We start from the raw sequence: 144179 nt of genomic DNA, 5'->3' as shown, positions 1-144179 counted from the left end.
CTAACATGTGGTCTATCCTAGAGATCATTGCATTTGCACTTGAAAAGAATTTGTATTCTGGTTTGTTTGTTTGTTTGTTTTTGGATGTAGTGTCTTGTAGATGTTAAAGTTCGACTTGTCTAATGTGTCATTTGGGACCTGTGTTGCCTTATTGATTTTCTGTCTGAAAGATCTTTCCTGTGGTGTCAATTGGTGTTAAAATCTCATACTATTATTGTATTCCTGTCAGTTTCTCCCTTTATGTCTGTTAGTATTTGTTTTATATATTTAGGTGCTCCTATATTGGGTGAAGGAGAAGGCAAAGGCAACCCACTCCAGTACTCTTGCCTGGAAAATCCCATGGACGGAGGAGCCTGGTGGGCTGCAGTCCATGAGGTCGCTAAGAGTCGGACACGACTGAACGACTTCACTTTCACTTTTCACTTTCATGCATTGGAGAAGGAAATGGCAACCCACTCTAGTGTTCTTGCCTGGAGAATCCCAAGGATGGGGGAGCCTGATGGGCTGCCCTCTATGGGGTCGCATGGAGTCGGACACGACTGGAGCGACTTAGCAGCAGCAGCAGCATATTGGGTGAATATTGGTTAAGGGGTATATCTTCTGTTGATCTGTTTGTCTTTATATTATGCCTTCTGTTGTCTTTCTTTATGGCCTATTTCAAAGTCTATTTTGTCTAATATGAATATTGCTACCCACTCTTTCTTGTCATTGCATTTGCATGAAATATATTTTTCAACCCCTCATTTTCTATCTGTGTGTCTTTGACCCTGAAGTGAGTCTCTTGTAGGCAGCATTTTGTAGGTTCTTCTTCTTTTGTTTTTTTTTTTTTTTTTAATCCAACCTTCCTGTATCTTTTGATCAGAGCATTTGTCTGTTGACATTTAAAGTTATTATGGATAGGTATGTACCTCTTGCCATTTCCTAGTTTGTGTGTGTGATGTACCTATTGCCATTTTCCAGTTTGTTTTCATGTGTGGTTTGTCTTTGTTCATTTGTTCTATTTATTTTTGTGTGTGTGTGTGTGGTTTGATGATTTTCTTTGTAGTATGCTTGAGTTCCTTTCATTTTTATTTTTGTGATCTTTTTTATTTTGTGTATGTTTTTGATTTGTGATTACCATGGAGTTCAAGAACATTGACCCATGACTATCCTTCCTGTAAACTGAGTCATACAAACTCAAACATTAAAAAAGATCTAAATTTTTATACTCCCCTCCCCTACATTTTATGATTTTGATGTCCAATTTTACATTTTTGTGCTTATCTTTTTACTGTTTATTGTAGTTATAATTACTTTCACAGCATTTTTATTGTTTTTAAATTTACATACTGGCTTATTTAACTGATCTTCAATCCTTTTGTATATCTACCCTTCCTATTGTGATTTTCCCTTTCCTATAGAGTGTTGCTTCATTTTTAGAGGATACCATTCAATATAGAGAAGTGTATGTTTAGTATTGCTGAATTATGTTAGTTTTTCTTTGTCTGAGAGATTCTTTATATCTTCTCCTTACTCTAAATGATAATCTTGCTAGGTAAGGTATCCTTGGTTTCAGGTTTTTCCATTTCAGGTCTTTAAATTTATCATGTCACTTCCTTTTGGCCTACAAAGTTTCTGTAAGGAAATCAACTGATAGCCTTATGGGGATTCCCTTGTAACTGACTCTTCATTTTTCTCTTGTTGCCTTTAGAATCCTCTCTTTATCTTTAAATTTTGCTGTTTTAATTATATGTCTTGGTGTGGCTCTGTTTTGGTTTATATTATTTGGGGCCCTCTATGTTTCCTGTACCTAAATATCTGTTTTCTTGTTTAGATTTGGGAAGCTTTCAGTTGTAATTTCTTCAAACACATTTTTTATCCCCTTCTCTCTCTTCCCCTTCCAGATCTCCTATTATGGATAGATTGGCACATTTTATATTATCCCATAGCTCTCGTATGTTGCTTTCATTTTTTTCATTTGTCTTTCTATCTGCTCTTTAGATTGGGTCATTTCCATTATTCCATATTCCAGATCACTTATTCATCTACAAGTCTGAGTTGTAGGAGGCAAAACAGAAACACAGGAACCTCATGCCTACATTGTTCCCTGGGTCCTGAGGTCCCGAGCTGGTGTGCTTTTTTTTTTTCTCCTTTTCATCCTTCAGTATCTCCTTATGTTTGTTTTTCAATGTAATTTTCATGATTTTAGTTGTCCTTAGTGGAAGAAATAGGGAGAAGTATGTCTATCACATATTCCTGGAAGCAGAAGTCCCAAATTAGTTTCTGTAAATGTCAATTTTATGACCATTTCTCTCCACAGCCTCATAAATAGCTAATCCCTGACTGGTTTTCTATGGTACAGAGAAGCAGAAAAAGAGAATTTCAAAACAAAAAGCCCTATCTGAGGGTTTGATACTGGGCACATGATGGTTGATTAGAACTCAGTGAAAAATGTAGTTTGTCAGAAAATGGAGTACTAAAGAGATCTAGTGTTGTGATGGTCCACAGAGGAGGTAGCATGCTCTGAAGAAGAAGTGTGCATGTGTAGACAAATAAGGCAGAAGGAAAGAACCTTGGCTATGCTACTTTATTTTCTTTTTAATTCTTAAAGAATAGCAAATGAATCAAGAATAAGCTCAGTGTATGTTTAAGGAACAGATGTGGATGTGCTACTTTCTCACACAAAATTTACTTACCTTATTTATAGTGTCTCTCTCCCCACAAGTATATAAGCTCCAAGAAGGTAGGATTTTTTGCCTGATTTGTTTACTAATATATCCCTGGAGCCTAGAATGGTGTCTCTCATGTACTGGCTCTCAGCAGATATTTGTTGAATGAATGTATAAGTGAATGAATAACTTGTAGTTGGGAGACCTAGATTCTGGTTCTGACTTTGCCACTAACTAGAGATCTTAACCAGGCCACATTCCTTTTTCTGGACTCAGTTTCTAAGTTTATGAAAGATGAAGATTACATTAAAAGATCATTTGAGTTCTTTTGTACTCTATCATTCAGTAGCTCTGTGAATATTTATATTTTTTCTATGATATTCATTCATCTATTTTCTCATTAATTCATTCATCATCCCCTCTTCATTCTTCCATGTATCCATCCAATATTTCTTGAAAACTTGTGTGATGAGGGCTTCAGGATATACAAGGATTTATGTCAGAGGTGAAGTAGGTAAGTAAATTATACAGAGTGTTACTATGGATAACTGTGGGGTATCATGGAATATATAACTATAAATAACCTCTAAGCTAAGGGGCTAGACAGAGCTCTGTGCTGAAACTAGGTGAGAGCAGTGGGGTTGCAGAAGTGGGTAGAGCATTATCACTAGAAGGATCAATAGATACAAAAGCTCTGAGGCAGAAAAGAGCTTTACCTGTGTAAGGGAAAGAAAGAGCTGTTCATGGAGGAGTTTAGTGAGCTAAGAGCAGGGTGGGTATGAGATACAATTCAAGAAGCAGATAGTGTAAATCCTTAAAAGGGTATTAAGAGATCAACTATGTATTTATCTAGTCTTTTCTTTCAGCTCCTTGAGGAAGAATAGATGGAATGGTGAACAGAGGAGACCCCATTAATCTCCTCTGAGCTTCCCTCTCTACATTTATATTTCTTTCTTGGAGACATTTTATGGAATGAGCAAGTAGTAAATAACATTTTTAGATTAGAGTCAAGAAAGTAATAATCTAGCTAAAATTATTAGACTTTCTGTGAGACTGACTACTGTGTAGGTCACTTCTCATAAGGCCATTTGGAAGAAACTCACTTCCCAGAAGAGCCCTTAGGCTCATCAAAGCCTACCAAAAATTTGCTCAAACATTTTAAAATAAATGTTATATACTTCCCAGAAGTGGCTATTAATCACATTTCACAGGAAAGTTTCTATTCAGATCATCTTTCCTCAGATTTTAAAAAAATTTTCCTTTCTTAATTATAGAAGAATAATAATGTAATAGTAGTTGTAATAATTAAAATTTATGAAGTGTTTACTAGTGTCAGGCACATCAGTAATGACTTTCCATGCATTATTTCATTTATTATGTGCCAAGCACTATTCTAAGTGCTTTATATAACTCACTGAATCCTACCACAACCTAGAGTTAAGAACCATTATTATACCCATTTTACAGATGAAACTAAAATCTAGAGCAGTAAGTGTGCCATTCAAGGTCCCCCAGTTAGTAAGTGGGGAGTTAACAATTCAAACTTAGGCAGTCTAATTCCACGGTTTGGCCATTCAATTGTTTTGCTGTATAATGAGGTAAGCCCACATGAGCTGCCAGTGCCAAGATATTAAGGAATCAAAAACAGTAGAAGCCAACAGACACCAGAATCCAGTTAGTGAATTAGGAATTGGAGAGAAGGACAAGCTGAGATATAGGGTTCAGTTACCCACTTGGGCACCAAAGTTGGTAGGGTGATCCTGAGTCAAAAAGCAACAGGAACAAACCAGAAATTTGGGTGGGGATATCCTTTATGAGTCTATAAATAAACTTCTGATTGGCTCTGATGGTTGGAACATGTTCTCTTTGAAAGCCTGGTGTCTCCTCTCCCAGCAAACTACCCAACTTAAAGGCAGCCTTTTGCATTTTTCAAGAACAGCATGCAGAATCAAGAGTGGTAGAATAGAGGGAGTATACAAAGCAAAAGAAAGGAGAGGCATAATGAAGAAGGATCTCTTCAATTATTATTTGAGTGTCATCCCCTCTTTGTTAAATTCCTTGGTGGTTCAGATGGTAAGAATCTATCTGCAATGCTGGTGACCTGGTTTTGATCCCTGGGTCGGGAAGATCCCCTGGAGGAGGGCATGACAACCCACTCCAGTATTCTTGCCTAGAGAATCCCATGGACAGAGGAGTCTGGCAGGCTACAGTCTATGGGGTTGCAAAGAGTCAGATACAACTGAGCGACTGCTTCCAAAGTGGTGCATTTGGTAAAGAAACTGCCTGCCAATGCAGGAGACAGAAGAGATGCAAGTTCAATTGCTAGGTCAGGAAGATCCCCTGGAGAAGGGAATGGCAGCCCATTCCGGTATTCTTGCCTGGGAAATCCCAAGGACAAATGAGGCTGGCAGGCTACAGTCTATGGGGCCACAAGAGAGTTGGACGTGACTTAGAGACTAAACAGCACCTCTCTTTGTTGTACCATTGTACTGTTTCTACTTTGTTGTAAAAACCACTTGCATGCAGTCCCAGATTCCTCAAAAGGAATTCTCTACTCATCTGCTTCCCACAAGCATCTTTAGTAGAGTAAGTGCCTTTCATCAGTGGTTAAAATGCACTCAAAACATGTCAAGGACCAGAGAAATACAAGTAATACACAGCAGGAAGGAGACGAAACTGAAGAGCACCTAACCCATTGGGAACACAGTTAAGATCAGATAATAAGGAGAAAAAGAACCTTTGAAAAATCAAATTAGGTTGAAACAAGAGCCTGTAGGACAGCCTCGTTGTGTGTGAGAAATGCATTCATTTTAGGACATTGATTTTGCGTTATCTGTTCACTTTTTAAAGTGTGCATTGACTTTTAAAACATTTTGAGGTAATTTTATTACATGAAGTTGTAGAAAATAACACAGTGATATCTTAAGTATGCTGTACCTAGGTTCTCCCAGTGATAATAGCTATATGTGACTATAGAACATATACACTAAGAAACTAATATTGCTACAACCCTATTATCATATTCAGATTTCCTCAGTTTTACTGGTCATATGTGTGTACGTGTGTGTTTACTTCTATGCAGTGTTGTCATATGAGCAGATTTGTGTGACCACCATCACAGCCATGATAGAGAAACATTCAGTAACTACAGGGCCCTCTGTGTTGCCCTTTAAAAGCAAATTCACCTCCCTATAGCATTCCCTAAACGTGTCCTTAACCCCTAGCAATCACAAATTTATTCTCCATTTCTGTAATTTTATCATTTTTAAAAGTTATATATCAAAATGAATCCGCCACAGGTATACATGTGTTCCCCATCCTGAACCCTCATTTTGATATTTGGCAAAACTAATACAGTTATGTAAAGTTTAAAAATAAAATAAAATTAAAAAAAAAGTTATATAGATGAAATCATGCAGTATGTTAATTTTTTGTGATTGCCTTTTTCCCCACTCATCATAATTTTCTGGCAATTCATCCAAGTCATTGCTTCTATCTATCAATGGTTTGTTCCTTTTTACTGCTGAATGGTTTTCCATGGTATAGATGTAATATGGTTTGACTAATCATTTACTGTTTGAGGACCTCTGTGATGAATCCAGTTTTTGGCAAATGTGAATAAAGCTGCTATTGCCATCTGTGTACATGTTTTTGTGTACACATGAAAGTTTTAGTTCTCTGGGATAAATGCTCAAGAGTGCAACTGCTGGGGTCATATGGTAGTTGCATGTTTAATTTTATACAAAAACAAAAACTGCTCAAGTTTTCTCCAGAGTGGCTGTAGCATTTACATTCCCAGTGATAATATGTGAATGATCTTATTCTTCTGCATACTTTCCATCATTTGGTGTTGTCACTATTTTTCATTTTAGCATTTCTAGTAAGTGTGTAGTAATATATCATTGTGGTTTCAATTTTCATCTCTCTAGATGGTTAATGTTGCTATATATAAGTATATCTCAGATATACTGCAGGTTTGGTTCCAGACCAATATAATAAAGCAAATATGAAAATAAAGTGAGTCACATGATTTTTTGGTTTCCCAATGCATATAAAAGGTATATTTGCTGTATTGTAGTCTATTGAGTGTGCAACAGCATTATGTCTAAAACAATGTACATACCCAAAAAGACTTTATTGCTATAAATTGGTAACCGTCATGTGTGCCTTCAATAGTCATAGTGTTTTTTCTGGTGGAAGGTCTTGCCTCTATATTGATAGCTGCTGACTGATCAGGATGGCGGTTGCTGAAGGGTGGGGTGGCTGTGGCCACCCATATTTTATTTGTCTTAAAATAAGACAACAGTGAAGATTTCCATATTGATTGACTCTTCCTTTCATGAATGATTTCTCTGTAGTATGCAATACTGTTTACTAACATGTTACCCACAGTAGTACTTCTTTCAAAATTAGAGTCAGTCCTTTCAAACTCTGCTGCTACTTTTGCCAACTTAGTTTATGTAATATTCTAAATCTGTTGTTGTCATTTCAACAATCTTCACAATATCTTCTCTAGGAGTAGATTCTATCTCAAGAAACCACTTTCTTTGCTCATCCATAAGAAGCAACTCCTCACCCATTAAAGTTTTATCATAAAATTGCAGCTGTTCAATCACATCCTCAGGCTGCCCTTCTAATTCTAGTTCTCTTGCTATTTCCACTACATCTGCAATGACTTCCTCCACCAAAGTCTTGAACCCCTCAGAATCATCCATGAGGGTTGGAATCAACTTCTTCCAAATGCCTGTTAATGTTGATATTTTGTTCTCTTCCCATGAATCACCAAATTCTTAATGGCATCTGGAATGGTGAGTCCTTTTCAGAAAATTTTAATTTGCTTTGCCTAGATGCCTCAGAGGAATCACTATCTATGGCAGCTATGACCTTATGAAATGCATTTCTTAAATAATAAGACTTGAAAGTTGAAATGACCCCTTGATCCATGGGGTACAGAATGGATGCTGTGTTGGCAGGCTGTAAAACAATATTAATCTCATTGAACATCTCCATCAGAGCTCTTGGGTAACCTGAGCATTGTCAATAGCAGTAATATTTTGAAAGGAATCTTTTTGTTCTGAGTAGTATGTCTCAACAGTGGGGTTAAAATATTTGATAAATTGTGTTATAAACAGATGTGCTCTCATCCAGGCTTTGTTGTTCCATTTGTAGAGCATGGGCAGAGTAGATTTAGCATAATTTTTGAGAGCCCAATGAGCATTGGCTTTTCAACTTTAAGTCCCCATCTGCATTAACCCCTAACATGCCTATCCTTTGAAGCTTTGAAGCCAGGCATTGACTTCTCTCAACTATGAAAATCTAGGTAGCATCCTCTTCCAATACTAGACTGTTTCATCTACATGAAAAACCTGTTGTTTATTGTAGCTGTGTTCATAATTTTTTTTAGCTAAGTCTTCTGGATAAACGTACTACAGTTTCTACATCAGCACTTGCTGCTTCACCTTGAACTTTTATGTTATGGAAACACCTTTCCTCAAACCTCATGAATCAACTTCTGCTAGCTACAAACTTTTCTTCTGCAGCTTCCTCACCTCTTTCAGCCTTCATAGATTTGACGAGAGTTAGTGACATTAAGGGGCTTCCTATGTGGCTCAGTGGTAGAGAATCTGCCTGCTAATGCAGGATATGCAGGAGACATGGGTTTGATCCCTGGGTTGGGAAGATCCCCTGAGAGAAGGAAATGACAACCCACCCCAGTATTCTTGCCTGGAAAATTCCATGGGCAGAGGAACCTGGCAGGCTACAGTCCATGTGGTCTCAAAGAGTTGGACATGACTGAGCACAATAACAACAAACCTTTATATCAGGTAGAATGATTTCTCCTACTTTACACTTCTTTGTCAAGGCTCTTTTAGCCATACTAGGGCTTATGCCTTTCCATAGTAATTTTAGAATAACCTTATCTATATCTCAGATAAACTTGCTATGATTTTGATAAGAATTGCTTAACTCCAAGTTAATTTGGGGAAAATCTTTACTATGTTGAGTCTTCTAATCCATGAACATGATTCCATTTAGTAGATTTTCTTTGAGTTTTCATCAGTGTTTTGTAAATTTTTGTATGCAAATCAGATACATATATTTTATTTATTTTTTTTGTTAAGATTGCATTTTATTTTTTATTTATTTTTACTTTACAATATTGTATCGGTTTTGCCATACATCAACATGAATTTTAAAGTGTATACCTTAGTAATTCATTTTCACTGGAGCAATGGTAAATGGCATTGTGTTTTAATTTCAGTTTCTATGTTTTCATTGTTAGTATAGAAAATGTGATGGACTTTTCTATATTGCTGTTGTATTCAACAAACTTGCTAATATTTATTTACTTTTATTCTTCCCATAGTCAAACCTGGTTTCTAAGATTGCTACTACTTAGGGGGGAAAGGGATTGCTTCAGACAGATGCACTTAAAGCACTACAATATGAAAGTTGACATGAGGGGAGGAGGGATGCAATTTAATTAGGTGGCTATAAGGCTTCCCAAGGTACAGGGATATAAGGGCCCTTTGGCAAAGGGGTATACAAATTACACTTCCTCAAAACATACTTGTGAAACTGAGTTCTTGATGACCTAAGTGGTCCCTAAGAGGCTTTATATGACCTAAGAGATCATAAAATGCTGTTTTTAATATATAATAGTTAAGGAAAAATGTTGAAATTATAGAAATGTATTTTACTTTAAAAAATAAAACATATGAGATAATTTTCAAAAGATGTTTTACAAAATAAAGCTCAAATCACATTCTAGGTTCTTTAATAGAGATAAATGCAATGGAATTGTTCATCCTGAATAACTCATTTCTCAAACATATGATGTGCTCAAATATATGAAGTGACTTCCCTGGTGGCTCAGATGGTAAAGCGTCTGCCTACAATGCGGGAGACCTGGGTTCGATCCCTGGGTTGGGAAGATACCCTGGAGAAGGAAATGGCAACCCACTTCAGTACTTTTGCCTGGAAAATTCCGTGGATGGAGGAGCCTGGTAGGCTTCAGTCCATGGGGTCGCAAAAAGTCGGACACAACTGAATGACTTCACTTTCATTTTCATGATGTGCTTAGATTCACAGATGCACATTTTCATACACACACACACACACACACACACACACACACACATATCTGTGAAATCCCTCCACATTGCAGAGTGAATTGATCTGCATTAACTTTAACATGAGGGACTTAATATCAACAGTTTTAGAAGGATCATTTATTTTTAAGCTAGCCAATATTGAATCCCAGTGGTGATAATGATTCTAACTATTTCTCAGTTTGGGTCAAAAGTCCTATCTCTATCATGGATTAAAAGATATATACTAGGGAAACAGCCACATCAATGGGGAGAAAGCTAGTTAAACATGGACCAGCAAGATAGGAAGTCTGTCCAAGTAGGATTTGATAATTATATGTTGCAATATTCTTTAGGGACTGGGGCTTGCAGGACATCTTCTTTAAATTTAGATAGTGGCTTTAAATTCTTTGCACATCTTACTTCTGAAATAATGTAAATGTTGTTTGCACAGGGTTGATATTGGCAGTGCCCTGTGCATATTTCATATATCTCTTTATTGAGTCTTGGTTTTCTCCTTGGGTGGCAAAGGAAGTACTTCTTTCTCTAAACACATCTGTAGTTATGTTATTGCCTTTACCACCCCACTCCCAACAAATTAGACTTGATCTGCTAAATTTTACTGGGCTAGATCTCATTCCCAGTGACAATTTTAAGCAACAATTGGCAAGAAGATACTTGTTTGCAAGAGTTTCTCTTGATAATTTCCTCTCTAGTTCTTTTATGCAGTCTTCTACTGCCCATGGCTGTTCTTATACCATTACACAGTAGGCAGCTAGCCAAGTGACAGTACTTCAGAAATGATGGAGTGTTTTTCCATACTTATATGATACCACTCTCCTGGTTTTTCCCTTACCCGATGGAGTGTTTTTTCTGTTACTTTATTGGCCTCCTTTTTCTCTGTCTTCTAAAATTGGGGTTCCCCAGCATTTATTTTTGTCATGGCTTTTCTTTTCTATGTATATTCATTAAGTTTGAATCTCATTTAGATTTATGGCTTCTATATTGTCTCTGTGCTGATAACTCCCAAAGTTCTATCTCCTTAGTAGTTCAGACACCCATCTCCAATTGGTTTCTTGATATTTATGGATGTCTAATGAGTATAGCAAATATGTGCTCAAAATTATTATTCAGTCCCCTAGTTCCCTCCTCTGCCCTGGTCAAACCTATCTGTTCATTACATAGTATTTTTCATCTGAATGGTAGGCAGTACAATTCACCCAAATGTTTAAACGTAAAACACAAGAATCATCCTTGATTTCTCATTTGCTCTCAAACTCACATTCAATTCATCATCAAATGTTCTGTTTTACCTCTAAAAGTATATACTATATATACCTAAGTTTCTCAATCTTCCCTGTTAGCACTCTAGTTAGTAATCATCATTGCTCAACTGAATTATTATAGTTTCCTTAATACTTTTTGTCCTCCTCTACAACCAGCCCCAGGACTATTCTTTTCCAAATGTTAATAAATCCCTTTCTTAAACTCATTTGGTGGCTACATGAAGTACCTCTCTGGTCTCAACTTGAGTGACACTACATAGAATGCAATGGTTTACTAAGTTCTAGTGGAATTGTTTTTTTCTCCAAACCACTTCATCCCAAAAGTCATATCCCATAGGTGTGACCCTCATCTTATTTAAATAGTTCCTTCATCCACCACTAGTCAACCTATCCCATCATCCTGCTTTATTTTCTTCTTTGTAGCAATGACTATCTGAAAGCACTTGACTGTATTTTCAGTTCAGTTCAGTCTCTCAGTCATGTCCAACTCTTTGTAACCCCATGGACTATAGCAAGCCAGGCTTCCCTGTCCATCACCAACTCGTGGAGCTTACTCAAACTCATTTACATCAAGCCAGTGATGCCATCCAACCATCTCATCCTCTGTCATCCCCTTCTCCTGCCTTCAATCTTTCCCAGAATCAGGGTCTTTTCCAATGAGTCAGTTCTTTGCATCAGGTGGCCAAAGTATTGGAGTTTCAGCTTCAGCATCAGTCCTTCCAATGAACACTCAGGGCTGATTTCCTTTAGAATTGAGTGATTTGATCTCCTTGCTGTCCAAAGGACTCTCAGGAGTCTTCTCCAACACCACAGTTCAAAAGCATCAATTTGGTGCTCAGCTTTCTTTATGGTCCAACTCTCACATCCCTACATGACTACTGGAAACCATAGCTTTGACTAGATGAACATTTGTCGGCAGAGTAACGTCTCTTCTTTTTAATATGCTGTCTAGGTTTCTCAGGAGGTGGATAAGGTGGTCTGGTATTCTCATCTCTTTAAGAATTTTCCACAGTTTATTGTGAGCCACACAGTCAAAGGCTTTAGCGTAGTCAATGAAGCAGAAGTAGATGTTTTCTGGAATTCTCTTGCTTTTTCTGTGATCCAGTGGATGTTGGCAATTTGATCTCTGGCTCCTCTGCCTTTTCTAAATCCAGTTTGAACATCTTAAAGTTCTCAGTTCTCATACTGTTGAAGCCTAGCTTGGAGAATTTTGAGCATTTCTTTGCTAGTGTGTGAGATGAGCGCAATTATGCAATAGTTTGAATATGACTGTATTTTCGACTGAAAAATTCGCTTCCAAAATGGATGTGATATAATGGATGGCAAACTTAAACACATAGTTTTGAATGGGGAGCTTTTGTTGACCTCCAATTTAACTACTTGGAGACTACATCCATGGTCATGACCAATCATGTCTGAGCTGATTGCAGCAAAGGCTTGTAAAGGTAATATATATTTTTACCAGTAGCATCACTTTTTCAAATGAAATCGTCTGTAGAACCCCAATGAATCAAAGAGATAAAAATAGAATCACCTGGTAAAGCAGAGGAAGAATTGATGCTTTTGCACTGTGGTGTTGGAGAAGAGTCTTGAGAGTCCCTTGGACAGCAAGAAGATCCAACCAGTTCATCCTAAATAAAATCAGTCCTGAATATTCATTGGAAGGAGTGATGTTGAAGCTGAAACTCCAATACTTTGGCCACCTGATGAGAAGAACTGACTCATTGGAAAAGACCCTGATTCTGGGAAAGATTGAAAGCAGGAGGAGAAGGGGACGACAGAGGATGAGATGGTTGGTTGGCATCACAGACTCAATGGAACTGAGTTTGAGTAAGCTCTGGGAGTTGGTAATGGACAGGGAATCCTGGTGTGCTGCAGGCCAAGGGGTCACAAAGAGTCGGACACGACTGAGCGACTGAACTGAACTGAACTGACTGAGGTTGGTATACTGAGCCTGCTCAGTCGGTCTTTAACCCTGAAGCTTCTCTAGAGGGCCTTAACCCCCACCATGTGATCCTGTGGCTCTACACCATGAATGGCTTGAAACATTGGTTTAGACATTTAATAGAGTACAATATAAGTTAACAAGACTAAGCCCTATTCCTCTAGCTTAAGGTCATTGTAAGTATATATTTAGCAGTATTAATGGAAACCAGAGACCCTGTACAAATTGACCCTATTCAGTTCATGGCCAGAGAATATGTCCTATTTAGCAGATATTAGGCCAGGACATGGTTCAGTTTGCTAGGATCAGGGACTTGTGGCACTGAAGTCAAAGATTAAATCTGAGCACCCAGTGCAATGCTGGGGAAATTACCCTTAAGATTAATGGATGATTCCAAACTGCTAGTAGTTGAAGAGGGGTTCAGCTGAGATCACTGAATAATTGTTTGCATAGAAAAAATGTTCATGTTTCTATTGTTTCTTTATAAGTCATTGGTGTTGTTAAAAACTGTGACATTCTGTAGTGTTGAGAAATAAAACCTTGTGGGAGTGGACAGCTCAGGAGAAATGCTTGATCTGAGAGTCCTTACCATCAGTAATCAAATCCAGATACTGTTTTGCCTACAGGATCATTTCCTTATAATAGTGAGTGGTTCTGTGACCAACAGGTAACTTGGCAAGAGTTTATCAGTATTCTTTTGGTAATCAATTCAAAAAATAAGATCACTTCACTAGATTATTTCCAGGAACTAGAATGATATCAATAGCAAAGGCCATTTGGAGAGAATGAAAATGTCAATATAGCTATCATCTATCTATGGTCCAATTAAGCTGGCACTTTAATCAAAACAGAAAGTCAATTTCAATATCTGTCTTACTAGATAAAGACAGCTGCTTTTTTAAAAGCAGTTTTAAGCTGCTAAAAACCAGTTTAAATTATCAGACATCCTGGGTGTGTATGTGGAGACACAACCAAAGAAGACCCATAGATACTCTGTCCCATTTTAGGCCAGAAACTGGCCTAAAGAGCACAGTTCAACTGCCTTTCTCCTTGGGAGAAAGGATAATTTTTTAGTCTCTCTCAAAACCTTCCAGGTCTTACATATATCCAAGCCTCAATGTGATGTGACAGACTGAGGACTGTACTATGGTTTATCTAGGTTCTAAATCCTTTTGTTATCAATTCACAGGACACTTTTCTTGGGTTCCTAGTGATGACCTGGGTGGTTTAGATGGTAAAGAATCTGCCCTCAATGCGGGAGACCCAGGTTTGATCCTTGGTTTGGGAAGATCCCCTGAAGAAGGGAATGGAAACCCACTCCAGTATTCTTGCCTGGAAAGTCCCATGGACAGAGGAGGTTGTCGGGCTGCAGTCCATGGGGTCACAAAGAGTCGGACTCGCTTGAGTGGCTAATACTTTCACTTTCAATGATGACAACATAAACTTTAAGATTGGTACATCAATCAATTCTCCATAAACAGGATTGGGTTAGAAATAGGATCAACCTGTTTACCAAAATGCACCTAAAGAATGGAGGTTCAATGTAACTGTGTTACCTTTCCCACCACTCCTACCATCACACGCAGATGCCCAGGAGGAGGGACAGAAGTGTGGCCAGCCAGTCCTGCTGTCATCTAGGTGTCCTGGCAAGCTTGAGAACGGGGCTCCCAGTGTCTTCAGAAAAGTAGATCACAACTGAACTCGAACTTTCAGCTCTTTTTTTAGATTTCTATTTCTGAAATAAGTTTCTGCCAACAGGTTCTTAAACCTTATGATTTCATTCTAATCAAAATTCTTGGTTTTGTTTTTTTTCCCCAAATAACTGTTGTGCTAAGTCACATGGTCATATCCAACTCTTTTGTGACCCCACGGACTGTAGCCCACCAGGCTCTTCTGTCCATGGGATTTCTCAGGCAAGAATACTGGGGTGGGTTGTCATGCCCTCCTCCAGAGATCTTCAGAGAGTTGTTCTTCCAGGGATTGAACCCAAGTCTCCTGCATTGGCAGGCAGATTCTTCACCACTGAGCCACCTAGGAAGCCCAATAACAACTTCACTGATACACAATTCACACACCATAAAATTTGCCCTTTTAAAGCATACAATTCAGTGATTTTAATATATGCACAGAGTTGTGCAACCATCACCACTATCTAATTTCAGAACATTTTCACCTCCCCTAAAAGAAACCCCACACTTGTTTCACAGTGACTCCCCTTCCCCCAGCTCCAACTACTTCTGTTTCTATAGATTTGCCTACTCTATAAATTCTTATTTTGTGAACTGCATTATATTTTCCAAAGGTGTTTTCCTAGATGTTAGAATAATATCCAGTTTTCTTTCAAAGCTTGCATAGAATAAGTAGATTCTTAGAGTTTGTTTCACTGTAGAAAGAACCCAATCATGATTGTTTCATGCTATTATTTTTTTACCTAGCCCTCTTCAATTTACCTACTGCTTGTCTTATCTGAGAGGCATTATAGGTGGCTAAGAGATTGGTATTTGGAGACCTGTGTTTTCATCTCCGCTCTGTAAGTTATGAGCTCTGAGTTAGTGGGGCAAGTTATTTACTTCTCTGTACCTCAGTTTCCCCTTGTATAAAATGAGAATAGTAGTAGTACTTGTGTTGTATCAGTTCAGTTCAGTCACTTAGTCGTGTCCGACTCTTTGTGACCCCATGGACTGCAGCACTCCAGGCTTCCCTTGAATGAAAAAACAAGGCATAGTGCCTGACGTATATAAAGTGCTTTCTTAATGATAGCTTTTATTATATATAAGTTACAGAATATGACCTAAGTTGGATTGTTACAAACATGCAGTCTTGACAGATTCTGAATGAGTTAATTCAGCCGTTAACAATAACATTGAAGATATTGACATACAGAGCTAATATTTTAGTTTCTTGTACATTACTATGTCATTATTATCTCTTATCCCAAATTCACATAAATAACTTTCCTAAAGATCTGAAATCCCTGTATCTTTTCTTCCCAAATTCATCTAAGGTCTCCTAAGCCAGTGGGGACTCCACAAAGAGCAACACAAATCAGTGATCTAGCCAGTTGATTTGCATTCACTAAAGTCTTAATTGACATTTTCAAATGGGTTTCAGGGTATCACATCCAGGAAGAAAAAAGCCTCTTGGTTGCACGTCTTAGGTTTTTCAGCTCATGGGGGAATTTGAGAAAACATTTTACATTTTAGCTTGGGTTTCACCAAGTCCTAGAGAACATCAAGTTTTCCCTGAAAGAGAGCTATTTTGCCTTGAGAACTGTCTTCACTGTGTCATGGGATATGTATTCACTTTTCACCATTAGAATCCAGTAATAGGAATGGCAAGGACATAAGGAAGATACTTCTTCAAAACAGTTGGTTTATGTATTCTAAAACTCTCTGTAAAAAAAGAATAGGAAGGCCTTGGAGACGAGACTTCACCCCCTTCAGAAAATGACACCACATGGAATGCTGAATACATCTTTCTCTCTGCATGAGATGATATTAGTGGCCTAGAAATAGAACTTGGTAAAATGAATCTCACAGTCATAAATAGACAACTGAAGGTTTGGAAGTGCAGGGAGGGGATTTAATCAGGAAAGCGTTCTTTTAATTTTAACAGTTTTTCATAGCAAAGCCACCAAGGAGCTTAGAAAGAGGACTAATTAAAACAGAGGGACAGAGGGTAAAATGATGATTCTTATACCAAGGATGCTGCAATGCAAGAAAAATGCATCAGTGTATTTCCTTCCCAAGAAAATCGTGGACCTGCTTATGTGAACCACATCCCAGGTCAACTGTACATGGTAGCACGCTTTGTTAGAATGTGTATTCCAATTAGAATGGTGCTGCCTAGAATTGGACCATGAGGGTGGCAAGCAGAGGAAGACAGCATTTAATAGACTGTCTGAGGAGCTGTGCCTGCTGTTAATTTGGCCGCTTTGAAATGGCACATGGATCTGGGTTTATTGTGAACTTTGCAGATAACTGAAGAAGAGTATTGGCCAAAATTTGGTGCTGGCAGCCTGCAACAATTCAGCAGCCTCATTTAGTAGTTGAGAGCAAAGGCTCTGGAAGTAAATCTGCCTGGGTTTTACTTTCTCTGTTCTTCTTTGCTTACCTCCCTCCTGTAAGTGTTTAGTAAGTGCTAAGTAACGTATATGCACCATGCTAGGCAGAGATACAATGTGGAGCAATACTAGATATGGCTCTTGTCCCTTTAAAGTTTCACATCTAGTTAGGGAATGAACAACAACAATAAAAAATACTTACAAATTGTAGGAATTACTCTGGAAGAAACATACAAGGTTTGGTGATGTGGTGAACAAGGAGTGTATAATCAGGCAGTGTGGTAAATTTTACTGTCTAAACTGTGTCAATTTGCCCTTTCTTAACCTAAAATTTATCTCATCTATAAACTAGAGATAACAATGGTTTTGTTGTTGTATATTCACTCAGTCATGTCCAACTCTTGCAACCTCACGGACTGTATGTAGCCTGCTAGTCTCCTCTGTCCATGGAATTCACCAGGCTAGAATACTGGAGTGGATTGCCATTTCCTTCTCCAGGGGATTGTCCCAGCCAGGGATCGAACCCATGTCTCCTGCACTGGCAGGTGGATTCTTCACTGCAGAGCCACAGAGGAAGCCCAGGGATAACAGTAGAACTTTCTTTATGGGGTTTTTGTGAACATTAAAAGAAGTAATATGTGGTCCATGCTTAAGGTCACTTCTTGGCCATAACAACCATTGTTATGGTTGTTCTATTATAAACAAGGGCTAGTGACACTAAACTGTCTCTTCTCCAAACCAACATCCAAAGTCCTTTGGTCATTCTTCCCATAAAATACTTTCATGGTCTCTTGCTGTTTTGGTTCTTTTTTCCAGACATTGAGACTGGTGTTTTCAATAATCTCATAAACTAGCACTGGGAGAGTACTCAACTGAGGTTCTGAGAGATGGTTGCTAGTGGAAAAGTTGAAGTGCAAGCATATTGGCAAGGCACGGGAGAGGGGCTAAGGCAGAATAGGTAGCAATATATTAGCTGTTCAGTATTTCCACTAGTCTTCTTCAGTGTCCCTCATTTGATCAGTGGACATTTTCCTTCTCAAGTTCAATCGAGATTATCTCTCCCTACTGGAATCTGTTTACATAGGAGCTGCTACATTTAATTACAGTGATGTATAACCCAGGTGGTGCAGCAGTAAAGACTCTGCCTGCCAATACAGGAGACGTGGGTTCAATCCCTGGGTTGGAAAGAGATCTCCTGGAGAAGGAAATGGCAACTCACTTAAGTATTCTTGCCTGGAAAATTCCATGGACAGAGGATCCTGCTGGGCTACAGTCCAGGGTCACAAAGAGTTGGACACAACTGAGTACACACACACATAAATGACTAAATTGGCCTTTAATGTGGGTTTCAACTGGCTGACCCCATGCCAGCCCCTACCCCGATGTTGGCTTTGGGTGCCAAATTACCCTGGAGGGGGTATATATTTACTATGTTATATTTGTCATCTTCAATATTTTTGTCCTATTGGAAAACCTGATAAGCTCAGTTCTATGTCTTTATTCCAAGGGAGGAATTGGGAGGAATAGTCAGTAAAACAGAAAACAGAATAATCATGGCAATGGGAGAGAAATAACAAGGCAGCAATACACGGAAATAAAAAAAAGTAACTGGAAGTTTGTAGTCGACAGCAATCTAACTCTGTATTAAATGCTTTAGAAGCCACATCATGATGTTGGCAGGCTTTGGTTTCTTCCTCAGTTAAATAAGGCTAAAACCAATTACTTCACAGGATTGTGGGGAGGATTAAATGAGTTAATAACTGAATGGTGCTTGAAGCAATTCTTTTCATAGTGTAAGTACACATTGAGAAAGTGTCATTATCTTAGTATGAGAATGTCTGTGCTTATTAAAATCCCTGAGCTAGATCAAGAGAGGTGATAAAGTCTATTGTACATGGTGCTGTCTAGACCTCAGTTAGACTTTTGGGTCTAGTTCTTGGTGCCATGTGGACACGTTTTATTTGTACCATTGGGTATTTTTTTTAACTATTAATTAAGCTCCATGTTTGTTCAGATTTAACCATTTTTTAAAATGGTAAATATAAATAACATAAAATTTACCATTTTAACCATTTTTAAGTATATACTTCAGTGCTTCCCTTGTGGTTCAGCTGGTAAAGAATCCACCTGCAATGTGGGAGACCTGGGTTTGATCCCTGGGTTGGGAAGATCCCCTGGAGAAGGGAAAGGCTACCCACTCCAGTATTCTGGCCTGGAGAATTCCATGGACTGTATAGTCCATGGGGTCGCAAAGAGTTGGACACGACTGAGTGACTTTCACTTTCACTTTTCAGTGACATTAAGGATATTCACATTGTTGGGCAACCATCACCACCATCCATTTCCAGAGTTTTCTCATCCTCCAAAAGTGAAACTTTGTACCCATCAAAAAATAAATAACTCTACATTCCCCATTCCCTATAGCCCCTGGCAACAATCATTCTGTTATCTGTATCTATGGGTTTGATTACTCTGCTACTGCTGCTGTTTGGTTGCTAAGTCATGTTCAGCTCTTTGCAACTCCATGAACTGTAGACCACCAGGCTCCTCTGTCCATGGGATTTCCCAGGCAAGAATACTGGCGAGGGTTGCCATTTCCTGACCCAGGATCAAACAAGCGTCTCCTTCATTGTCAGGTGGGTTCTTTACTGCTGAGCCACTAGGGAAGCCCTTGATTACTCTAGGTACCTCATATAAGTGATATAATAAAATACTTGTCCTTTTGTGTCTGGTATATTTCACTTAGTTTAATATTTTCAAAGTTCATTCATGTTGTAGCATCTGTTAATATTTCCTTCCTTTTTAAGGCTGATTAATATTCCATTGTTTGGATATACCACATTTTATTTATCTACTCATCTCTTGATGAACATTTGGGTTGTTTCCACCTTTTGGATATTGTAAATAATGCTCCCATGAACATGGGTGTACAAATATTTCTTTGAATCCCTGCTTTAAATTCTTTTGAGTATATACCTAGAGGTGGAATTGCTGGGTCATATTGTAATTCTGTGCTAAATTTTTGAGGAGCTGCTATACGGTTTACACAGTGGCTGTACTATTTTATACCCTTACCAGAAATGCATAGTATTCCAATTTCTTTCCACTGAGTAGTCTTGGGGCTTTCAAATTAGTTGCCAACACTTAAAAGTCAGGAGATTTCACATCTGTCAACACACCTTTCCTTTATGTCAAAGGCTAGGGAGAGGAGGTATTATTTGCTTTAATTCCAGATTGGAGTGTAGGCACCAAAGATAAGGAGTAGAGGTTCTAGGGACGTCAGTCTGGACTCAATCTGAAACCCCTGTGACATAATGGACTACCTTGGAAAATAAAAGGTTCCCAGTCATCTCTTGGCACCTTATCTGTCAGAGACGTGGTAGAGGAAATTGGTGATCTGAGTGAACGTTTGAAATTGAAGGCCTCTTTGGACTTATCCACATCAAATATTCCACCATATTAAATACTACAATTACACAACAGGAGTTATTTCCATGAATGCTTTAAAACATCATGACTTTACAATCACCATGCACCTAGCCATAAGGTATTTGTATTTTAATAGCTGCTATAGTCTTCAACCCCCAATAATAAATCTATCTGTAAAGGAAGAGGTTTGGGGTATTAGGATCTCGGATCAGAGGAATACTTTGCCTGACTTACCCCATTACTTATTTTGTCTATATAAGTTCTGGTTGCAGGAGCTTTTATGAAACCTATCTAAAATTCCAAGTTAATCTGAAATTTGTATTTTCCACTTCCTCTACTTTGTTTGCTTCTCCATAAATAGCTTTCCTACAATGATGGATGGCCCGTATTTTTAATGGACTTGTAAAGATGGAAAGTATGACTGGCTTAAAGAGAATTGAGATAGAGTTTTTGAGTATGTTTATTTTAGTACAAAGGGAATAAGAAATCCTCTCCAGCACCTGTAGGATGAGAAATTGGTCCATTTCCCCTAGTGGCAATGGGAAAGCCCATTAGCATCTATCCATAAATTTAGGGCATCTTGTTGCTTATTCCAAAATCTTTGGCCTCTGCATAATTAATGGGAAATTTAATCTAGCAGCCCTTCACTAGATGTGTGAAGAGTTAATGATACATTCTTGACAACAGGACTTTATAAGCCTTGCAATCAGTAGCTCTCATAACATCAGAAAAATTGACATTCTTCTACCAGAGATTAGCACTGGTCAATGCTACCATGCATGAAAGGAGATTAAGAATGAAATGGGGAGAGAGAGGAGAATAGAAACAAAATTCTCATTGTTTGTGATCCCAGGGAAGCTGGGCAATATAGGCACTAACCCTGCAGATCCCTCCTTCCCTTCTGCAAGGGTCTGGAACAGTGGCAATAGGCAATGTCCTGAGTATTCTTATAAAGTAAGATGTATGGTACCCTCTGTCCATGGTGCATATGAATACAGGAGATGGTGACCAAAGGAAGCATAATACTTCATGAACCCAAGAAGGACCCTGTCTTTTCCATTTTAAGTAGCTTGATGTCAACAATGCTACAACTCTTTCATTTCTGATTCCCAACACGCAGTAGAATGTAATTTTAAGAATACCAACTCCAGAGACAACCTGGGTTTCAAGGTCAGCTCTGCCAATTGCTATCTGTCTGCTTTCATCTAATTCCTGAACCTCTTCAGATTTTAATGTACTCATCTATTAAGGGAGGAAGTCAGAATAGCACAGGCCACATATAATTGTTTTGAGTATCAAGTGTGGTAATGAACACACCAAACAACCAGATGTTGGCTAAGGAGAAAAGAATATGCCAATAATATTTCCTGCCAATAGTATATACATAATAAATATCTAACTGCTCTGCTTAACACAGAGTTGGCCTTGAAGGAGCCTAAGTAGTATGACTAAAAATTGCTGGGGAGTTCCTTATATGAGATATCTCCATTCCCTATCATGGCATCTGAAATTTCATTTAAGATTTAATTTACTTGTCTATGGAAGACTTTCTGGTCCTCAGTAGTGTCCTTTGCAAAACTTGGAAAAAAAAAAAAAAAAGAGGGTGGGGGGGAAGAACCTCTGTGAAAGGGAATACCGGAAGCCATTAGTAGACAATTCGTCAAAACTTTTTATTGAAAGTTCATTTGATAGCCAACCAGAACTAGCTTTTTGAGAACATCTAGGTTAAATGAAGGAGAAATCAGGAGTACCAGAAAAGGGGCAAAAGAAACTAAAATAGAATTAAAGTGAGTGAACTCGATTAGTGGTGTTAGACTCTTTGCGACCCCATGGACTGTAGCCTACCAGGGTCCTCCGTCCATGGGATTTTCCAGGCAAGAGTACTGGAGTGGGTTGCCATTTCCTTCTCCAGGGGATCTTCCCAATCCAGGGATTGAACCCAGGTCTCCCGCATTGCAGGCAGACGCTTTACCATCTGAGCCACCAGGGAATTGGGAGGTACTAAAACTCAGCAGTGGCCATAGGACTGGAAAAGGTCAGTTTTCATTCCAAAGAAAGGCAGTGCCAAAGAATGCTCAAACTACTGCACAATTGCACTCATCTCACACGCTAGTAAAGTAGTGCTCAAAATTCTCCAAACCAGGCTTCAGCAATACGTGAACCGTGAACTTCCAGATGTTCAACCTGGTTTTAGAAAAGGCAGGGGAACCAGAGATCAAATTGCCAACATCTACTGGATCATTGAAAAAGCAAGAGAGTTCCAGAAAAACATCTATTTCTGCTTTATTGACTATGCCAAAGCCTTTGACTGAGTGGATCACAATAAACTGTGGAAAATTCTGAAAGAGATGGGAATACCAGAACACCTGACCTGCCTCTTGAGAAACCTATATGCAGATCAGGAAGCAACAGTTAGAACTGGACATGGAACAACAGACTGGTTCCAAATAGGAAAAGGAGTACGTCAAGGCTGTATATTGTCACCCTGCTTATTGAACTTATATACAGAGTATATCATGAGAAATGCTGGGCTGGAAGAAGCACAGGCTGGAATCAAGATTTCTGGGAGAAATATCAGTAACCTCAGATATGCAGATGACACCACCCTTATGGCAGAAAGTGAAGAGGAAATAAAAAGCCTCTTGATGAAAGTGGAAAGTGAAAAAGTTGGCTTAAAGCTCAACATTCAGAAAATGAAGATCATGGCATCTGGTCCCATCACTTCATGGGAAATAGATAGGGAAACAGCAGAAATAGTGTCAGACTTTATTTTTTGGGGCTCCAAAATCACTGCAGATGGTGACTGCAGCCATGAAATTAAAAGACGCTTACTCCTTGGAAGAAAAGTTATGACCAACCTAGATAGCATATTGAAAAGCAGAGACATTACTTTGCCAACAAAGGTCCGTCTAGTCAAGGCTATGGTTTTTCCTGTGGTCATGTATGGATGTGAGAGTTGGACTGTGAAGAAAGCTGAGCACCAAAGAATTGATGCTTTTGAACTGTGGTGTTGGAGAAGAGTCCCTTGGACTGCAAGGAGATCCAACCAGTCCATTCTGAAGGAGATCAGCTCTGGGATTTCTTTGGAAGGAATGATGCTAAAGCTGAAACTCCAGTACTTTGGCCACCTCATGTGAAGAGTTGACTCATTGGAAAAGTCTCTGATGCTGGGAGGCGTTGGGGGCAGGAGGAGAAGGGGACGACAGAGGATGAGATGGCTGGATGGCATCACTGACTCGATGGACGTGAGTCTGAGTGAACTCCGGGAGATGGTGATGGACAGGGAGGCCTGGCCTGCTGTGATTCATGGGGTCTCAAAGAGTTGGACACGACTGAGTGACTGAACTGAACTGAATGAACTGAAAACCCAATATTACAAAGGGTACAATTTGCCCAGTAGTTCATCAGGAGTTCAGGATACTTAGCAAAGGTGGTAATTTTGGTAGGGATCAAACTAAACAACAGACTGTATATAAGCAAGGGATACAACCTCCAACTCTTTCTTGGCTAAGATGAACTAACCTCTCAGTGTCTCAGTTTCCCTGTCTCTGTGATGAAAATCTGCATCAGGTCATCTACTGAACTCCCAACTAGACAGGCTACGTGTCGCTAGCTGATACTGAAGACAAGCACTTTTTCACATTTCTCCATCTGTGCAAAGAAGGAGGTAGCTGTCCCAGGATCACGTTGTAAAGTCCAAGAGCTTACCCCATAGGGCATCTCTCTGTGAACGTTTTTATTCTTTACTCCTTCCCATTTTCCATTGTCTACCTACTGGCAGGTTGCATTCCCATTCCTTCTATACTCAATTCAGTATCCCTCAGATGAAGATCAAGTAGTTTAAGCCATTTAAGTCCTGAGCAAAATTTTCTTACAGTTCCCCCACCACACTCTCATACACAACTCTGGGTATGGTATGATTAGAACTTTCTAGTTCTTGGTTGGTAATAAAAAGTCCATGGGGCCATTGGTTTCTGATCAGATATTCTACCAGTAACTTAAGTAGCCACCATTATGTTAATATCAGTGCTGCTTGGCTGTCAGCTCTGATATTGGAAATTGCCATAGTCAGGGTTGATGATGGCTGATAGTGTCTGAAATTTATTTTTCTTCTACCTGCATTTGCATTTTAAGTCCTTTATCAATAATTAAGTAAAGAAAATCATTTTTCTTTTTGAAATTCATTTTAGGAGTGACAAATACTAAAGGGTGATTTGGATGTAAAATGCAGGTGGGGTAGCTCCTGATACTACATAAGACCCAGCCAGTGGATAGGAAATGAAACTTGATTTAGGCCTTTTATGATGGCCATGTCTATGTGTTGTGCTGAAGAGGGTTCTAGAGTGGTAGTCTCCAAAATGACATTCTGGAAGAAAATATTAGAAATTCTAGTGTTATCTTAACTTTCCTTATATGAAAGGAGTTAGGATATACTTACATTTGATATTCAGATTGACATTTGTACCCTTAGTCTCAGAGGGTCTCATGCCATTTGGATTCACAAGATATCCTGAGGGAAGGGGAAGAATTTCACAACTAGAAACTCATTGATCTGCCTTCAAAACATTGCAATGCATTGCAGTTTGTGTGTTCCAGATCAGTGAATTTATGAATCATATTATCTGATTTTAATTAAATAAACTTGTGCAAAATGAACATGTGGCTTAATAAATATTTCTGTAAAGAAACTGTGGATTGAATATCATACCAATCATGTAAGCACAAATGAGCAACAATCAAATGGCAGAACTGGCACCTCTTCTCTTGTGTGGTATGAGCTATTCATCAGCTATTATCAAGGTAAAACCAGGGGTTATATAATTAGTTTAGAAAAGCAGTTTTCCAAGCAGAACAAAACAAAGTTATTGAGAAGATTATTTAAGGAAAACCATTATGTGCAGTATTATTAATGATCATATTTCATACTAGATGTATATTTTGCCTTGAGATGTTAGTGAATCAAAATGGATCATGTTCATAATTTAGAAATAAGTAAATTTAGCTATATTTAGACATTTTACCCCCAAATTTTTTATAATGTGGTACACTATCTCTGCTCTTATGCTAGGTATGGCTCTAGTTAATTGTTGTTTAGTTGCTAAGTCATGTCTAACTCTTTTGTGACCCCCATGAACTGTAGCCTACCAGGCTCCTCTGTCCATGGGATTATCCAGGCAAGAATACTGGAGTGGGTTGCCATTTCCTTCTCCAGGGGATCTTCCCAACCCAGGGATTGAACCCAGATCTCTTGCACTGCAGGCAGATTCTTTACCACTGAGCCACCAAGGAAGCCCCTCTGGTTAGATTATTGGAGAACTAATGCTAAGGATAACTTATTTGGAGAATGCTTATTTCTCCACACTTTTTCTCCCTCTGTTCCTTAGCCTTTACTCTACCTCCTCCCTTTCTTATTGTTTCTCCAGTTTCTTAAATCTAAATTGTTCCAATATTCCTATCCCTACCCCCACCTGCACTGTCAAATCAATAATTCCCTCTCTATATATATAATCAGTTATGTTTACTCATTTAAAACTTCTCATAGCAGATTTATAGCCTGGCTCTTGATACTCATATTTGTTTATGAAGAAACTCTGCCCCTTTTCCTAGAAAATAATTAGATTTTTAAATAATCCTATAAAATAGTGACTTCTTAAAATAAGTATAAGGTCAAGATGTTTTGCTAGTCTAGATAGTATTTGCTAAATAGAAAGATATTTATTCTTGTGGGCTCACCATATAATTTTTTAAAGGACTCTAGTCAAGTTCAAGCGATGGCACAATTGGAGGAAGAGTGATCCTGTTAACAGTGAAGCCAATAATCATTCAATTAATAGGATTCCCAGGAAATCCAAAGCACTCTCCAAGTAACAGCGTAATTTGGTTGTACATAAATCAGGACTTTTTCAGTTGTGTGTTAGAAAGGAAATAACTGAAAGTGGTTTTGGAAGAAAAATTGACTCATGTAAGTAAACAATCCAGAGAGATATTCAGCACCAAGCATTGTTGGATCAAAGTATTGCAGCCAATTGGTAAGTAGTCTGTTTCTATCTCTTGGTTTTGCTTTTCTCTAAGCTGGTGTTATTCTCAGTCAAGATAGATACCAACAAGGCTAGATTTACATCCTACTAGCTTATCAATCCTAGTAGGAAAATCCTCTTTTCCAATAATTTTAGTTACTCTTATTGGCCGGGACTGATTCACCTGCTTTTCTATGAAGTCAAGGGAGTGGGATCAGCCATATGAACTGAGAGTGGTGATGGAGTGGTTTTCTGAAGGAGACCTAGAGTACTGCCAAAGGAGGAGCAGTGGCCTATCAAAAGCACAAAGATTTAACTTTCTTATTATGGAATCTCTTGGTCTGAAAGTGACTCCTTTTTGCTTTCATTGTTCAGATGGTCCTGTTTCCAGTGAGATTCTTGGCTTTTGGTGAAAATAGGGCCTTGCTCTTGCTTCCATTGTGTCCTAGACAACAGATAAAATGAACGTGCAACAATAAAACATCTTGAGTTTGTCTTGCATTCATTCTGTATCCCTCATTCTCTTACTCTTTACAAAATAGATAATAAAGGAAAGAGCTCATTTCTTAGAATGGAGGTGAGTTCTAAGTTTATCACTGTGGCAACTGTATATAATCTTAAGAAGTCAAGGACTTAAAACCTTTTTTTCTTGAATATATAGAGGCTCATCAGACCCATGAGATCTGTAGTCATGGCCGGAAAAAAAAAAAAAAAAAATAGGGGAAGACAATACTCTCCTTATGTTGTCTTGGAGACAAAAAATAATATTTTTACCATTTCTCCAGAAATTCCCCATCTGTCTTCCCACCCTACCCATTACAGTAGATTCTTTTACAGTGGGGGACAGAAAATGCATTCTAAAGTCTAAAAGACTAGCTAGTACTACAGAAATAGGCCCAGCCTTAATAGCCCAGTCAGTGAGCTTTTAAAATCATCTTTAATAGTAAAGATTTTCCTGTCCTTCAGTAGGATCCAGTCAAATAAATGCTGAATGGGGCTGATGCCAAGAAATTGACAAGAAGGTCCTCTGGCCCTAGTAGTCTAGTGACACGTGTCTTGGGCTTTCCAGCTAGTCACCAGTAAAAGAAGTGAGTGTTGGGAGAGGGAAATCATTACCAGTGTTTTCACCCTCATTTAGTCCAGGTTGAACATATTATGATACAAGTGTTAATGTATCATGAAAACAGAACTATTGACAATTCTCAGCAGGTACTAAAGTGTGCACAGGATGCTGAACACTGCTCCTTTGGATGACATTTTGCAAATAGCCTCAACTGGGTGTGGGAAAGAGGAAGGAAATGAGATTATCATCACATGGAGTTATTTCTGCTGGTTCAAGCTGTCACTTGTTAATTGTATTCAGCTCTTGTCACTGTTGGTAAAGAAGGGCAACTGGAATTATGAATATGAAACCTTCCAGCTTTTAATTCATTTGTAACCAATGACTGATTGACTAGCACAACTGGGTTTGCATTTTAAACAGCTTTTGGGCATCCTTCCACCACCTAATACAATACAGATAATTCCCTGACAGCATGCCAGAGATAATGCAATTACCATCGAGTTTCCTTAGACATGTTTTATATTATCTACTTAAAAGAATCCTATTTCCTTGCTGTAATCTAGTTTAACTTGGACCTGACTATCTTAAATGAGACAGATAGTTTAAAGACAAAAGGATAAACTGGGGATGGACTAAGGTGCTTGTTTCCTTTGCCTCCCCCATGAGACCACATCTTCTGTGTAATCTGGGTCAATAAAGAGGCCACAGCCCCTAGCTCTGCACCCTCATATACCTAGGGATATTGGTAGTAGCTTCAGGATATTCCCATGGAAATTTCCAATTATTATACTCATAGGAAGAATTCTTGAGGCAACATTTAGTTCATTTCCCTCACTCTAGGAGGAACTACATTGGGACTATTCCAGGAGACCCTGTTAAAAACTGCTTGAAGGAGGTCCCTCAGCTTTTCTTGGCCCTACCGATTAATCCACAGAAATATCCATTACCCTTTTCTGTCAGGAAATTCTTCTTTATATCTGATCTAAGTTACTGACAGTGGAAATTAGTGCTTATTTTTCCTTAATGAAGATTTACAATACCATCTTCCTCTTCATGTAACCATGCCCTACAGTTCCTAGAAACCATAGCCAAATCACTCTTTGGTCTGCCGTTATGAAGTTGTTTCATTGCCTTTTTTTTTTTTTTTTTTTCTTTTAGGCCTCAGTTTTGAATATCTGTTCATTAGCTCTCTGCTCTCCTTGGACCCCCACCTGGGTCTCCCACAGGTGCTGAATTTGTAGAGCTCAGAATTTGCCCCTATTGTTACAACCAGAATAGGTGTAGACTGGGACTGCTGTGAAATCAGGGATAAGTCATCTGACTAAGAATCAGTCCAGGAGAGATGTGGCCCACAAAGTGCAATTGTCCAACTTTATGTTTTAGGTAATACCAAGTAAGCCTGGAGAACTGCATTATGTCTATTATGAATAATGAAAATAATTACATATCTTCCAGATTCTTTCAGAAAAAAATAGTTTAGCCAGGCAGAGCATAGATGTTTGTGTCTCCTACTCTCTCACATGTAACCTCAATGTCAGGCCAGCTCTCACATTGCCCTCATAAAACAACCCCAGTGGTTTCCATTCCCAGGCAGGTGAGAGTTTAGTGGAGGGGATCCATGTTGCACTTCCCACCCATTTCAGACTCTAATTCAGCCATGAAAACAATGTCTGACTCATAGCCCTAAGGAACACGTTCCTTTCTGATTGGGCATTTATTTGTTTAATAAACACATATTGTGCTTCTTCTGTGCCAGGCAGTGTTCTAAGCACTTTACAAATACTAATTCATGTAATCTTCATGACAACCCCAGGAGGCAGTTACTAACAATAACCTCATTTTACACATAAGGAATGTGTGGCCCAGAGTTAATAAATAACTTGAGGTCACACCATGAATAAACGGCAGGACAGATTTAAACCCAGGCAGTAAGATTCCAGAAACTGCCTGCTTACCCACTGTCTCTCTCTGCCTTTTTGACTCTCTTTATTCCACCCTCCAAGCCTCATCCCTTTTCCAAGATGAGACTTTGATCTCTCCTAAACTCTCTTTTTTCCAGTAATTTTCTCAGGTACTTTATGTACATAGTGCATGATTTGGGGGAGAGAGATAGCTGAGAGAAATCACCCTGTCTAAATGGTAAGTTCTCTTTTACTTTGTGCATTTTGTGCTTTTTTTTTTTTTAACCTTCATTATGATGAAAGTTTTCTCTCCAGCTGCTTAATCAATTGCTTTCTCAATGGTCAGAATGGAAAACCTGGTGAGAAATTTGGGTGATTCTCTTCATTTCTCAGATGTCTGTGATGGCCGCAGGCTGAGAGCCCAGCATTTTGCTCTTTTTTCATCTATTGCCTGCAGTGTCTGTAAACTTGAGGTGAAACATAATGCCCTAGATCAACGGTCCTCAACCTTTTTGGCACGAGGGACTAGTTTCACGGAAGACGTATTTCCATGGGCCGGGAAGGATGTGAGCAATGTGGGGCGGCTGTAAATACTGGAAGCTTCACTTGCTTGTTTGCTGCTCACCTCCTGCTATGTGGCCCAGTTCCTAATAGGCCACAGACTGATACCAGTCCATGGCCCAGGAGTTGAGGACCCCTGCCCTAGATCACCTCCAACAGAATCAGGGGGAGTGGGAAATCTTGTAGAAGGACAAATTCCTGGGCTTCACTCAACCTACTGAATTAGGAAGGTGATCCAGGAACAGCATGTATCAGCACATATATCAGCAAGCTCCCCCTGCAGTGATTCTGATATATACATAAGGTTGAGATCCACCACCCCAAGAAGCTTTGTGAATGGCTAGGCTGCAGAACTAATGTGGAGCTCCTGAGAAAAGGCAAATCCCCTGTCTCCACCCCCAAAGCATGCTAGTTAATGTTTGACAACCATCTCTCTGAAAGAAAAAAAAAGATCTGACTTGTAGCCTTTGCCAATTTCCACGGTGTGAATATTCCCACCATGATTTATTTCCAGCTACATACATGGGGTCACTGACCTCAGACTTGGGAAAGCATGTGTATAATCAGTTCTTGTAAGCCATAGAAAGCTGGCACCTGCACACTGGATGGGCAAATGTGAGAGGGTGTGAGTAGGAGGTTGGTAGTAACATAGGGAGGCCAATGTTATTAAATGAAGCTAGTCCAAAAAAACCATATGCAGAAGAGAGCACAGTATATGATTTCATTTATATGAATTTCTAGAAAAAGCAAAACTAAAACAGTTGTTGCTCCTGGGGAGGGTGGGAAATTAACTACAAGAGGCAAGAGGGAACTTTCTGGGGTGATAAATGTTTCTATACATTAACTCAGATATTGGTTGTTGTTGTTCAGTCACTAAGTCATGTCCAACTCTTTATAACCCCATGGGCTGCAGCACACCAGGGTTCCCTGTCCTTCACTATCTCACAGAGTTTGCTCAAACTCATGTACATCAAGTCAGTCATGCCATCCAACCATCTCATCCTCTGTCATCCCCTTCTCCTCCTGCCTTCAGTTTTTCCCAGCATCAGGGTCTTTTCCAGTGAGTCAATTCTTTGCATCAGGTGGCCAAAGTATTGGAGCTTCAATTTTAGCATCAGTCTTTCCAATGAATATTCAGGACTGATTTCCTTTGGGATTGACTGGTTTGATCTCCTTGCAGTCCAAGGGACTCTCAAGAGTATTCTCCAACACCACAGTTTAAAAGCATCCATTCTTCAGCGCTCAGCCTTTTTTATGATTCAACTCTCACATCCATACCTGACTCCTGGAAAAACCATAGCTTTGACTATACGGACCTTTGTTCGCAAAGTAATGTCCTGCTTTTTAATATGCTGTCTGGGTTTGTCAGTTTGTCATAGCTTTTCTTCCAGATGTTGGTTATATAGTGTAAACACAAATAGTAAAACTCAGAAAACACTTAAAAAAAAAAAAAAAACAACTGTAGCTCATAGGTGGCAGACCTCAGTTTTAGATCCATCTCTTTCTCACTTGAAAGTCCATGCTTTTAACTCCTCCATTTTCTATGCCTTTGTGCACACTATAGCCAGTTTCAGGAATATTCTTTCCCTCCAGCTCTGTCTATGAAAATTCCACCCACCCTTCAAGGCCCAGTTCAGTTGCAGCCTCCTCCTTGACATCTCTGTATTATCTTCTCACTCCCAACAGATGTGTCCTCACCCATTGCTGTGGGCTGGGTAATGGAAAGATGTCTTTACTGAAGGCTTGCTCTTGCAGCCAACCTACCCTGATTAAACAGAGCAGCATGGTGCAGGAAAGCAATGGGATAGAGTGACAAGAGCATGGATTTGGTGGCTAGACATACATGAACTCAAACCCCAGTTCCAATATATTAGTCACCTGTCTAAGCTTCAGTTTCAATAGATGTAAAATAGAATAAGAGTGACCCTTCAGGGTCATTGTAAATAATGGTGATAATTTATGGGAAGCACTTACACATTGTGGCTATTATTACTCATGTATTTGTACTCTACCAACAAATATTATTCCTGGCTTTCCATCTTCAACTATTTGATACCAAAGGCATAGCCCTCAGTGTAGCTTTCCCTTGATCAACTGTGAATACTACTCTTCAACCCACCCAACAGAAAGAATAGTGTTCGAGATTGTCTTTGGTGACTCTCAACCTCACCCTGAGCTTTGGTCAGGTCTGCCAACCCATGCAGAAGCTATGTTGTTAGTTGCCCTGCACATATAAATGGCTGGCTTGCCTGATATCCACTTGTCCCCTCCTGACTCATCTTTATGGCTTTCAGGGCTCTGAGCAAGTCAGGAGGGATAAAGTTGGAGTTGAGATAGGCCCAAGTACTACAGTACCAGTGTATCAGAACCCACTCTCCATGCACTGCTTGAGTGGTACCAGGCCCAGTGTGCTGATGAAGTGGTTGTCAAAGAAACAGCCAGTACCAGTCCATCAACTCAGCCTTTGGCCTGCAGGCAGGAGAGAGTCAGATGTGTTTGGAGTTCACAAGCTTAGGCCTGGATCCTACAGGATAATTGTTGCCAGCCTGGTGTACTAGAGAATATCCAACTCTACATAACTTTGGTGTCTAAAGACTGTCTAGAATATTCTTCTTTAAAGGCATTATTGGAGGATGCTTTCAAAGTGTGATAACTGTGAGTGGGGCCACTGTCTGCTGTGGATACCTGTGCAGAAATCAGTTTATCAGCTTAGTCAGTCATTCCGTAACGCTAAGTGAGATTCAGGCAAAATTGTGGCCAGGAATGACTGATTCGCTCTCAGAACTGGGCAAGTGTTAACAGAGCTCTTGAAGAGTAGATTGTGAGAGGAGGGCAAATATTAGTGCAGTTTTGAAAGTAAACTTGGCCACTCAGAAATGGGAGTTTTGTGGCTCAAGAGACAAACTTGCCAGACTGCCATCTTGTCTTGGGTTGATTCTGGATCCGAGACTTAAAGCATCTTCTTTCTTGAATTGCCAAGCAGTAGGTGAATCCACCCTGTTATCCTACACTGAGAAACAGCAGATGATACAGTGATGATACTTGGACATACTTGTATGCACTTGCTGGCAGTGCAGGGACTCAGGGCTTGCAGAGCTGTATTTAAACAGCCTTTTTCACTGCTAACTCTACCTGTGGATGCAGAGATCCTGGGGGAGCCTCACTGGGTTAGAAGTAAGGATTTGAAGAACACTGAGGTTTGTCAGCACTGATCAGATTTCTTGGAAGAATCCTAGTTTAAGAGAGTGGTAGCCAGTGACGACAATAGCTCAGGATCATGATTGGCTTTGGTTTGACTCCTTCCCTGCCATAGCCACACGGTCAAAGGCACCATTTTCATTTTAATTGTAATAGTCAGTTCTGTGAAGGATGTGGAGTTCTTTTCCATATATTTCTAACTTTTTCTCAACAAGATCTGATTAGCTGGAAATTATCTCTGAAGAAAATTTCAAATCAATTTATTAAAACCAAGCAACCACACTCAGTCATTCCTCACTGACTTCCTAATAAAGACAAAATGCCAGACACCCAAACCCTCTATGCAATGAGTGATGCTTGACATGTATGCTGAAAAAGATGTCCCCTCTATGGAAAAAAGTCCCTCCACAAGGATTCGGCATCATTAATCCTCATTCAGCCTACTCATTATTTTGTCCACTCCTATCCAGTCTCTCAAGGGTCGATGTACTGCTTGTTTTGTACTTCCTGTTGCAGATGTTAGGGTGTTCATAACCACTCCATAAATATTTACTGAGTGTCTATTGTGTATCAGGCACCATGCCAGGAATTGAGGCTGAAAATATAAATAATTTACAGTGTTACCATTTACTGAGTACTGAATATGTACCAGATACTTTAGAAGCATTTTTTCTTGAATTCTCCCAGTTGCTCTAATATATAGTTACTATTTTCATTCCCATTTTACAGATGAGCAAACTGATGCACAGATAAGTTGAGCAACTAGCTCATGGTCACAAGTGGTAGAAGTAAAACTTTAAACTTAGTTTTCTTTGATTTAGGAGACAAAGCTTTTATCCTATCATGTATATTACTGTGGTAAGGTCTTTGCCTTATCTCATGTGATACAAAAATCATATAAGAGTTGCTGTTAGTCCCATTTTACAGATGAAAAGACAGATTGAGTGGGGTTATGTGACTTGCCTGAGCTCATATGAGGAATAAGTAGTAGGGCCAAGATTAAGCCTTGGTAGTCAGACTCCAGAATGCATGCACTTAACTGCTATGTTCCACTGCCTCCTTGAAAGCAATCTCTGATTATTGAATAGAGATAAAAAGGTTAAGAAAACATCTCTGGCAATAAGACAGGAAAAACTGGAACTAAATGTCCAGGAGATATCTTGGAATTGGCAGGCATTGTAATTCAGGTGGACCAATGGAATACCAACAAGGTTACAAGGAATAACAAACAGGAAATTTAGGTTCAAGTACAGGAGATAAAGCCCAGAAATGTCAGCTATGGGAGATAGTAGCACAAATGCACTCATCAGAGGGGTTGCCTCTGGTTTTTTCCACAAAAGTGAAGATTTTTACCCTAGTCTGAGCTCTACCATTACTTCTCTGAGTGATAGTAGGCAAATTAGGTCTCTTTAAGCCTCAGTTTTTCTATCAGTAAAGTCCAAATTAGAGTCCCTACTCTATTTATCTTGTGGCTTCCCAGGTGGCTCAGTGGTAAAGAATCTACCTGCAATGCAGGAGATGCAAGAAACGTGGGTGCAATCCCTGGGTCAGGAAGATCCCCTGGAGAAGGAAATGGCAACCCACTCCATTACTCTTATTCTTGCCTGGAGAATCCCAAGGACAGAGGAGCCTGGTGGGCTACACTCCATGAAGTCACAAAGAGTCAGACACTACTGAACATTCACTCTGTCTATCCTACAGAGATAATGTGAGGATAAAACAAAATAATAGACACCAAAGACAAATCAAATGTTTTCATTTCTGTTAAATTCATTTTCAATTAGGTCCATTTTTCTGTGTCTTTGCATCATGTAGGCACCATCTGAATTTATTTGACTCTTGGTGATTAACTTATCCAAATGAACCTTCCAATTGCTTTTAGATGTATTTAAGGGTAAAAGTCAACTGTTATTCCACAGGTGTTACCCGGAGATATCACAAGGAGTGATATCTCCTTGCCCGGGCCCAAGCTGATTTCCAGTCACTTTTACTATCAAGTTTTTAGTTTTTCAACTTGCTCATTTGGTTAAGGTGGAGGTCACTGGAATGAGCTTTCCTGAATTTGACAGAAAATACCCCCCCACACACACACTTCTTTGTTTCCTGAACCATTAGCTGGGTTTTTTCCTGCCTCCCTATCCAGGTTACAAATTGTAGGAGACTAGTGGGACTTCCCTGGATGTCCAATGGTTTGGACTTTGCCTACCAATGCAGGGGTGCAGGTTCAATCCCTGGTTGGGGACCTAAGATCCCTCATGCCCCACAGTTAAAAAACCAAAGCATTTTTGAAAACCCCAGAAACAATATAGTAGCAAATTTAGTAAAGATTTTTAATACAGTTCATGTCAGAAAAAAAAAATTAGGAGACTAGGAATTTTCTCTATGTCTTAATCCACCACCCTCATCCCCACCTTCCTTATTTTTTGAGAGGAACTGAGTTAAGGCTTAAAATATATTCCCCATTTTGGACCAGATTCTCAGGAAAAGGGAGTGGGTGTTATTACACCCACCATTACATTATATTATAAATTGCATTACATTATATTATAAAACAGCAGGAAAGATGGTCAGCCAGTCATACGGTCCTCAGCTTCCTTGGGACCAAGAAGTAGTAACAGTGTACTAGGATTGAATCACACATTTTGCTTCAAAGAACATTAATTCATCTTGATAGGCACAGAGAAGAGAGCAGGCTTAACTCCTCACTGGTCATCTCAGTCACTCACCAACCACATACCTGCCAACAGAATGTGAACTCACAGAAAGATCACAGTGGGCATAGGGGAACACATGACAGAAAGAAAGCTCAAGAAACATCCAGCAACATCCACCTCCTTCAAATTGGTTAGTTGATTTATCCTGTGGTTATAACTGAGTTGAATGTGTCTTTAGGGCTGTGATATTTTTCATGCTGGAGAGAGCTCAGAAGAAGCCAAAACACATTGTTGTGGCCCAGAGTCAACTGATTTTGGAGCTGAGCTCTATTATGTGCTCACTCAACTCTTCTGTGACCCCATGGACTGTAGCCCGCCAGGTTCCTCTGTCCATGGGGTTCTTTAGGCAAGAATCCTGGAGTTGGTTGCCATTTCCTTCTCCAGGGGATCTTCCCGACCCAAGGATTGAACCTGTGTCTCCTGCATTGGCATGCAGATTCTTTACCACTGAGCCACCTGGCAAGGGCCAATTCCATGGCCTTCCTTATTTTGGCACCATTTGGCAAGGAGACATGGGCACTGATTTACCTTAAAAACAAAAACTTTCTGTAACAAATAGTAAGTGGTAGGTTTGTTAACCAATAAACTCTTAACCTTCTGGAACTTAAGAGCCAGAGTATAGCCTTGTATATACTTATCCTTTTGTTCCTTCTGTTGGGTCATTAGCCCTGCACAAATAGGACATAGCCATGGAAAAGAGAAACCAGTATGTCTGGAAACCTAACCTGGGTTGATGTAATAGTTGACTTTCCTGGGGTCCTCCACTGCAGTGTCTCCATCATTACCACCATATATTCTAGGGACTGGAAGCCCCTGGGTCTTTGATTGAAATATAGAAGTGCTGTTTCTATGGTTACAGTCAGCTCCAGAACTAGTGATCAACCTGGCAGCATTTGTGATTTCCACAGGCTGCACTTGGGGCAAAGGCTGCAAGCCATGAGTCATCCTTGAATCCCACCCACCCACCTGTTCTCACCCCTCCTTTTCCTCTGCCACTGCCAGAGCAAGTGAGTGGCTGTAGAGAAGCCAGGTTGATGAGCTCCATTTTGTACTCCAGAAAAATCTGATTTTGAATCTCTACTGCAGGCAAGTAGGGTCAACATCACTGCCCCAGTAAATATAAACATGGATGGCTTGACTTACCTCTCTCAATTTCATTACAATCACTTTATGCTTAAAGGAGCAAAAAAGAGGGGTTAGTACTCAGAGTTTTATGATTCTGATCTGCTGGCTGATTATATTCACCTTGGCCTTGAATTTGGCTAGTATTTATCAAGTGGGAGGGTAGGCTTGGCTTCTTAGATATGTTTAGTGCTTCTGCCTTTGGAATTTATGATTCACACTTGCATATTTTCAGGATTCAGGTACCTTTCCTTCCCTTTTTCTACTCCAAGTTGTTTCTGGCAGAAAAAATGAGAAATATTATCAAGGCCTGCTTATAGAATTATTTTCCACAAATGATATCAGACTTGAATAAATACATGCTCAATTTTGGTTTCTTTAAAACCTACTGCTTGCCCCCCACAGCCAACTTATATAGTGGGCTTGAAATTGAAAGTGGGGTCCGGGTGACTGCTCATTGCTCAAAAGCCAATAAAGAGACAAGGTTGGTAGAAGGGAAATTTTACTTTATTTTGGATGCCAACAACCAGGGAGGAGTGCAGACAGTTGTCCAAAAAGCTGTCTCCCCACCCACCCCTCACCCCCGGCCAGTGGGCAATAGCTTTTATAGGCTGAGGGAGGGGGCAACATGCAGAAAGTCCAGTCAACTCCGACAGTCATCTTGAAATCGGTCATCAGTGGTCTGACTAGCATCATCTTGATTGTTTTAAGTACAGTTAATCTTTAACTGTAGGTTAAAGTACAGTTTTAAGTACAGTAGGTTTCAGGGTCAGTTTGTTCCCATTTCTTTGAAGCTAATTCTCAGAATTGTGGCAGCTTATGTCATGGCTATAGTCTGGTCATCATGTAGCTAACATCCTCTGCCTAATAGGGGATTAAGTATCTGCAAGACAGCTCACAGGATATGCCTCAGAATATTATCTAAAACATCCTTGACTCTGCTTAATGACTAAACTATTATTATTTGATCTCCTTGGACTATTTTCCTTTGTTTCTGCATTTTCTCACTTCTGTGATTAAATTCATTCTTCTAAAGTTTTTCCATAGACAAAAGGCAGGTAAGGAAATGGGGGGCAAGGACCATAGGGTCCTGTTCCATTTCAGACTCAGTCAAAGACAAATGACAAATAGCTATTCTACACCAGAAGACAGTCTTCTTAGCAGCAAGTGCAAGTGACACGACTGTATCCCAAATGTGAGTCAAACCTGAGCCTGCAGCCTATTTGATAAAGAAAAGTAGATTTCAGTATCTAGGTCTGAAGTTCTAGGATAACTCTGGTAAATTCCCAGAATGACTTTACGCTTCATAATAGTTATGTTCCTTTGGTCTTGGCCCAAAGCAATCCCTGTAATTGACTTCACTGCCAGGACCATTTTTTGCCTTACAGGCAGATTGTGTGCCTGACTGTGTCTTTTGTGAAGGCAGGGTTTTGCCACACAGCCTGTCATAGAATTGAGTCCCAGAGCTCTAAAACATTTCTTCTGTAATTATTGGACAATATCTTTTTAGTTATGGTGACCTAAGTAAAAGTAGAAATAATAGTGGTAGCCAACAGAAATGCCCAGCCAATTCAGAACTCCATAAGGTCTAGCCAAGTTCTCACTGAAAAGTTGGACCTGGCATCCTTCCCAGAAGGTCAACTGGCTGGCTTATTGATGCATCAAGGAAGGAACCATTCCAGAGGCGAGAATTCTGACTTGTTCCCACCCTGGCTTTGGCTGTTTAAATCTGAGAAATTTTATCAGGAGCATATTGAGAAATCTCAATATGAGAGTCTACTCATGAGTAAGGCTGAAGAAATGATCCATTTTAGAGCTGTAAATGTTTGTGGAAATAGCTCCTTAGAAGTACTCATATGGAGTTACACATCCCAGGCTGTACCAAATGTTTTTTGCAGTAGAGAAAGCTATTGCTTTGCAGGCAGAGTGGAAAGAGATGAAGAGAGGAGGGAAAGTGCAAAACAGTTTAGACTGTGATGTTGGCCTAAGTGCCATGGATGGGAAGAGAATGGTTTGAATGGACCTAGCAGCTCACCTATCAGGTTATTTTTGCCTACTTTTGATGGATTTGTTCAGGGATCTCTGGTGTCACAACAGTATTCGCTCAACTATGGCTTGCCATTTCCTATCTGTGTGATCTAAATTGGTGATATAACGTCTATGAACCTCTTTTCTCATTTACAAATGGGGAAAACAATATCTACCTTATAAGTTCATTGTGAGTATTAAATGTGCTTCCCTTCCCCTCTATGTGGTATAGAACCTGTTCCTCATTTTCCCAGGTACACACTTACATTGGTTATCTTTTCAGAGTAACCAAAAGATAGAGAAATTCACATCGTCAAGACTCAAGCCAGGGTCATTACTAGAAATCAGCAAACATCAGAGACAAATTTTGCGTCAGGAGTCCAGACCATGAGGTGAATAAAGAAGCAAAGCAGAATAATACCCCACCCCAACCAAAGTTATCCACATCCTAATCCATGGAATCCATAAATATGTTACTTTACCTAGAAAAGTGGGCTTTACACATGTGATTAAATTAAGGATCTTGAGATGGGGACGTTATCCTGGATTATCTGGCTTAAACCAATATAATTACAAATGTTCTTAAAGAGAGAGACAGAAGGTCAAAGGCACAGGAAGACAATATGATAATAGAAACAGAGGTTGGAGTGATGCCATTGCTGGCTGTGAAATGGAAGGGGCTGATGATCAAGAGAAGTGGGCATCCCCTAAAATGCAGAAACATTAAGAAAAGAGATGCTCCCAAAGAGCCCCAGAACTAAGTGATCTCTATCAAATAATCCTAGATTTCAGGACAGTCTTCTCTTCTTTTGATCAGGACTAACTTTCTATAGCATGAGGTCAGCTGCCAAAGATGGTTTTATTTTACGGGCATCTTACAAGGGCTGCCTTGCTCATAAGAATTCATATTAGAATTGTGGAGGGAAGACTTGTGTGGTTTTATTGAGGAAGTAGGACAATTAGCAGTCTATGGGAGTAGAATGGCTTGCTACATAGCTACTCCACTCATACAATTTCACGGGGGCTGGGTTTTCGACTGGAAATTCCCTGAAGACCAAAGTAGTGACCTCCAACTTGATCTCTCTTGAAGTGGCCTCCAAAGGGCAGGTTCATAAGGGAATAATTGCAGCCAGCAGTGGGACAGATGGCTACTGTTTGCTAACTGGCAAATTCTCCAGGGATTAGTTCCTACACTGCACTAATTTAAATACAAAATAAGGGAGGGAAACAGATTTTTCCTCCCTCTAAGATTTTAAAGCTCAATTATTATATCTTACCAAAGTCTAAGGGAAAATTAGTCTGAACATTGCTGTAATGGAGGTAATTAATCTGTGTACATTTCTATTATAGCTCTTATATATTTTATTTCTAAACACTGCCTGTGTCTTATTCAGCAGTATAAGCTCAACACGTAGCATAGAGGGGGGCACTTACTACATTACTTGAATGAATGCAAGAACAGTTTGTTCTAAGAGTCAAATGATACTGAGTTGGTCTTAGTGAGTTTGGGACATGAGAAAGGCTAAAAGCCATGATGTATTAAAGGAGTATATCGCGCTTTTCTAGAGTAAGGAAGGTGGGCCCACTAAAGACTCATAGTAACCACTTCAGAAGAAGTCCTGTTTCCCTAACATGGCTCCTACAACAAAGCAAATGTGTCCTTTGCCTTCCATTGAGACATACTAAAATACAGAAAAGTGCAAAGAAAAATAATACCCGTATCCCTGACCCCAGTCCTGTAATGAACTCTTAGCATTTTGTTTTATTTCCTTCTATTTTCTTAATTATGTCACTCTTACTGCTATCACAGAGGGCACTGGAATAACTTTCTTTTTGCAGACAAGATGGAGCAGCCTCATTCCTCTTATTTTCTCCCTCTTACAGATAACTAGGTTGTTACAAATAACAAAACATGGTCTTACTACATCAAACAAATAAGAAATATCCAAAAGGATGAAATAAGAAGGCAGACTGCTTTAGAAACCTTGGATTTGAGGAACAACACAGAAGTAATTCTTCTGGGCTTTCTCTCTCTCTCTCTCCCCCTTTTTTTTACCTCTCTTCTATCCCAGACAGGATACTGGAGTAGCCTCCAACCTGGAACTAACAGGCACAGCCAAAAAAGCCTGTTACTCCTATCCAAAGCAATGTGAAAAGAGTGACCTAGCAAAATGAAATCTTCTTGGCAATACCTGTCCTACCCCAGCTAAACACCAATGGAAAAACTGTACCATTTCCACCGCCACCCACCCGTCTTGCAAGAATAGGTGACTATACTCCAATTCCCCCACGGGAAGCAGATCTTCCACCCTGTCACCACCTGCTGAAAGCAGATGGTGGTACCCTGAGTACCTCCACCAGGTGGTATTGATAGACAGAGTAGGGAGCTGAACTTCCACTCTCCTACTCCTTTCCTCCATTACCTCCTGTTCCATGGAAGTAGGTGATACTCTGATTCCTTTCCTGGGGTGGTAGTTGGCAGGGTTGAGCAGTATGGAGCTGATTTTATATTCTGCTACCTGGAAGGAGCAGGTAAAACTCAAGAGTTCTTAGTTTGAGAGTCAGTGGGGCTCAGTGAGGAGGTAGGCTTCCACTCCTGCCCAGCATCAATAAGGTAGGATGAAGCAGAGCAAGATGGAGCTAGTAGGGTAGCATTACCACCACCACCACCACCACCATGACTACCCCTTCCCCTGCCACCATGTCAGCACAGCACAGTAGGTAGACCAGCACAGAGCTGAGTTTCCCCACTCATCAGCAATGAGACTGAATGATAAGGCATAAGACAGGGCAAATGAACACTCTGCTTTTCCCCTTCTTGTGTCAGCTTGGCTCGGAGGGGAGCTGAGAGCTGAACTTCGAGCTGAACTTCGACACTCACATAGCAGCAACTAGGTGCAACATGGCTCTGCAAGGTGGTGAGAGTTGACCCTCTGTTTCTTCCCCCATCTTTGGTGTCAGTACAGCCCAGAGAGGTGCTGAGCTTATACTCCTGCTTGGTGTGAGTTGGTACCCCACATTCACTGAGACAGTGGCAAAAAAAAGGAAGCTAAACTTCCATTCCACCATCTGCAATGGGAGAGTATGATTTAGTGTCTACTTTTGCCAAGGTGGTATTAACAGACCAAGACAGAAGCTGAATATCCACTTCTGCCCATGCCCACAAATTATAATTAAACATGGTGACTGCCTGCAATAAAAAACGGTTAAATAACATCCAGAGACTCACAACATGATATCCAGATTTTCTAGAATACAACAAAAATCAAGAAAACTACATTATTAAGTAATTAGCCTCCAATTAAAATAAATAAATTTATATTAAAAAAGGAAAACTATAACTTGAATAAGAAAAGATAATTAACAGACTTTGACAATGAGATGGCTCAGATTTTAGAATTAGACATTTTAAAACAGCAATAACACTCTTAAATGAAAAATTAAATATCTCAGTAAAGCAATTGAAAATATAAAGAAAGGATTATTGTAGAACTGAAAAATATAATAACTGAATTTAAAAATAAAAACTTCCTATGATGGCTCAATAGTAGATCACAGATGACAGAGGAAAGAATCAGTGAACTTGAAGACAGATCAGTGGAAATTACCCACTGTGAACAACAGGGAGAAAGTAGGCTGACAAAATAATGAACAGAGCTTCAGGGACAATGGACAGTAACAAAAAAAATTAACATTTGTGTTATCAGAGTCTGGGAAAGGAGAAAAAATAGGACTGAAAAAATACTTGAAGAAATAGTGGCCAGAAACTTCACTTATTTGGCAAAAGACATAAACCTCTAGATTTAAGAAGCTAAGTGAATCACAAACAGGATAAACCCAAAGAAACCCAAGCCAAGATTCCATGATAATCAAAATTCTGAAAACTGAAGACAATAAAAAATATTGAAAGAGGCTAGAGTGAAACAACAAACTACCTCTAGGGGACCAGTGATACAAATATCAGTGAATTTATCACCTAAAGCCATGGCAACCAGAGTGGCACTGAAGGAACTGTGAACACCAAATTCTATTTAGAGCAAAAATACCCTCTGAAATAAAGGGGAAATTAAACAGTCTCAAATTAAGAAAAACTAAGAATTTGTTACCAGCACACCTACCCTTAAAGAATGGCTAAGAAACTTTTTCTAAACATAAATAAAATGATAACAAAACAAGGCTATACAAAGGGTTAAATATCTTTAAATCTTTGAGGTTTTAGATGAAGTAAAATATATTTATTTTATACTATTGTGAGTACTTATTTATCTAGATTATCATGCTTAATCAATATAAGAGGAAGACATTGTTTACTATAGCTAGCTATAATTATTTTCAAGTGAAACTTGCAAGTTTCAGGGAAATTTGGTATTTCATTCTCTAGATCCTTTCTATAGTCACTTAAAAATATATCTTTTTTAGTGGTGAAAAGAGCATTTTGAAATTTCCTCTCAGAGACTTGTGAGTGGAAAATTTGTTGAGCAAATAATGTGCAGTTGGGAAAAGCGGCTTAGGTAGCCAGATTTTCAGTGGATAATTTAATATTCTTAGATTGTCAGATACTGTAAGCCATCCAGGTAATTTGCTGCTTTGAACCAAAACACAATTTCCTCCCCAAGCTCCCACAACTTATTTTTGTTGTTTGAAATGTTGCCTAACAATGACTTTCTCCTTTCAACTCACCATTCTACACCATCTGTTAGGAAAGTGCCTATTTTGAACACAGTATTTCATGCACCCTATCATTCTTATAGCTCCTGGAGGAGCCAGGCTGCTTGGAGAAGGAATCCTGGCATTGGGAAAGAGAAGAAGGAGAAAGGACAACATATTTCTATAAAGTTTCCCTGCTACAGTGGGATAACTGTTTCACAGTAGCCCATTCTTCAAATATGTGGAGTGATGTTAAAAATAGAGTTTATAGGTTCATCAGTACTGTCTTTCTAGATCCATATGCATTCATCAATATACAATATTTGTCTTTCTGACTTCACTTTGCTCTAGTTTTGCTCTAGGTTCAGGCATAGAGAACAAGCTTGTGGACATAGTGGGGGAGGAGAGAGTGGGATAAATTGAAAGAGTAGCATGGAAACATATACATTACTATATGTAAAATAGATAGCCAATGGGAATTTGCTATATGACTCAGGGAACTCAAACAGGGGCTCTGTGACAACCTAGAGGGGTGGGATGGGGAGGAAGATAGGAGGAGGGTTCAGGAGTGAGGGGACATATGTATACCTGTGGCTGATTCATGTTGCTGTGTGACAGAGGCCAACACAATACTGGAGAACAATTGTCCTCCAATAATTGTATTTTGTTCTATACTTTATAATATTGTACAATTATAATCTTTGATAATTAAAAAAAAGAGAAAAAGCACAAGGAAAAAATTGGAGAGTTTAAGGGCCAAACACCAATGACTGTTTATCTTAATTTTATTTGCCCTTCAAAGTGATGCATTGCAGGTCAGGAAGATATTTTTAACTGTGTATGGTTCATATCGGAGGTGGAATCATGAATAAGAACCTAGGTTAACTATAAAGGTAGCTATAGAACTGTCCTGGAGAATGAGATAAAGCCAGTCTAACTTTTTACTTCCTGTGAGCCTATTGCTGGCACAGGCTTATTTTTGAAGTCTTTGGAGCATACCATATAGGCTGAACTGCTGTTTGTCTTTAGAGCATTAACCAGAGCCCAGTATTATCAAGTGGCTGGGAAGACAACACAGTTGAGATATTCAGTAGTTTTCAATGCAGTCAGTCAGGGTGAGGTTAGTGAGTGGGTTAAGAGAACAGTCTTATCTTCTTACCCTCATAACCTTAAATAATCTATTTATGGACACTTACTGGGGAAAACAAAGTGTTGATGGTTAGCAAACTCTAGGTTATACGGAGGCCAATGAATAACGATTTGGGGAAACGGGAAATGGAGATCAGTATGTGAGCAGTTTACTCTTTCATCTGACCATCCTGATCAACCCTTAGATCCTGCGATGGTTAATTTTATGTGTCAACTTGACTGGGTCATGGGGTGCCTAGATATTTGATTAAATGTTGTTTCTGGTCGTGTCTATGAGGGCGTTCTGGATTAGATAAACATTTGAATCAGTAGACTGAGTAAAGTAGATTGTCCTTCTCAGTGTGGCTGGGTTGAGTAAGAGCGAATATTTTCTCTCTGCCTCATTGTCTTCAAGCTGGACTTTGGTCTTCTTCTGTCTTCAGACTTCGCTTTCCCAGGTCTGGATTTCTCAGTTTCCATAGTAGTATAAATCAATTTCTTAAAACCAATCAATCTTTCTCTCTCTGTCTCTGTATACACACACCCACCCACACACACCCACCCCATTGGTTCTGTTTATATGGAGAACCTTAATACAGTACCAAAATTCCCATTGCTTGCCCCAGGCTTCACATATGATCAGTCCAATTTTCCCACAGGTAACCTTCTTGGGATAACAGAGAGGAATGTTCTTTCAATGTTCCTAAAAGAAGAAGAAATAATTCTCTCTGGCCTAAACCCACAACCATCTTCTTCCATATAATCCCAGAGACCCACGCATAAACTTAAAATTTTGAGGCCTGAGACAAAGTTGTCTGGTTGTTGGTTTATTCAGTCTTGTGCTTACTTGACTGTCTATAGCTATGACTGTATGGGATCAGCTCTTCTGGCTGAAATGACTGGCCAAATGGAAATGGTAGGTAGACTCAGACTGTACATCACTTATGCCTGGGTGTGTTACTTCTCTAATTGTTCACTGGGTGGAGACTGCATTGCTGTTTTGTGTGTACAATGGCTAGAGTAATGCCACATTCAGATGGAGGCTTCACTGGCTACTTGATGATACAATAACTAACCAGAAGCACTGTTATGTCTGTGTAACAAAAAAATATTTAAAGTCACAAAAGAAAAATACAACTTTTCTTCAAAATGTTTGATTGCTATCAGAAGTGGGGGATATTTAGCCCTCAGAGGGAGATCAGATATGTAGCTTAGTTTCATTTAGCCCACAGGTCAGACTTTTTAGGAGATGATTCCTTTAATATGTGTAGTTGGGAATATAAACATGACATTTAAAATATTTTGTGGATGTATTTAAAGCATAATAAGAGAGGAATGATTTTCCCTGCAGGATCTTTATCTTGACAAAAATGCAAGGACAATGATGATGACTGTAATGTTGAGACTGTATTATTTTCTTTAAATAAGTCAATGTGTTAGATCTTTGTTTCTTGGCCCTTTGACCAACATATAAGCTCTTTCTGTCTTTTCTGTCCTTGCCTTCTCCCCTCTGCTCCTTCCTTCCATCTTTCCTTCCTTCAGTGGCCATCTATAGAAAGATAAAAGACATTATTTATTGTGGGCCCTGTTTATATACTGCAAACTGTAACACTGCACATTAGGCCATTTGAAAATTTCTGGATTACTAAGGGCATTTTTCAATGTTTAAAGTAAATTAAGTCTTGATCCAACCAAGTTATATATCAGATTAGTTTTGACTATTTTTGACAGTTGCATAGACAATATATATTATGTGTGTGGGTGTATTTGTTAGAATTGAGGATAAAGGATTAGAAATGACTCCATATTGACCTTGCAGGCTGGCACTCTACTTATAAAAGATTTACAGCCATAACTCTCAGTCCCTAGCCCTCAAATACCTGGTGATGATAAGCCAGGATAAAATAGGTTTTCATTTTAAAGCAGATATACGGCTTTATTTTTTTTTTTTTAAATGTCCCATGCCTAAGCGAAAAACAGGTGCACTTCTGTTTCAAAGGATTTACTTGGTGAAGTTGTAAGCATTTTAATAAAAAAATGTGTCTTTGAATCTCATGAAAATGAGAGACACTGAAGCATGGAAAGTGAGTATAAACCAAAGAGCACACAGAGAGAAAGATCCATCTTTGAGCTCTCTGCCATCCGAGCTCTGGGAGATGATTTAAGTGGAACTTTTCCCATACTATAAGCTGCTGCCCTGTTTGTCCTAAATATACATAAACAGCATCTTCAGGTACAATGAAATTTACCTAAAATGAACTGAGTTTAAAGTAAACTGGTTCATACCTTCTTACTTGGCCTAAATTATTTCAGGTGTCTTATTATAGGAGTCACATTATTAAATAAAATGAAGCATTTTTTTAAGCCCTTCTCCTAAGCTATGAGCTCATATTTTCACAAAACCCAGTCTCCTAACAGGTACTGCTGTGATAACATGAGCTTGGGAAGTATTTGTTTTATGACTTCCATTGCCAGCTTGGTTACTAAAATAAATGTAGAATCGATTTTGAACTATTGTATTTGGAGAGACAGAGTGTGTGTGAGAAAGAGAGTGACTGAGTGTGTGTATATATACATGGGTCTGCATGTGAATATGGAGGATTGGGCTTGAGCACTGAAAAATCATGAAGCAAGTAAATTTTGTGATTTAGTAAACTCTATGCTCCAACAACTGTGGGTGCCCCAATTTTCCTGCTATCTCTGTCCCATAGCTGCCCAAGCCCGCCCCTGCCCCACCCCCCGGCTATAGTGCATCTACTTGGCCCCATGCAGTAACTCCTGACCTATATATCTCTCTTTTCATGTTCTCTCTCACAATTTGTCTATTCTGAAACTTGCTAATTAGGTAGTACTCACTAGCTGATAATGACTGCCCTTCTGGGCTGAAAAAATATAGAAACATAAAAAATCAGAACTGGATGAGACTTGGTCTAAGCCCCTCATTTTTACTTTGGTGATCCTGGAGCCCAGAGATGGAAATGACCTCAACAGAATCACACAGCTGGTTATTGAGCACTAACAGGTTACCCTTCCCATTTCTTATTTTAAGTGTCAGTGTGCCAGCTCCTGGAGTTAGTGCCTCAGCTCAAAGATTTGACTCTAATGGTGGAGTTACTCCATGATTGGTGCAGAGCAGTAAGATAAGGTTTTGAGCCCTTTTGAGGTTTTCAGTGGGAAGCATTTCCCTCTTTTATGCTACTGATTTGGTTCCTGTCTCCTGAGGTGCAAAGCGTGGGCCCTTGTAGGCGAGCATGGCATCCTAGCTGGTAGCTGTTATACTGTTTGCTGTAGGAGCTGCCTCTGGTACCTTCTCTGATGGATGTCAAAGAAGTGACTCCTGGGGAAGAGATGAGTCTGTTGCAAGCTGCTTTCACCATTCTGTTGACTCATTTTCATTCTCTCTCTTTTTCAAACCACTGATATGACTTGCCCACATAAATAGAAAGAAGCAGCTCCAATTAAACATGCATGGGGCTGTTCCCTAAGAATTTCACAGTGGGAAGCCTTCCAGGAATGCTCTAGAAATCACAGTCATCTTTTTGCTTTGCTTCCTAGATTCTAGTTGGTATTTAATATGCCAAAAAAAAAAAAAAAAAACCACGTGGGCTGGTATCAGGGGCCTGTGGGTGACACACAGATGTAGAGCTCTTTTTGTCCTATGCTCTCTTTCTCGTGAAGTGTTTACAAATGTATGATGCAGACCTTGGCTCTAATATACTACATTTCAATGACTATAGAGTGGGAGATAACCACAGAGATGATTTATTACAACCTACCTCTTAACAAGAGCTTTCTGGTGGTGCTAGTGGTAAAGAACCTGCCTACCAGTGCAGGAGATGTAAGAGATGCAAATTCAATCCCTGGGTGGGGAACATCCAGTGGAGGAGGGCTTGGCAACCCACTCCAGTATTCTTGCCTGGAGAATCCCATGGACAGAGGAGCCTAGAAGGCTATAGTCCATAGGGTTGTAAAGAGTTGGACACAACTGAACCAACTTAGCATGCACAGACCTATTGATGAACATTATTTCCTTGACCAATCTTTAGTCAGGATACTTGGAGCCCTCTTCTTGCCTAGACCTTGATCTTGGTCCCTATCCTCTCTTTGGCCTGCCCAGTCCAGTCTTAGCAAAAGATTCTGCTAAGAATTATTTGATACATCCCTCTTGATACCTACTCATCATTTATATATGATTAATTTCCTCATCCCCCATCTTTGATGTCTAAGCCTTTGGCCTGCTTTTACTGCTATTAGCAAGAATATATATATATATATATATATATATATATATATATATAGGCCATGCTGCAAGGCATGTGGGATCTTAGCTCGCTAAAGATGGAATCTGTGTCCCCTGAAAGCTCAGAGTCTTAACCCCTAGACCACCAAGGAAGTCCATAGCAAGAATCTTATTAGGTCACTTTAGTAAGAATGCCCTCTACCATTGATATTTCCTCTTAGTAATTTTCCATCCATTGCCCTCTTCACTCTGTGCATTGACTATAAATTCCCAGGTGTCTTTGTCTTCTTCCAAGATGAGCCCAATCTCTCTCTCCCATCGCAGTACCTCTACTGCAGCAGTTTTTGAGTAAAGTTTGCCTTATTGTTTAAACAAGTGTCAAAATATTTTTTTTAACATCCCCAATATCAGAATCCCACCTTACTGCATCCTAATGGGAAGATAACCCAGGTTCTTCATGAATACTTCCAATGACAGAAAGTTCATTTTTCTGAGGTAGACCATTCTCTTGTTTGCTACTGCTAAGTCACTTCAGTCATGTCCGACTCTGTGTGACCCCATAGACGGCAGCCCACCAGGCTCCCCTGTCCCTGGGATTCTCCAGGCAAGAACACCAGAGTGGGTTGCCATTTCCTTCTCCAATTCTCTTGTTTAGATGATGTTAAAAATGTAAAAGGCAGCAACTTATTGGAAAGAGCTTAGGCTTTGGTGTCAGGCAGACCTGATTTGGTTGGTTGATTTCTTCCTTCTAACCTTGCTTTTACTTTCATTCAACAAACATTTTATAAACTTTTTGCTGGCAATAGGGGCAGATTGTATAAGGAATCTGTTCTAGATATAAGAAATGAGCTATGTGAAGGCCAAGAGGGAAGAAATAGGCTAGAAAGAAGATTGCATGGTATAGGTTAAAAAATACTTTTCAGAAAGAGATACAATCATGATGCTTATACATTTATAAAAATGAATATGTGTTAAAGTATTTATTTTACTCATAGAAATGAACCAGGCAGATGTTATAACTGGTTCAAAAGTCAAAAGAGCACAGATTTATATGAAATAAAGAAATATTAAGATGAATTGCAAATGGAGACAAAACTGGTTTTTCCACAAGAGTTAGGAGGAATCAACTAAATCGCTGTTGGGTAGGACATAACATACAAGCCTCTCAGTTATCTACAACTTACAAAGAACTGTAAAATGGCTTATAAACAACGAACAGATAGAATCTGATAACCTAGAAAAGTAGGCTAAGGAAATGCATAGTTTTCCATTGAAACACATTTTTTTTTTTCTATGTGTATCTGAGTAATTTGAAGATATTCAGTGTGGCCCTGGTATAGTTCCAAGCGGTGTGTGGTTACAGAAAAGTAGGCAATGGCCACGTCATGAAAGGCTTCATAAAAACTTAAGCAGAGAAGTGACATGATCAAATTTATGCTTTAAAAAGAGCATTCTGGCTACACTGGTATTGGATGAACAGTACTGGATGTATGAAAATCAAGTTAGGAGCCTATTGTAAGCTGGATTCTTATTCCTTGCTCTGCTTCTACTTGCTGTAGAATCTTAGGTGAAGTTACCCAACATTTCTGAGATTCCATTTTCTCCTCTGAAAAATGAAGAATAATATCTTCCTTGCAGGATTGCTGTGAAGTAGGTAATGGGTTTGGCATGTTATAGACAGTAAATATTAATTTCCTTCTACTCTGCTCCTGCTCCACAACTGAATTGTTAGAACATTTTTATAATGAGCTGAAACTTGTTTCTCTTAGCCCTTGTGACTGTGGAGGTCCTGGTAGTGCTGTTTGAAAGGGTATAAATTAATTCTAACTGCTCTTGCCTTTACCTATTTGAAGATAAATTTCTTATTTCCCTTAAGTCTTCCTTTTTGAAACAAGTCTGTCTCAGCTACTTCATAGTTTTTCTGTCTCTCCCTGATAGTCTCCCTTACATTGGTAACTATCTCTCCTAATTCATGTCATGCAGAAATGAAGTTAACATAATACTCAAGGTATGCTTGAGATAGCACATAGTAAAGTGGAACAATCAGTTTTCTAGATCTGGATAATGAAGGTCTGTTATAGTCCCTAAAATTGCATTAGACTTTTTAAACAACCATGTCATATTATTGACTTATTTTTAGCCCACAGTTAACTAAAATGTCCAGATATTTTTATTTTTCATATGAACAGTTGTTTAAGTGAGTTTTCCTTTATTCATAATATACTCAACATAATTTTAAACTTACAGACAGGGTTTTGTTTCACCCACTAAATTTCACTTTTGTTTATCTTGAAGTAGCCTTCTAGCATGTGTATATATGAATGTGTGATTTTATATATATATATATATATATATATATATATACACACACACACACACACACACACACACATACATACATTCAGACATCACAGAATTGTATAGTACTGAGCAATACATTTCCCTCCATTGATATACTGTCTCTTATTCTTCCCCCGAAGCAACCACTGTTGACATTTTCTTGTAAATACTTTCAAAAATATTCTAGGTCTCAGAAAATCTTAACAGACCCACCACAAGCATGGAAATCAAAACTGTAATCAGAAATCTTCCAGCAAACAAAAGCCCAGGACCAGATGGCTTCAAAGCTAAATACTACAAAAATTTAGAGAAGAGCTAACACCTATCCTACTCAAACTCTTCCAGAAATTTGCAGAGGAAGGTAAACTTCCAAACTCATTCTATGAGGCCACCATCACCCTAATACCAAAACCTGACAAAGATCCCACAAAAAAAGAAAACTACAGGCCAACATCACTGATGAATATAGATGCAAAAATCCTTAACAAAATTCTACCAAACAGAATCCAACAACATATTAAAAAGATCATACATCATGACAAAGTAGGCTTTATCCTAGGGATGCAAGAATTCTTCAATATTCACAAATCAATCAATATGATACACCACATTAACAAATTGAAAGATAAAAACCATATGATTATCTCAATAGATGCAGAGAAAGCCTTTGACAAAATTCAATATCCATTTATGACAAAAGCCTTCCAGAAAGCAGGAATAGAAGGAACATACCTCAACATAATAAAAGCCATATATGATAAACCCACAGCAAAGAGTATCCTCAATGGTGAAAAATTGAAAGCATTTCCTCTAAAATCAGGAATAAGACAAGGGTGCCCACTCTGACCACGACTATTCAACATAGTTTTGGAAGTTTTAGCCACAGCAATCAGAGCAGAAAAAGAAATAAAAGGAATCCGGATTGGAAAACAAGGAGTAAAACTCTCACTGTTTGCAGATGACATGATCCTCTACATAAAAAACCCTAAAGACACCACCAGACAATTACTAGAGCTAATCAATGAATAGAGTAAAGCTGCAGGATATAAAATCAACACACAGAACTCCCTTGCATTCCTATACACTAACAATGAGAAAACTGAAAGAGAAATTAAGGAAACAATTCCATTCACCATTGCAATGAAAAGAATAAAATACTTAGGAATAAATCTACTTAAAGAAACAAAAGACCTATATATATAGGTCTATATATATATATATATATAGACCTATATATATAAGACCTATATATAAAACCTATATATATAAGACCTCTATATATAAGACCTATATATAAAACACTGATGAAAGAAATCAAAGATGACACAAATAGATGGAGAAATATACCATGTCCATAGATTGGAAGAATCAATATAGTGAAAATGAGTATATTACCCAAAGCAATCTATAGATTCAATGCAATCCCTATCAAGCTACCAATGATATTTTTTAGAGAACTAGAACAAATAATTTCACAATTTTTATGGAAATAAAAAAAAAAACACCTCAAATAGCCAAAGCAATCTTGAGAGAGAAGAATGGAACTGGAGGAATCAGCCTGCCTGACTTTAGGCTATACTATAAAGCTACAGTCATCAAGACAGTATGGTACTGGCATAAAGACAGAAATATAGATCAATGGAACAAAATAGAAAGCCCAGAGGTAAACTCACACACCTATGGACACCCTATCTTTGACAAAGGTGGAAAGAATGTATAATGGAGAAAAAGACAATCTCTTTAACAAGTGGTGCTGGGAAAACTGGTCAACCACTTCTAAAAGACTGAAACTCGAACACTTTCTAACACCATAGACAAAAATAAGTTCAAAAAGGATAAAGATCTAAATGTAAGACCAGAAACTATAAAAATCCTACAACATATTTAAACATATTAAAAAGACCAGAAACTATAAAACTCCTACAACATATTCAACATATTAAAAAGATCATACATCATGACCAAGCAGGCTTTATTCTAGGGATGCAAGGATTCTTCAATATTCGGAAACTAATCAATGTGATACACCACTTTAACAAGTTGAAAGACAAAGAAAAAAATATGATATTCTCAATAGATGCAGAGAAAGCCTTTGACAAAATTCAACATCCATTTAAGGCAAAAGCCCTCCAGAAAGCAGGAATAGAAGCAACATACCTCAACATAATAAAAGCTATGTGTGATAAACCCACAGCAAACATTATCATCAATGGTGAATAAGCATTTTCCCTTAAATCAGGAATGAGACAAGGGTGTCCACTCTCACCGCTACTATTCAACATAGTTTTGGAAGTTTTAGCCACAGCAATCAGAAATAAAAAGTAAAACTCTCACTGTTTGCAGATGACATGATCCTTTACATAGAAAACCCTAAAGACTCCACTAGAAAATTACTAGAGCTAATCAGTGACTATACTAAAGTTGCAGGATATAAAATCAACACACAGAAGTCCCTTGCATTCCTATACACTAACAATGAGAAAACAGAGAAATTAAGGAAACAATCCCATTCACTATTGCAATGAAAAGAATAAAATAATTAGGAATAAATCTCTTTAAGGAAACAAAAGACCTATATATAGAAAACTATAAAACACTGATGAAAGAAATCAAATATTACACAAATAGATGGAGAAATGTACCGTGTTCATGGATCAGAAGAATCAGTATAGTGAACATGAGTATATTACCCAAAGCAATCTATAGATTCAATGCAATCCCTATCAAGATACCAATGGTATTTTTCAGAGAAGTAGAACAAATAATTTCACAACTTGTATGGAAATATATAAAACCTCGAATAGCCAAAGCAATCTTGAGAAAGAAGAATGGGACTGGAGAAGTCAACCTGCCTGACTTCAGGCTCTACTACAAAGCTAGTCATGAAGACAGTATGGTACTGGCACAAAGACAGAAATATAGATCAATGGAACAAAATAGAAAGCCCAGAGATAAATCCATGCACCTATGGACACCTTAACTTTGACAAAGGAGGTAAGAATATACAATGGAGAAAGACAATCTCTTTAACAAGTGGTGCTGGGAAAACTGGTCAACCACTTATAAAAGAATGAAACTCAAACACTTTCTAACACCATACACAAAAATAAGCTCAAAATGGATTAAAGATCTAAACATAAGACCAGAAACTATAAAACTCCTAGAGGAAAACATAAGCAAAACACTCTCCGACATAAACCACAGCAGGATCCTCTATAACCCACCTCCCAGAATATTGGAAATAAAAGCAAAAATAAACAGTGGGACCTAATTAAACTGAAAATCTTTTGCACAATGAAGGAAACTATAAGCAAGGTGAAAAGACAGCCTTTAGAATGGGAGAAAAAATAGCAAATGAAGCAACTGACAAAGAGTTAATCTCAAAAATATACAAGCAACTCCTGCAGCTCAATTCCAGAAAAATAAATGACCCAATAAAAAAATGGGCCAAAGACCTAAACAGACATTTCTCCAAAGAAGACATACAGATGGCTAACAAACACATGAAAAGATGCTCGACATAACTCATTATCAGAGAAATGCAAATCAAAACCACAATGAGGTACCTTCTCACACTGGTCAGAATGGATGATATCAAAAAATCTACAAACAATAAGTGCTGGAGAGGGTGTGGAGAAAAGGGAACCCTCTTACACTGTTGGTAGGAATGCAAACTAGTTCAGCCACTATGGAGAACAGTGTGCAGATTCCTTAAAAAACTGGAACTAGAACTGCCATATGACCCAGAAATCCCACTGCTGGGCATACACACTGAGGAAACCAGAATTGAAAGAGACACATATACCCCAATGTTCATCGCAGCACTGTTTATAATAGCCAGAACATGGAAGCAACCTAGATGTCCATCAGCAGATGAATGGATAAGAAAGCAGTACTACATATACACAATGGAGTATTACTCAGCCGTTAAAAAGAAGGCATTTGAATCAGTTCTAATGAGGCGGATGAAACTGGAGCCTATTATGCAGAGTGAAGTAAGTCAGAAAGAAAAACACCAGTACAGTATACTAATGCATATATATGGAATTTAGAAAGATGGTGACAATGACCCTGTATGTGAGACATCAAAAGAGACATAGATGTAAAGAACAGTCTTCTGGACTCTGTGGAAGAAGGTGAGGGTGGGATAATTTGGGAAAATAGCATTGAAACATGTATATTATCTTATGTGAAACAGATCGCCAGCCCAGGTTCGATGCATGAGACAAGGTACTCAGGCTGATGCACTGGGATGACCCTGAGGGATGGGGAGGGAGGTGGAAGGGGGGTTCAGGATGGGGAAAATATGTACACCCATGGCTGATTCATGTCAATGTATGGCAAACCAATACAACATTGTAAAGTAATTAGCCTCCAATTAAAATAAATACATTAATTTTAAAAATATTCTGTTTCTCTACAAGTAAATGTACAACTAAAAATATTAAAGACAGCATACTATACATACTAGTCTGCACTTTGTCCTTTACATTTAATAATTCCAATAGAATATAAGCTCCAGGAAGGCAAGATTTTGTTTGTTTTCATAATATCTAGAAAAATATCTGACCTGTATCAGAGATTTCATAAATATTTGATGAATGCCAAATGATATAGTTGGACATTTTTCCATATCAGCATGTACCCGAGATTAGCAAACATTTTCTAAATAGGACCAAATAGTAAATATTTTGAGCTTTGCAGGCCATATGTTCATCACAATTACTCAAATGGTCATAGATAATACATAAACAAATAGGTGTGACTGTGCTACAATAAAATTTTATTAAAAAAAAATAAATGGTGAGCCAGATTTGTTCTGTGGGCTATTAGTTTCATGTCCCCTAGTATACACAAATCAGTCTACCCTTTTTCATACCTGCATACTGTTCCATCATGAATATACTATAAATTCATTAATGAGAACCCATTTATGTTCATCTATTGCTGTTATCACTGACCTAGAGCCAGACATCCTGGAATGTGAAGTCAAGTGGGCCTTAGAATGCATCACTATGAACAAAGCTAGTGGAGGTGATGGAATTCCAGTGGAGCTATTTCAAATTCTGAAAGATGATGCTGTGAAAGTGCTGCACATAATATGCCAGCAAATTTGGAAGACTCAGCAGTGGCCACAGGACTGGAAAAGGTCAGTTTTCATTCCAATCCCAAAGAAAGGCAATGCCAAAGAATGCTCAAACTACTGCACAATTGCACTCATCTCACACACTAGTAAAGTAATGCTCAAAATTCTCCAAGCCAGGCTTCAGCAATATGTGAACCGTGAACTTTATGATGTTCAAGCTGGTTTTAGAAAAGGCAGAGGAACCAGAGATCAAATTGCCAACATCCACTGGATCATGGAAAAAGCAAGAGAGTTCCAGAAAAACATCTATTTCTGCTTTATTGACTATGCCAAAGCCTTTGACTGTGTGGATCACAATAAATTGTAGAAAATTCTGAAAGAGATGAGAATACCAGACCACCTGATCTGCCTCTTGAGAAATTTGTATGCAGGTCAGGAAGCAACAGTTAGAACTGGACATGGAACAACAGACTCGTTCCAAATAGGAAAAGGAGTACTTCAAGGCTGTATATTGTCACCCTGCTTATTTAACTTATATGCAGAGTACATCATGAGAAACGCTGGACTGGAAGAAACACAAGCTGGAATCAAGATTGCCGGGAGAAATATCAATAACCTCAGATATGCAGATGACACCACCCTTATGGCAGAAAGTGAAGAGGAATCAAAAGCCTCTTGATGAAAGTGAAAGTGGAGAGTGAAAAAGTTGGCTTAAAGCTCAACATTCAGAAAACGAAGATCATGGCATCCAGTCCCATCACTTCATGGGAAATAGATGGGGAAACAGTGGAAACAGTGTCAGACTTTATTTTTCTGGGCTCCAAAATCACTGCAGATGGTGACTGCAGCCATGAAATTAAAAGACGCTTACTCCTTGGAAGAAAAGTTATGACCAACCTAGATAGCATATTCAAAAGCAGAGACATTACTTTGCCAATAAAGGTCCATCTAGTCAAGGCTATGGTTTTTCCTGTGGTCATGTATGGATGTGAGAGTTGGACTGTGAAGAAGGCTGAGCTCGGAAGAATTGATGCTTTTGAACTGTGGTGTTGGAGAAGAGTCCCTTGGACCGAAAGGAGATCCAACCAGTCCATTCTGAAGGAGATCAGCCCTGGGATTTCTTTGGAAGGCATGATGCTAAAGCTGAAACTCCAATACTTTGGCCACCTCATGCGAAGAGTTGACTCATTGGAAAAGACTCTGGTGCTGGGAGGGATTGGGGGTAAGAGGAGAAGGGGACGACAGAGGATGAGATGGCTGGATGGCATCCGGGAGATGGTGGTGGACAGGGAGGCTTGGCGTGCTGTGATTCATGGGGTCGCAAAGAGTTGGACACGACTGAGCAACTGAACTGAACTGATTGCTGTTATAATAAATGTTGTAACTATGTTTCAGTGAGAAACTTTTTTATTTGTGTACCTAATGGTCAAGTAAAAGTGAATAGGCATTCTTTTTAATTTTTTTTTTAATTGGAGGATAATTGCTTTACAATGTTGCATTCGTTTCTGCCATACAACAACATGAATCAGCAATAAATATGTATATATCCCCTTCCTCTTGAACTTCCCTCCCACTCCCTTTCGCATCCCAGCCCTCTAGGCTGTCACAGAAGACCAGGTTGAGATCCCTGTGTTACACAGCACATTCCCACTAGCTATCTATTTTACATATTATAATGTATATTTTTCAATATACTTCCTAAATTTGCCCCACCCTCTCTTCCCCTGCTGTGTCCACAGATTTGTTCTCTATGTCTGCATTTCTATTCCTGCCCTGCAAATAGGTTCATTAGTGCCATTTTTTTTAGATTCCATATGTATGCATTAATATACAGTATTTGTTTTTCTCTTTCTGACTTACTTCACTCTGTATAACAAACTCTTGGTTCATCCACCTCACTAGAACTGACTCAAATTCATTCCTTTTTTTGACTGAGTAACATTCCATTGTGTTTATGTACCACAACATCTTTGTCTATTCATCTGTTGATGGACATTTAGGTTGCTTCTGTGTCCTGGATATTGGTAAGTGCTGCTACAGTGAACATTGGGGTATATGTATCTTTTTGAGTTATAGTTTTCTCAGGGTATATGGCCAGTACTGGGATTGCTGGGTCATATGGTAGCTTTATTCCTAGTTTTAAAAGAAATCTCCATATTGTTCTCCATAGTGGGAGCACGGGCATTCTTAATTAAACACATACTGCACAGTTGCCATCTCAAGAGATTGCATTAATTTGTGCTCCCACCCGCAGTGTATGACACTGCCTTCTTCTCTACTCTCTCTCTCAATGCTGTATGCATTATTAAATTTTTATTTTTGCTGACTTAGGAGGCAAATCTAGATGATCATTCATTTTCATTTTTAAAAATCATTCAAACATACAAAAAGCCCAGAAAATAGTATAGCAAACATAGCAAAAATTAAATAGATGCTAATATTTTACTTTATGTGCTGTACATCTTTCCTTTTTTAAAAAGAGAAAATGAAATTATTGATATAGCTAGAGTCCCACTTTCTACCCTTTTAAAACCTCTCCCTCAATCCTCAGAAGTAACTTCTACCTTGAAGTTGAAGTGTATCACTACATATATGCACATGTATTATATAATATATGACAAATATGTATATGGATAGTGGTATACAATAATATATAATATATGTCATTTTATCTATATGTGTGTATGCATATATATAATATGTATACACACATCTCTGTGTGTTTTTAAGCTTTACATAGTGGTATTATACTCTCTTTCTGCAACTTGCTTTTTTAGTTCAAATTACTTTTAAGGTTTATACAACTTGCTTTTATTCATTCAAAATTGTGTTTGAGATTTATATGGATATATGTAGATCAAGTTCATTCATTTTAGTTATTATGGGATTCTCCAGGCAAGAGTACTGGAATGGGTTGCCATTTCTCTCTCCAGGGGATCTTCCCGACCCAGGGATCAAACCCGGGTCTCCCACATTCCAGGCAGACACTTTAACCTCTAAGCCACCAGGGAAGCCCATTATGTATTGTACCATTGTACAAAGAAACCATAATTTAATTATCCATTCCCCTCCTCTGGAACAGTTAGAAGATGCCAAAAGTCAACACAACTGGTTACTAATTAAAATGGTAAAGACAGACTTCAATCAGTAATATACTATTGCAACAGGGACAAGAATCCAGTGTGAACTGAACTCAACTTTGATTTATACAAAAGTGACTGGGAGTTTTAAAGGGAGAATGAGGGAATAGGGAGGGGAGTGAGTAGGGGCTCAGCAGAGTCAGGGAAGTGAAAAATTACAAAAAATCGGAAGAGGCTTTTGGTCCATGAGAAACCCATCTGGTTTTGCTAACTGGCCCTTATTGAAGTTAGGCTTCTCTTGCCCCTGCAGAGACTGGGGGACAGGGGTGCTATCTTAAGATGTTGGCTGGACAGTCAGAATGGCTGTGATCCAAAAGTCTACAAGCAATAAATGCTGGAGAGGGTGTGGAGAAAAGGGAACCCTCTTACACTGTTGGTGGGAATGCAAACTAGTACAGCCACTATGGAGAACACTGTGAAGATTCCTTAAAAAAACTGGAAATAGAACTGCCTACTGCTGGGCATACACACTGAGGAAACCAGAATTGAAAGAGACACGTGTACCCCAATGTTCATCACAGCACTGTTTATAATAGCCAGGACATGGAAGCAACCTAGATGTCCATCAGCAGATGAATGGATAAGAAAGCGGTGCTACATATACACAATGGAGTATTACTCAGCCATTAAAAAGAACACATTTGAATCAGTTCTAATGAGGTGGATGACACTGGAGCCTATTATACAGAGTGAAGTAAGCCAGAAAGAAAAACACCAATACAGTATATTAACGTATATATATGGAATTTAGAAAGATGGTAACAATAACCCTGTATGCGAGACAGCAAAAGAGACACAGATGTATAGAACAGTCTTTTGGACTCTGTGGGAGAGGGAGAGGGTGGGATGATTTGGGAGAATGGCATTGAAACATGTATAATATCATATAAGAAATGAATCGCCAGTCCGGGTTTGATGCACAATACAGGATGCTTGGGGTTGGTGCACTGGGATGACCCAGAGGGATGGTACGAGGAGGGAGGTAGGAGGGGGGTTCAGGATTGGGAACAAGTGTACACCTGTGGTGGATTCATGTTGATGCATGGCAAAACCAATACAATATTGTAAAGTAATTAGCCTCCAATTAAAATAAATACATTTAAATTAAAAAAAAAAAGTGATGTTGGCTGGAACAAGCTGTTGATTCTTGCAGCAGATTTGAGTTTTCTCAGGCAGGCACTGTAAGGGGATCTAGGATCATCCTAGGCATGATAGATTTGTGCTGTTAGAAATGATGTTAATGTTTTCTTCAATTCTTTATAGGCCAAGATTGAGGTCTAGTCAAGAAAAAGCTCAGAGGACCCTGGATAGGGTTTGGTAAAGAAGAGAATCTTTGTCAATGATTGCCTCCTATTTTGCTAGAAGAATGCAGCAAAGCAAACCCTTGTACATTTGTGCACTAGTGTAAGATTTTCTTTAAGACAAAATCTTTTAGAATTTATCTAGAAGGCTTTCCATTCTGCACCAGAAACCTCTACTATCCTCCAAGAAAAGGAAAAAAAAAAAAGATAGGATCCTAAACAGGAATTACTGTGATGTAAGGTATGGCATCTTCAGTATTATGAAGTGACTGTCCAAAATAGTTGTAATTTTTTTTTATATCCCTACCAGAAATGCATAAAAGATTTAATTTCCCCAAACCCTCACCAGCCCTTTGATCCAAAAGATCCCAATTAGAATTAAGACAAGTAAGGCGAATCATGTAAGTGCATGGTGAGATTCTATCTTTGCTTAAAAATTTGATACTTTGTTCATCATGGATTTTTTGCATAAATTTTTAGTTTTGAAAATATTGTATTAAAATATTGCTTATGTTGACTGAGTTTTTTGGCGCTCCCTTACATTTTGTGCCTGAGGAGAGAGTGCCTCAATTACCTCCTACCCTGCTCAATGTTAGTGAATTTATTACTTTTCACCATTTTGATGGTGGATACAAAATGGACCTTCATTATCCTAACTTGCACTTGCCTGATGATTAGTGAACTCAAGTATGTTTTCTTATGTTTATTTCACCATCTAGGTTTATTCTCTGAAGTAGCTGTGCTGCTGCTGCTGCTGCTAAGTCACTTCAGTCGTGTCCGACTCTGTTTGACCCCACTGACGGAAGCCCATCAGGCTCCCCTGTCCCTGGGGTTCTCCAGGCAGGAACACTGGAGTGAGTTGCCATTTCCTTTTCCAATGCATGAAAGTGAAAAGTGAAAGTGAAGTCACTCAGTCGTATCCAACTCTTAGCGACCCCATGGACTGCAGCCTACCAGGATTCTCTGTCCATGGGATTTTCCAGGCTGTACATATCCTCTAATCAATTTTCTATTGTGTAGTTTGCCTTCTCTTTATTAATTTATAGAATATATACATATTCTGCGGGGCTTCCCAGGTGGCACTAGTGGTAAATAACCTGCCTGCCAATGCAGGTAGATGTAAGAGACACAAGTTCAATCCTTGGGTTGGGATGATCCCCTGGAGGAGTGTACAGCAATCCACTCCAGTGTTCTTGCCTGGAGAATCCCATGGACGAGGAGCCTGGTTGGCTGTAGTCCATAGGTTCGCACAGAGTCAGACACGACTAAAGCAACTTAGAATCCATTCACATGCATGCACATACATGTTCTGCATTAAAAAATATCTTTGTTAGCTATATGGATTACATATATCTTCTCTCAATCTGTATCTGGGCTCTTCATTTGCTTTATGGTGTGCTTTAGTCAAATACAAGTTTGTAATATAATTTTAATGTGATCAAAGTCATCCATCTCTTCATTTCTAACCTGTGCTCTTCAGTGTGTTTTATTTAAAACATTTTTTCAACCCTACTATAAAGCTCTTCTCCCCTCTTTCCTTCTGAAAGTTTTACTTTTCGTACTTACCTCTTTAATTCAGCAGGATGAAGTAGGAATCTAATTTTGTCTTTATTTCATATAGATAGCTAGTTGCCCCAAATAAATTTATTCAATAGTTCATCCCATTTTTAATTGATTTATTATGGAATATATTCATAGATAAAGCTCATATAAAGTGGGTCTGTTTCTGTGTTTTCTCTTACATTCTATTAGTCCATCCTTATACCAAAACTACACTTAAAAATGATAGTTTTTGTTATAATTGTTCTATTTTATTATGTTATTGTTGTTAATCTCTTGCAATCTCTAATTTATAAATAAACTTTAACACAGGCCTGTATTATAGGAAAAAAATCATATATATATAGAATTCAGTATTATCTACAGTTTAATGCTTCCCCTGGGGGTCCTAGAACCTATCCCCCACAGATGAAGGGCAACTGCTATACAAAACTCTGCTTTATAATCTTGATTTCATGGTAGGTAAGTCCTCTGTTTATTATTATTGTTATCATCATCATCATCACCATTAAGTGTTATCCTAACTGCTCTTGGCCTTTTACTATTCTTTAACATAAATTTCAGAACGAACTTTTGAAGGAAAAGTTTTGTTTTAATTATATTTTGGGTTTATAGATTAATTTGATGGAAATTACAATCTTCATGATATTTTCCCATCTGTGAACATGGCACATGAACATCTAAAATTCTCCATCTATTTATCTGTATTTTATGATTTTACAATATTTTACGATTTTCTTCATAGAACTCTTATACTTCTTTTAAAATATATTTTATAATCTTTTTTCTTTTTAAAAATTAAAAAAAAAATTTTAACACCAAGAACACTTTGTATTGGGGTATAGGCAATTTAACAATGTTATGGTAGTTTCGTAGTGATGCTTTCTAAGTCCCACTTGACTTCACATTCCAGGATGTCTGGCTCTAGATGAGTGATCACACTATTGTGATTATCTGGGTCGTGAAGATCTTTTTTGTACAGTTCTTCTGTGTATTCTTGCCACCTCTTCTTAATATTTTCTGCTTCTGCTAGGTCCATACAATTTCTGTCCTTTATCGAGCCCATCTTTGCATGAAATGTTCCCTTGGTATCTCTAATTTTCTTGAAGAGATCTCTAGTCTTTCCCATTCTGTTGTTTTCCTCTATTTCTTTGCATTGATCGCTGAGGAAGGCTTTCTTATCTCTCTCTCCTTGCTATTCTTTGGAACTCTGCATTCAGATGCTTATATCTTTCCTTTTCTCCTTTGCTTTTCACTTCTCTTCTTTTCACAGCTATTTGTAAGGCCTCCCCAGACAGCCATTTTGCTTTTTTGCATTTCTTTTCCATGGGGATGGTCTTGATCCCTGTCTCCTGTACAATGTCACGAACCTCATTCCATAGTTCATCAGGCACTCTATCTATCAGATCTAGGCCCTTAAATCTATTTCTCACTTCCACTGTATAATCATAAGGGATTTGATTTAGGTCATACCTGAATGGTCTAGTGGTTTTCCCTACTTTCTTCAATTTAAGTCTGAATTTGGTAATAAGGAGTTCATGATCTGAGCCACAGTCAGCTCCTGGTCTTGTTCTTGTTGACTATATAGAGCTTTTCCATCTTTGGCTGCAAAGAATATAATCAATCTGATTTCGGTGTTGACCATCTGGTGATGTCCATGTGTAGAGTCTTCTCTTGTGTTGTCGGAAGATGGTGTTTGCTATGTCCAGTGCATTTTCTTGGCAAAACTCTCTTAGTCTTTGCCCTGCTTCATTCCGTATTCCAGCATATTCAAAAGCAGAGACATTACTTTGCCAACAAAGGTCCATCTAGTCAAGGCTATGGTTTTTCCTGTGGTCATGTATGGATGTGAGTGTTGGACTGTGAAGAAAGCTGAGCGCCGAAGAATTGATGCTTTTGAATTGTGGTGTTGGAGAAGACTCTTGAGAGTCCCTTGGACTGCAAGGAGATCCAACCAGTTCATTTTGAAGGAGATCAGCCCTGGGATTTCTTTGGAAGGAATGATGCTAAAGCTGAAACTCCAGTACTTTGGCCACCTCATGCAAAGAGCTGACTCATTGTTAAGACCCTGATGCTGGGAAATATTGAGGGCAGGAGGAGAAGGGGACGACAGAGGAAGAGATGGTTAGATGGCATCACCAACTCAATGGACATGGGTTTGGGTGGACTCCGGGAGTTGGTGATGGACAGGGAGGCCTGGCGTGCTGCGATTCATGGTGTCGCAAAGAGTCGGACACGACTGACTGACTGAACTGAACTGATGGCAGTTATCCAGTCTGGCATATAGTATTGAGCAGAGTTCTGGGTGCTATACAATATATGTTTATTGGTTATCCATTTTAAGTATAGCAGTGTGTAGATGACCTTCTCAAAGTCCCTAACTATCTCTTCCCCCTGGCAACCATTAAATTGTTTTCTAAGTCTGTGAGTCTCTTTCTGTTTTGTAAGTAAGTTCATTTGTATCATTTATTTTTAGATTCCACATATAAGGGATGTCATATAATATTTTTCCTTCTCTGTCTGACTTACTTCACTCAGTATGACACTCTCTAGGCCCATCCATGTTGCTGCAAATGGCATTATTTCATCCTTTTTTATGGCTGAGTAATATGCCATTGTATATATGTATCACATCTTCTTTATCCATTCCTCTGTCGATGGAATTGGTTGCTTCCATGTCTTGGCTATTGTAAACAGTGCTGCAGTGAACATTGTGGTGCATGTGTCTTTTGGGGCCATGTTTTTCTCCAGATATATCCCCTGGAATGGGATTGCAGGGTCATACGGTAGCTCTATTTTTAGTTTTTTAAGGAACCTCCATACTATTCTCCATAGTGGCTGTACTGATCTACATTCCCACCAATAGTGCTGGATGATTCCCTTCTCTCCACACCCTTTCCAACATTTGTTGTCTGTGGATTTTTTGATGATAGCCATTCTGACCAGTGTGAGGTGATATATCATAGTTTTGATTTGCATTTCTCTAATAACTAGTGATGTTGAACATCTTTTCATGTGCCTATTGGCCATCTGTATGTCCTCTTTGGAGAAATGTCTATTCAGGTCTTCTGCCCATTTATTGAGTGGATTGTTTGTTTTGATGTTATTATATAATGTTTTAAGCTGTTTATAAATTTTGGAGACTAATCCCTTATTGGTCACATCATTTGCAAATATTTTCTCCCAATCTGTGGGTTGTCTTTTTGTTTTGTTTATTGTTTCATTTGATGTGGAAAAGCTTTTGAGTTTAAGAAGGTCCCATTTGTTTATTTTTGCTTTTATTTCCATTATCCTGGGAGATGGATCTAAAAAGATGTTACTGTGATTATGTTTGAGTGTTCAAGTATTATACTTCCATTGTGAGATTTATTAATACTTGTTGCCTTCTTTTTCTATTGTAAATAGTGTCCATCTTTGTTATTTTTCTTTTAAACTATTTGTTGCTGAGATACAAAAACACAATCTTTGTACATTAATTGTATACCTAAGAATATTTTAGTTTTAAAAGCTTGTAGTTTTTCCTTGGGTTTTCTGTGTAGACGATCACATTATCTCCAAATAACGTCAGTTTTATGTTTTGTTTTCTATACTGAAATAATAGATATTTTTCCTTGTGTAGTTGCGTTGGACATGTCTTCCAATATAATACTGAATAAATCCATGCTAGTAGGCATTCTTAATTTATTCTTGGCTTTTAGGCAAATAAGTATTTCAAAAGTATCACCAATTATAATTCTTATATGTTTTCCAAAAGTTTACTTTTATCAAGTTAGGCAAATTAACTTTTTAAAAGACTATTTTTCTAGAGTAGTTTTAATTTACAGCAAAATTGAGAGGGAGATATAGAGATATACCCTCAGCCCCAACACATACATAGCCTCCTCTGTTATCAATATCATTCACCAGAATGGTATTTTTTTTTAAGCAAGGTTGGACTTACCTCTGCACATTGTAATCACCCAAAGTCCATAGTCTACCTTAGAATTCACTCTTAGTGTTATACATTTGATGGGTATGGACAAATGCATAGAGACATATATTTATCATTGTAATATTATACAGAGTTTTTTCACCACCTTAAAAATCCTCTCTGCTCTCCTTGTGCATCCTTATCACTACTGGCAATCACTGATATTTTGGTCTCCATAGTTTTTACTTTGAGGAAGTTAATTTTTATTTTCAGTTTTCTGAGTGATTTTCTTTGCTGAAAGTGTGTTGATATTTATCAATAACTTTTCCTACATTTCATGAAATTGTTTTTGTTTGATCCTATAGCATTAATAAATATTAAATACCTCTTTTTTTCTTCTTGAATGTTAAACCATTCTTTCTGTTTCCAGATATGCCACACTTGGTCATGATGTAATACATAGATGGATTCATTTTGTAATATTTTATTTAGTATTTATGTGTCTATGTTCATAATTTAGTTTGGCTTATAATTGTTCATTTTCCTTCTCTCCTTTTCTGCTTTTGATGTCAAAGCTAAATTAGGCTCTTTAGAGAATTGAATACTTTTTCTGGAACATTTATGTAAATTAGAGATTATGCGTTCTTTGAAAGTTTGTTTTTTGAAATTTTGTTGGAGTAGATTTTTAACTATTTATTCAAGTTTTAAACAAAAATTGTAGAGCTTGTCAGATTTCCTGTTTCTCTATGGGTCGATTTGAAGAGAATTTTCCTTGAATTTAGCTTTATTAGCATACAGTTCTTCATAGTCTTCTCTTTTGACAGTTAAAAATATTCTCACTAAAAAAAAATGCATTCAATTACAATGCTGGGTACCTGTCATTATACATCTGTTTAATGCAAAGGCATTCTGTTTAATGAAAAATGCCAAGCTTTGGAGACAGTAAAAAGTGTCTCCAAAAGTGATAACAGTGGTTACCAGGACCTGGGGAGGGGGTGGGGTAAGGATGAACAGGCAGAGCAAAGAGGATTTTTAGGGCAGTGAAAATACTCTCTATGATACCATAATAATGGATACATGGTCCTTATCATTTATTCAAGCCCATAGATTGTACAACAGGAAGAAAGTTAACTAATGTAAACTATGGACTTTGAGTGATTATGATGGCTCAGTGTAGTCTCATTGATTGTCACAAATGTACCACTTCAGTGGGGGATGTCAGTAGTGGGGGAGGCTGTGTATGTGTGGGGAGACAGGAGGTATATGGGAACTTTCTGTACCTCCTATTCAGTTTTGCTGTGATCATAAAATTTCTCTGAAAATAAAATATGTTATGCATTTAATTATGGGTGAAATTAAGCATTTATATATTTAAAAGCCACTTAAATATTTTTGTGAACTGCATGTCCATGTGGTTTGTCCATTGTTAATGAATTGTCTGTGTTTTCTGACAGATTTCTCAGAATTTTTTTTTTTTTCGCTGCACCATATGACGGGTGTGATCGTAGTTCCCTGACCAGGGATCAAACCCCTGCCCCCTGCATTGGAATCACAGAATCCTAACTGCTGGACCACCAGGGAATTCCTTTAGAACTCTTTATATATAAATGGAATTAGGCCTTTGCCTATGTTGTAAATATTGTTTCATTTTTCTTTTGACATCTAGGATAGGTTTCCTATCAGAAGTTCAAAGTTTTTCTGTATTCAAGTCTATCAGTCTTTTACTACATGATTCTTAGGTTCTGTGTGTTGCATATAAAAGCCTTATTCAATATTAATTATTTTATAAATAGTCTTACATATTTCCATTTATTATTTTTATTATTTTTTTTTCTATTTAAAGCTTTTATTCTCTGGATTGTATTTTTGGTTAGGGAGAGTCATTTTAATAACAATGTATAATATGAGTTATCAATAAATTATCAATTCAATGACATCAGTTATTGAATAATTCACTTGCTGACAGATTTTAAGTACCATCTATAGAGTATAAATCTCCTAAGTGTATAGGGGCTCTTTCTGGACACACTGTTCTGTTACTTTGACCAGCTTGTTTTCATATTAGCCAATCCTGTATTGTTGTAATTACCATAGTTTTATAATATTTTCTTCATTACTTTTCTGGCTAGTCTTGAATGTTTATTTTTCCCCATGAACTTGATACCTTCTTGTCTAAACCTAAAATGTCCTGTTGGTTTTTTCATTTGCATCACATTTAAATTAATATACTAAATTTTAAACTAATATGTAAATTATTATCTTACAATATTGAGTTTTTATATTCAAGATCAATATGTCTGTGCAAATTTTGTTTTAATCGTCTCAGTAATACTCTAAAGTGGTCTTCATAGAAATCTTTTATGCTTTTCTTTAATATGTTGTAAATGGAATATTTATTCTGTTTCAGTTCAGTTCAGTCGCTCACTTTGTCCGACTCTTTGTGACCCCACGGACTGCAGCACACCAGGCCTCCCTGTCCATCACCAACTCCCGGAGTTTTCTTAAACCCATGTCCATTGAGTCGGTGATGCCATCCAAGCATCTCATCCTCTGTTGTCCCCTTCTCCTCCCACCTTCAACTTTTCCCAGCATCAGGGTCTTTTTAAATGAGTCAGTTCTTTGCATCAGGTGGCCAATATATTGAAGTTTCAACTTTAGCATCAGTCCTTCCAATGAATATTCAGGACTGATTTCCTTTGGGATGAACTGGTTGGATTTCCTTGCAGTCCAAGGGACTCTCAAGAGTTTTCTCCAGTACCACAGTTCAAAAGCAACAATTCTTCGGTGCTCAGCTTTCTTTATAGTCCAATTCTCACTTCCATGCATGACTACTGCAAAAACAATAGCTTTGACTAGACGGACCTTTGTTGGCAAAGTAATGTCTCTGCTTTTTTAATATGCTGTCTAGGTTGGTCATAACTTTTCTTCCAAGGAGCAAGCATCTTTGAATTTCATGGCTGCAGTCACCATCTGCAGTGATTTTGGAGCCCCACCCCCCAAAAAAGTCTGTCACTCTTTCCACTGTTTCCCCATCTATTTCCCATGAAGTGATGAGACCAGATGCCATAATCTTCTGCCACCAACTGGCCAGGTGACCCCGCACCAATCTCCCTGCTTACCTGGGCCTTGGGGTCCTCACCTGTGGAGTGAAGGTCCTAAGTGTTGCTCTGCCTCCTTCACGGAAGTTCCCTAAAGAACAATTTGTCTGACAATCATGAAAGCTCTTTGCAAAATGAAAAGGGTGCAGATGCGAAGGGATATTAATTCCCAGAGCCAGACCTTGACTCAGAAGAAGACAGAAAGGAAGTGTCCCTCCATAACCTGGGCATATGGGGGCTTTAATTTGTTTTCCTTCTCATTACCGACATCCGTGATGCAAGCTGGTACTGTGTGTGGAACACTCTGTCCTTTGAGATCCTTAGGGACAAGGGAATTTGTCAAGCATTCAGGCAGCAGCCAGCTCAGGGCAGAGTGAAAAATAGATGAGCTATGGTGGGGTTCTCCTTGTGCTTCTTGAAGCCTTGCCTGGCTAACAGCAATCAGGGGAAAGGCAGGAAGCTTGTCCTCCATTGACTTCCTTTGTAAACCTTCTTCTCCTTGCCCCTGCATGCTCTTGAAGGGTGGTCAGGCCCCACAACTCTCATCCGAACCCTTTCTCCTTCCTTTTACTTTCCTTCTTCCCCTACATAACCTCATCCGTTCTCTCTCAGCCGTGAGTGTTACTTCTCAAATCTGTGCCTGCAGCCTCGAGCTCTGACCCAAGCTCTAGATCTGAACCCACTTGGGCATCCTAGAGGTGTCGCAGATTCACCCTCTCCACAATCCAGCTTCCCACTTCCAACCTGCTGCTTCCCCTTCAGCTTGAGCTATGCGGAAGAGATAGCCAAAGAGACAGAAGAGGTTCAGATTTGAGGATATGATCCAGGCCCCTCTCTTGTGAGGCTGAAAGAAAGTGAAGTTGCTCAGTCGTGTCCAACTCTTTGCTACCCCATGGACTGTTGGTTACCAGGCTTCCCCATCCATGGGATTTTCCGGGCAAGAATACTGGAGTGGGTTGCCATTTCCTTCTCCAGGGGATCTTCCCAACCCAGGGATCGAACCCGGGTCTCCCACAATGTAGGCAGACGCTTTACTGTCTGAGCTACCAGGGAGGCTGAGGAGAAAGGAATAAGGGTGAAGACAAGAGAGGTTGATGGAGTCTGAGGAAGCTTTGTGTTAACTGATTTCACTTGATCTTCACCACCATTCATCTCAACTGGGCCCCTGGTACTGAATGCCACTATGTACATTTCCTTAGTTTATTCACTCTCTCACTCTCTACTTTTCCTTCTTCCTCAAAGCTCCAGCACTCCATTCCTCAAGGCTCTTCACAACAGCTGATCTTCTGAAGCAGTCAAAAGAGAACTTCCACAGACTCCCACATCTACTTACCTACCTACCTACCTGCAAACACAACACATAATTCTTTCTCTTCTCTATTGATCATATGGAAGAACCATCTCTGCTCCTAAGGCCAAGTCCCCCATTTCTATACTATATCCCAACACCTCTAGGTTACTCAAGGCTATTTTATTGCTCTAGAATTTCTCCCTTGATCTTCTGTACCACTTGTTTTCACTCACTACTGGTTCATTCCTACCACTGTATTTCATACTGTTACTATGCTATGCTATGCTAAGTCACTTCAGTCGTGTCCTACTGTGTGTGACCCCATAGACGGTAGCCTACCAGGCTCCCCCATCCCTGGGATTCTCCAAGCAAGAACACTGGAGTGGGTTGCCATTTCCTTCTCCAATGCATGAAAGTGAAAAGTGAAAGTGAAGTCGCCTAGTCATGTCCGACTCTTGGCGACCCCATGGACTGCAGCCTACCAGGCTCCTCCGTCCATGGGACTTTCCAGGCAAGAGTACTGGAATGGGGTGCCATTGCCTTCTCCGATACTCTTACTGCTCATGTCTTAAAACAAGCAAAACAAAACAAACTCTCCTCTTGACTCCACTTGTCTCTATACCTATGGCCTCATTTCTCAGCCCACCTTCTTAGCAAAACTTCAAAGCTGTTGTCTGAAATTCTCTTTTGAGGACACTCCAGTCAGGCTTCTGCCTCCATCACTCTACCAAGATTGTTCTTTGTAAAAGTGACCTTAACTTTGTTATATAAATGACAGTTCTTCTTCCTTCCCTTGCTAAACCTATCAGCAGCAATTAATACTATAAATTTGCCTCCTGAAATGCTTTCGTTTTTAAAAAAAAATTGAAGTATGATTGATATATTTATTTTTAACTTATTTTTATTGAAGTGGAGTCAATGTAAAATTACATAAATTATAGGTATACAAGATAGTAATTCCCAATTTTTGAAGGTTATATTCCATTTATAGTTATTGTGAAGTATTAGCTATATTCCCTGTGCTGTACAATATATCCTTGGAACTTATTTATTTTATACATAGTAATTTCTACCTCTTACTCCACCACTATCTTGCCCCTCTCCTTTGCCTCTCCCCATTGGTAATCAGTATTTTGTTCTCTATATCTGTGAGTCTGTATTTTGTTATTATATTCACTAGTTTGTTGCATTTTTTAGATTCCACATATAAGTGATAACATATAGTATTTATCTTTGACTTATTTCACTTAGCATAATGCCCTCCAAATTCATCCATGTCATTGCAGATGGCAAAATTTCATTCTTTTTTGTGGCTGAGTAGTATTCCATTGTGTGTGTGTGTGTGTGTGTGTATCACATCTTCTTTATCCATTCTTGTGTTAATGGGCACTTATATTGCTTCCATTATCTTCATAATTGTAAATAATGCTGCTATGAACATGGGAGTACATGGATATTTTTGAATTAGTGTTTTTACTTCAGATATGTATGCAGGAGTAGAAATGCTGGATCATATGGTAGTTCTCTTCTTAGTTATTTTAGATACCTCCATACTTTTCCATAGTGGCTACATCAACATTCCCACCAACTATTCACTAGGGTTCCCTTTTTCCATATCCTTGCCAACATTTGTTATTTGTGTTCTTCTGGATGATAACTATTCTGACAGGTGTGAGATGATACCTCACTGTGGTTTCCACTTGCATTTCCATGATGATCAACAATATTGAGCTTTTCATGTACTTGTTGGTCATCTGAATTTCTTTTTGGAAAACTGTCAATTCAGATCTTCTGCCCAATTTTTAATCAAGTTTGTTTGTTTTGATGTTGAGTTGTATGAGCTGTTTATATATTGATATTTTGGATACTAAACTCTTATTGGTCATATGATTTGCAAATATTTTTTCCTATTCAGTAGGTTGTCATTTTGTTCTGTCAGTGGTTTCTTTTCCTGTGCAGAAATTTTTAAGTTTAATTTTGTCCCAGTTGTTTATTTTTGCCTTTATTAACTTTTCCATGGGAGATTAACCTAAGAAAATATTTATGTCAAAGAGTATTCTGCCTATGTTTCCCTGTAGGAGTTTAATGGTTTCTGGTCTTACATTTAGGATTTTAATCTCTTTTGAGTTTATTTTTGTACATGGAGAATGTACATAGAGAATGTTCTAATTTCATTCTTTCATACGTAATTGTTCAGTTTTCACAGCACCACTTATTGAAGAGATGGTCTTTTCTTCATTGTATATTCTTGCCTCCTTTTCCAGAGATTAATTGGCCTTAAGTGCATAGGTTTATTTCTGGGCTCTCTTGTTCCATTGATCTACATTTCTGTTTTGTGTTAGGACCATACTGATTTGATTATTGTAGTATACTCTGAACTCAGGGAGCCTGATTCCTCCAGCTCTCTTCTTCTTTTTAAAGATTATTTTATCTATTAGGTATTTGGCTGATCAATTTGTTTCATTGGTATATTAGTTTTTGAATTACAAGCCTTTTACTTCCTTAAGTAGGTTTATTCCTAGGTATTTTATTCTTTTTGATGTGATGGTAAATGGGATTGTTTCCTTAATTTCTCTTTCTGATAGTTCATTGTTAGTATACAGAAATGCATGAGATTTTATATATTGTATCCTGAAAGTTCACTAAATTCATTGAGCTCTAGTAGTTTTCTGGTGGTGTCTTTAGAATTTTCTATATATGATATGATGTCAGCTGCAAAGAGTGATAATTTTATTTTTTCCTTTCCAGTTTGGATTCCTTTAATTTATTTTTCTTGTGTGACTGCTGTGGCAAGGACTTCCAATATTTTATTGATTAAAAGTAACAAGAGTAGGCATCTTTGTCTTGTTCCTGATCTTAGAGAAAATGTTTTCAGCTTTTCACTACTGCATATGATATAAACTGTGGGTTTGTCATATATGGCTCTTATTATGTGGAGGTAGATTCCCTCTATGTCCACTTTCTGGTGAGCTTTGTTTTGTTTTGTTTTGTTTTTATCATAAGTGGGTGTTGAATTTTGTTGAAAGCTTTTCCTGCATCTATTGAGATGATCATATGGTTTTGATTCAGGTTGTTAATGTGGTGTATCACACTGATTTGTGGATATTAAAAAATTTCTTGCATCTTTAGGATAAATCCTACTTGATCATGGAATATGATCCTTTTAATGTGATGTTGGATTTGCTTTGCTAGTATTTTGTTGAGGATTTTTGCATCTATGTTCATCACTGATGTTGGCCTATAATTTTCTTTTTCTGTGATATCTGTGTCTGGTTTTGGTTATAAGGGTGATGGTGGCCTCATAGAATGAGTTTGGAAGTAATCCTCTTTGCAATTTTTTTTGAATCGTTTCAGAAGAATAGGCATTAACTTTTCTCTAATAGTTTGGTGGAATTCACTTGTGAAACCATCTGGTCCTAGACTTCTGTTTGTTGGGAGTTTTTAGACTATTGATTCAATTTCAATACTGGTAATCAGTCTGTTCATATTTTATATTTCTTCCTGGTTCAGTCTTGGGAGATTGTACCTTATAACTTGCCCATTTCTTCTAGGTTGTACATTTTGTTGGCCCATAATTGATCATAGTTGTCTCTCATGATTCTTTGTATTTCTGTAGTGTCAATTGTAACTTCTTTTTCATTTCTGATTTTGTTGGTTTGGGCCCTCTCCTTTTTTTCTTGATAAGTCTGGCTGAAGATTTGTCAATTTTTGTTTATCTTTTCAAAGAACTAGCTTTTAGTTTCATTGATCTTTGCTATTATTATTTAGTCTCTGTTTTCAGTTATGTCCAATCTGATATTTATGATTTCTTTCCTTCTACTAACTTTGGATTTTGTTTGTACTTCTTTCTCTAGTTCCTTAAAATACTGTCTTTACTTGACGTCCAGGACTTGGCACTCTTCTGGTTCTTCTCCTATTTCACTGGCTACTACTTCTCTGCCGCTTTTACTGATTCCTCTTCCTCCCTGTTTCCTCTAATCTCTGTGATCCCTAGGGTTATATCTCACAACTCTTTTCTATCTCTACTCATTCCTTTAGTGATATCATCCAGATTTAAGGCTTTAAAATCTAAGTATAAAATGATGAACCTCAATTTGATATCCCCAGCCCAGACCTCTTCTCTAACTTGAAGAGTCATACTTCCCAAACAGAATTCCTGATCTTTACCTCCAAATGAGTTTCTCCCATTGTCATTCTCATCTCAGTAAATGTCAACTCTGTCCTCAAATCTCCTCTCTCTCTCTTGTTCTCCCTCAACATGCAATATTTAAGGAAACCATGTTAGCATGACCTTCAAAATATATCCAGAATTCAACACTTCTCACCATTTCTGTTGCCACCCTGGTCCAGGCAACTTGATTTCAAGTCAGGATCATTACAGAAGCTTCATCTAACTAGACTCCCTGTTTTTGCCCTTTATCCCTGCATTTTATTTTCCACACAGAATTATGAGTGAACCTTTGAGACCTAAGTCAAATCATGTCACTAATCCACTCCATACCCTCCAATGGTTTACATTTTACTTAGAGGAAAAGCAACATTCTTATAATGGCCGGTAAGATCCTATCTACTATGGCAGTGATCCCCATTCTTTCCTACTCTGATCTCATCTCCAGCCTCTCTCCCCTTTTGTTTGACTTTGCTGTAGCCACACTAGTGCCTGACTCTTTTTAGAACATGCCAGTTATATTCCTGTTTATGGATCTTTTTCCTTCTGCCTGGGGGAATTTCCCCCGTGTATCCACATAACTTGTTCTGTCAGTGAATGAAATAACCAAAACAATTAGTGAATGCTAAACAACCTCCTGAAGCCCTCATACACCCAAGCCCACAAGGCCATTCTTCGTCTTTATATATACTCTCTCTGAGCAGTTTCAACTCTCACCTATAAGGTCCTGGCCTTGTTAGTCATTCAGCCATGTTCAACTCTTTGCAACCCCATGGACTATAGCCTGTGACGCTACTCTGTCCATGGAATTCTCCAGGCAAGAACACTGGAGTGGGCTGCCATTTCCTTCTCCAGGGGATCTTCCTGACCCAGGGATTGAACCCAAGTCTCCTATACTGCAGGAAGATTCTTTACCACTGAGCCACAGGGGAAGCCCCTATAAGACCATGACTCCCAGAGCTTTATATCCAGCCCAGATAGTTCCCTGACCTCCAGACCCACACCTGCAGTTGGCTACTGGCAGGGTAACTGCAAATGGTTCTGGAGGAAGTGGGGATCTTAATTTAGCTGATGTTCTGCTCACCACATCCTATACCAGGCTTCATTAGGCAGAGGAAAGGAGTGCTTTTTGTTCACATGAAGGTGATGTCTATCAACCAAGTCCTGTGCTCAGAACTGTTTACTTGGAGAGGTCGTCTTGTTAAATATTCATATGACAGCTACAAAAAGACTAGCTGAAACTCTGCCTCCCAGGCATCACGGCCTGAATGTTTCCACTGGCATCTCAAACACAACATGTCCAAAAATGAACTCATCTTCTCTATCTCTACTGTGAATCCACTCCTGTTCTCAACTTCCAAATGTCTGTTAGTAGCATCATCATTTTCCCAATCATTTAAGCTCCAAACCTCAGACATCTTCCTCCCACTACCTTCTGCCACTTGAAAGCAGAGTTTCAGGTTCTGTCAGTTCCATTTCCATGACATTTCTTGTCTTTGGAATCCTGAGATCTCATTGTATCCATTGGACTCTAATCCAATCTTAAGTAATTCTGAGAGCTGTTTAGGAAATTCACTCAGCAAATAGCTATGGAATTTGTGAGCTGCAGATGGGTAATTATCCATTTCAACTATCAAGCTGGTTTGAGTAGAATATCTAAGAAAAAATTGGAGAAGAATACCTCCTTTCCATGTTCCTCATCTGGATAGGAATGGGTAATGCAGAGTGAATTATAGACTTACTCAGAATATTGAGGTAGGAATTTGTAGCCCCATTCCTATTTTATAATACAGTGTGGCACACTCCAATGTTCTGAACTTTTGTTTTCTCATCTGCAAAAAATGAGGTAATTAAATAAGATGAACTTTCAATTTCCCCTTGATCTAATAGTTCAAGTTTCTAAGACTTTTGCTGAAACACACACTTAATTAACATCAGGGAAAAAGAAGGGGATTAGCCCTTATTAATTGGGGGAATTATAATAATAAAGAGGGGGATTATACCTCCCTTTAAGTACCAAACTTATTATAACCATTATGCAATTTAATTGTCAGTAAAACTAAATAACTCTGTGAAGTAGGGACTGTTATGCCTGTTTTTCAGCTGAAAAAGCTGAGATTCAACTAAGTTAGATAAAGAATTTAGGGCCACACACTCGATAAAGACTGGGCATGACCTCAGGTCTCTTTGCCTTGAAAGCCTGTCTCCCAGTTATAGACATATAATTTGCTCCTGTGATGTTTTTCACTTAGTTGCCTTACTTTAATCCTAAGTGGCAAGATAATTTATTTTCAAACTGAGTGCACTAAATCAATCATCTAAGCATCATTTATAATCACTTGAACTCTGGGGTTCACTTTTCTCTCCTTCTTATTGTCCAGTTCACTTCTAGCTACATATTGCAATAATCTTGAAGCATGGTGTTCCTCCAGGGAAAAACATAGTTGTGCATAGTTTTGTGGCATTAGCAGGATTAATTACAGAAAACGATACTTAGACTGTTAGGTGGCATCATTTACAACACCTTTCAGTCAAATTCTTGGCAGCATTCTTAGGACCCATTCCTTTCTCTCTGCTCTAATTGAGTCTCCTTTTTCTGATACTCTGGAAAAACTCTGTTGGGAAAGTCCCCCTTTAGATGAGAAAGTGTAACCACATCCATTAGGATCACACCTACTAGTTGAAAGGTGAAAGAATCAACTTGTTGACTAGGCATTTTGGAATCTCCTGAGGTGCCATGACTGGTTTGGGTGATTTTTTAAATTACAAATGATAGACTAGGGCTTTTTCCTATAATACTCACAATACTGTGAAACTACAAAACATTTACTAGTTTAAAAGTGTAGTTACATATCTGTAGTTCTGTTTTTCAATTCTATTGAAAACATAATGACTATTTTGATAAACATAAACAGGAGTGGAGTACATTAAGATTATACTAGTCATTAGTGCAGATTAATTTTTATGATAGCAGCATTATCCAACAGGACTCCTAGGGAGGAAGACATAGAACAGGTAAATTTTGATGAGAAGAAGGGGGATTATAGAGTTTGGGCAATGGTTCCAGTTGCTATAACTGAATTAGCCTATTATTTAATTATTTTTTCTGTCTTTCCAGGCTAAGTCCTTCTTATCTAGACAGCTAGCAGACAGGTCTATGCTCTTCTTTGAAGAGAAAGTGAGCTGACAATTAGGTGGTGGCATGATGATGTCTTGGGTGCCTGGACAGGAAAAGAGTTATGTTTGGAGGAAGAAGGATATGCCTGAAGAGAATGGGACTCTCTCAAGGCTAAACTTAGAGAAGCGAGTAATGTGAAATGCCACTTCCTTTTTGTATCCCAGGCTGTAAGAAAGGAGCATTTGAAGGGCAGTGAGCTTTTTTAAAAAGGCCCTTCTATAACACAGAGGTAACTGATGCATTGGCCAGCTGTGTCTATCAGTGATCATAGTTCCTCAGGGTTAAAGAATCAATGAGAGTCAAGAATCAATGAGGCACCCACTCTAAGCTGTGGAACTGCTGTAAAATATTTGGTCTTAGAGAGAGCAAAAACCAGAATAGAATAACAGTCTTCTACATCAGTTAGGGTTTGCAGAAAAGAGATAAGAACAGCACAATGTGAACTAACTGGATACTCTCTGATGGGATTAAGGAGAACAAGCAGGGTTTTCAGACACAAAAGGATAAGGTGGAAGAATTGAGCAATTCCTATGTAAGACAAAGCATGAGGTTAGCAATGACTGAAAAATTGTCAGAAGCCTGAGCTATTTTGAGATCAATTTAGAAAGGAGCAAGATAAGAAAATAAATCCTTAGAAGTTTGAACAATCTGAAGGTTTGGCAGGAATTGGTACAGACCAAATTGCCCTCAGCCAACTGCTTCATTTACTGTGTTTGTTCTGAGATTATTCATCCATATGATTAATTGCTTTTGACTGTGTTTTTAGATGTTTGTACATAGCAGTGTTCTGTTTCATTCATTTATTCATTAAACATTTAATTAAAAAAAAAAACTTCTTGTGTACCTAGAACTGATGAAGCTATGAGCACTGAAAAAAATGATTTAAGACATACATGTTTCCTGCCCATGAGGACTTTATAATATTGTTTGGGGGACAGGATTTTCACTCATTAAACAATTTCAAAACCATGATGATCCCGACATATTCTTGAAAGAAGTCAAGAAATTCAAAATTTGTGAGTTAAATAGTTCTTTTGGTATGCTGGTCCTGAATGAATGATGATATATACCATTATTTTCTGTAGGGAAGTTGACTCTGAGCTGTAAATTTAGAGCCAAAGTGGTTGTTATGAGTTGGGGTTCATCTAGGAGCTGGATGTTAAACTGAGCCTGGATGAAGGACCATGGAGGAAGGGGAAAGTGATAGGCACAGACTGCAAAGGTATTTTTGGTAGCAGTAAATAGAAGGGTTTGATTAAAATCTAGTTTTCATGTTGAAGAGGTAAAGCAGGCTGTTAATGTAAAGTCTGTTGAACATCAACCTGAATATTCATTTGAATTCTATAGGGCTTTTGAGTAGAAGAATGACAGGATTGCTTCTACTTTCTTCTTTGGTCACTTAACAGTATAGCGTGTCTTTTTCACACACCATATAGTCTTTGAAAAGAGTGCAATTGAGGCTGAAATAATTAAATAAGAGTAAGGTATTAAGAACTGCTTCCTAGACTTTTCCAGGATCCTCATGGCCATTTAGAGCCTAAAATTAATATTCCCAGTTGAAGGCATTAGGTGGGGTGCTCTCTCGAACTGAAGTGTGCCACTCTGGTATTTTTTGTTGTTTTTGGAGGATAATTGCTTTACAATGTAGTGGTGGTCTCTGTCATACATCAACATGACTTAGTCATAATTATATATATATCCCTCCCTCTTGAGCCTGTGTCCCCTCCCCCATTCTACCATTCTAGGTGTCACGAGGTGCCAGAATGGGCTCCCCGTGTTACATAGAAGCTTCCTGCTAGTCATCTATTTTACACTTGATAGTGTATATGTCAATGCTACTTTCTCAATTTGTACTAGCCTCTCCTTCCCCCACTGTGTTCACAAGTCCATTCTCTATGTCTGTGTCTCCATTTCTTCTCTGTAAATTTACACCCAGGTGAAATTTCATGACAGAAGAACACTTCCATTTAGCAAACCATTATCAACATCTATGGACAATCACCATCTGGTTATAACAAACGGCACAATAACCTTAAAGACAGGAATACTCTTTTCCCCTTTCATATGAGAAAAGAGCTTTCAGGAAGGTTAATAGTAGTGCCTAGGAGTTCAGGGTTTTTATAGCCACACAGATCTGGGATTAGAAGCTGACTCTGTCACTTCCTAGCTGTGTCACTTTAAGTAGATTTCTTCACCTCTCTGAGCCTCAGTTTCTTCATGTATAGAATGGAAATAAGCATCCGTATCTCAAAAGGTTTCGTGCAAAACTTTCAGTGCAGAGTCTCTGGCACATATGAATGCCTTCAGCATTCAGTAAGTGTCATCATTGGCTGAAAGTGGTTTCAAGAGTTTTGAGTGCATACAGCAGCATGGAAGGTGCAAGAGTGGAGTGGTTAAGATAAGAGCATGACTTCTGGAGCTAAGCTGCCTTAACTTGAACACCAGTTCTGCTTTGTGATCTTCTGCAAGTAATTTAAAGTTTCTCTGTCTCAATCTTCTCGTCCACAAAATGAGGATAATAATGGTAACCACACCACTGAACTGTAAGGATGCAGTAAGTAAATACATGTAAAAAGTGCTAGAACACTACCTGGCACATGGTGGTGGTGGTTTAGTCACTAAGTCATGTCCAGCTCTTGCGACCCAATGGACTGTATCCCGTCAGGCTCCTCTGTCCATGGGATTCTCCAGGCAAGCATACTGGAGTGGGTTGCCATGTCCTTCTCCAGGGGATCTTCCCGACCCAGGGATCAAACCTTGGTCTCCTATATTGCAGTCAGTTTCTTTACCGACTAAGCCACCAGAAAAGCCCCCACCTGGCACATAGCAAACCACAATAAATGTTAGCTACTATTATGTGCCAGGCACTATGCTGAAGGTTTTACATGCTTCATCTCATGTAATCCTCAGTTGCCCTAGGAGGATGTAGATACTATTATCCCCATTTCATATAAAAGGAAATTGAGGCTCAGGTGAATTATAGTTAGCAGTGGGTCAAAGGTCACACCACTTGCAAATAACTCAAAAGCAGGTCTGTCTGACTCTACAGCCCTGTAAGCCTGTTAACCACTATTTTATAATAAGACTTGCTTCTTTCAGGAGCAGTTCAAATGTGGTATTCCAGGGGTCATTGGGAATGGAGGGAGACTACTCTGGCAGGAAAGCAAATTTGATGTGAGAATCGTTGAATCTGCAAGGCTGGAGGGGACTTTCAGAGAAGTATGTCTTGCTATTTTCTGTAGCAAGATATGTCCCCTTTAGAAGTAAGCAGTCTGTTCTGAGTCCATGCTGTAAACACTTTAGGAGATTTGTGGTGCTTCATCAGAAAACTTGGGCAATATTTTGAAACACAAACTTCTACTTTAAAGGGCAAAAAGCTAATGAAAAGTAGTTGTAAAGTGAAGAGCCACCCTCCTAACTGACAAAGGTCAGTTATGCCAAATGAATACCATATTAAGAATCAAACAGGGAGCAAGGTTAAGAACACAAAAGAGCTGAGGTGGGTGGAATTGGGAAAGTCTCATAAGTCACATCCACATCTATGAAGTAGGACTTAAGAGGCAAGGCAGCAGCAGGAAGGAAAGATCCCAGAGTCTTAACCACTTGACAGTACTTGGTTAGAGTATCCCTTTCCCCATGGTCTTTACTTACAGAGTAATTCCTGTTTTCCTGCTTTCTTTTAGAGTGCTTGTGATCTGAAATTCTACATTTTGAGATTTCTTTTTTTAGCTCTGTAAGTTTCCCATAATCAAATAATGAAAGCCCCATGGGTGGGATAATAATCATAATAAAAACTAATAGAGCATGTATCATGAGCCAGACACTGTTCTAAGTGCCTTACATATGTTAACTCACTTAATTACAACAGTCTTGTGAAAAAGATCCTACTATTATCCCCACTTGATAGATGAGAAAACTGAGGTATAGAGAAATTAAGGAATTTATTCAAACCAGCTGATAAAAAGCAGAGCAAGAATTCAAACCCAGGTAGTTGGCATCAGGATCTGCCTGTTACTCATCACATTATACTGCTTCATTGGGCCTTTATTTGCTACTAACACTTTAGTTTGATCTAGTTTTTCTGCTTTTTTACCAGTGTGATCACTGACCAAGAGCTAGGGAGATAAAATTCTCGAAGTCACTGAATTCACATGTGGGAACCAATCACAGAACTTAATAAAAAAGTTCTGGGCTTTCCTCCAGGGGACGATGTATTGTGGGTAAAGATGTGAGTGTGCCAGTTAGAGAAGCCTTGGACAAGCCCTAAAGTTAATTGTGGCCCTTCCCCTGGCATTGTTATGATACACTCTTTTAGTAGCCTCTTCAGTGAGAGAATCCAATATGGTGTTTAAAAGCACCACTCATTGTTGTTCAGTCGCTAAGTCATATCTGACTCTTGGTGACCCCATGGACTGCAGCACACCAGGCTTCTGTGTCCATCACTATCTCCCAGATGCAGGTTCAAAAATTTGCCAACCATGTGATCTTATGTAAATTAAGTTTTCTATCAATAACTCTGGTAAGTTAGGAGAAAACTAGGAACAATCTCACATGATTGTTAGAAAGAGAAATGAAATGATCAATGTTTGCAAAAAAAAAAAAAAAAGTAAGCACTCAGTTCATTGGGCTGTTATTCCCTTTGGGGAAATTTTGGGAGCCTCAGTAGTTCATTTCTGAGCCTGACTTACCAGCTATTTTTGCCTTTTTTCAGTTGTCTTTCAGGAAGTCTCTGAGGTCTTCATTCATTAGTCTCCATGGATTTTTCTTTCCCCTATATTTGGCTTTCAGTTTAAAGGAAGAGGGCATTTATTCAAACCAGTCAACCCTTTGGCAGCCTCAACCATGTTCTTTCCTAAAATGTGTCAGTAAATCCAATCATTTTGCTCAGGGGCAAAAGTGAAAGAAAACAGGAACAAGAGATCGATGTTGAAAAGGCACCAAGATGGCAGGATCTATGTTCTTAATGAAGCCTTTTCCATACTATGGTCTGTGGAACATTAGTCTGAGATGCTCCTGGGGGAATAAAAGAAGATTTACATTGTCAGAAAGTTTGGGAAACAGAGCGTACTATATCTCCTTCTCAGAGAACCATACTCCACACACTAGTCTGTTAAAAGCTCTAAATAATTTTATAATCATTAAACTTGCTTAACCTTGTCTTATCCAACACTTAAAAATTAATCTGACCTCAGAAACTTTCAGAGTGGGAAATTATCTTGATGCAATGGTCATCTCCAAGTATGCTATCAGGCAAGCTATCCTAGAGGTCATAGGGCAGAAAGGCTCATAGACTGAATTATGCTTGAACCATATGGTTTTTTAAATGTACAGTGAAAAGCAAAGGAAAATAGATGGGTGTCTTAATTCATAGGACATGGGTCTGTTGATATAGCTCATTAGTTCATTAAATTTTGGCTATTACACTAGTTATTTTCAGATGATGGTAACATTTAAAATTTTTTATCAGAGTGCAGTTAATATACAGTGTTGCTTTACTTTCTGCTATATGGCAAAATGAATCAGCTGAAGGAAAAAGCCAATTCACTGGACCCTGATACTGGGAAAGATTGAGAGCAGGAGAAGTGGATGACAGAGGATAAGATGGTTGGATGGCATCACTGACTCAATGGACATGAGTTTGAGCAAACTCTGGGAAATAGTGAAGGACAGGGAAGCCTGGTGTGCTGTGGTCCATGGGGTTGCAGAGTTGGACATGACTTGGCAATTGACCACCAACAAAAATAAATATATGTATATCAGTTCTTTTTTAGTTTCTTTTCCCATGTAGGTCATTATAGAGTATTGAATAGAGTTCCCTGTGCTATATAGTAGGTCCTTATTATAGTAGTGTGTATGTGTCAATCCCAATCTCCCAATTTATCCTTTTCACCCCTCAGATTATAGTAACATAATTGACACGTTGAGTGCTAGGCGCTGCACTATTGTTTGTATATATACTTAATACAGCCTTAGTTTTGCATATTTTGTGGTAGGGAAGTGAATAAAATATTCAGTTCACAAAACACATACTTGGTTTTATCCTAAGTCAATGACTAGAATACCTAAATTTTCTTATTTATAACATCTGTATAGATTTAAATAAAAAGAAAATAAATGATCAGATTTTGCATGTTAAGCTGCTGGTGGACTAAACACATGCATTTAATTTCACTCGAAGAGTTTTCATCATTTCTTAGGTCCAGTGAAAACTTCTGGTGTAATTCAGACAAGGGTGAAAGTGCTGAATCAAAACAGGGGGAATTGAGTGAATCTATGTGTACTAAAGTCAGAATCCTCCTGCCTTTTCCATTTACTCAACTTTTTAAAATGCTAGCAGCCAGATCTTTCTTCTACAAATAGGAGATTAGAATCATATTTGCTGGGAAATTTTAGCAGCTTAGGAAGTATGACCCAGAGATACTGACATTAGAAAGTTCATCAGACCTCCTGAAAGATGCCTCCAAACTACAATAAAAGAATAATCTTTTAGAGGTGTAAAGTCCATACAGATAGACAGAAATAGAGGAAAGACAATAATATTTTGGAAGATAGAAAACAAATATATTGAGGTGAACTAAATTAGCAAATCTGAGCAAGATAAATTCTGGACTAGCAGTGACTAAAGCTGAGAGTCAACCTGGTTTACCCTGAAGAATCATCAAAATGATTACAGTTGGAGGCACCATGTACCTCTGGACTGGGCATAAAGTAGAAACTATTAAAAGAGGATTGATGGAAAGCTGTTAAAGAAATAGACTCCAAGATCCCTTCCCTCAACTCCAAACTTCTAGGCTACTTATCCTCCTCTACCTCAGCATAAAACTAGAGATTTATTCTCTAGAGATGGTAAAACTTTGAGTATCTGGACTGTTGTTGTTGTCCAGTTGCTAAGTCATGTCTGATTCTTTACGACCCCATGGACTGAAGCATGCCAGGCTTCCCTGCCCTTCACCATCTCCCAAAGTTTTCTCAAACTCATGTCCATTGAGTCAGTGATGCCATCCAACCATCTTATCTTCTTTTTCCCCCTCCTACTCCTGCCCTTGATCTTTCCCAGCATCGGGGTCTTTTCAAATGAGTCAGCTCTTCGTATCAGGTGGCCAAAGTATTGGAGCTTCAGCTTCAGCATCATTCCTTCCAATGAATATTCAGGACTGATTTCCTTTAGGATGGACTGGGTGGATCTCCTTGCAGTCCAAGGGACTCTCAAGAATTTTCTCCAGCACTACAATTCAAAAGCATTGTTTCTTCAGTGCTCAGCCTTCTTTATGGTCCAACTCTCACATCCATACATGACTACTGAAAACACCATAGCTTTGACTACATGTACCTTTGTCAGCAAAGTAATATCTCTGCTTTTTAATATGCTGTCTAGGTTTGTTATAGCTTTTCTTCTAAGGAGCAAGAGTCTTTTATTTTTGTGACTGCAATCACTGTTCACAGTGATTTTCGAGCACAAGAAAATAAAATCTGCCACTGTTTCCACTTTTTCCCCAACTATTGCCATGAAATCATGGGACCAGATGCCATGATCTTAGTTTTTTTAATGTTGAGTTCTAAGCCAGCCTTTTCACTCTCCTCTTTCACCCTCGTCAAGAGGCTCTTTAATTCCTCTTCCCTTTCTACCATTAGAATGGTATCATCTGCATATCTGAGGTTGTTGATATTTCTCCCAGCAATCTTGATTCCAGCCTGTGATTCATCCAGCCTGGTATTTTGCATGATGTACCTGCATAGAGTTGGACCAAAAAGAAGGCTGAATGTCGAAGAATTGATGCTTTTGAGCTGTGGTGTTGGAAAAGATTTGAGAGTCCCTTGGACTGCAAGGAGATCAAGCCAGTCAATCCTAAAGGAAATCAATCCTGAATATTCATTAGAAGGACTGATGCTGAAACTGAAGCTCCAATACTTTGGCCACCTAATGCAAAGAGATGATTTATTAGAAGAGACCCTGATGCTGGGAAAAACTGAAGGCAGAAGGAGAACGGGATGACAGAGGACAAGATGGTTGGATGGAATCACTGACTCATTGGACATGAGTTTGAGTAAGCTCTGGGAGGTGGTGAAAGACAGGGAAGCCTGGCATGCTGCAGTCCATGGGGTTGCAAAGAGTTGGAGACAACTGAGTCAATGAACAACAAGAACACTCTGCATAGAAGTTAAATAAACAGGGTGACAATATACAGTCTTTATATACTCCTTTCCCAATTTTGAACCAGTCTGTTTTCCATGTCCAGTTCTAACTTGCTTCTTGACCTGCACACAAGTTTCTCAGGAGGCAGGAAAGGTGGTCTGGTATTCCCATCTCTTTAAGAATTTTCCACATTTTCATTTTGTTGTGTTCCATACAAAGTCTTTAGCATAGTTAGTGATGCAGAAATAGATGTTTTTCTGGAATTCCTTTGCTTTTTCTACGAGCATATGGATGTTGGCAATTTGATCTCTGGTTCCTCTGCCTTTTCTAACTCCAGCTTGTACATCTGGATGTTCTCTGTTAATGTACCATTGAAGCCTAACTTGAGGGATTTTGAGCGTTACCTTGCTAACACGTGAAGTGAGTGCAATTGTACAATAGTTTGAACATTCTTTGGTACTGCCTTTCTTAGGGATTGGAATGAAACTGACCTTTTCCAGTCTTGTGGCCACTGCTAAGTTTTCCAAAATTGCTGGCATATTGAGTGCAGCACTTTCACAACATCATCCTTTAGGATTTGAAATAGCTCAGCTGGAATTTTGTCACCTCCACTAGTTTTGTTCGTACTGATGCTTCCTAAGGCCCACTTGACTTTGCACTCCAGGATATCAGGCTCTAGGTGAGTGACCACACCATCGTGGTTATCTGGGTAATTAAGTCCTTTTTTGTATGGTTATTATGTGTATTCTTGCCTCCTCTTCTTAATCTCTTCTGCTTCTGTTAGGTCCTTGCCATTTCTGTCTTTAATTGTGCCCATCTTTGCATGAAATATTCTCTTGGTATCTCTAATTTTCTTGAAGAGATCCTTAGTCTTTCCCATTCTATTGTTTTCCTCTATTCCTTTGCATTGTTCACTTAAGAAGGCTTTCTTATCTCTCCTTGCTATTCTCTGGAGCCCTGCATTCAGTTCAGTATATCTTTCCCTTTCACTTCTCTTCTTTTCTCAGATATTTGTAAGGCCTCCTCAGACAACCACTTTGCCTTCTTGAATTTCTTTTTCTTTGAAATGATTTTGGTCACTGACTCCTGTAGAGTGTTAGAAACCTCTGTCCATAGTTTTACGGGCAGTCTTTCTACCAGATCTAATCCCTTGAATCTATTTGTCACTACACTCTATTATCATAAGGGATTTGTTTTAGGTCATAACTGAAAGGCCTGGTGTTTCCCCCTGCTTTCTTCAATTTAAGCCTGAAGTTTGCAATAAGGAGCTGGTGATCTGAGCCACAGTCAGCTCTACGTCTTATTTTTGCTGACCGTGCAGAGCTTTTCCACGTTTTCCAGCAAAGAATATAATCAATCTGATTTCCAGATTGTCCATCTGGTGATGTCCGTGTTTAGAGTCTTTTCTCGTGTTGTTGGAAAAGGATGTTTGCTAGGACCAGTGCATTCTCTTGGCAAAACTCTGCTAGCCTCTGCCCTGCTTTATTTAGCCTCTGGACTGTATAATACCATGAATAGCTGACAGCTTGAGTATCATAAGTAACATGTTATTATGTGAAAATAATCCTGAATGCTAAAATCCTGGGTTTTTGCCCCCCTTAAGGTTTGTTCAAGAAAAATTATGCAAAAGTTGGAAAGAAGGGTAAAAGAATACAACATGTTCTTTTGATGTTATGTGGAACATTGTTTAATAAGCCCACCAAATGATGATTTAATTATCTAGGGAAATATACCTACATCTGACTGCTATTTATATCAAGGGTTCAGATTCTCTGTGTACTTTTATGTTAACTTGCAGATTTTACCCAGTAGAAATGAAATAATTTTTGTCCAGAAAAAAAAGATAACGTCAAAATTATAGTTTTCATTGCCTCATTGTACATTAATCAGTTGTGTCTTATCTAGCAATCATACTCTACAATTCCTTCTTAAAAGACTATGAGTAAAATGTCTAGCTCCTCAAAATATTCTTTGAATCTGTTCAACCCTATATTTGTATGAGAGTCATGTTTTTAATTTTTTAACATTTTGTTTTGGCAGTTTCTCAAATGTTAGCAGTCAGACCTTTACCTCTAGGTGGGGAAATGAGAGTATTCCCTGGAAATTTGCCTAGCCAAAGATTAAAAACTTAAAGATACTGACTTCTGGTTTCCTAGCAAATGACCCAGTCAGATCTCCCTGTTTTTAGGGTGACCATATATTTTATCATATAAAATAGAATTTTTGAGAGTAAGAAGAGGCTTTATTTTTTTTATTGAGGTATATAGATGCTAAAGCTGAAACTCCAGTACTTTGGCCACCTCATGCGAAGAGTTGACTCATTGGAAAAGACTCTGATGCTGGGAGGGATTGGGAGCAAGAGGAGAAGGGGACGACAGAGGATGAGATGGCTGGATGGCATCACTGACTCGATGGACGTGGGTCTCAGTGAACTCCGGGAGTTGGTGGTGGACAGGGAGGCCTGGCGTGCTGCGATTCATGGGGTCGCAAAGAGTCGGACACGACTGAGCGACTGATCTGATCTGATCTGATAGATGATTTACAATATTGTGTTAGTTTCTGGTATACAGCAAAGTGATTCAGTTATATATGTATATATTTTTCATATTATTTTCCATTATGGTTTATTATAAGATATTGAATATAGTTGCCTGTGCAATACAGTAGGACCTTGCCATTTATCCATTCTATATATAATAGTTTTCATCTGCTAACCCCAAACTCCCAGTCCATCTCTCCCCCGCCATCCCTCTACCTTGGCATGCACAAGTCTGTTCTGTATGTCTGTGAGTCTGTTTCTGTTTTGTAGATAGATTCATCTTGGCCGTATTTTAGATTCCACATATAAGTGATATCATATGGTATTTGTGTTTCTCTTTTTGACTTACTTCACTTAGTATGATAATCTCTAGGTCCATCCATGTTGCTGCAAATGGCATTATTTAATTCTTTTTTATGTTTAAATAATATTTCATTATTTATGTACACACACACCACATCTTCTTTATCCATTCATCTGTTGATGGATATTTAGGTTTCTTCCATGTCTTGGCTATTGTAAATAGTGCTTTTATGAACATAAGGGTACATATATCTTTTCAAACTGTATTTTTTTCCTTGATATATGGCCAGGAATGGAATTGCTGGATCATATGGAAACTCCATTTTCAGTTTTTGAGGAACTACCATACTGTTCTCCATAGGGCTACACCAATTTACATTTTTACCATCAGTGTAGGAGGGTTCCCTTTTCTCCACACCTTCTCCAGCATTTCTTGTTTGTAGACTTTTTAATGATAGCCATTCTGACCAGTGTGAGGTGGAACCTCATTGTAGTTTTGTTTTGCATTTCTCTAATAATTAGTAATGTTGAGTATCTTTTCATGTGCCTATTGGCCATCTGTATGTTTTCTTTTGAGAAATTTCTGTTTAGTTCTTCTACCTATTTTTCAATTGGGTTGTTTTTTGTTGTTGAGTTGTATGAGCTCTTATATTTTGAAAATTAAGGCCTTGCTGATCCCATTGTTTGCAAATATTTGGAATGGAGTAGAGAAAACTAAAAAAAAATATCAAGAAAGATCTTGGACTTTCTAACAATAAAACAGGAAACCAGAAAATAACAAAGCCATCCTTTGAAAAGTCTGAAGAAAAAAATATTGCTCACTTCAGTTCAGTTCAGTCACTCAGTCATGTCCAACTCTTCGCCACCCCATGGACGACAGCACGCCAGACCTCCCTGTCCCATAACCAACACCTGGAGCTTACTCAGACTCATCTCCACCGAGTCAGTGATTCCATCCAACCGTCTCATCCTCTGTCGTCCCCTTCTCCTCCCACCCTCAATCGTTCCCAGCATCAGGGTCTTTTCAAATGAATCAGCTCTTTGCATCAGGTGGCCAAAGTATTGGAGTTTCAGCTTCAACATCAGTCCTTCCAATTAACACCCAAGACTGATCTCCTTTATGATGGACTGGTTGGATCTCCTTACAGTCCAAGGGACTCTCAAGAGTCTTCTCCAACATCACAGTTCAAAAGCATCAATTCTTTGGCTCTCAGCTTTCTTCACAGTCCAACTCTCACATCCATACATGACCACTGGAAAAACCATAGCCTTTACTAGACGGACCTTTTTTGGCAAAGTAGTGTCTCTGTTTTTTAATATGCTGTCTAGGTTGGTCATAACTTTCCTTCCAAGGAGTAAGCGAAACCCGATAATTAATTTCAGAGAAAATAAAAAGTTAAATATCAAAGGAAAAATAATAAAGATTACTTTATTGTTATAATAATGTAAACCCTGATCTGGAATAAATATAATAATCTTGGGAATTTGGAAAGATGGAGGGCGCCTGTTATTTGTGGTAGGTAGGAAAAAGAATACCAAATTTTCATTTTCCAAACAGTCACTTATAGATATGCCTGAAACTGAAATTTCATGAGTTAGCAATACAAGCATATAAATTTAGAGATATTAAGATTTGCAGGAAAAGAATCAGTGAAAAGAATTGAAATGTTTTCCTAATGGGAAGGAAAAACAGAGTGAGGGAAGAAGAATAGGGACTGTTGTCTGGCCTAACAAATTTTAAGGATTAGTAGACTTATTATAATAGGTTAATGTGTGAGTTTTATTTTTTTAAAGTTTTTAAAAAGAAAAGAAATAGTCGTTTTTACATGTCATGGTTCAGGAAAAAATAATAGAGTTTGGAAAATTAAGTGCTTGGTTCAGGTTGAAGTTCATATTTTGGTAGCTTACAGACTTAATTCAAAAGAACAATGTAGAAAGAGTTTTCTCTTTCATAGAACCTATTTTGGCTCCTAAAATGCTTAAATTATTTTTTTATCATATATGAACAAAATGGAATTGTTTTGAGGTAGTGTTTCCTTAGGTAATAAGTACTTAAGAATCAAGAGATTTTTTTAAATTTATTTTTAATCAAAGGATAATTGCTTTACAATATTGTGTTGGTTTCTTCCATACATCAACATGAATCAGCCACACGTCTACATATGTCCCCTCCCTCTTGAACCTCTCTCCCCCCTCCCACCCCATCCTATCCCTTTAGGTTGTCACAGAACCCTGGTTTGAGTTCCTGAATCAGGAGATTTTAATGAGTATCTGTTCTGCCACTGAGTGCTATATTATGTTGAACAAGTCATTCATCTTCTTTGAACGTAAGTTTCCTCAGCTGTCAGATGGATCTAATCAGAGAATTTATGTCTACTACATGCAGTGGGTTCAGAGTTCTCTCCTCCGGAACCCTGATTCCTATGTCAGAGGGATCTGGAACTCTTAGAGAAAAAGGCTAATGAAGGGGCAATGTTTTCTATATATTTGAAAACACTAGGTTCAGAGTGAAGTCTCAGAATCCAAAAGGTGGCTGCAGTGGGGATTGAGGAGCAGGATTGAGGCCTAGTTCACAGCGCTCCAGGTGTCCTTCACATTTAAAGAGAATATAGATATACATAGGGACTTCCCCAATGGCTCAAGCAGTAAAGAATCCACCTGCAATGCAGGAGACACAGGAGACATGGGTTCGATTCCCTGGGTTGGAAAGATCCCCTGGAGAAGGAAATGGCCACTTACTCCAGTGTTCTTGCCTAGGGAAAAAAAAATACATACATACACACACACACACACACACACACACATGGCTTTTGCACAAAACTTCAGGAGACAGAGTTCTTCTTTAAAAATTTAATTAAATTGGAATGTTTCTGACTTGATAAATATAAAAAGTATTACTTGGATTTAAATTCCAGGTGTTTTCACTTACTGGTCCTTGTTGATGATGGCCGTGGGTAAGTTACTTCTTGCTGAGTGTCAGTTTACCAACCAAAATATACTATAGATTATGAAAAAAGGAGAATTCAAAGGTAAGGGGATATTATTTTTGCATTCTTCCTGAACCTTCTTATGCCAGTATCACAGACGGTTGTAAACTTCCACAAACCTCTGTCCTCTGCCCATACTAAATTTAGGGGTCAGCAGGCAAGGTTCTTTAAACTATGAAAAGCCCAAGTACCATTCTATGGCCTTGAATGGTCCTATATGGCCCACAGGAATCTTTGCCTGGGTCAGGCTGTAATCAGTATTTAATGGGAAACACCTTCCTTCCTTCTCTCCTTTAGGGCATGACTCACAAACACCTGGCATCCAGGCCTCTATGACTGCTCTGCTCACACTGTTTAATTCCTGACAGCTCACTGTACCTCTGACACAAAAGAAGCATATTGTCCTGGGCATCATCAATTTAGCATGTTTCAGTTGCCCACTCTGATCAGAGTCACTCCTAAACCATAAATGCTAGCTGTTGAAAATTAATCTGACACTTTGTGCATTCTCAGATGGAGACGAATGGATCCTGAATATTTTAAAGGACATTTTCTCAAAGCATGCAGCAGAATTGAAGGCTCCTGATTTTTCATTTCTCCTACAACCTAAGCCAAACAAGCTAAATGACCAATATTGATGCTTCATTTCCTCTAAAAACAATGGCTCCGCATACATGCTAGGTGATCAGAATGTATTTGCTTATAAAAGTTGAAAATCCATTTTGAGGAGCTTGTATCTTTGGATCTGCCTCCAGCTGGGTTCCTGACACTGAAGAATGAAAGTTGGTTCACCTTCTTTTAAAGTGTTTTAACTGTGCTGTAGTTAAAAAGAAGGAGGGACAAGCATAGGAAGTAAACTAAATGAAGGCCAAGGATGATCTAGTAGTTATAGCAACATAGGCTTGAGTTTTAATATTGATGGAATTTTCAATAATTGTTGTCTTAATAGATTTCTTTCTTTTTTCACTTTTCACTTTCTTTTTAAAAAATTTATTTTATTTTTTAACTTTACAATATTGTATTGGTTTCTTAAGTAGCTCTAAATTGTGAACCTTAATAAACATTATTTAGGCATATTTTTAATGGATGGATCCTTCCAAAATATGACTCACCCCTTAGAAGAATCAGAAAAATACTATCCTCTGAGAGTAGGTTTTATTTTGTATCTGTAGAAGTATTTGTCTCTTTTTTAACCCAGCATCCTGTCAAATCAAGACAAACCTGCTGGAAATGGACATTTAAGATCAAAGGGATAATTGAGAGAGGCTGAAAGGAAAAAAAAAATTAAGGATGCTATTCATCATCCTGGTCTTTACTATTGTTGGTTGCCATGACCCAGTCCTGAATCCTTTCCTCTTTTCACTGTATACTCCTGTCCAGTTTACCTTGTCCTCACTCACTCTCATGGCTTGAAATACAATCTCCATGGTATTTCTTATGGCTCTCAAATTTCTATCTCCAACTTGGTCTGAGTTCCAGACTCCACTATGCAACTGCCTACTGGACGTCATGATTTGGATGTCTGTGAAATATCTCGAAATCAATACATCCAAAACTAAACTCCTTGTCTTCTGCCACTGCTCCTACTTAAGTTCAGTTCAGTTCAGTCACTCAGTTGTGTCTGACTCTTTGTGACCCCATGAATCGCAGCACGCCAGGCCTCCCTGTCCATCACCATCTCCCGGAGTTCACACAAACTCACGTCCATCGAGTCGGTGATGCCATCCAGCCATCTCATCCTCTGTCGTCCCCTTCTCCTCTTGCCCCCAATCCCTCCCAGCATCAGAGTCTTTTACAATGAGTCAACTCTTCGCATGCAGTGGCCAAAGTACTGGAGTTTCAGCTTTATCATCATTCCTTCCAAAGAAATCCCAGGGCTGATCTCCTTCAGAATGGACTGGTTGGATCTCCTTGCAGTCCAAGGGACTCTCAAACGTCTTCTCCAACACCACAATTCAAAAGCATCAATTCTTCCGAGCTCAGCCTTCTTCACAGTCCAACTCTCACATCCATACATGACCACAGGAAAAACCATAGCCTTGACTAGACGGACCTTTGTTGGCAAAGTAATGTCTCTGCTTTTGAATATGCTATCTAGGTTGGCCATAACTTTCCTTCCAAGGAGTAAGCGTCTTTTAATTTCATGGCTGCAGTCACCATCTGCAGTGATTTTGGAGCCCAGAAAAATAAAGTCTGACACTGTTTCCACTGCTTCTCCATCTGTTTCCCATGAAGTGATGGGACTAGATGCCATGATCTTCGTTTTCTGAATGTTGAGCTTTAAGCCAACTTTTTCACTCTCCTCTTTCACTTTCATCAAGAGGCTTGTTAGTTCCTCTTCACTTTCTGCTATAAGGGTGGTGTCATCTGCATATCTGAGGTTATTGATATTTCTCCCGGCAATCTTGATTCCATCTTGTGCTTCTTCCAGTCCAGCGTTTCTCATGATGTAATCTGCATATAAGTTAAATAAACAGGGTGACAATATACATCCTTGACGAACTCCTTTTCCTATTTGGAACCAGTCTGTTGTTCCATGTCCAGTTCTAACTGTTGCTTCCTGACCTGCATACAGGTTTCTCAAGAGGCAGATCAGGTGGTCTGGTATTCCCATCTCTTACAGAATTTTCTACAGTTGATTGTGATCCACACAGTCAAAGGCTTTGGCATAGTCAATAAAGCAGAAAGAGATGTTTTTCTGGAACTCTCTTGCTTTTTCCATGATCCAACGGATGTTGGCAATTTGACCTCTGGTTCCTCTGCCTTTTCTAAAACCAGCTTGAACATCAGGAAGTTCACGGTTTGCATATTGCTGAAGCCTGGCTTGGAGAATTTTGAGCTTTACTTAACTAGCATGTGAGAAGAGTGCAATTGTGCAGTAGTTTGAGCATTCTTTGGCATTGCTTTTCTTTGGGATTGGAATGAAAACTGACCTTTTCCAATCCTGTGGCCACTGCTGAGTTTTCCAAATTTGCTGGCATATTGAGTGCAGCACTTTTACAGCATCATCTTTCAGGATTTGGAATAGCTCAACTGGAATTCCATCACCTCCACTAGCTTTGTTCATAGTGATGCTTTCTAAGGCCCACTTGACTTCACATTCCAGGATGTCTGGCTCTAGGTCAGTGATCACACCATCGTTATTATCTGGGTCATGAAGATCTTTTTTGTACCATTCTTCTGTGTATTCTTGCCACCTCTTCTTAATATCTTCTGCTTCTGTTAGGTCCATACCATTTCTGTCCTTTACGAGCCCATCTTTGCATGAAATGTTCCCTTGGTATCTCTAATTTTCTTGAAGAGATCCCTAGTCTTTCACATTCTGTTGTTTTCCTCTATTTCTTTGCATTGATCGCTGAAAAAGGCTTTCTTATCTCTTCTTGCTATTCTTTGGAACTCTGCATTCAGATGTTTATATCTTTCCTTTTCTCCTTTGCTTTTCACTTCTCTTCTTTTCACAGCTATTTGTAAGGCCTCCCCAGACAGCCATGCCCATGGGGCAACCCAAGACGCATGGGTCATGGTGGAGAGATCTGACAGAATGTGGTCCACTGGAGAAGGGAATGGCAAACCACTTAAGTATTCTTGCCTTGAGAACCCCATACTCATGTATGAAAAGTATGAAAAGGCAAAATGATAGGATACTGAAAGAGAAACTCTCCAGGTCAGTAGTTGCCCAATATGCTACTGGAGATCAGTGGAGAAATAACTCCAGAAAGAATGAAGGGATGGAGCCAAAGCAAAAAGATTACCCAGCTGTGGATGTGACTGGTGATAGAAGCAAGGTCCAATGCTGTAAAGAGCAATATTGCATAGGAACCTGGAATGTCAGGTCCATGAATCAAGGCAAATTGGAAGTGGTCAAACAAGAGATGACAAGAGTGAATGTTGACATTCTAGGAATCAGCAAACTGAAATGGACTGGAATGGGTGAATTTAACTCAGATGACCATTATATCTACTACTGCAGACAGGAATCCCTCAGAAGAAATGGAGTGGCCATCATGGTCAACAAAAGAGTCTGAAATGCAGTACTTGGATGCAATCTCAAAAATGACAGAATGATCTCTGTTCGTTTCCAAGGCAAACCATTCAATATCACAGTAATCCAAGTCTATGCCCCAACCAGTAATGCTGAAGAAGCTGAAGGTGAATGGTTCTATGAAGACGTACAAGACCTTTTAGAACTAACACCCAAAAAAGATGTCCTTTTCATTAAAGGGGACTGGAATGCAAAAGTAGGAAGTCAAGAAACACCTGGAGTAACAGGCAAATTTGGCCTGGGAATACGGAATGAAGCAGGGCAGACTAATAGAGTTTTGCCAAGAAAATGCACTGGTCATAACAAACACCCTCTTCCAACAACACAAGAGAAGACTCTATACATGGACATCACCAGATGGTCAACACCGAAATCAGATTGATTATATTCTTTGCAGCCAAAGATGGAGAAGCTCTATACAGTCAGCAAAAACAAGACGAGGAGCTGACTGTGGGTCAGACCATGAACTCTTTATTGCCAAGTTCAGACTTAAATTGAAGAAAGTAGGGAAAACCACTAGACCATTCAGGTATGACCTAAATCAAATCCCTTATTTATACAGTGGAAGTGAGAAATAGATTTAAGGGCCTAGATCTGATAGATAGAGTGCCTGATGAACTATGGAATGAGGTTCGTGACATTGTACAGGAGACAGGGAACAAGACCATTCCCATGGAAAAGAAATGCAAAAAAGCAAAATGGCTGTCTAAGGCGTCCATAGGTGCATGAATTTATCTCTCGGCTTTCTATTTTGTTCTATTGATCTATACTTCTGTCTTTGTGCCAGTACAATACTGTCTTGATGACTGTGGCTTTGTAGTAGGGCCTGAAGTCAGGCAGGTTGATTCCTCCAGTTCCATTCTTCTTTCTCAAGATTGCTTTGGCTATTTGAGTTTTTTAGTATTTCCATACAAATTGTGAAATCATTTGTTCTAGCTTGTGAAAAATACTGTTAGTAGCTTGATAGGGATTGCATTGAATCTATAGATTACTTTGGTTAGTATACTCATTTTCACTATATTGATTCTTCTGATCCACGAACACCGTATATTTCTCCATCTATTAGTGTCCTCTTTTATTTCTTTCACCAGTGTTTTATAGTTTTCTATATATAGGTCTTTAGTTTCTTTAGGTAGATATATTCCTAAGTATTTTATTCTTTTCATTGCAGTTGTGAATGGAATTGTTTCCTTAATTTCTCTTTTGATTTTCTCATTTTTAATGTATAGGAATGCAAGGGATTTCTGGGTGTTGATTTTATATCCTGCAACTTTACTATATTCATTGGTTAGCTCTAGTAATTTTCTGGTGGAGTCTTTAGGGTTTTCTATCTTTTTAATGTGTTGTTGGATTCTGATTGCTAGAATTTTGTTAAGGATTTTTGCATCTATGTTCATCAGTGATATTGGCCTGTAGTTTTCTTTTTTTGTGGGATCTTTGTCAGGTTTTGGTATTAGGGTGATTGTGGCCTCAAAGAATGAGTTTGGAAGTTTACCTTCCTCTGCAATTGTCTGCAAGAGTTTGAGCAGGATAGGTGTTAGCTCTTCTCTAAATTTTTAGTAGAATTCAGCTGTGAAGCCGTCTGGACCTGGGATTTTGTTTGCTGGAATATTTCTGATTACAATTTCAATTTCTGTCCTTGTGATGGGTCTGTTAAGATTTTCTATTTCTTCCTCGTTCAGTTTTGGAAAGTTGTACTTTTCTAAGAATTTGTCCATTTCTTCCACATTGTCCATTTTATTGGCATATAATTTCTGATAATAGTCTCTTACGATCCTTTGTATTTCTGTGTTGTCTGTTGTGATCTCTCCATTTTCATTTCTAATTTTATTGATTTGATTTTTCTCCCTTTGTTTCTTGATGAGTCTGGCTAATGGTTTGTCAATTTTATTTATCCTTTCAAAGAACCAGCTTTTGGCTTTGTTGATTTTTGCTATGGTCTCTTCTGTTTCTTTTGCATTTATTTCTGCCCTAATTTTTAAGATTTCTTTCCTTCTACTAACCCTAGGGTTCTTCATTTCTTCCTTTTCTAGTTGCTTTAGGTGTAGAGTTAGATTATTTATTTGACTTTTTTCTTGTTTCTTGAGTTATGCCTGTATTGTTATGAACCTTCCCCTTAGCACTGCTTTTCCAGTGTCCCACAGGTTTTGGGTTGTTGTGTTTTCCTTTTCATTCATTTCTATGCATATTTTGATTTCTTTTTTGATTTCTTATGTGATTTGTTGGTTATTCAGCAGCGTGTTGTTCAGCCTCCATATGTTGGAATTTTTAATATTTTTTCTCCTGTAATTGAAATCTAATCTTACTGCATTGTGGTCAGAAAAGATGCTGGGAATGATTTCAATTTTTTTGAATTTACCAAGGCTAGATTTATGGCCCGGGATGTGATCTATCCTGGAGAAAGTTCCTTGTGCACTTGAGAAAAAGGTGCAATTCATTGTTTTGGGGTGAAATGTTCTATAGATATCAATTAGGTCTAACTGGCCTATTGTATCATTTAAAGTTTGTGTTTCCTTGTTAATTTTCTGTTTAGTTCATCTATCCATACGTGTGAGTGGGGTATTAAAGTCTCCCACTATTATTGTGTTATTGTTAATTTCCCCTTTCATACTTGTTAGCATTTGTCTTACATACTGTGGTGCTCCTATGTTGGGTGCATATATATTTATATTTATTATATCTTCTTCTTGGATTGATCCTTTGATCATAATGTAGTGTCCTTCTTTGTCTCTTTTCACAGCCTTTGTTTTAAAGTCTATTTTATCTGATGAGTATTGCTACTCCTGCTTTCTTTTGGTCTCTATTTGCATGAAATATCTTTTTCCAGCCCTTCACTTTCAGTCTGTATGTGTCCCTTGTTTTGAGGTTGGTCTCTTGTAGACAATATATATAGATGTCTTATTTTTGTATCCATTCAGCCAGTCTTTGTCTTTTGGGTGGGGCATTCAATCCTTTTACGTTTAAGGTAATTACTGATAAGTATTATCCATTTACTTTATTGTTTTAGGTTCGAGATTATACACCCTTGTTGTGTTTCCTGTCTAGAGAAGATCCTTTAGCGTTTGTTGGAGAGCTGGATTGGCGGTGCTGAATTCTCTCAGCTTTTGCTTGTCTGTAAAGCTTTTGATTTCTCCTTCATATTTGAATGAGATCCCAGATTTCTGGTTACAGTAATCTGGGCTGTAGGTTATTTTCTTTAATCACTTTAAGTATGTCCTGTTATTCCCTCCGGGCCTGAAGTGTTTCTATTGAAAGATCAGCTGTTATCCTTATGGGAATCTCCTTGTGTGTTATTGGTTGTTTTCCCCTTGCTGCTTTTAATATTTGTTCTTTGTGTTTGATCTTTGTTAATTTGATTAATATGTGTCTTGGGGTTTTTCGCCTTGGGTTTATCCTGTTTGGGACTCTCTGGGTTTCTTGGACTTGGGTGATTATTTCCTTCCCCATTTTAGGGAAGTTTTCAACTATTATCTCCTCAAGTATTTCTCATGGTCTTTCTTTTTGTCTTCTTCTGGGACTCCTATGATTCAAATGTTGGGGCATTTTACATTGTCCCAGAGGTCTCTGAGATTGTCCTAATTTCTTTTAATTCATTTTTCTTTTTTCCTCTCTGATTCATTTATTTCTACCATTCTATCTCCTACCTCACTAATCCTATTTTCTGCCTTCCTTATTCTACTATTTGTTCCCTCCAGAGTGTTTTTAATCTCATTTATTGCATTATTCATTATATATTGACTCTTTTTTAATTTCTTCTAGGTCCTTGTTAAACCTTTCCTGCATCTTCTCAATCCTTGTCTCCAGGCTATTTATCTGTGATTCCATTTTGTTTTCAAGATTTTGGATCATTTTCACTCTCATTATTCAGAATTATTTATCAGGTAGATTCCCTTCTCTTCTTCTTTTGTTTGGTTTGATGGGCATTTATCCTGTTCCTTTACCTGCTGACTATTCCTCTGTCTCTTCATGTTGTTTATATTGCTGTGTTTGGGGTGGCCTTTCTGTATTCTGACAGTTTGTGGAGTTCTCTTTATTGTGGAGTTTCTTCACTGTGGGTGGGGTTGTACCAGTGGCTTATCAAGGTTTCCTGGTTAGGGAAGCTTGTGTTGGTGTTCTGGTGGGTGAAGCTGGATTTCTTCTCTCTGGAGTGCAATGAAGTGTCCAGTAATGAGTTATGAGATGTCACTGGGTTTGGAGTGACTTTGGGCCGCCTGTATACTCAAGCTCAGGGCTGTATTCCTCTGTTGCTGGAGAATTTGCATGGTATGTCTTTCTCTGGAACTTGTTGGCCTTTGGGTGGTGCTTGGTTTCAGTGTAGGTATGGAGGCATTTGATGAGCTCCTGTCGATTAATGTTCCCTGAAGTCAGGAGTTCTCTGGTGTTCTCAGGATTTGGACTTAAGCCTCCTGCTTCTAGTTTTCAGTCTTATTTCAAGACTTCTCCATCTATACAGCACTGTTGATAAAACATCTAGGTTAAAGATGAAAAGTTTCTCCACAGTTAGGGACACCCAGAGAGGTTCACAGAGTTACATGGAGAAGAGTAGAGGGAGGAGGGAGATAGAGGTGGCCAAGATGAGATGAGGTGGAATCAAAAGAGGAGAGAGCAAGCTAGCCATTAATCACTTCCTTATGTGTGCTCCACAGTCTGGACCACTCAGAGATGTTCACAGAGTTACGCAGAAAGGAGAAGAGGGAGGAAGGAGACAGAGGTGGCCAGGAGGATAAAGGAAGAAATCAAAAGGAGAAAGACAGATCTGGCCAGTAATCTGTTCCCTAAGTGTTCTCCACCGTCTGGAACACACAAAGAGATTCACAGAGTTGTGTAGAGAAGAGAAGGGAGAGTGAGGAGATAGAGGCAACCTGGTGGAGAAAAAGGAGAGTCCAAAGGGGGAGAGAGCAGTCAAGCAGTAATCTCGCTCCCAAATAAAAATGGGTACTGAAGATTGGGTTCATAAAGGTACAAAATTGATAATAAATACCAAAAAGCAAAGATTAAAAATCTAGAGTAGAGGTTGGATTTTCAAGAATACAATATTAAAGAAAAAAATCACAAAAATTATAAAATATATATATATATAAAGTTTGCTTTAAAAAATAGTGTCTCTCTCTTTTTTTGCAAAGTAATAGTAGGTTATTAAAATGAAAATTAAAGGAGTAATAGAGGACTTAAAATTTAAATTTTTTTTTAAAAATTAAAGAATGAGAGTAAAAATAGTAAAAAATATATCTAGGACTTTCTCTGGTGTTGTTGTGGGCAGTGTGGGGTCAGTTCATTTTCAGATAGTTCCTTGATCCAGCTTATATTTCTCAAGAGCTATAGGCCCCTTCTTATGTAGTCGATAATAACTACAGGGTTTTAATCTATTGCACCTGTCACTTCCAAGGAGGGTCCCTCTGTTTTAGCTTCTTCTGTTTGCTGGTCTCTTCAGTGTCTAATTTCCACCCTGGCACAAGGGGACGATGGTGGACACTTTTTTAGGCTCACTTGTTCAGTCGTGCAGTGGGGAGTGAGGGATGCTTCAAACAAATAACACTGGCCTGTGCTCGCCATGTCTCGGCCACACTGGGTTTGCCCCCACTCACAGTGTGAGTGCTTTTTCTCTGTCTACATTGCTTAGGCTCTAGCTTGTTCTGCCAGGAACCATCCGAGGCTGGCCCTGGGCTGCATGTACCTCCCAGGTCTAAGCCACTCAGGTTCAGGTACTAGAGTAGTCCTCAGAGGTGCAGACTTGGTTGGGCCTGCATGTTGTGCCCTTCCCAGGTCCGAGTAGCTCAGGTGACCAGGTGTTTGGTGAGTGTGGTCACTGCAACTTATTGCCTCCCCAGTCCCTGCCACTTGGTTTTCTGGGTGTACAACCTGCGCACCTTCTCAGGCGGATGTTGACCGTTCAGAATCCCAAGAAATCTTGGGTAGCAATGAAGCCTGCTTGCAGTTTGGCAGACAATGCCTCTCTGGGGCCATAATTGCCCCCTTCTGGCTCTGGCTGCCCTTGTCTGCCTGTCACCAGAGGCGGATGGGCTGATCGGCAGCTGGCTAGCTCTGCTCAGTCCTTTGTTCTGTGAGCGGGCCTGGTGGTATCTTAGGTTAATGCTTTTTGCGTGGTAGCTATCCCACAGTCTGGTTTGCTATCCCAAGTTAGTTCTGTCCGATTGCCCTCGGGGCATTCAGTCTGGGTCCTTGCTCTAAGCAATGCAGCCAGCGCCTCCCTGCCCAGCCCCCGCTTGCCAGTGGCAGATGCAGGCGTCTGTGCTGCTTCTCCGCTGGGGGAGTTACCACTGGGCACGTAATCTGTGGGTTTTCATTATTTATTTATTTTTCCTCCTGGTTATGTTGTACTCTGTGGTTCCAAGGCTCACCACAGACTCAGCAGTGAGAGTGTTTCCTGGTGTTTGGAAACTTCTCTCTTTTTTAAGACTCCCTTCCTGGAACAGAGCTCTGTCCCTACCTCTTTTGTCTCTTTTTTTTTTTTTCTTTTATATTTTTTCCTACCTCCTTTCAAAGACAATGGGCTGCTTTTCTGGGTGCCTGATGTCCTCTGCCAGCATTCAGAAGTTGTTTTGTGGAATTTACTCAGCGTTCAAATGTTATTTTGATGAATTTGTGGGGGAGAAAGTGGTCTCCTGGTCCTATTCCTTTGCCATCTTAGGACCGCCTCCCCAGAATTTACATTTTAGTGGTATAGAGTAATAATGAAAATCAAACAAGCAAGTAAATAATGGGTGTGAATGCACACACACACACACACACACATATATATATATAAATATATATATATATAAAGAGGGAGAGAGAATTTTAAAGCAAAGTATGCTAAGGAGATAATGATGGGGAAGATAATGTATTTGATAGGAGTGATTAAGGAAGTTCTCTCTCTGAGAAGACATATTAAGGAAAACCTGAAGAAAAAGAAGTATTAATAATATATCATGCAAATATCTGGGGGAATATTTTACCTGGTGGAAACAGAGAGTGCAAGTGCCCTGAGGTGTGAAGATGTTTGGTGTGTTTGAGAAAAAGCCTATTGGCTGGAAAGCAGTAAGTGAAAAGAAAAATTTTAGGAAATGGAGTAAAATAGGTAGCCAGGAGCTAGATCATATATGTGCTTATAGGCCATTATAAGGAGAATTGGATTTTCGTTCTGATTTGATTTTTGTTCAAGTGTGATAAAAAGCCATCACAGGTTTCTGAAGATAGAAGTTGCATGATTGGATTTAGATTTTTAAAAGATCTCTAGTCATTGTGATGGGAGTAGACTGCAGGGAGAGCTGAGTGGAAGCAGGGAGACCTGTCAGGATGCTATTGTAAAAGTCTAGGAGAGAGAAAATGGTAGGTGCACTCGAGTGATAGCAGTGCATATACTAAGATGTGTTTAGATGCACTCTGTATTTTGTACATAGAGCTAATGAATTTGTCTATCTAAGGAAATGGGATGACAACCATCAATCCAGTCTGCAAGCCAGAAAACTAGGAGTCATTCTTGACCCTTTCCTATTACTGCACATCTGCCCACATCTATAATCCATTGCTAGAGTCTATTGATTCTCCTCAAGTGAAGACTGGAAAGAAGGGCATTTCTGGCAGAAAGAGAAGCATGTGGAATGAAATAAAATGCATAGTAGGATCTGCTAGACCACAGACTATTTTTCAAGGAAACTATTTGAAGAAACAGCATCCAAGTTTAAATATTGGTACAAGGAATAACCTTGTCTGACTCCTCCCTCAACCTAAATTATGTTAACTGCATTTCATGCTCCCATAATTCCTTGTTATTTTCCATAATGGCATTTATCACAAGTTGTGGGTACATACTTATTCACTTGCTTATTCTATGTTGGTTTAATCTCACTAGGCTGAAAGTTGAGGTTAATGCAGGGACCAAATCTTACTTTATATCTCTAGTGCCTAGTACTCGGTTCATAGAATGTACTCAGTGTTTGATAAATGAATAACTGAGTGAATATAAACATAAAAACATTATTATAAAGAGAATGCTGATGATCTTCTACAAGTGACTTAGAGCACTGACAAAGAATGAGGTTAGGCATAAAAAAAAACATCTTGACCAAAATATTTTTAAATCCCAGAATGAACATAAGACTAATAGCATCTCATTTCTTATATTCAGCAAATAAGAGACTTCTAGGTACTGGATATAAAAGGGTTTGTTTCCAAGTGGCCTAAATGGTCTCTAAATTTCCTTCTAGAATTTTAAGATTCTGAGAAGTATAATTGATGAACAATGAATCTAAAGAGCATTCACTGACAAAAATGTATTGAGTACCTAGTCTATACTAGGCAATGGGCTGGGCATTGTGGCCTCAACATCAATTTACATTCCCTACTCAAGAGTCTGCACACTAGTAAGGGCATTTATTTGAGAGATACACAGAGTATAAGTGGACATGATTTCCTATTTCCAGGTCTAGGCCTTAAGTGTGACATCTTAAGGAATGTCAACAAATTGGTCCATGTGGTTGTCAAGGTTCTCTGAGAGACACCAAGATGGAATTTAATATCTATGGATTTTATTAGGGGAAACACCTGTGAGAGGAAATGGGGAGAGCACCTGTAAAGGCTGGGAGAACTGTCAGACCAGAAGTTAACTTGAGTAAAAGAGAGAGGGAAGGAAAGTCCAGCAAAGTGCCCTAGACTTCCGAGCAGTCTACAGAAGGTTTGGTTGGGCCTTGAGAAGTCAGCCATCAGAGAAGTCCTGTGTCTTCCAGGGATGGGGCTTCCTTCCTTTCTCTGTAGTACTTAGAAGTGTGATTTGGGAGCAGATGATATGATGGATTTCAAAGTGCAGTACCTATGGCCCCTGGTCAGTTATGCTCATTGTAGTTGTGGGAGGGAAGGGTGTAAAAACTCATCCTTATGGCTGCCACAGCCCATTATGAAGTTATGACAACTTATGCAAACTACAGATATCTACTTGGAGGATATACCGTGAATAGTTTACCAGGGAGAACGTTAGACATATACTTTCATGGAAAATAGCCAACTGAAATAGTGAAACATAAGAAATTGACTACCAGGTTGCTAGTGAGAGAAGCACTCAAGCTTAGCGTTCCTGGTTTATATGTTCAGCAGATCCATGCAGTTAGATGTATTCAGTTTCATTGTGCTGGTCTTTGTTTTTATTGACACTCTGTAAGAAAGGTGCTAACAACTTTGGCGAGGGTATTGCCATAGCCAAGACTGACTTCTAGCATTGTTCCCCTCAATTTCAGCCTTCTAAATATGCTCATATTCAGCCTTCTAAACACCATTAGTCAATGAGACAGCTATTGGTAAATCCATAGTAACAGCTGCAAAGGCAAGTGGGATCCTGTTTTCTTTATTTTCCTTGTTTTACTCTGTATCAATTATGGTATTCTAGATTATGCGACAGTAAGAAATAACCTGATAAACTACAGCAATGTGAATTGTTGTTGTTCAGTCACTAAGTCGCATTCAACACTTTGTGACCCCATGCACTGCAGCAGGCCAGGCTTCCCTGTCCTTCACTATCTCCCCAAGTTTCCTCAAACTCATGTCCATTGAGTCAATGATGCCTTCCAACCATCTCATCCTCTGTCACCCTCTTTTCCTCCTGTCCTCAATCTTTCCTAGCACCAGGGTCTTTTCCAATGAGTCAGCTCTTCGTATCAGGTGGCCAAAGTATTGGAGCTTCAACTTTAGCATCAGTCATTCCAATGAATACTCAAGGTTTCTTTCCTTTAAGATTGACTGGTTTGATCTCCTTGCAGTCCAAGGGACTCTTGAGAGTCTTCTCCATCACCACAGTTTAAAAGCATCAGTTCTTCAGTGCTCAGCCTTTTTTTATAGTCCAACTCTCACATCTGTACATGACTACCAGTAAAATCATAATTTTGACTATATGAATCTTTATTGACAAAGTGGTATCTCTGCTTAATACACTATCTTGGTTTATCATAGCTTTTCTTGACTTTAATTGGCAGAAGTTTATTTTTCATTCCCCTTGTGGACTGGCTGGGGCTCTTCTCTATATTGTCTTTATTCTGAGACCCAGGCTAAAGGAATAACCACCATCTGTAATATTGCTACTCATTGCTGTAGAGAAGAAAACAGCAAGTAACCAAACATGCAGTGTTAAAACTTTTGCCCCAAAGTGGTATGTGTCTCATACTGACCCAAACAAACTAGATGCCCAAGCCCTGACTTCCAGGGAGTGGGAAGTATTATCCCTCCACAGGGAGGTGATCCTCATGTTAGTGAACACTAACACAGGGCATACATTGCCCATCTGGACAGTCTTGTCTGTAGCCCTGGTACCTAGGAGGTACTTGGCACATAGTTGGTGTTTGGTCCATATAGATTTGTTGAATGTGTGAATGACATTTAAACCTAAATGTGAAAGACCCTTCAAGTCCCTAGCATCTCTTCATTTCATCTCTTAAACTGTGGATTATCCAGCCTGATAAGTACAAAGGGAGAGAGTTATAAGAAACTTACAGGCAGGATTGGTAAGTAATGATCACTTACCAGTGTGATCCCATTTACCAATGGGAGCCTGATAAGTCCTAGAAAAGAAACCCTTTTCATGAGTTTGTCAATAAGAGAAGTGATACTCCTGTGCCCAAGGGATTATAATTTCTAGGCTTGATTCCAAAAGTACTCTCCAAGTCAGTAAGTGTTTGTTAGAAGCCAACTCCATGGCAAATTAAAACTAAGGATTACAGTGGAGAGAGCAGGGCATCTATCTATGAGTATTATAAGACATAGATTCTGCCCTTGGAAGTTTATAGTCCTATTGGGAAGACAAGGCATATGTAATAAAAACAACTTGAATAAGCACTATATAATGGAAAGAACATTGACTTGGAACAAGATCAATCTGGATTTGAATTCTGGATCTACCCCTTTCTTTTGTGTGATTTTGGAAATGTGTTTTAACTTTCCTGGGTTTTATTTTATTCATCTGTGAAATGAGGTTAATGGCAGAGCCTATGTCACAGGGTTGTTGTGCATATTAAATGGGATAATGTGTGTCACAATCCTAGCACAGAGTAAGCAGGAGGGAAATAATAGCTAATATTTACTCAACAACTACTAAGTGATTTTACAGTTCTAAGTTCTCTGTGTGCACGTGTTTCATAGTTCATATCAAGATGGTGGTGGTGGTGGTGGTGTATGTGTGTGTGTAATCCTTTAATCTTTAACACAGCCCTGAGAAGTAGGTGATTTAGATACTATTATTAGCCCCATTTTATAAATAAGAAAGCTGAGGCACAGAGAGATTATATAGTTTACCCAAGATATATAGCTAGTAAGTGGGAGCTGACTTATGAAGTCAAACAGCCTGGTCCTAGTGGCTGTACTCTTAATCACTATGCTATGCTGGAGGTCAGCATGGAATATACAGAGAACATTAAGACAAAACCACACGTGGCATAAGCGTATATGCCAGAGAGTAACGGCCTATAGAGCGGGAAGTAGGTCACAGTAATATTGTAGAATTTTGAAAGTAGACAAATTTTGATTATTGACATCATTGTCTTCAAATACATTAAAGACAAAAAACAGTGGCTAATATTAATTGTAATGAATAAGTAGAGAACGATTTGAGAGTATTCATAAAAAAGGGCTTGTATTTCTTGGCAGAGATATAAAAGTTGTAGGTCTTTAAAGAGGGAAGCTGTCGAATCAGGGTGAAATAAAGATAGCTTCATGAAAAAAAGCAGAATCTGAAGACTTGAAATGTTCAGATAGAAAAATGAGCCAAAGAGCACGGTGTGTGGAGAGGTGATGACAAACAAGACAGGCAGTCCTGACTGAAGAGGAAGGATTATCTTAAGGAATCATGATACAAATTGATACCATAATAATAAAATAAGGACAGTGGCACTATTACTTTTCCTGAGTTTTGCACAGTCCCCTTTGTACAGCTGAGTTCTCCGTGGTAGAAAGAGCACTGGACTGAGTCTGTAGACCTAAGTTCACACATGACTGCTGTCACATACTAACTGGATAACATTGGGCATATGGCTGGCCTTTTCTAATTTTCAATTTCCCCATTTCTAATGTGAATATAAGAATGTGATATTTAGCAGAGAGTTGTTTTAGGAAATAATTCATACAGTAGCTATGAAAATAGTGAAGTGAAGTGAAAGTTGCTCAGTCGTGTCTGACTCTTTGTGACACCATGGACTAGACAGTCCATGGAATTCTTCAGGCCAGAATACTGGAGTACAGGTAGCTGTTCCCTTCTCCAGGGGCTCTTCCCAACCCAGGGATCGAACTCAAGGTCTCCCACATTGCAGGCAGATTCTTTACCAGCTGAGCCACCAGGGAAGCCCGAAAATAGTGAAAGGACTCCTCAAATGCTCTTTTTTCCTATATCTCATTGGATCCTCATGTGAAGTGGATAGTGCAAGTCTCATTACTGAACAATTTTTTTCCCAGAGAAAAAGAAACTGAGATTCAGAGAAACTGAAGTTCAGACAAATTAAGTGATTTGCCCCACAAACTACATGGCCATTTGGCAGTTTTGGGTCATTTTGACTTTCGGTCAAAAATAAATCCCTTGTCATTACATGTCCAGTAAGACAGTTACTGTACTCTTGAGAGTCCCTTGGACTGTGAGAAGATCAAACCAGTCAATCCTAAAGGAGATCAGTCCTGAATATTCATTGGAAGGACTGATGCTGAAGCTGAAGTTCTAATACTTTGGCTACCTGATGCAAACAGCTGACTCATTGGAAAAGACCCTGATGGTGGGAAACATTGAAGGCAAAAGGAGAAGGGGGTGGCAGAGGATGAGATGGTTGGATAGCATCACTGACTCAATGGACATGAGTTTGAGCAAACTAGGGGAGATGGTGAAGGACAGGGAAGCCTGGCATGCTGCAGTCCATGAGGGCACAAAGAGTCGGACACAGTTTAGGGACTCAACAGCAACAAAGACAGTTAGAGAACACTGTGATTTTGTGGGAACAGGACCCAAGATAGGAACATTTTGTGTAAGAAAAAGAGGGGCAGGACCATGTCTGAGTGGGTCTTTGCATGGGAGAAGGGGATTGGAAAAGAGCTGTAAGTAGCCTGGAGGCAGCCTGAAGGTCTGGTGGGTGGGATAAGGTACCTAAATTGGTAGCAGGATACAGAAATTGTGGAGAGCACCACTGACCAATGTTCCTTCCCTCTGAGTTTGACCAGGACCAGTTTGACCAGGATGAGCATTGATCCTGTCTCTTAGAATGTGCATTTTGCAAAGAGAATTTGAGCCAGATCCATGAATATATATATGTGGGGGGGGGGGGCCCATATATGCATACACACACAATGATGAGGTGATGGGAGAAAAGGGAAAGAGTGATGTTTGAGTTTGTTTTCAACAGAAAAATGGCATCCAAACATGAGGTCCATACATCCGTACAAAACGTCACAAGGCAAAAGCCAGAATAAACACCATTCGTCCCTATGTACTTGACCTAAATAGACACCATCTAGTTTCATCTACTATCTCCCTGTCTCTTTCCCTCCCTAAGCACTGGATTGCATCTTCCCCTTCGCGCACCAGTTGCAGCATGGAGAAATTGTGGAGAAATTGAATTCATTAGAATTTTTATGGATAATTATAGTTGCAATATGCTTGGAGTCATTTTATTAAAGCAGTTATGAGGTAATTAATCTTGTCAATAACCTCTGGAGTGAATTGCATTTTCTGTATTCTCCAAGCTTTTTGCCTCTGTTCAAGTTTCAGAAAGTATCCAAATGTATTTGCTACTTCTGATGCTCTCACCAACCCCCACCCACCACCTCCGGACCTGAAAGCCAGTGGGGGAGCCCAGAGAAGAGTTATTTTCTTGGCCAAGGAAGAAGATAGAAAACAGAAGACCTTCTGTTGCCCTTTGTTTTTTTTTCCTTGTTCTTTGCTATTTACGAATGAATCACTATCTGTGGTCAGGTATCTCTCTGTAGCTAGTTCTCTCCAAATTAGGAGAACTGAGTGCTGCTGGAGAATGACTAGCAATGTAAGGGTCTCTGAATCCTGTTCCCCACTTTGAATACCCATATGCTTCAATTTCCAAGACCACCTCACAGTACCCACTCCAGTGTTCTTGCCTGGAGAATCCCAGGGACGGGGGAGCCTGGTGGGCTGCACTCTATGGGGTCGCACAGAGTCAGACACGACTGAAGCGACTTAGCAGCAGCAGCAGCAGAATATACAGTACCATGAAATTTGGATGCTTAGCATCACAATTGTCAAAAGATGATTCCTTACCCAGACAGTCCCTTTAAATAGGCATTTAATATAGGATCTAGTTTACAAAACCAATTAAACAAAAAATTCCATGAACTTAAACTTTTAGAAAATGCTGGTTTGCTAAACCCAGAACCTAACTCTGCTTCAGCATTTTTAAAAATATTACTGAACTAAGCTAAAGAAAAATACATTAATATGTTACATATGTGTGTGTGCATATATGTCTTTTTTTTTAAAGTAAGTAAGCATTGAAACATGTAAAATATAATGTATGAAACGAGTTGCCAGTCCAGGTTCGATGCACGATACTGGATGCTTGGGGCTGGTGCACTGGGATGACCCAGAGGGATGGAATGGGGAGGGAGGAGGGAGGAGGGTTCAGGATGGGGAACACATGTATACCTGTGGCGGATTCATTTTGATATTTGGCAAAACTAATACAGTTATGTAAAGTTTAAAAATAAAATAAAATTAAAAAAAAAAAGCCAAGCAAATAAAAAAAAAAAAAAAAGAAAATAAGTGTTGATGAAGATGCGAAGAAACTAGAACTCTTATGCTTTGCCAAAGGAGTGTAAAATGGTATAGCTGTTGTGGAAAATAATATGCTGGTTCCTCAAAAATTAAACATAAAATTACCATATGATTCAGTAATCCTCCTTCTAGGCACATATCCTGGAGAACTGAAAGTAGACATTGAAACAATATGTGCACACCAATGATCACAGCAGCATTATTCCAAATAGCTGAAAAGTAGAAACAACCCAATGTCCATGGATGGACAACTGGACAAATAAAATGTGGTATATCCATACTACAGAATATATTCTGCCTTAAAAAGGAAGGATATTCTGACACATGCTACAACATGGATGAAGTTTAAAGACACATTGTTGAGTGAAATAAGCCAGTCACAGAAGAAATACATATTCTAAGATTCCACTAGTATGAAGAACCTAAAATAGTCACATTCAAAGAGGGAGAGAGAATAGTGATTACCAGAGACTGGAAGAGGGGATAATGAAAAGTTATTGTTTAATTCCCATGCAGAGTCTCAGTTTGGAATAATAAAAAAGTTCTGGAGATGAATAGTGGTGACGGTTACATAACAATGTGAATGCACTTAATGCCACTGAATTATGCACTTAAAGATGATTAAAATGGTAAATTTTATTTATATTTTACCACACACACACACACACAATCCCAAGGAAAAAAATCCATAATGTCACCCTTCTCAGTGATTTTTTTTTTAGGAACACTTTGGAAAATGGTCATTTTTCATTAAAAATCTTAGGCATGTAACAAATGTAATACTGTTTAAAAAGAAACTAATAAATACTTTTAAATCTGAAAAAAAAAAAATAAAGTAAGGACCATACTAGAAACTTGAAACCTTTTTTATGCAACTGTTCATTGACTTTCAGTCCTCAAGTTCCACTTTACTTCTCAAGAACACACCTACTGTGTAAAAAGGGCACCTTTGCCCTTCCTATTGTGCTTTTGAAAGCTTCTGTCCTAAGAATTGCTAATGGTAATGCAGGCAGCCTGTGGAGAATCAAAGGATAAGCCAGTCTGGACCTTCATTCACTCTTTGATCTTCTTCTTATGACTAGTTCTCTAACTCAAAGGTAATGCCAGGAATGGTCATTATTCTCCATGTAGGTGAGATGGCTGAAGAGATAGATGTGACAAGCCGTCATCTCTGTTAGGAGAACTTTTGTCTTTCTTCCGTGGCTGACTGAGTCAGAGAGGGCCTGCATTAAATGCCCCCATCTATAGACATATACCCAGTTCTGAAAGCCTGAATCCCAGTAATTGATACATTTTCCTCAATTTGTTTCTTTTGTGTTATTCTCATCTTTAGCTGCTAGCTCTATACAGAACACAGTATCTATTATCCATTCAGTTTTTTAAATGAAGCATACACTTCCAATAAGTTTTTGGAATACTATGGTTATCTGCTAATATTACCTGAAAATTATCTGCTAATAACTTTGATAATCTTAAAAATAAGAATGGGATACCAGTCTCTATGCTGTCACGTGAATAACAGGATGTCTACCTACCATGTGACAGAATAAAGGGAATTGAGATGGTTCTTGGTTAAGATTATTCTCCTTTCTGGCACTAAAAGAAATCTAATTAAAAATACAATTTACATTGTAACATACACATATATATACACACACACACTGTAATATTTTATGGTTATAAAACCATTGCTAAGGTTATAATGTTTGCAAGATAACATCCCAGTTTTGGGACATGGAAGTAGTGCCCACAGTGAAGTTGGTGGCTGTTCAGAATATTAGACAACAAGCAAAATTGTGACTTGGCCAAATTCCCTAACTCTACAGCAGTTTGAGCAGTTTGGGGGTTTTCACACACTAAAGTAGGTTTCCAGATGTGTTGCTTGACTGGCTTGTTGTTGTTTAGTCACTCAGTTGTGTCCAACTCTTTGCAACCCCATGGACTGCAGCACACCAGCCTTCCTTGTCCTTCACCATCTCCTGGAGTGCGCAAATTCATGTCCATTGAATTGGTGATGCCATCTGACCATCTCATCCTCTGTTGCCCCTATCTCCTCCTGCCCTCAATCTTTCCCAGCATCAGGGTCTTTTCTAATGAGTCAGCTCTTCGCATCAGGTGGCCAAGTATCAGAGCTTCAGCTTCAGCATCAGTCCTTCAATGATTGGCTAGTGTCTAGAATTTAGAACTGATTGATAGATATACAAAAAGCAACTGTTAATACCCAGGAAACTTCACTGGGACTGTTCTTTATAAATAAAACATGTCTAGAAATGATTCTTCATTACTTAGGGGATCTTTGATGACTTTGGAAATCAGATGAAAGCCATTTATTCTCTCCAGAGAAATACCTATGTGCACATATTTTGTCAATAATTATCTTATAAATCCTGTTCTAGGTAAATATTACACTAAGTTGCTGAGTGGGGAAGCCTAAGCAGTCTTTGGACCCACAGCATAGGCAGAACTTTGGTTGATGAGGGCAGTGAATCAAATGTTTTCAGTGAGTCCTTTGTTGTGCTTAGTCGCTCAGTCATGTTTGACTCTTTGCGGACCCCTGGATTGTAGCCCGCCAGTCTCTTCTGTCAATGGGGATTCTCCAGGCAAGAATACCAGAGTGGCTTGCCATGCCCTCCTCCAGGGAATTTTTCCAACCCAGGGATTGAACCTACGTCTCCTGCATTGCAGGTGGATTCCTTACCATCTGAGCTACCAGGGCTACTCAAAATAAAACTGTTTGTCCCTCAGAACTTTTCTGTATCTGTTACATAGTTTGCATCTCACACTACTTCTAACCCCAATACTTTGACTCAGTCTTAGTCTTTGGGGAATAGATAGCATATTTTTTGTAACTGCTCTGGTGTTTTTCCATAGTTAACAAACTAGGAAATTCATTTCATTAGTAATTAGCAAGCTCAATACCTGATCTGACTATGAATAAGAGATGACCTCTTTTAATGCTCTGTGTACATTCTACTTTGGGCTTTCCAGGTGGCTCAGTAGTAAAGAATCTGTCTGCTAATGCCAGAGACCCAGGTTCAATCCCTGGGTCAGGAAGATCCCTTGGAGAAGGAAATGGCAACCTACTCTAGTATTCTTGCCTGAGAAATTCCATGGACAGAGGAGCCTGATGGGCTACGGTCCATGTGGTCGCAGAGTCAGACACAACTGAATGACTGAGCACTATACCTTCTAATATACCCATCAGTGTACCATTCAAGGACAGGAGAGACCAGTTTCTGAGCAGGCCTTGGTTTGTCTACTGTAATTAGATATTGCTGTAAATATGTTTTCTTATAATTTAACTGTATAACACTCTTTCTTTTTGTCTCCAAGGCCTGCTCCTAAAAGCTAAGGGCTTTTGATTCATAGTATGTTCATGTGTTTCCGTATGTTTATGCTCCACTCTAGAAGATGTTATGGAGGCAATGTAAGAGCTACTTGCTTTTTGAAAATGATTTTGTTACTTTTAAGTGCATCCAAAAGAGGTTTTGTTCTCATAGAGTCCTTGAACGAAACTTTTCCAAGACAAGAGCTGGTGTGTTTTTTCATCTTACTTCTCATAGTCTCCTGCTACTGACACCTTCAGCTTTCCTTTTGATATTGTTGCCTTCTCTATCCCCCTTTCTCCCTGACTTCCAGGACATTATGCTTTTTGCTGTTTGCCATGAACTTCCTTTCTCCATGTCCAATTGAAGTGTAGAAATTCCACTACTTCTCTTTTCTTCCCTTGTTGCCCACAAGTGGTTCCAATAAGCCCTTATCCTCAAAGGGCCAAACCAAGTGCCTCACTGGTCCTCACTACAAGTCCTGCTAGTGCAGATCAGAGCTGCAGGGACAGCCCATCCATGAACTATGCCAGTGGCACATACCAGGGCCTTCTCCCCACCCCCTTTCCTCTTACCCTTCTGAGACTCTAAGCTTCAGAGTCAAATTCAGTACCTGGAACTTCTGGGGTGTTATGGCCAATCATTTTCAGCTGTAGCTGATGGAAAGGGTCCCAGAAAAGAATGAGCTTAATGGGTCTCTTTCCATTCCCACCCTCATCTCTAATGCCAACTTCATCAAACACACTAAGTAGAGCTCCTTAAGTTTGCATTTCTTTTTCTTTCCCATTAGAATTGCTGTGCAATTTGTATAGTGGGTTTTTATATTGAAGTACATGAAGATTGTACCCAAATGTCTCAATTCCAAAATCAGGTTAGTGACAAGAATCAGTTGTATTTTATGTTGCTGAAATATATTACTGAAAAATACTGCTGAAATATATTCCTTGATACTGGAATGAACTCTCTGACCATTTCTTTGCATGTCCTTTACCACATGACAGAGGGGTGGAAGGATCAAAACTGCTTTTCTTCCAGAGAAGTCAAGGTTCTGTGGGAACAGCTTCCAAGGTCCACCTTAAAGTATGCAAAATCCTTTATCACTTGCCCTACCAAAAGACCTGGAGTTCCCCAGCCCTAACATTCTCTTTTTTTTTTTTCTTTTAAATACAATTCATGAGGTTCTCACGGCAAGTATACTAGGGTAGTTTGCCATTCCTTCCTCTGATGTAATGGACATGAACTTGGGCAAACTCTAGGAGGTGGTGAAGGACAGGGAAGCCTGGTGTGCTGCAGTCCATGGAGTCACAAAGAGTGGGACACGACTGGGTAACTGAACAACAACTATTCTCTGGGTTGCCTTAGTGCCTTAGGTCATTCTATTGTCCCCTTTCCCCCTTTACCTGGCTAATTCCTATGGATGTTTTAAGACTCAGCCCAAACATGGGTTCCACTCTAGAATCCCTGGGTGCATCTTAGGAGCTATTGCAGAATTAAATAAGTCCCCTTTAACTGTACTACACTCTGTATTTAACTTCTCCCCCAAACTCCAAGACATCTGTGATCTCCTCCTAGAACCCCCTTCCCTATTCCCCACCCTGCCCCAGCTCTCAGTATAACCTCAGAGTATCCTGCCAGTCTCTTGTTTTGCCTTCCCTCTGAGTTTTCATCTCTTAAGAATCCATTTCCTCTACATTTACATCTCCATTCCATAGAGGGGTGGGATGGGGGAGGGGAGGGAAAAAAAGAATCCCTTTTCTTTGCCATCTTTTCTTGGCCCGTTTTCTTCGGTGGGGGGGGGGGGGGTGGAAACTCTAAAGGTAAGAGTTAGGAGAAATAGAAAGACCAATTGTATCTATCTATCTCTGTCCTTTTTCCACTTCTGACTGCCTTCTCCTGTGTTCCACTGAGCTCTATCTCACCTACCAGAAGACTCTAGAAGAGAAGCTACTGCTGTCCATGCTACCCATCCCCATTTTCTCTTTTCTCAGCCCCAAGTGTCTACAGCATGGTACAGAAGTCATATTGCAGTTACTGGTTTCTTGGTCTGTCTCCTGATCAGATAGTGGATTCCAACTTTTTTTTTTTTTTTTAATGTGATACATTTGTTCATTTACCTTAGATTTTTCCAGGGCCTGTTTTGCTAGGACATTAAAAAAAAGATAGACTGAGGGTTCTGGGATACTCATTTAAGGGAAGTTCTAGCTGTAACTCTGTCTTATTTCACAACTGAGAGCTGGCTGATAACTCCTCTATTTATTAGAGTTAGAATTTCTTTAGGACCAGGCCTGGGCCTTAATCTGTACCCAAAGTATGTGACTGAATATGTTTCTAGAAACGTGTTGGTTGGCTGCCTGACTGGCTGGTTGGGTAGATGGGATAATAGTATGGTAGTTTAGAATGAGAATCCCATATTTGCCATTTACTTTTGACTTGTCCTTGGGCAAGTTATCTTATGTCTCTGGATGTGAGTTGCTCCAAACATTAAGAATGGATAATATATATCTGTGTCTCTTTGGCAAAACCAATACAATACTGTAAAGTAAAAATTAGCCTCCAATTAAAATAAATAAATTTAAATTAAAAAAAAAGAATGGATAATATATTCACCTCAGAGCACTTTTTGTTTTAGCTCAGATTTAATGTCTGTTATATGCTGCTGCTGCTGCTGCTTCTAAGTCGCTTCAGTCGTGTCCTACTCTGTGTGACCCCATAGACGGCAGCCCACCAGGCTCTCCTGTCCCTGGGATTCTCCAGGCAAGAACACTGGAGTGGGTTGCCATTTCCTTCTCCAATGCATGCAAGTGAAAAGTGAAAGTGAAGTCGCTCAGTCGTGTCCGACTCTTAGCGACCCCATGGACTGCAGCCTACCAGGCTCCTCTGTCCAAGTGGTTTTCCAGGCAAGAGTGCTGGAGTGGGGTGCCATCACCTTCTCCATGTTATATGCTAGACACTGTCATCACTGCTTTACATGGATTAACTCATTTAAAATTCCCTGTGAGGATTAAATGAAATAAATCATGTAAGCTATGTAGCATAAAGGAAATGCTCATTGTTGTTGTTCAGTTGCTCAGTTGTGTCCAACTCTTTGTGACCCCATGGACTGCAGCATGTCAGGCTTCCTTGTCCTTCACCATCTCTCAGAGCTTGCTCAAACTCATGTCCATTGAGTTGGTGATGCCCTCCAACCATCTCATCCTCTGTCTTCCCCTTCTCCTCCTGTCTTCAATCTTTCCCAGGATCAGGGTCTTTTCCAATGAGTCAGCTCTTCGCATCAGGTGGCCAAAATATTGGAGCATCAGCTTTAGCATCAGTCCTTCTATTGAATATTCAGGGTTGATTTCCTTTACAATTGACTGGTTTGGTCTCCTTGCAATCCAAGGGATTCTCAAGAGTCTTCTCCAGCACCACAATTCGAAGGCATCAATTCTTCAGTGCTCAGCCTTTTTTATTGTCCAGCTCTCACATCCGTACATGACTACTGGAAAAACCATAGCTTTAACTGACTACATGCACTTTTATCAGCAAAGTAATGTCTCTGCTTTTTAATATGTTGTCTAGTTTGTCAATTATTTTCTTTCAAGGAACAAACATCTTTTAATTTCATGACTGCAGTCACCATCCACAGTGATTTTTGAGCCCAGGAAAATAGTCTGTCACTATTTTCATTCTTTTCCCATCTATTTGTCATGAATTGATGGGACCAGATGCTATGATCTTCATTTTTTGAATGTTGAGTTTTAAGCCAGCTTTTTTACACTCCTCTTTAATCCTCATCAAGAGGCTCTTTAGTTCCTCTTCACTTTCTACATAAGGGTGGTGTCATCTGCATATCTGAGGTTATTGATATTTCTCCCCGCAATCTTGATTCCAGCTTGTGCTTCATTCAGTCTGGCATTTCACATGATGTACTCTGCATCTAAGTTAAATAAGCAGGATGACAAAATACAGATTTGATGTACTCCTTTCCCAATTTTGAACAACAGTCTGTTCTTCCATAAATGCTCATGAAGGTTAGTTATTACCAGAAAGAAACAACCTGGGTGTTGGGTGTGGCTGTGAAATTCTACCCCTAAAATACAAGTCTTAGGTTATTATTCTTGGATTTTCTTTCTACAGGGTCTCCCTATATACCTTATTCCCCAGGAACTTGAGGCAGATGGATGGGTAGTCTAGGTCTTAATAATTGTTTCTCTGCTTACTGGTTAGTTTCATGTTCCTGACCCCAGGCTTTGCCTGACTTGGATAAGTCCAGCTGTTGTGGCACCAGTGACTGAGTATAGATCCCTCTTGAGGGGCATTAGGGTTTTCAGGGACCCATTTCTCTGATCTACACCAGAAGCAAGGTGAACTCTTACTTTCCTCAGGTACATGGTACCAATGACAGAAGAAGCTCTTGAACTGACCTTTATTTAAACTGATTTGCTAGATTTACCAACCATTTGTAAAACTGCCTGATGCCCATGATACTCTGTTCTGATTGAGTTGTTTAAGTGGGCTCAGCTGTTTTGGAGTTAGTCAGTTCCCAAGATCCTTTGTATTCTTCTCCCCTTTGCAGGCTGTTCTTGCCAAAGACCATTCAACACTGGCATTTAGCTTTAACTCTGAGTTTTGAGAGCTTATTTCCCTCAGTCCTTTGAACAATGTTTTCCAACTGGTAAGCTGAGGCATCCTGATGTACCCTGAGTTACAGTTGTGCTGAGCTATTGATCCTTCCAGGAGGCCTGGTAGATAGGCAACCAGAACCCACGGGCAGTTTTTGCCTCTGGCTATGAATAAACTTGTAATTCCACTTTGATGTGTCATAGAAATGTTGTCATTTTCCACCTGGCTCGTGCTCTAGAAAAATCAAGAAGTATTATATTTAGAGTGTTAGTTATCAAATGTCTTTTAACCACAGAACCACAGTATACGAGTCAGGTTAAAAGGAAATCTGCTTGCTTAATACCACTGAACTGTATGCTTTAAAATGTTTAAGAAGTTAAATTTTATGGTATGTGTATTTTGCTACAATTTTTTTAAAAATTGTAGTAATTTTATTTATTTATTTATAGCTGTGCTGGGTCTTCATTTCTGCACAGACTTCTCTCTAGTTGGGGAAGCAGGGGCTACTCTCTAGTTGCATTATGTGGGCTTCTCATTGTGGTGGCTTCTCTTGTTGCAGAGCACAGGCTCTAGTTCACACAGGCTTCAGTAGTTGTGGTGCGTGGGCTCAGGAGCTGCAATTTCTGCTTGCCTGGAAAATCCCCAAGGACAGAGGAGCCTGGTGGGGTACAGTCCATAGTGTCACAAAGAGTTGGTCACAACTGAATGACTAAGCACAGCACAGAGCACAGGCTCAATAGTTGTGGCACTTGGGCTCCGTTGCTCTGTGGCATGTGGGATCCTCCTGGACCAGGGATCATACCCATGTCTCCTGCGTTGGCAGGTGAACTCCCCACCACTGAGCCACCAGGGAAGCCCTAGAAATATGTTTGTTTGTTTGTTTTTTTTTAATGAATCTGCTTTGAGTAAAATGGCAGCTAGGCCCTGGAAGCTTGGCATCCCTATCAGCAGAGTCTGAGGGCTTAAGGGAAAACAGCTGAGAAAGCACCATTTTAGAGCAAGCATTGGAAGCCTCACTTTCCCATGGGCTCTGATGTGTGCAGACAGTGCATCGCTCTGTGGAAGCCAGCCTTCAGCAACCCTGCAACGAGGCTAAGGGCCTCCTGGGCCTTCCCACAGGACGTGTTGACTTTTCCTGACAGTGTGTCCTCTATTAACCTCCTCGGCACTCAGTGCCAGTATAACTTGTCCCTGCCTTTTCCTTTCCCAGCACATTGAAAAATCACCTGTCATAAACTTATATAAATATTTATTGAGAAGACTTTTCATCTCTGTATTCTATATATGTGTACATATTACCTAGATAAAATATCCAGTCCTTTTGAAGGGTATAAAATAAAAAGAAAACCTCTTCCTGCCCCACTTTTAGTCCCACATCTCCCCAGGTAAAACCATTGCTGGCAGTTTTGTAATTTTTTTATTGATGTATAGTTGATTTAAAAGATTATATTAGTTTCTGGTATAAAATATAGTGATTCAAATTTTTATAGATAATATTCCATTTAAAATTGCTATAAAATATTGACTATATTCCCTGTGCTATACAATATATCATTGTAATGTATTTATTTTATACATAGTAGTTTGTATCTCTTAATCCTCTACCCCTGTTTCTCCCCTCCCTGGTTGTATCTACTGGTTTGTTCTCCCTATCTGTGAGTCTGTTTCTATTTTGCTATATACATTCATTTCTATTATATTTTTGATTCCACATGTAAGTGATAATATGCAGTGTTTGCCTTTCTCTGACTCCTTTCACTAGCATAATATCCTCTAGGTCCATCTATGATTGTTGCAAATGGCAAATTTTCATTTTTTCCAACAGCTGAATAGTATTTTATTATATAAATATATATCACATCCTCTTTATCCACTCATCCACTGATGGACGCTTAGGTTGCTTCCATATTTCAGTTACATAAATAATGCTGCTATGAACATTGGGGTGCAAGTATCTTTTTGAGTGAGTGTTTTTGTTTTCTTTGGATATATACCCAGCAATGGAATTGCTGGATCATATGGTAGTTCTGTTTTGAGTTTTCTGAGGAATCCCTATGCTATTTTTCATAGTGGCTGTGCCAATTTATAATTCCACCAACAGAGTAGAAGGGTCCCATTTTATCTACATCCTCACCAACATTTGTTATTAAATGTTTGTGGTTTTCTTGATAATAGCCATTCTGGCAGGTGTGAAGTGATATCTCATTGTGGTTTTGATTTGAGTTTTTCTGACCTTTGTATTTTTTGGTATTTTTATTTTTTTATTGCAAGTTTTATATTTTTTATACCTGTATGTCCTTCCAGAAAAATATTTGTACAAAAACTATCTATATATAATATAATGGGCCATGTTACACATGTAATTTTGTACTTTTCCCATTTTACTTAATAACATATCTTAGTAATCACCCCATGTTATCACTTAACATTTTACATCAAGCTTTAAAACATCTGCATAGTATTCTATTGAATGGTTGTACCATATTTTATTTAATTACTCCTTTAGTGATAATATTTAGCTTGCTACCAATGTGTCTGAAGAGCAAAGCATTTGAAAAAATCTAAATGTTCCATATCAAGGAATTCATTAAATCAACTCTGTTGATATATGGTATATTACAACATAGTCTATTTTTTATAATTTTATTTATTTATTTATTTTTGGCTGTGCTCAGTCTTTGTTGTGTCACAGGCTTTTCTCCACTTGTAGCAAGTGGAGGCTACTCTCTAGTTGCAGTGCCTGAGCTTCACACTGCAGTGGCTTCTCTAGTTGCAGAACACAGGTTCTGGCATGTATGGTCCCAGCAGTTGTGGCTCCCAGGCTCTAGACCACAGGCTCAATAGTTGTGGCATATAGACTTATTGCTCCACAGCATGTGGGATCTTCACAGATCAGAGATCGAACCCATGTCCCCTGCATTGGCAGGCTGATTCTTTTTTTTTTTTTTTGGCAGGCTGATTCTTAACCACTGGACCACCAGAGAAGTCTTATGGTATAGTCTTTTAAACATGATGTTGAATCATATTCAACACTATAGTAAAGTGTTCCTTATTTCTTTTTGTAGGAAAAGCAGGTTACAAATTAGTAAGAATAGTTGAGTCCTGATGAGTTAAAAAAAGACTGGAGCAGTCATTCATGAACTAGATATAAAGTATGTGTACTAAATTGTTAAACTTTTAACAAAGCTTCTCTCTAGGTGGTTGGATAATAGGGTTTTAAGTCTATTTCTTCATTTTGCTTATGTATATTTTCTACATTCTCAAAAATATATATTGCTTTAATAATAGAAATAGTACAATAAAAGTTAATTTTGTAAAAAGAAAAATTCATGTGCACCTGTACTCTGGCAGCCACACTCTGCTGTCCCTCCTGTACTTATGGTGGGGAAATAGGCAGCCAAACCAACTGTAGGGGAGGAAAAATGATCTTCCCTCTACCTCTGGGTAGAGCTGCAGGTGCACAAAGCTGGAGTGGCGCTGTAGCTGCAGCTGTGCGGTGTTGGAGCAACTTTGAGGAGATACCCCATGTTCAAGGGCAAAGAAGAAGTCCCAGAAAGATGGTAGGAGGAGTGAAATCATGTTTAGAATCAAACCACATACCCGCCAGAGATGCTCAGAGGGTTCAAACATGCCTTGTGTGCACCAGGACACAGAGACCCCACAGAGACTGAGACAGAACTGTGTTTGGGTGTCTCCTGAGGAGATACGGGTCAGCAGTGAGCTGCTACAGGGGCAGGGGCTCTGGGTGCAGTAGACCTGGGTATGGCATACACCCTCTTAGAGGAGGTCACCATTAACCCCACCATAGAGCCACAAGAACTTACACATGACTGAGGAAACAGACTCTTGGAGGGCACAAACAGAACTTGTGCACATCAGGACCCAGGAGAAAAGAGCAGTGACCACACAAGAGACTGATGCAGACTTGCCCGTGAGTGTCCAGGAGTCTCTGGCAGAGGTGTGGGTCGGCGGTGGCCTGCTGCAGGGTTGGGGGCACTAACTGTAGCAGTGTGTGCCTGGGGCCTTTTGAAGGAGGTCACCATTATCTTCATCACCTCCACCATAGTTTGGCCTCAGGTCAAACAGGGAGGGAAGACAGCCTTCCTCCCCTTCAACAGATAATTGGATTAAAGATTTACTGAGCATGGCCCCGCCCATCAGAACAAGACCCAGTTTCCCCCTCAGGCAGTCTCTCCTATCAGGAAGCTTCCATAAGCCTCTTATCTTTCTCCATCAGAGGTCAGACTGAAAACCCCAGTCACAAAAAACTAACCAATCTGATCACATGTAGGGCCACCCAAGATGGATGGGTCATGGTGGAGAGTTCTGACAAAACGTGGTCCACTGGAGAAGGGAATGGCAAACCACTTCAGTATTCTTGCCTTGAGAACCCTATGAACAGTATGAAAAAGCAAAAAGATAGGACAGTGAAACATGAACTCCCCAGGTCATTAGGTGCCCAATATGCTACTGGAGATCAGTGGAGAACTAATTCCAGAAAGAATGAAGAGATGGAGCCAAGCAAAAACAATACCCAATTGTGGATGTGACTCCTGATGGAAGTAAAGTCCAATGCTGTGAAGAGCAATATTGCATAGGAACCTGGAATGTTAGGTCCATGAATTAAGGCAAATTGGAAGTGGTCCAACGGAAGATGGCAAGAGTGAACATTGACATTTTAGGAATCAGCAAACTAAAATGGACTGGAATGGGTGAATTTAACTCAGACGACCATTATATCTACTACTGTGGGCAAGAATCCCTTAGAAGAAATGGAATAGCCATCATAGTCAAGAAAAGAGTCCAAAATGCAGTCCTTGGATGCAATCTCAAAAATGACAGAATGATCTCTGTTCGTTTCCAAGGCAAACCATTCAATATCACAGTAGTCCAAGTCTATGCCCTGACCAATAATGCTGAAGAAGCTGATGTTGAACAGTTCTATGAAGATCTACAAGACGTTCTAGAACTAACACCAAAAAAAGATGTCCTTTTCACTATAGGGGACTAGAATGCAAAAGTAGGACATCAAGAAACACCTGGAGTAACAGGCAAATTTGGCCTTGGAGTAAAGAATGAAGCAAGGCAAATGCTAACAGAGTTTTTCCAAGAGAATGCACTGGTCATAGCAAACACCCTCTTCCAACAACACAAGAGAAGACTCTACATATGGACATCACCTGATGGTCACTACTGAAATCAGATTGATTACATTCTTTGCAGCCAGAGATGGAGCTCTATACAGTCAGCAAAAACAAGACTGGGAGCTGACTGTGACTCAGTTCATGAACTCCTTATTGCCAAATACAGACTGAAATTGAAGAAAGTAGGGAAAACCACTAGATCATTCAGGTGTGACCTAAATAAAATCCCTTACAATTATACAGTGAAAGTGAGAGATAGATTTAAGGGACTAGATCTGATAGACAGAGTGCCTGATGAACTATGGATGGACGTTCATGACATTGTACAGGAGACAGTGATCAGGACCATCCCCAAGATAAAGAAATGCAAAAAGGCAAAATGGTTGTCTGAGAAAGGCTTACAAATAGGTATAAAAAGAAGAGAAGCAAAAGGCAAATGAAAAAAGGAAAGATTAAACCCGTTTGAATACAGAGTTCCAAAGAAGAATAAAGAGAGATAAGAAAGACTTCTTTGTGATCAGTGCAAAGAAATAGAGGAAAACAATAGAATGGGAAAGACTAGAGATCTCTTCAAGAAAATTAGAGATACCAAGGAAAGTTTTAATGCAAAGATGGGCTCAATAATGGACAGAAATGGTACGGACCTAACAGAAGCAGAAGATATTAAGAAGAGGGGGCAAGAATACACAGAAGAGCTGTATAAAACAGATCTTCATGACCCAGATGATCACAATGGTGTGATCACTCACCTAGAGCCAGACATCATGGAATGTGAAGTCAAGTGGGCCTTAGGAAGCATCTCTACCAACAAAGCTAGTGGTGGTGATGGAATTCCAGTTGAGCTATTTCAAATCCTAAAGGATGATGCTGTGAAAGTGCTGCAGTCAATATGCCAGCAAATTTGGAAAACTCAGCAGTGGCCATGGGACTGGAAAAAGTCAGTTTTCATTTCAATCCCAAAGAATAGCAATGCCAAAGAATGCCCAAACTGCCGCACAATTGCACTCATCTCACATGCTATCAAAGTAATGCTCAAATTTCTCTAAGCCAGGCTTCAACAATACGTGAACCATGAACTTCCAGATGTTCAAGCTGGATTTAGAAAAGGCAGAGGAACCAGAGATCAAGTTGCCAACGTCTGTTGGATCATCAAAAAGCAAGAGAGTTCCAGAAAAACATCTACTTCTGTTTTATTGACTATGCCAAAGCCTTTGACTGTGTGGATCACAATGAACTGTGGAAAATTCTGAAAGATATGGGAATACCAGACCACCTGACCTGCCTCTTGAGAAATCTGTATGCAGCAACAGTTAGAACTGGACATGGAACAACAGACTGGTTTGAAATAAGGAAAGGAGCACCTCAAGGCTGTATATAGTCATGCTGCTTATTTAACTTATATGCAGAGTACATCATGAGAAATGCTTGGCTGGATGAAGCACAAGCTGGAATCAAGATTGCTAGGAGCAATATCAGTAACCCTAGGAATGCAGATGACACCAAGCTTATGGCAGAAAGTGAATAAGAACTAAAGAGCCTCTTGATGAAGGTGAAAGAGGAGAGTAAAAAAGTTGGCTTAAAGCTCAACATTCAGAAAACAAAGATCATGGCATCTGGTCCCTTTACTTCATGGCAAATAGATGGGGAAACAGTGGAAACAGTGACAAATTATATTTCTGGGCTCCAAAATCACTGCAAATGGTGATTGCAGCTATGAAATTAAAAGATACTTGCTCCTTGGAAAAAAAGTTATGACCAAACTATATAGCATATTAAAAAGCAGTAACATTACTTTGCCAACAAATGTTCATCTAGTTAAAGCAATGCTTTTTCCAGTAGTCATGTATGGTTGTGAGAGTTGGACTATAAAGAAAGCTGAGCATGGAAGAATTGATGCTTTTGAACTGTGGTGTTGGTGAAGACTCTTGAGAGTCCCTTGGACAGAAAGGAGATCCAACCAGCCCATCCTAAAGGAAATCAGTCCTGAATATTCATTGGAAGGGCTGATGCTGGGACTGAAATTCCAATACTTTGGCCATCTGATGCAAAGAACTGACTCATTTGAAAAGACTCTGATGCTGGAAAAGACTGAAGGTGGGAGGAGAAGGGGACAACAGAGGATGAGATGGTTGGATAGCATCACTGACTCAATGGACATGAGTTTGAGGAAACTCCTGGAGTTTGTGATGGACAGGGAGGCCTGGCATTATGCAGTCCATGGGGTAGCAAAGAGTCGGACACAATGAGGGACTGAACTGAACTGAACTGACCCTTCTGGGAAGATGTATTGGGGTTGAAGGTGGGATGCAGGTGGACAGCTGGACACATAGTCATCAGCAGCCCACTCTTCACAGTGAGGATCCAGCCAGGCAGTGCCTCCAAGAACCTTCTAGATTCTTGGCTGAGATCCCTCCTTTAATAGGAGACATTGATGGGAGAAAAACAAACAGAAATTTAATAGCATGTATTTGTTGTTGTTGTTAAGTCGCTAAGTTGTTTCTGCCTCTTTGCAACCCCATAGACTATAGCCCACCAGGCTCCTCTGCCCATGGGATATCCCAGGCAAGAATACTGGAGTACCTGCTATTTCCTTCTCCAGGGGATCTTCCCAACCCATGGGTGGAACTTGTGTCTCTTGCATCTACTGCATTGGCAAGTAGATTCTTTACCTCTGTGCCACCATGGAAGCCCAATAACATGTATACCTCCTGTATATGTATGTGAGAGACCTAGGAAAACTGAGTAACTCTCCAAAACAGCCCAAGCCATCTCCTTAAATAACATCTCCAGTTGTCAATGCCTTCATCCCAGAGAAAGAAGTGTTGCTAGAGATTGGTTCATCCACCTCTTCTTGATGCAGAGAAGGAGACACCCTTATAAATGGAGATTTCCTATAGGCTGATTCATGCTGATGCATGGGAAAAGCCACCACAATATTGTAATTATTCTCCAATTAAAATTAGTTAAGAAATATATATGTATACTGTAAATGTCCCTCACAAAAGGGTAACTTCTATTCAGTTTTCGAATATTTTCCTGTGTCTGCTGTTTTCTAAAAATAATCAGCTTAGGATAATCCTTATGCCAAAGACACATATTCAGGTGACACATTCTGGTCCCCTTCACAAGGAACCTGGCCTTCACTATGTGAGCCCCCAGTCCAGTGAGGACAGCTATATATAGTAAAGGCTTAATCTATAGTAGCTATAATTATTATTAATACTAATAAAAATAAAATATTTCATAATATTTAAAGATAACTTAATACTAATGAAATCACGTGTAGGAGATTCATAATTCTTAGAAGTAAGTGGTTTTTTTCAAGGTCTCTGATATGAGGTGCCAGAAAATTCTATAGCCTATAGAACCCAAGCAGTTGTCTGGATTTCCAAGTGAGAGAAGTGAATCATACAGGATGGTGTTTAAAACATTGCTTCTGAACTCAAGAAGACAAGGTTCAACTTTCTGGCTCTGACACATGCACTGTGTAATGCTGGTTAAGTTCCTCTTTAATTGTAGGCCTCAGTTTCCTCATCTGAAAATGGGAGTAATGACCCTATCTACCACATAGCCTTGTTAACATTAAGATAAAATGAGATAACACACATTAATTGCTTAGTGCCTGGTACTCAATTTATACTCAGTTCATTCATTGACCCAGTGTTTGTTGAGCACCTACAACATGCTGAGCTTTGAGCTTAGATGCTCGGAATATATTGGTGGTGAATGAGACAAATTAGGACCTTTCTTTTAAGTAAAGTTTTCAGTAAATGAGAACTACCACTACTGCTGCTAATAAGGCTATACAGGTATTCCTCACTATCAGAAGTCTCACGATCTAGATGTTCATTATAATAACTTAAAAAAAAATATTTATCCCAAATTCACTATTCAAAAATTGAAAGCCTTCAGGTGGAAACATTTGAATTGCATGGGAATCCCCTCCAGAGGATGTAGAATGTACCCCTGTCTAGATAGGACAGCATCTTGAGTTCCAACTGATTAAAAGCATTGTATATCATCACTATCCTCTCCCCTACCATTTCCATTTCCCTTAAGAGTTTAGCCTTTCATGAGTCACAGTATTTGCTTATTTCAAGTGCCTGGGGGCACTATCAACCAAGGCCCATGTGAACAACATCTTGAGACTCTCTAATTTTTTATTTCATCGCTTATTTATATTACAGGCTTCCCTCATGGCTCAGATGGTAAAGAGTCTGCCTGCAGTTCAGGAGACCCAGGTTCGATCCCTGGGTCGGAGAGATTTCCTGGAATAGGAAATAGCAACCCACTCTAGTATTCTTGCCACAAAAATCTCATGGACAGAGAACCTGCTGGGCTATAGTCCATGGGGTCGCAAAGAGACGGATATGACTGAACAATTAACCCTTCACTTCTTTTTTATGTTTCAGTATATGTTCGTGCAGTTTAGGAGTGAAATATAATTTGTTTCTGGGGCTGTAAATTATTGTATCCTAAACAGCCCATGGGGTCCCAAAGAGTTGGACACAACTGAGGACTCAGCACAGCACAAACATAAAAATACCAATTGGTGAGTTCCTTAAGTGTTAAATAATTAGATATTGATATTTTAAATGCTTTGTGGTACTAATAAATACTTTGTGGTTGATGTATATAGTTGTTTAAGAGGGTTTTAGTAATATTTACAAAAACTGGTTGGAGTTTGTGTACCTATTTTATTATTTTCTCATTCAAATGAATGGAATATAGGGTTCCATTTTATGTTGCTTTACTATATTACATGTTCTCAGTAATGTTTTATATTTTAATATGCAGAGACACCTGTACTAGAACCACTACCACAAAATTACTTCCACCCACTATGTAGTACTTGCAAACTAATAATTGTTATCTACTAGTTTCCACCAACTACTGACCCCAGCATTACATTTTCAGTATTTACAGAAGCTAATGTTGCCCTTTCTCTGTTCTTTGTTTGAGTATGGTCATGTGATTGGGGGTGGATTCTAGTCCTCAAGGTAAATGACCGGAACCTTACTGACCTTGTTGTGGCTGATGACCGAGGAAGGTTGCTTAAGGATGGAGTGTACAATTCCAGTCACATCTTTTGGTGGCTCTGAGGCCAAGTAAGGAAGTCAGCAACCCCCAGAGTCAAAGGTCTTGGCAGTGAGGAAGGAGATTTCACATGGAAAGGTGGTTAGGATGACCTTCTCCAGCTGCTGCGTGCCGTGAGTGTGTGTGTGTGCACGCGTGTACATGCACGTGCACTTGTGTGTCTAAGCATGTTGTCCCCTAGAACAGTGATCCCCAACCTTTATGGCATCAGGGACCAGTTTCATGGAAGGCAGTATTTCCACAGACTGGAGGTGGGGAGATGGTTTCAGGATGATTCAAGCACATTACATGTATTGTGTACTTTATTTCTATTGTTATTACATCAGCTCCACCTCAGGTCATCAGGCATTAGATCCTGGGAGTTGGGGACCCCTGCCCTAGGGTATTGCAAAGGCACATGTTTGTTGTGGCAAATATTGATGAGTACCTGAATGGGTAGATGTTGAATGGAATTCTAGTTTTATTACTGATTAAAAATATTTTGAAAGGACCTGTTCCTGGTGAAAGGACCAAGAGCACATTCCCAAGTCAATTAAGTTTGTGGGAACACTGTATGCAGTATCTCCTGTGGATGTGGTCAATATATAAGAGGCGCCAAGCAGGCCTGCAGTAAAGAAATTGATTACTCTTCACATACCAGAATTTCCCCACACTTTTGTTCTTGCCTCACAGAAATCTCTTTTGTATGGCAGCCCACTGAACACTATTCCACAACATGTGTTTTGAGAAACCCTCTTGTCTATTGTTGTAGAATGAGGTATAACATATGCTAAGACACTTCCTGCCCCATCCAGCATCCTCCTACTGCCTCCCGCCCCATCTTCTGCTTCTCTCTTCCCATCCCATTCTTCCATCTCTCCTTTCCTATCTTTCCTCTCTTCTCTTCCATATTTATTGACACATGATTAAGAGATCTGATCATTACCAAAAGCATTTTAGTAGTCCCCTATGCACTGAAATGATGCTGAGGGCTGTCAAAAGGTGAAAAAAATATATTCTCTGTCCCTTCCTCTCAGGAGCTGTCAGTAGCTCATAGATCTGGACTGGGTGAATATGCAGATTCTTGATAATGTAAGTAATCTACATGCGAGCAAATGGCTGAACACATGGCATGTTCATGGAGGAGATGCGGAATGATCATAGTGAATTACAGCTACACCTTTTTCAGTACTAACAAATTGCCAAACACAGCTCAGCAGGGTGAGAAGAAACACAATTGTTTTTCCCTGTATAATATATGCCATTGTACAGCCAGTGCTGTACTCTCAGAGGGACATTGTGCAATTTTCAGATTTCACCACATACTGCCTCCCTTGGGAAGCTGCACAAGAATTAGGAGGTTTGTTTTCTACTGCCAGCTCCACTACAGACTTGCTATGGAACCTTGAGCAAGCCCCTTGCCCTCTCTGAGCCTTAGAGGAGGATTCATTAGATAACCTGGGAGTGGCCCGTCCCTTCCTGGTCTGAAATTTTGTGATTGGTCTGACAGGGTTGCTGCCCCTTGGTGGTGGCTTAGGGTGAGGTGGGAAATTCAGAGGGGATATTTCCCTCAAAACCTATTTCTGGTTTTCACTGGCCCTTTGCCAACTATTACTTGTAATGGGGGGAGACTGGCAGACTTGTAAGTTGGAGCTGATTGTGGGTGGGAGTTTGTGTGTCCATCTCCATATCTTGCTCCCCTCCCCCCAATTCCAGCATTGCTCCGTTCAAACAATATTTGATTGTGAAGCACATTTTTCAGATGCCATTTACATTCTTGGAGTAAGTTATGGTGTGCTAGTCAAGAGAACAATGTGTGATATTTACCTGGCATGGGCGATACCATGTTCCCAAAGAGAACAACATGTGACAATCAAATAACCATAGCAACCCCTTATCTAGAATTTAGACAGAGGCAGAGCTCTAGGAGAATGTAGCGTGTGTTCTCTTACTTAAGCCTCACAGCAATCGTGTAAGGTAGGGCAGTTCGAATTATCCCCATTTTACAAGGAAGGAAGCCATCTTGTAGAGATGCCACGACCTACCCAATTCCACACAGGTAACTGGAGGAGCCAGCTTTCAAACCTAGCCAGGCTGACTCCAGAGCTCTTAACTGGTCTGCTTTTCCTTTAACTGGATAAAACAGATACCCTGGAAAGTCATCAATTATAGAGAGGGGAGGGATGGAAGGAGAGAAACACAGTGCAGACCTAGTGAGCCCCAAGCTTGGCAAACGTTCTCTTTCATTCACTGGCTTTGTGTAGAAGCACTGGATGCAGTGAAGACCAGGGTTCCTACTCAACACCACCCCCACCAGGATTTGACACTCTCTGTGACCTCTTTGGGAAATGCTATTCTCTGGGTGGCTGGTGGGAGCTAAGTGGAAGGGCCTCTGCAATGATCACATCAGGAAGCTTGTCCCAGTGCTGTCTGTATACAGGATTTGGCGTCCGACTCTTTGCAACTGCATGACTGTAGCTGGCTAGGCTCCTCTGTCCATGGGATTCTCAAGGCAAGAATACTGGAGTGGATTGCCATTTCCTCCTCCAGGGGATCTTCCTGTCCCAGGGATTGAACCTGCATCTCCCCCATTGGCAGGCAGATTCTTTATCTGCTGAGCCATCAGGGACTGGCCGAGAGCTAAACCCTGAAAGATGAGGGCTTGCCATTGACGCTTTCTGTCTTCCTTTCAGTGTACTTGTCCCTCTCTTCTTGGTATCTGTCAGGAACTTTGTGTGCGTATGCTTTGTCTGGGCTGTCGGGTCCCTTGATGCTGACTCTCAACCCATCCACTTGCCATCCTCAATAGATCTTTCCATCCTAATTAAGTTAAAATCTTCTGATCCTACTTCTGTCATTGACTGTAGTGATAGTAGCAGTCTCTAACATGTATGAATCATTTTCAATGTGTGGGGCTCTGCTTTCAGTATTTGCATGCAGTATATCATTTAATAGGGCTTTCCAGGTGGCACAATGGTAAAGAATCCACCTTCCAGTGCAAGAGACACAGGAGACTCTGAACTGAACACTGAGTGGGGAAGATTCCCAGGAGAAGGAAATGACAACCTACTCCAGTATCCTTGCCTGGGAAATCCCAGGGACAGAGGAGCCTGACAGGTTACAGTCCATGGGGTTGCAAAGAGTCAGACATGACTGAGCACATACGCACATGAATCTCATTTAATTCTGATAGTCCTATGGGCAGGCACTCTTATTATGGCCACTTGATAGTGAAAGTCACTCAAGTTGAGAGAGTTTACCTTGTCCATGGTCAACCAATCAGTAAGTGGTGGAGAAAGACTTACATCCAGGTCTTTCTAACACCAATACCTATGTCATGTCCATGCCTGCTAGCTTATGTTACCTCAGAAATACTATGTCAATAACCTGGATCCCATCTGCCTAGTTGCATGTTACTTTCCTAAACAGGATACACAAGATATGATTCCTCAGGATTAAAAAAAAAAAAAGCTCATTTTTCCCCCTCCATTTCTTCCTTTCAACTCATGTCATCCAAATGTAGCACATTTTCCCAGGTACCTCCAGAGTTTACACTCACATGTGATCCTGACTATACCCTAGCTTGGTTAATTCAAACTGAGTGCCACTAAGTTTTCTTTTTTCTTTTTTTTTTTTTTTATTTATTTTTTTTAATTTTATTTTATTTTTAAACTTTACATAACTGTATTAGATTTGCCAAATATCAAAATGAATCCGAATCTTGCCCTGATAGTCTTTCTGTTGCTCTTTCATATTTTTTCTCTCTCAACCAGAACTGCCTGGCATCTGCCCCTACAGTTCTTTTACCAGCTTCTCCTCTTCCTGGTGACTACTCACTCACAGGAGTGACTCACTTGCTGTCATGCTATTCTTGTGAGGCCGGCAGTACCACTTACGTTGGACCCATTGGACAGATGAGAAAACTTAGGCTCAAGCAGCTTGAATGACCTTCAAGGGCTCACACAATCTCTGTTCCAAGTGGAAGGTCTTTCCTAGTACTATTAGCTTCAAGCAAAAGTAGGTGTTGAGAGTGCCTGAGATATGTGGGGGCTTCTAAAATAGAATTTTGACTTAAAAATCACACTATTTTCTCAGTGTTTTTTTCTAAAGTACCAGGACTAGAAGGGGATAAACTGAGTTAGAGGCCTCTAATAGGCCTCAAATATGCTAATCAACAGGGAGAAGATGAGTTTGTGACTTTAGGCAATATTTAAATATACCAAATAAATCACCTGCCACTCTGAGACAAAACCAGGATGAGAGTTGGTAGCTTTTTACAACGTAATCTTATTCCTGGGCTGGATCATCCTGATACCCCAGTGAATGCAAATGTCAAAGGAAAACACACAACTAATGATATGTAGACATTGGTGTTTTGAAGAATGAGCTGTTTGCGGGAAAGCCCCATGTTTTCCTCAGTACTTAGCTTCACAATGTTCTAGAAGTAGGGATTTTAGTTCTCTGAGTTGATCAAGGGTTAGCATGCATGCTTATTCACTCAGTCATGTCTGACTTTGGCAACCCGATGGCCAATAGCCCGCCAGGCTCCTCTGTCCCTGGGATTTCCCAAGCAAGAATACTGGAGTGGGTTGCCATATCCTCCTCCAGGGTGTCTTCCTGACCCAGAGTTTTAACCCTCATCTTCTGCATTGCAAGTGCATTCTTTACCTCTGAGCCATCAGAGAAGCCATGATAAAGAGTTAGTAAGTAGGAAATTTGAGAGCAGGTTGTACCTAGAAGGAAAAAAAGAGTGTCTTTCATTTTCCCCTAGATACCAGACACATCTTCCTGGTTAGATTTCTCCATTCAAGATTTTGTTGGAATCCTCTCTGTACATACTTGTTCTAATGCTTGGGAGGTAGCAAAGGTTTAGTAAACAATGGCTGTCTAGGTGGATGAGTGGATGCTATATGTTGATTGCTTTTTCTGGATAATCATTCCATGTTTTAGCCTATGCTGTCCTTATCAGGGACACTTTAGAGCCAATAATGCTCAAACCCTAGATGGAGTAAACCACTTCACATGATGTGGGAAGGCAGGGTAGTTAAGATGATTCTAATAAACTAAAAATAAAACTTCTTCCTATTACTCAGTACCTTTCAAATAAGTACTTGCTTCCTGCTGAAATGCAAATACCCCTGGGTGAGATGCCAAGTGTGGACCAGAGAGCCTTCCCTGCCTATGCTTCTCAAATTGGCCTCAGAAGCAGTGGGCACTCAAAGCCAGAGGATAAACAAGCCACATCTTCCTGGAGGGTCCATTTTTACTACAAGTTTTGAGGGATGGGAAGTTAGGAAACTTTAGATAATTTAAACCGTCATTTATACATTGAAGCAAGCATTAGTATGTGTATGATTGAGCTTGGGCAGCCATAACAAAATACTATAGACTGGGTGGCTTCAACAACAGGAATTCATTTGTCACAGCTGAGAAATCCAAGATCAATGTGCTGGCCAGTTTGGTTCCCCAGTGAGGACTCTCTTCCAGATTCATGAATGGCTACCTTTTCACTTTTTCATCACATAGCAGACAGAGAAAGCAAGCTTTCTTCTTATGAGGGTACTAATCCCTTCATGAGGGCCCCACCCTCATGAACCCATACAACCCACGTCCAGTACTATCACATTGGTGGGTAGGGCTTCAATATATGAATTTGAGGGGTGGACACAATTCAGTCCACAACAATATCTAGTAGAACAAACTGTGAAAGTCACATGTTTTTCTTTTGTTTTACAATAACAGGAGAAAAGAAAATAGTTACAGTTTTGCAACAGATCACTTTGGGTTATACTTCTAATGTCCTGGGGGATATTCTTTCCTTCTCTTCTGCCTGTGGATGCTTGAGGTGAAGTTTAAGAAGCAGTCAGGGTTGCAAAAGCTGGTCCAATATGAATGACTCCACTTGGTGTTATGCCCCAAAGAAGCTTTAAGCCTTATGAAACTGTTGGTAACAGTTTATAAGTGGATGTGAATAAAATATCTGAGAGGAAATTTTGGAGACCATGAGTAGATGCAGATTTCATAAGACTGGAAACAGGAAAACACTGAGGGAGAAGGCGAAGAACTGAGAAGGTGGGGCTCTTGATCGTTCTTTTCCCCAGTTTCAGTTTGTTTGGGGGAGGACTGGCCTTCCTGGGACCTCTTTCCCGTCTAATTCCCTAAAAATTTCAGCTGTACTTCTAAGATGGTTCTCAGATGAGTTCTAGGGGAAAAGGTTAATTACTGGATCCCAACAGGTTTTATTTCTGGGGCTGGAAATGAGGGGTATTGGACAAGAATCCTGATGTAATAATCTTGAAACTTTCTACAAAGCACACATGGCCAAGATCACTGAGACTTCACCCCCTCCCCCAACCTGTATTTAGTAAACAGTATCCAGTGAGCACACATTCCTTCCTTTACATCATGTAACTCAGAATTAAATGCAACTTAAATGGTATCTTCCACCTAGTAGTATATTTAGGATTTCCTGAAGCTTTGTTTTAAAATCTTCCTTATAGGTGCTCTGGCCCGCCTAACTCTGGCCTAACTCTAAGCAGCTCTGGCCCGCTGCTTCTTGATTTATCCAGTTTTCACATCCACTTCCTTTCAGTTCCTTTGCCCCCTTCTCTACTTTCACAGACACCTGCCTCTTTGATCCCCCTGTGCACTTAGAAAGGTCTCTCATTCACATCAGAATGTTTGCTCTGACTTTTCCAACCTAAACCACTGTTTCTTATTCATTTCATTCACTTAAAATAATTGACACTAGACATATGGCATCCTGTCCACAACTAAGGCTACCTTAGTTCACTTGAAAGAACTGCTTCCTTTATAAAAATCCATTCTCTTGGCAATAATATTAACAATAGCAACGACAGCTGCCATTCAATGAGCACTTGTGTTATATTTGTTTTCACATTTAATCTTGCAAATAACCTTATGTGGCAGGTATGAGTGTTCTCATTTTAGAGCTGAGGAAACCAAGGCCAAGAAGAACAGACTGTCCTAAGTTTCTGCTATCTCTGCTGCTAACTTGGTACAGAGTCATTCCTTGGATATGAAATTAAAAGGTTGAAATTCCTGGGATAGGTAACTGCTTAGCCTCTTTCCAGGAAGCAAAGTATCATCATTGAAGGCACACATCATGGCATTGGACCGATGTGGGTTTGAATTATGGCCCTGCTGGTTGACTTTGAAAAAGTCACTCATCTCTCTTGATCTGTTTCTTTACCTGTAAAACAGGGACAATAATTCCCATGTAACAGAGTTATTATAAGAACTAAATGAGATGGTATCTATAAAGTATGAACAGAGTAAATGTTCAATAAATGACAAGCTGTCATTAAAAATCTAAGATTTGGATTAGAAATGATACAAATCCTGCCAAATAAGGAGCAGAGCTTGACTTCCAGCCATTTAAAGAAGTTAATCTATTTTGGAGAAAATACCTCAGGACTCCTGGGAGAACTATGGAAAGATTCACAGTTAAAGTCTGTGTTCTTTCCCTTAAGGAATGAAGCACTGGGTTTAGAAAATAATTTGACCTGGTTTAAGAGTTCTTGCTCTATAATTTGAATAAAGCCCACTTGTGTCACAGCCCCATCTATCACAGTGTTATGATCAAAGGAAAGCAAGTCCCATATCCAAACTAATCAAAGCACAGTTAAAATCTTCACAGCAAGCTCTTTCTAAAGTGCCAAAGACCTCACAGGGAACAGAAAGAGTCCTCCAAAATACCCTTTGCCATTTCCTATACTCTCAGTTTTTTCCACACACAGCAGCTGCCTCCAGGCCCCATTTCTCCCCAACTCTGGCTTCCCATGTGGTTCGGCAGTAAAGAATCTGCCTACCAGTGCAGAAGACACGAAAGACACAGGTTTGATTCCTGGGTCCAGAAGATGCCCTGGAGAAGGAAATGGCAACCCAGTCCAGTATTCTTGCTTGGAGAATCCCATGGACAGAGGAGCCTGGTGGGCTACCATACATAGGGTCACAGTCGGTTTTGACTGAGCATGCACACGCCATCTCCCTAAACCTTTCTCACAAACGGAGTCTAAGGAGACTTGTGTCTTTGTCTCCTCCTCTACCCCTTTCCCCTAGATCAACTCTTTATTTTGTAATTCCACTTGCATATATTCTACATCAAAAAGGACAGCTGAGATGATGCTTTTGATGGCCTGACCACAGCCAGGGAGTGGGAGTTTGTGTGAGGGGAGGGTGGGGGGAAGTGTAGATTGGGAGGTAGATTGCAAGCACTTATCATTTAATGGCTTCTAGATTTGGAGCAGTTTAAGTCAATTGAAACTTTATACTTACTAAAGATATGGCTCTTAGACTAAGAAGCACATTTTTTCTCTTTAAGATGGGAATTTAGCAATTCACAGATACAATACCAAAGTTTGAGACTGTTCTGATTGGTGGTATTTATGTTTTTCAGGAAAAAAAAATGTTATATATATTTTAGTAAAAAAAAAATTCTCAAAACTCAGCTGTGGTGGTTGGGGAAGATAATAAGATGGGCTTTGAGTGGTGAGAAGTAGGTAAACCTTTGATTTGGTGCTTCCCAAAATACACATAATCTCCTTTAGTCCTCAAAACACTCTGTGAGGTGGATGCCATTATTGCCATCCTGCAGGTAAGGAAATAGAGACTTACAGAACGAAATGAAGTACGTTGCCTAATGTCACTTGGTTTACAAGTGATAAAGTTGGGGCTTGGTGGGATCTAATTAAACTTAAAAGCTTTTGCACAATGAAGGAAACTATAAGCAAGGTGAAAAGACAGCCTTCAGAATGGGAGAAAATAATAGCAAATGAAGCAACTGACAAAGAATTAATCTCAAAAATATACAAGCAACTCCTGCAGCTCAATTCCAGAAAAATAAATGACCCAATCAAAAAATGGGCCAAAGAACTAAACAGACATTTCTCCAAAGAAGACATATAGACGGCGAACAAACACATGAAAAAATGCTCAACATCACTCATTATGACAGAAATGCAAATTAAAAACCACAATGAGGTACCATCTCACGCTGGTCAGAACGGCTGCTATCAAAAAGTCTACAAACAATAAATGCTGGAGAAGGTGCGGAAAAAAAGGAACCCTCTTACACTGTTAGTGGGAATGCAAACTAGTACAGCCACTATGGAGAACAGGGTGGAGATTCCTTAAAAAACTGGAAATAGAACTGCCATACGACCCAGAAATCCCACTGCTGGGCATACACACCAAGGAAACCAGAATGGAAAGAGACACGTGTACCCCAATGTTCATCGCAGCACTGTTTATAATAGCCAGGACATGGAAGCAACCTAGATGTCCATCGGCAGATGAATGGATAAAAAAGCTGTGGTACATATACACAATGGGATATTACCCAGCCATTAAAAAGAATGCATTTGAATCAGTTCTAATGAGGTGGATCAACCTGGAGCCTATTATACAGAGCTAAGCAAGTCAGAAAGAAAAACACCAATACAGTATATTAACACATATATATGTAATTTAGAAAGATGGTAATGATGACCCCATATGCAAGACAGCAAAAGAGACACGGATGTAAAGAACATACTTTTGGACTCTGTGGCAGAAGGACTCTGTGGGATGATTTGAGAGAATAGCATTGAAACATGTATATTATCATATGTGAAATAGATTGCCAGTCCAGGTTCGATGCATGAGGCAGGGTGCTCAGGGCTGGTGCACTGGGATGACCCTGAGGGATGGGATGGGGAGGGAGGTGGGAGAGAGGGTCAGGATGGAGAACACATGTACACCCATGGCTGATTCATGTCAATGTATGGCAATAAACACCACAATATTGTAAAGTAACTAGCCTCCAATTAAAATAAATTAAAAAAAAAATTTTTAACACTAAAAAAAAAAAAAAGCTGGGGCTTGGTCCCAGAGCTGTATGACTCCAAAGTGACAAGAGGAATAAAGCAAAGTTGCCCATATAGTTCCTCCATCCTCCCCACCACCTCTCTCTCTCTCTCTTTCTTTCTCTTTCAATCCCACCCCCTGCATAGAAAATGCATATCCAATCTGAGATGAGTAGGCTGAAAATAGGTATGGTAATATGAAGGCCAAACCCAGTTATAGAGCTTGAAGATGACTTAAGTCTGGCAAGAACTGGAGGAGGAGAAGATTAATTAAGGTACATAGGAACTAGCAAAGGTCATCCAAATGACAAAGTCATAAAGATGGATGCCACAATAATAATAATTTATGTATCCACCACTTAGTGCAAGATGTTAAACATTAACAATACATTTGAAGTCCCTGTGTAACCTTGCTGCCATTTTAGAAGTAAACACTATATTGAATTTGTCTTTTTCATCATTCTCCTCCCCTACAAAACAAAGATAGATTCCAATGGGAAATTTGACAGTACCAAAGAGAAAGAGCAGAGAGGCTGAGTAGGTGAGTATTCTCAGTATGGAATTTAGGAAGGAAAGAGATATCAAAGGGAAATTGGGCAAATTCTGAATGCCTTCCATACACCAAGCACTATACTATATATAAGTAAAGCTTATATCATGCTAATAGCTTACTACATATTGCTTATCTCTCAACAGCCTTGTAGGCTTCCCTGGTAGCTCAGAGGTTAAAGCGTCTGTCTGCAATGCGGGAGACCTGGGTTCGATCCCTGGGTCGGGAAGATTCCCCTGGAGAAGGAAATGGCAACCCACTCCAGTATTCTTGCCTGGAGAATCCCATGGACGGAGGAGCCTGGTAGGCTGCAGTCCACGGGGTCGCAAAGAGTCAGACACAACTGAGCGACTTCACTTCACTTCACTTCTTCTTCACTTCAACAGCCTTGTAAGAAAGAAATTCATCATCATTTTACAGATTTGCTTTCAGTTCTTCAGCCATGAAAATGCCTAGCACTGGCTAGGGTCAAAAAACTGTGACTTGGAGAGATTAGATAATTTATTAATCCACGCTAGAGCCTTGAACGCAAGTTTAACTGGTGCTAAGACCCACTTTCCAATACCACACTGGGAAGTTTATAGATTGAGAAATAAGATAAAACCAATCAAGCCATTCCCAACACTAGTTTTCCTGAAGTCATGTACAACACCTTAACACCATATGTAATTCTAGTGATGGGGATTTTTTTGGTCCTGGTTGGCAAGAGCTCATCTCCCTTCACTACTTTGTTGGAGTTTAGGATAAATAATGTGGAACAACATGGATGTTGACATCTATAAAATGTGCAAAAGGGACACAGAAGTAGATGATTCAGCAGTAATGAGCAAGGTGATCCAGGTGAAGAGTATATAAAGGATTTCTGAGATTCGTATGCCATTGGCAAACTAATGGGCTGTGTATATTGGAAATTTTATGAGATTTGGCATTTAGGCATATTGTTAATATGAAAATACTTATATGATACAGTGAGTTTGAAACTTTATATTCCTTCCACATCCACTCTTTCATTGGAGCCTCACAATTTGTTCTTCAATTTTCCTCTTCAGTGTGCTCTTTATAAGCATAAGACATTATTCCTAAGGAACCTGTCCCATCAGCCCAGTTTTTCTCACAGTCTACAAATCTTCAGGCCTTTACAATTTTTTATTTTTGAAAAAAATATTTTGCTTCATGATTTTTATTTATTCATTATTTTTGGCTGCACTGGATCTTCATTGCTGAGCAAGGGCTTCCTTGGGGTGCTCAGGCTTCTCATTGAAGTGGCTTTTCTTGTTGTGGATCTGGGCTCTAGGACACATGGGCTTCAGTAGTTGTGGCTCCTGGGCTCTAGAGCAGTCTCAACAGTTGTGGCACAAAGGTTTACTTGCTCCACAGCATGTGGGAACTTCCCCAATCAGGGTTCAAACCTGAGTCTCGTGCATTGGCAGGCAGAATCTTTACCATTGAGTCACCAGCTAAACTCCCCAAGTTTTTCTCCTATTCCATGCACACTCCATTTCTGACCAAGCTCCTTAGGGTGAACTTAAAAGAGATAAGTCCTTGTTTCTTCTATCTTCATTGTGCACCTTCAGACATTTAATCCCATGCCCCTAGGATTCTGGGTTCTGCAGTCTTCAGAACATTTTTTATTGTGAAACTTGGAAGTTGTAAAATAATCGTGGGTTATTATTGGCTGTAATATGTGTTTTCTGTTGCCTGGAAAGTAAATATGGAGTAGCAGCCCTTACAGCAAACCTTCCTGAGAGAAACTAGCTGGAAAGCAGACTTCCTTATGCTGAGGTGAGAAAGTCCCAGAAGTCAGGACAGGGGTGCAGGCAGAGGTAATCAAGGCAGGGAACTCTTCTTTCAGGAACCATTCACTAGGAATTGAGAATGACAAATGGTACAAAGTAAGTCCAGCATTTTCCTTTAACCTAGATATCTCTTCAGGGCATACTGAAGAGAAGGTTACAGTGAAGGGGCCAGGATGGAACCATTTGATCCTTAAATGAAGCTCATGATTACCCTGAATGGTTCAGGGCCTCTCAAATTCTTCCACCTCAGTACCCTAAGGGCAGAACCAGTAGTTTTCCCCACCCCTCCCCCACCACTACACTATACAAGATTAGGGACAAAATCCAAAGTCAGTCTCAAATAGAAAATTTATTTGAAATCTACTGTTTTCTTTTAAAAAATACATGTGAATCTGGCATTCTGTCTCTTGTTTATTTCATTTTAATCTTATTCCCCTTTAGCCTTTTACCCTCCTTCCCATTTCCTTTCCCCAACATAAGGAACAATGTTAATGTGTTTTGGTATATCTTTTTCCTTGAATTGTTCCAAATGTATTGTTTTATGTGCATGCATTGTAGTTTATGAATATGATATTTATTACATACCTCTTCTCAGTTCTTAGATTTTTATTTCTCAGCATTGTGTATGTAAGAAACACCTGTTCTCTGTGTATACATCTAACCTGACGCTACTCACTGAGGCATTACAGTGTTTATATCTAGTGTGTGTATCCACCACATTTTACCAGAATTTTGTCTTTGTCTACTTTCCCAGACAAAGACAGAGAAGCTCTATACAGTCAGCAAAAACAAGACCAGGAGCTGACTGTGGCTCAGATCATGAACTCCTTATTGTCAAATTCAGACTGAAATTGAAGAAAGTGGAGAAAACCACTAGACCATTCAGGTATGACCTAAATCAAATCCCTTATGACTATAAGTGGAAGTGAGAAATAGATTTAAGGGATTAGATGTGATAGACACAGTGCCTGATGAACTATGGACGGAGGTTCGGGACATTGTATGGAAGACAGGAATCAAGACTATCCCCAAGAAAAAGAAATGCAAAAAAGCAAAATGGCTGTCTGAGGAGGCCTTACAAATAGCTGTGAAAAGAAGAGAAGTGAAAAGCAAAGGAGAAAAGGAAAGATATACCCATTTGAATGCAGAGTTCCAAAGAAGAGCAAGAAGAGATAAGAATGCCTTGCACAGGGATCAACGTAAAGAAATAGAGGAAAGCAATAGAATGGGAAAGACTAGAGATCTTTTCAAGAAAATTAGGGATACCAAGGAAACATTTCATGTAAAGATGGGCTCAATAAAGGACAGAAATGGTAGGGACCTAACAGAAGCAGAAGATATTAAGAAGAGGTGGCAAAAATACACAGAAGAACTGTACAAGTAAGATCTTCATGACCCAGATAATAACGATGGTGTGTGATCACTCACCTAGAGCCAGACATCCTGGAATGTGAAGTCAAATGGGCCTTAGGAAGCATCACTAGGAACAAAGCTAGTAGAGGTGATGGAAATCCAGTTGAGCTATTCCAAATCCTGAAAGATGATGCTGTGAAAGTGCTGCACTCAATAGGCCAACAAATTTGCAAAACTCAGCAGTGACCACAGGACTGGAAAAGGTCAGTTTTCATTCCAATCCCAAAGAAAGGCAGTGCCAAAGAATGCTCAAACTACTGCACAATTGCACTCATCTCACAAGCTAGTAAAGTAATGCTTAAAATTCTCCAAGCCAGGCTTCAGCAATACGTGAACTGTGAACTTCCTGATGTTCAAGCTGGTTTTAGAAAAGGCAGAGGAACCAGAGATCCAATTGCTGACATCCAATGGATCATCGAAAAAGCAAGAGAGTTCCAGAAAAGCATCTATTTCTGCTTTATTGACTATGCCAAAGCCTTTGACTGTGTGGATCACAATAAACTGTGGAAAATTCTGAAAGAGATGGACTATAAGACCACCTGACCTGCCTTTTGAGAAACCTGTATGCAGGTCAGGAAGCAACAGTTAGAACTGGACATGGAACAACAGACTGGTTCCAAATAGGAAAAGGAGTACCTCAAGGCTGTATATTGTTACCCTGCTTATTGAACTTATATGCAGGCTATATCATGAGAATTGCTGGCCTGGAGGAAGCACAAGCTGGAATCAAGATGGTCGGGAGAAATATCAATAACCTCAGCTATGCAGATGACACCACCGTTATGGTAGAAAATGAAATAAGGAGCCTCTTGATGAAGATGAAAGAGGAGAGTGAAAAAGTTGGCTTAAAGCTCAGCATTCAGAAAACTAAGATCATAGTATCCAGTCCTATCAGTTCATGGCAAATATATGGGGAAACAATGGAAACAGTGTCAGACTTTATTTTTTTGGGCTCCAAAATCACTGCAGATGGTAACTGCAGCCATGAAACTAAAAGATGCTTACTCCTTGGAAGGAAAGTTATGACCAACCTAGACAGCATATTGAAAAGCAGAGACATTACTTTGTCAACAAAGGTTCATGTAATCAAGGGTATGGTTTTTCCAGTAGTCATGTATGGATGTGTGAGTTGGATTATAAAGAAAGCTGAGCACAGAAGAATTGATGCTTTTGAACTGTGGTGTTGGAGAAGACTCTTGAGAGTCCCTTGGACTGCAAGGAAATCCAACCAGTCCATCCTAAAGGAAATCAGTCCTGAATATTCATTGGAAGGACTGATGCTGAAGCTGAAACTCCAATATTTTGATCACCTTATGCGAAGAGCTGACTCATTTGAAAAGACCCTGATGCTGGGAATGACTGAGGGCAGGAGGAGAAGGGGACCACAGAGGATGAGATAGTTGGATGACATCACCAACTCAATCGACATGGGTTTGGGTGAACTCCAGAAGTTAGTGATGGACAGGGAGGCCTGGCATGCTGCGGTTCAT

Source organism: Bubalus bubalis, chromosome X (assembly GCF_019923935.1).
Source record: "Bubalus bubalis isolate 160015118507 breed Murrah chromosome X, NDDB_SH_1, whole genome shotgun sequence".
NCBI classification, from domain to species: domain Eukaryota; kingdom Metazoa; phylum Chordata; class Mammalia; order Artiodactyla; family Bovidae; genus Bubalus; species Bubalus bubalis.
This window is presented reverse-complemented; position numbering follows the sequence as displayed.